Here is a 122,390-nt window from a genome sequence, read left to right as displayed (position 1 = left end):
CCGAAATTGACTATTCACATAAACAATAACTCGAAGAATTCAGCAATTAAGATTTGCAATAGCATTTGTCATTACTGAACACAATAACATGTATACACATGCTATTAATACTAGCATTAACACATAAATATTTACTATTATGTTAACATATCAATAACACTTGGAAATAAACTATTAATAAAATCAACCCGAAATAAGATTTAAACAATTGACAATAATAATTAGAAATTGACAATAACAGTTAAAATTGGCTAAAACCATAAAGACAGTAGTAATGAACATAAATAGTAATTCGCAATACCATTAATAATTACATGTGTTGTGTTGATTAGAGTGAATATTTTCTTGAAAATTGTGGATGTTTCCCACTTGCCAGGTTCCTTGTGTCTGGATTTCCCTAATCACATGAAAACTGTTCACTATGTTTGCCGAAATATATTCAATGCATTTTTTGTCGCAATCTTGCTTCTTCACGCTAACTAGAGAAATGCATCACGTCGGGCTGTGCGCATGTGCGTGTGCGTGTGCGTGTGCGTGTGCGTGTGCGTGCGCGTGCGCGTGCGCGTGTGTTTTGGTCCTGACGAATTAAATAGCTGGCACTTTGTTCAGAAAAATAGGATGCTAGACGTCCCAGTACGATGAGTTAAAACTGTTAAGAATAGTAGAGAACACAGATTGTATGGAAAATTTCAGTCCGGCATTCTATGAACAGTTTTAAAGATGTCCGAAATTCTGAGAGAAAATGGTAAACTGTCCGGAGTTTTGGGATTAATATAATACTAGAAGGAGCAGTGAGTGAGTGAGTGAGTTTAGTTTTACGCAGCAATATTCCAGCGATATGGCGGCGGACTGTAAATAATCGAGCCTGGACCAGCCAATCCAGTGATCAACAGCATGAGCCTCGACCTCAGGTCCAAGTGTTTTTGTTTATTTGTTGTTTAACGCCGACCTCAGCAACGTATTAGCCATATGACGGCGGTTTGTACATAACTGAGTCCAGACAATCCCGTGATCAGTAGCATGATCATCAATCTACCCAACTGGAATACCCTGATATGTGTCAACCAAATCAGCGAGTCTGACCACCTGATTCCGTTTGTCGCCTCTTACGACATGCATGGGTTACTGAAAATCATATCCAACCTGGAATTTTAAGGGTTAAAATTCAAAGTGCACACAATAACGGCGACACTCGTACGTCTACAAATGTATGGGTGCTATGTTTACCTTAGTGCTCTGCTCGATTTGTACAACAGCACCGTGGACCTAGATTTTCGAAGCTCTCTTAGCGCTAAGGCAGTCGTAAGTGCCATGCATTAATATTAACGTATGTCCATCTTAGCGCTAAGAGAGCTTCGAAAATCTAGGCCCCGGGCTTTAAGTTTGGTCCTGTGTTGATTCAAGTCAGATTCAAGTAGTTCCTCTGTGGGTTTTAGCTGTGTTTTCACAATAACTCTTACAACGGAGAACCCTGGATGTACCGTCAGAGGATACCAGTACCACTGTCGTAGCATACCCTACTTTGAAATGAAGTACCTGACATACTCTCACGCTCTCTCTCTTTCAAGTCAGACCGCTTGTTACATCGAGGCTCTCAAACAGTACATGAAGTGTACATAAAATCTCACCACTACCCATTTAACCATAGGAAATGCACGAGCAATGTTCAATATCACACGTGTCGTAAAATCATTGCTTGATATACAACCATCAAAAGTTTAGACTAACTAGTGTAAATATAGCTACGTACTTCTGGCATCTGCTCTAAACCAAATTTTACAAAAAAATATCCCATACTGTTTAAAGATACTGTTTCACACGAACAGGTGTATTGTAAAACACATTCGTAACGTTGAAAGGATTATTATCATGAGTTCATTGAAAGATAAAAATCAGTGGAAATTGGCGAATTCTTAACAACCATTACACTAAAACGCAGCTGCTCATATGCACGATATTTGCACATGTGTTTAAGCAACTTGATCCTCGTGCAGTTCAACTTGATCCTCGTGCAATTCAACTTGATCCTCGTGCAGTTCAACTTGATCCTCGTGCAGTTCAACTTGATCCTCGTGCAGTTCAACTTGATCCTCGTGCAATTCAACTGCATAATTTAGCAATTGGTTCCCGCACGTTAGTGGAGAAATCAGTCTTCGAGTTAGTGGAGAAATCAATGTTCGATGCATAACATATGGTGAGTGTTTTAAGTGAGTCTAAACTTTTGATGGAAAGCATATATGGGAGGTCGATATGCGTCTTAAATAAGAACACCTAAAAGGCAGCAAAAAGAGTATATGCTAACCCACAGGTAAACTGCAGCGCAAATAGGGTTGCGCAGAATAGAGAATGTGAGCAGTCTTCTTACATGAGAGCGAAGCGAGCAAAGGTTGGTAACGTACCTTCCTCGCTTCGGTTTGAAAATTTCATAAAATGTACTCTGCATAAAAACACTTCTGGCGTAACGAGCGAATGAAGCAGGGAGGTAAATGTAAGTATTCCATATGGAATGATACCCTCCTGTTCTTTACTCCGTTGAACCGAAAGCTGGAAGGGGAAATGGATGCGAAGAACGGTCTGATGTAACCACGAGTTGCCTTTAAAATGTTGAATAAAACGTATTGTTTACCTTGGAGCTGGAAATATTAGAGCACAACCCAGTGAAGAAATGGGTCTGGACCTTTGATGATGGCGATGTTTTATTTTGACATGAAAAATATTTTTCGAACCGAAGTGAGGAAAGTACGTTGCCAACCTTTGCTCGCTTCGCGCGCATGTAAGAAGACTGGTCATATTGTCTATGCTGCGCAACCTTGTTTGCGCTACATTTTACCTGTTTCTAACACGACTCCCACCACCGCCGCCACCACCACTACAACAAAAACAACAACTACTGCACTACTACTGCTACTACTACCACTACTATCATCTGCAACAACAAATATTTCTACAACGATAGCACCACTAAAACTGCTGTTACCACCATGACTACCATATGACAGCTCATAGCGCTAGTCTCAAAGCGTCTGACATTGTTATCTTGCCCGCCGTTTGTAATCTGATCTTCCTGTGGGAGTGAGTGAGTTTAGTTCTACGCCGCACTCCGCACTATTCCAACTGAATTTCGGCGTTCTGTAAATAATCGAGTCTGGACCAGACAATCCACTGATCAACAGCATGAGCATCAACCTGCGCAATTGGGAACCAATGACGTGTGTCAACCAAGTCAGCGAGCCTGACCACCCGATCCCGTTAGTCGCCTCTTACGACAAGCATAGTCGCCTTTTATGGCAAGCACGGGTTGATGAAGGCCTATTCTACACCAGACCTTCACGGGTCCTGAGCGTCCTTGGAGTGAGTGAGTGAGTGAGTGAGTGAGTGAGTGAGTGAGTGAGTGAGTGAGTGAGTGAGTGAGTGAGTGAGTGAGTGAGTGAGTGAGTGAGTGAGTGAGTGAGTGAGTGAGCGAGCGAGCAATATTCCAGCAATATCACGACGGGAGACAGGCTTCACACATTCATACATTGTGCCCATGTTGGTAAACCTGGACCTCCAGCGTCACGAGCGAACGCTTTGCCCCCTACGCTACCCCAACCCCGTCCTTGGAATTATAGACCCGTGAAGGTCACGGGGTAGAATAGGCCTTCAGCAACCCATGCTTGCCATAAAAAGGCGACTCAGCTTGTCGTAAGAGGCGACTAACGGGATCGGGCGGTCCGTCTCGCTGACTTGGTTGACACATGTCATTGGTTCCCAATTGCGTAGGTTGATCTTCGTGTTGTTGGTCACTTGATTGTCTGGTCCAGACTCGATTATTTACAGACCGCCACCATATAGCTGGAATATTGCTGAGTGCGGCGTAAAACTAACCTCACTCACTTGGAATTATAAAACAGATATTTGCCAGTTGTACTAAACAAGACAATCCTGTCAAAAATAATGTTATTTAATTCCCGGACTTAAGAACATCTGATATTTTATCCGACAGTGATCAGCCTATCAATCACTTGACTTCATGATCTAAACATGGTATTTGTCACAACAATACTAAATACTTCTGTACATAAATATCCGTAATGTTACAGTTATAAGTTATGTTATTTTAATACCTTTAACTGAACATGCGTTTATGTACTCATCAAACCCATAATTTCTACATTCATGCAAGAACATGGACAATACATATCAACTATCGTATTTAGTACTGCGCAATATCTACCGCTCCTTCCGTTTAATACTCGTCAATACTCGGGTCTTGAAATATTAATTCATTCGTGACAGATTGCCCGAAATTCAAGGTAGTGTGTAGGTACCTTGTAAATAATGCACGTCCATTCCCACTTTGGGATCGTTCCGTCATCAGTCATACTTTGAGCCATGAAACAACAACGACGATGCTCCACACGCGCAGTGTTGAAACTACCACGTCTCCTCGCCGACAGCCTAATGTGGAACAGCCTGTCCTTATCAGTTTTAGGGTCCTGTTTAGAATCTTGATATGATCCCATCAGGGAAAGCGTGGGTGTTGTGAGTTTGTGTTGCAGTTCAGATAGAGGAGAAACTGATTTTTTATCTTTATGAACGACAGAGTTTTCGCGTATGTATTTAACTGGCTTCAGACGCGACTTACCCCATGTGATAAAATCGCCGTTCTATGGTTTTGTCAATTTAAAACAAAAAAGCAAACCCTCCACCCACCCAAAAACCAAAACCAAAACACAGAACAACCCAAAACAAAACAACGACACAAACAAACAAACAAAAGAAAAACAACAACAAAACAGAAACAAAAAACAAACAAACAACAACCCCCCCAAAAAAAACAACAAACAACAACAACAACAACAAAGCAACAAAATAAACTACAAAAAAAACCCAAAAAACTAAACAACACAAACAGAATCACAGTAGAAATTGCAAAAAGGTCATTTTCCTAACCATGAAAACTCTATGGTGAGAGCAGAGGCTATTGTACATTTTCCTTTGTAATGTAGGAAAATGCTTTTCTATAGCAACCTTTTATCGCTGTGAAGTAGAGACATTAAAGACTGGTGCTGCCGGAATAATGCTCCAGACAGGTGGAAATTTGACAATACATATCAACTATCGTATTTAGTACTGCGCAATATCTACCGCTCCTTCCGTTTAATACTCGTCAACACTCGGGTCTTGTCACCCCTCCTGTCGCGGTAATTCTAGATCTTTCTACATGCACCCTTAAAGGTAGGGAACATGAACTTTGGTTTGGAAGTATAAGCGTTAATTAATAGACCGACATCTTATGAAAGTATCACAATTTCTCTTTATCACCACCCCTAAACACAACCCATAGAATGCGCAACCCAGTATACACGTGCATCGGATGTCATTCTTGACTTGACGGTCGATAAATCACTGTTGACTATTAATTTTGACAATCATCTTGGATCACACAGTTGTAAGTGTCTGTTTCTGTCCGTTTTGTTTGTTTGAAAATGAAAATCGTACAGGTGCAAATTTCACGTCAACACCAATCATCAGAGCGTTTTCTGTACGAACAATTATAGTCATAAGGAAGTGCAGGTGGTAATACACTCTTAAAACATTCATTATTTAATTTATCACATCAATATTGATTGATATCTGCCAGATTTTTCAACCATAATTTAAAAATGAAGTTCTTCTACTTTTTTGAGGAGTATAGATAAAAATATGAAACAATCAATTCTATTTCACCAGTTTATTCGCGTTTCACGTATATTTTTATTTCACGTTTCTGTGGGTAAATTATTTAATGGAAACTGGATATATCCAGATCAGTACAATCCCAACCCATGTTTTTGTTTTGTTTGTTGTTTGACGCCGCAGCCGGCGATACAGCAACTATATATATAAATAGTCGACTCTGGTCGACACAATCCGACCCGTGAAGGTCCAGGGTAGAATAAGCCTCTCCAACCCATGCCTGCCATAAAAGGCGAGTATGCTTGACGTAAGAGGCGACTGACGTGATCGGGTCGTCAGACTCGCTGACTTGGTTGATACCTGTCTGTTCCCAGTTGCACAGGTCGATACTCATGCTGTTGATCAGTGGATTATCTGGTCTAGATTAAATTACTTACAGACCGCTGCCATATAGCTGGGTATTGCTGAGTGCGGCGTAAACCTAAACTCGCTCACTTGCTCACAACTCAGTCCAGTGATCAGCATCATGAGCATCAATCATCTCGTTAGGGTTTCAATGACACGCGTCAGCCAAGTCCATTTATTGTCCAGTCTATATTTTTGACAGGCCGTCGTGACCAAGCTAGCCTGACCACCGCGGCCGGATTCCATTTAGCGCTTCTTGCGACAAGCTTAGGTTTCCGAAGACCAGTTCTAACCAGGGCTTAGATTTTCGAAGATCTCTTCGAACTAGGACAGTCGTAAGTGCCATAAATTAACTTACGGCTATCTTAGCGCTAAGAAAGTTAACATGTATTGCCGGCAGCACCTAAAGTCTAACCCAAATCAGCCACTTTGTGTGCAGGATGAGGCTGAGTCTGAGGGGTTGAATCCCGGATGTAACGAGAAAATCAGTGGTTATTCGATGAGGATATATCTAATATGGTGTCACGGTTAAAACTTTGTTTTTACGGCCGCAGGTTTCTTGTTATTCGATGATGTCTTCAGCCAAGTAGCCAGGGAAGATCCATGTTGGAAATGATCTTCAGTAACCCGTGCCTGTCGTAAGAGGCGACTAACGGGATCGGGTGGTCAGGCTGACTGACTTGGTTGACTTAATACATGACATCGTACATGACATGAATTGCGTTGATGCTCATGCCACTAACCACTGGATTGTCTGGTCCAGACTCGATTATTTACCGACCGCCGCCATATAGCTGGAATATTGTTGAGTGCGGGGGTAAAACTAAACTCACTCACTTCAGCCTGTAGTAAGATTTTGACGTTTCTAGTGTGTCCATCAAGTCAGTATATTAGTACGGAATGATTAGTTGTCATATGTTACATAAACACAGTTGTTCCAGGTCTTCCTTTATTTCATTTGTGACAAAACAACACCTGGGATGATCTGGCGAGTTTAATTGACCACAGTAACCTAATTGACGCCGTGGAATGACAGTCTGACACATCTGACACATTGCGCAGCGTGAAGCACACCCTTTGTCGTGTTAACCACCGGACACCTCCATGGGGGGTCTTCTTCCCCAGACCAAGAAGTGCCAATACCTGCAAGACTCTTTCCTGACGTGACGCAGGTAGATGCCCGGAGACCGCGTGATTGGAATTTAATAATTTATGGAGTCTTTTCTTGAGAGTCAACAATCACGCTGCAGTTCTCCAAAGCACACATCCCTCGGGACCCGAATACACGTCCCAAATAAACTAATTAAGCTTAAATATTCTACCTTGATTGTGCTTGAATTAATCTTTGATAGAAGCCTCATTCCTCTATCAGTGTAGGATATGGGAAGGCTGGACACTGAAGTCTCTTTAGTTGCCGAAATTTCCTTCCCCTTGTGCAGTTAGGACGTAACGCGACCAAACTACTGTAGAGGTGTTCCGTGCCCCAAATGCTGGCCAGGCTTATGGCTGGTTTCCGCTTGCTAGCTTTAGTTGTGGCAGTATTTGGATGTTGTATAGGTATGTATAATTATGTTGAATAGATAAACTGTATACAGGTATCTTATTATTTCAAATTGAATCACTGATATTGTTTCTTTTCAGCTCCATGGACATAGTAAATGTTAGCGTCAAGAAATTGTTCAAAATATTCGTCGGATACGTTTTCAAATAATTGACATGACATTTTATCAACCATGGAAGAAAGGGAAGGGAAAGGCTGGATATATTCTAGGTATGATCCAAGGTGAATATTTTGCCATGTGACAGAACGATTGTATTCTTTAAACCATCGTCTCTTGGTAATGTCATCTTGGGTCAATGAAATTATTTCTTTCAAATATTATGGGGCCAGACGATCCGGGAACAATTCTTTACATATTTGGTCATACTTCGCTTTTCGGCGATAAATGAATCATTATCATAATTGAAGAATACAAAGGTATTGAGGCTGCAGTTGTAATATACTTTAGAACTCTTAGATGATGATAATACTGTTATTTTAAGGTGCAACTGGGTCTTTTTATAGTAGATTTCAAATGGAAGATTAGAAATACATGTTTTAACTATTGTTAACAGTGATTATATAACAGCATACGAAGTACAAATTGTAACAGTATTTCATAATTTTAGACTATAATGTCAGTAGTTTTAAGTCCTATAATACTCATGACACCGGAACATCAGATGTATCTTCAGCTAGGGATATATCCAGGTGTCTGAACAAATTGGACTTGGGTGAAAACTACAAGAAAATCATTATTTTGCTCAAGATAGGGATTTCTTTGCCGCACGCTTTCTGAAATTCAGAGAAAGACGTGTTTAAACTTCGCATTTTGAAATGCCACTCAGTTCAATGATGTGAGTATTATAACTTATTTTTCGACTGTTAGGGTTCTGTTCTCAGTAACATTGTATGTTATTTCTATAAAGCCTTATTAAACGTAAGACTGTTATAAATCTGTATTTACATCAACTGGAATACACTGTACTTTGAATTTATTTGTGGGATTATTCAAGTACTTTTGCTGACTTTTCGGTGCAGTATATGGGTCTCCAAGCAGATCTGGATAAATCCATCATTCAGAAAATATTATTCTGGAATATGGAGGTTCAGAATTTGAGATTACCATTGTTTGTGCACGCTTAACAACGCTAGGTTGCACATAGACGGATTCTGGGCTACAATAAGTTTGTCGTAAGAAGCGACAGAATGGATCCAATGGACACACACGATGACTGGGAAGAATACTGTCAAGATCCGATGTTATGGATCATTGCTCCAAACATATTCTCTTATATACTGTCCTATCCATTTTTGGACAGACCGTTGGAATATTCCTGAGTGGTGTTGAACAAAGGAACTGTTTTAACACTATTGTCCATACTAGATGATGGCCCGCAAACCCTGTAGAGTTATCCAGAATCTTGCGAAGTTGGAAAGCACATCACACTATTACCCAGAAGCTTTTTCAGTTGGCCAGAGCCTTGTGCGGTTGGTCCAAACCTAGTACAGCTTTCCAGAAACTGGGACTGTTAGCTTGAACAATGTACTGGTACTGGTACAGTAGGTCAGAATCGTGTACAATTGGTCATACCTCTGCACCGCAAACAGATGCACTGGCTCATACCATTGTACATTTGGTCGTACGTAGATGCCCTTGATCACAGCCTTGAGCAGTGCACAGATGTACAGATCATAAACAGTCCACCTGCTTATAACCTTGTGTAGTTGGTTGTAACCTTGTACAGTTGAGCATAGACAGACATCCTTGGTCACATGCTTGTACAGTGGATCATTTGGTCTCAATCGTATAAACAGTTGATCATAAAAATGCTGTTGATCATGATATTACGCAGATGTTCATGAACTGACGCTATTGGTCTAAATGTCGTACACAGTTGATCATAAACGGACACTGTTGATCAAAATATTGTACACTTGAGCATAATCTGACGCAATTGGTCACAACCTTGCATACAGTTGACCATTAATTGACGCAATCAATCGTATCCTGTCAAAGGGTGATGCTGTCGTAATAAAGATATGCAATTAAAATATATGTAATACATATAAGTATAATCGAAAAAATAATTTGATATTATCGAATACAATCAGTCACAGATTTATTAACTAACAAGATAAATCGTTATAACCATCACGTCTATCATTATAAATATTAATTCAAGCTCATCACATAATTGATATTCTTTCCTAGTAATCTTTTCTTTGTTATGACAGGAAACGTCAATGGTCAGAATGACCCAACACTGAAGTATTATGAAAATGAGACAACTCTTTTTACCGTGAACAAGAACCTCTCCGGGTCATTCGTTGACCTTGGGGCTTTCCCTCACTGGTGCGCCGGCAACGTCAGCATTTGCAACAATGGCTTTACTCTGGCGTTCTGGGTAAAACCATCCGCCGCTAATGCAGAGGCCAAAGAGATTGTCGTAATATCCAACGGCGGCCATGCAGCAGACGGAGACGGATATTACGTCACACAGGTGTACGGGAACCAATACGAGGCTGGTGTCAAATATGGTGGGAATGTGTGGAAGGTCAAGTTCAGTTTGACGTCTGATGAGTGGGTCCATCTTGCGTTGAGCTGGTCGTCTAGCCTCGGTTTGACAGTATATGTGGATGGCTTGGTGGAGAATGCAGAGGCAAGCGTTGATGTGCGCGATGTTGCAACGTCCGATTACGTGGAAGAATATGGCATTGTTGTGGGTCTGGATGAGTACGGGCTTCCGCTGACGTCAGAGTCGAGGTTCCTCGTGTCTAGTGTCGACGTGTACAACGACATCAGCGTGGCAAATAACCTGGTCAAGTTCGTGGGTGAGTTCAACACATACAGCAACACATACACCGTCTGTATGTGTAGAAAAAAAACATTCACAACTGTTAGAATCGCAGCTTTGATTGGCCTATCATGATGTTTAAGAACAACGAATGCCAGATCTAGCGGTGTGTGAAAAAAAATCTAAACGTGTCATAAACAAGTATTGCTTCCGGGATTTATTATCATAGATTAAGTGCTATTCGTTTGCGTGTCGAGCGATGAGTAGCTCTGTTGTTAAAGCTTTCGCTCGTCACGAGGAAGGCCCAGATTCGATTCCCGACAGGGGTACAATGTTCGAAGTCAGTTCCTAGTGTCCATAGCGGTGACTCACTCACTCACTCACTCGCTCTCTCTCGCTCTCTCACACACACACACTATTACTGCGATGCAGTTGTAACTGTCCTCTTGAATGCGGATGTAGAAACAGTCAGCAGATCATGGCACATTTGTACGACACTGTATGTACAATGAGTGTGTGAGTATGTTTTACGCCGCTTTTAGCAATATTCCAGCAATATCTCGGGACACTAGAAATGGGCTTCACATGTTGTGTCCATTTTGGGAATCGAACCTGGGTGTCCGGCCTGACGAAAAAACGCTTTAACTACTAACGAGGAGACAGATTGTACACGCCGATGCGATAGTGAGCGCTGAAGACAACCGTTGCAAACATCTGTTTCATGTCATCACTTACCAATTAAGCGTGTACTATATTACGTCGAATGTAGATTGTATCGAACCCTCTTGCGTCAGATTTGGATGTGTCGAATTTACGATTGTCTTAACCTCTGTCAACCTTCTGTTCACTTCAAATTTCATTCATATTTATCATATATGTCAGACATCGACATCACCTGCCCCATTTGCTTTATTGTGTGCCATATAATGTCAAGTAATGTCATGTGATGAACATTTGCCCACAATGCATATTTCAGAAATATTGGATGTATAGCGAATACAAAAAATCCAGGTGAAAAGACTAGCTGTTCTTAAATTAGTAGAGTCAGTGATAGTATCAATCTAGCTACCTAAAATCGTCCTCATTGTTTCTTCGAAGGTATTCTAGGACAGATAGTACAGAAATGACGTAAGCAATATTCTAGGTACTTCACGATATGTGTCGGGTAGTGCTTTTGGAAAGCAAATCCCGTACCTTTACAATGACCGGCTCCAGTTGTACACTAAATTAAGATGTACGTCTATAGAAACAACTTCAAGTAGCCCAATATAACTGGCACGAGTCTGTACAACTCAACTCCGTTGTGTCGAAGTATATGGGGCTATATAAATACTTCGATTTATCCGAGGTTCGAGACAGACGTTAATGACAAAATAAGCAGCTTTCACTTCGAGGCAACAAAGTTTAACAGCGGTGTGTTAATGTACCACAACTTCCGTAGTTTGCTATAGGCCCATTATTCATTGCAATCGTCGCACATTTCAAAAAACAGTTACATGTCAAGGACTGTGTATCACTGATGATATGCCCACTTATGAAACTCATTCAAACGCATTCGGGACGAACTGGTTGTAAATGATGGATAGTGCATTCGTCAGCATTAGTTACAAATTTCCCACGGGCAACCGTAGTTCGTTAAGTGTCTGCGACGAAAGATAATAACAATATGTATCTGAGCTTTGTAACAGTGATTTTGCCCAGTCCCCAGACGCTTTGCAGAGTTGCGTCCCTTCCAGGAAGTCTTCACGGTTCGGTTCTATATATATTGTGCAAAACATTTCTAATATATTATACCAGAGATATGGTCGCCTGTACTGAAGTTTTGTTTAACTAAGTGCGTAAGTGAGTTCAGTTTTACGCCGCTTTCAGCAATATTCCAACAACGCTCCTGAGTTATACAAAGAGTAATCGATTTGTGCAATCAGTTAACGCCCAATGGCAATCTTGATTGTATGTCTCAAAATTAGAAACAAATTCAAACAAGAATGATATAATTAACTCACTCTACTTGAACATAATTCAATGAATTAAACTACCTCTGCAGCAGAAACCGGCATCACACATTGTGTCGATATTGGCAATCGAACTCAGACTTTAAGTGTGCCGAGATAACCAGTATATATACTGATGGCTGCCCTACACTTACTATTTTCTATTTGTGGTTTAACACTGCACTTTTGCAATATACTGGCTACAAGGAGGCGGTCAGTTAATAATCGAGTTTGGACCCCACAATCCAGTGGCCAACAACATGAGCATCTGGGATACGCTGACATGTGTCAGCCAAGCGAGTCGGAACATTCGATCCCGTTAGTTGCCTCTTACGACAAGCATGCGTTGCTGAAGAACTATTTGAAACAAGATCTTCACTGGTAGCTGCCTTAGCTACTTTGTTGGGGGAGGATATATCAGCTAGTAAATTTCTACTAGGATCCGCAACTATGTAGAAAACAATGCCCCTTAAAAGAAGATCCTATGAAGAATTAGATGGAGTTCATAATTATATCTATATATATATATGTATGTATGTATGTATGTATGTATGTGTGTGTGTGCGTGCGTGCGTGCGTGCGTGCGTGCGTGCGTGCGTGCGTGCGTGCGTGTGTGTGTGTGTGTGTGTGTGTGTGTATGCCATGGAAGTAGAATTAGGCTGTTTTGAATGATGAAACTAAAATATTGGTCAGATATTTTACAATTTCTTAAAAAACCTATTGTGATTCATTTATATAAACTATTGATTTACGTAGTATGCACGGTATAGATTATCATGTATTAATTCTCTTTATAAGAGAAATAAAATCCCCACCAAACCGCTGCGCTTCGTAACTGTACTCTCATTCTGGGTCTAATCTTAAATGATGGCCATCAAGTTCAATGTAAACGACGAAATCCGCATCGAAAATTAAAAACGTTCAATTGCAATCTTGCATGTAATGGCCGACAATGCACGAAACCCACTCGATCTTTATCGATTACATGTATATCGATCTCTCAATCAATAATAGACGCACCCTCAATCCTGTTCCGGTGTAGATGTCGTGCATGACATCAACGTTGTTTACTCATTGCGTGACAAGATGACGTTAGCAACGCAGTTTAATTAATTCTTATCGCAAGGAGATTCGGTCACTTCACTATTGCCTGTTTTCATTTGTGACGAAGACGATGCGTGTGTGTGTGTGTTGCGAACGCACGGGCGTCACACGATTCCCCAATGAAAGGTTCCTTTAGGCACTTGATGTATTGTTTATGTGCAGATCGTTAAAAGTAGTTTTTATGTACTTAAATGAATTGTTACATTTGAAGAAAGTACATATCTTTTAGGCTCTGGGATAGAATTCCTTTGTGGATTACTCAAGACATTTCTGCATTAGACTGTTTGATTGAAAGAACTCTTAGATATTGCTTCCTCTGTAATGGTATTTATTTTTTTACTTCGTGGAGTAAAGTAGGAGCGTCATTTTTGACGGACAACATGTACTCGTTCAATCAGTCTACACTCAAGAAATTTCAAAGTCTCCCACAAAGAAGGGCATGACACACAGCGTCCTTGTCGCCTTAAACACCGAAATTCGTTGTGCAGAGGTGCGTCCCTTATGCGTGCCAGGAACTAACCTCTATAATGTCTCAACGCTACCCGTGGGTACAGGTCCAAGTGTTTGTGTTCATTTGTTGTTTAACGCCGCCCTCAACAATATTCCATTTATATGACGTCGGTTTGTATCGTGCAGACAATCCAGTGATCAACAGAATGAGCATCGAACAACACGATACTATGGCATGTGTCAATCAAATAAGCGAACCTGACCATATGATCCTATTAGTCGACTCTAAGACTATCAGTCCTAAGATCTTCACGGGTCCCCCTCATAGTATTGATATCTGTGACATGTATTGCTTTGGGCTCTCCTCCAGTACATCTGGACCTTCACAGATGGCTGTTTGTTTGACAATTACACAAATACAGTGTATATCCACGCATAATACAAAATACATGCTGTCGTGCAAGTTAATACTCTCCAAGTGCTAATCTATGGGGAAAAAGATATTTTCTTTCTGTTTTGGTCATAGATACTTTGATCATGGTTCATGGTTACCATTTTCCTGGTTGCCATCTAGCTTATGGTGACCAATCCACCAAGGTCAACACATTTACAAAGATGAAAAAAATATTATCCTAACAGTGTGACGAAATTCTACGAATTGTCTTTCTTCTGAAAATATTGACATAACATGCTATGAATAGTTGCATCAATTTAAAATTGAAGCTATTGCATGCTGATATAACCATTTATATGTTGTTTGTGGCAAAGTTTATGATAAAATGTTCTGTGACATTAACTATCACTAATGTAAATTATTAGTAACAGTTTACATTAAATTTCAAATAAATGAGTGAGTGTGGTTTTACTCTGCTTTTAGCAATATTCCAGCAATGTCAAGGGTGGGTGGGGGAGGGGTTGGAGGGTGGTTAGAAATTTAGGCCATTGAGAAAAAGCAGAACAACAATCACTAATTTATGTAAAATACGAATTACAAAATGAAATTGTTAAAACTGAAAATAATTTGTCTGTTTACAGGTGAAAATGACTCCTTGTTCCTGGGATGTAAACAGTCCTTCAACGCTCCGCTGAATCTGACCACGAATGTGTCCACTCTCGACCACCCCATCCACGAGTGTCGCCTGTTTTGCAAAGACAACAACATGTCCTATGCGTTCCTCCAGGACAACACGCAATGCAGCTGTGTCGACTCCGACCCCGAGGTCAGCAGCCCAGCAGGGTGTGTCGCGGGAGACTGGAAGGTATATTTTGTGTCCCACGTCAAAACCACACACACAGACATCGTCCTGACCCTAACGAGTCAACGCCTCAGTCCCAGGAACTACACTAAACCAGGCGAAGATGTTCTCTTGATGGCGTCCATTAACGTCAGCGTTGATGTCAGCTTCGACTTCGACTTCAACGATGGAATCAGCGTGTCCAGTGGATACCCTCCGGTTAGTCATTCGTGGAGTAATGAAGGAGATTACGTCGTTACTGTGTCGACCACGATCGGGTTGATCCACCTGAAGAAGACAATATTGATCAAAATAGAAGATGTGGATGAGGGACAGAGTCCCTATCTGGTTGCGCTCTCTGGAATCCACCCGACGGATAAATCTAAAAGGTCTGAGATGCAGCTGACTGTAAACGATCCAGTCAACACAAACTGCACTTTAACGTATGGCGACGGTAGTTCTTCCTTCCTGATGTACACGGATTTTCTGTCATCACAGACGAAAGTTCATGATTACGCTGATATTGGGCAGTATAATACCACAGTCGTCTGTTCCAACCAATATGGGTCCACGGTTGACAACTTCGATTTTCTGTCCAAGCAATTTTATGAATATTATCAATATATTCAAATCGGCATGGTGGTAATGTTTGATGTGGTGGGTCCGGGGACATTTGTTGACGATCTGGTTACAGAGGTCAACGGAACCGCAGTAACACCTGTAAAGACGTCAACACAAGTACAGGTACAAGGGGCAGACTTTACTACAGGGTCCGACCATCAAGTAGATCTCAAATGGCACGACCAGCTTCTGCAGAGAAAGTACATCCGAGCTGAAAGGAGAACGCCCAAACCGAAAATCAATGCTAGCAAGTTGGCTGGACCGTGGAATATGACCGTGAACTTTACGATAGAAATTCCGCCCGGAGACTTCATGGCGTTGACCTTCAATTATGGCAACGGTCAACCGAGTGAGGTGTACTACATCCATGATTCCACAGAGACGCTGTACATTCCGGGTGAGGCAGAATACACCAGCCTTGGCGGGTATGGCCTCTTTGCGAGGGTGGCTAATGACATCACCTCTGAAATGGTTGGGGAGGAAATGTCTGTGGAAGTGCCTGTGTTCGCCATCAGCCTTGCGTCAGCCAACGTGACATCGTTGTCAACCCCGGTGGGGCTTACAGTTGATGTAAACATGGGAAACAAGGGTCCCTCTAAAGTAGTCTTCACCATTGACTACCGGGATGGAACGGCGCCAAAAGTTCATGAATATGACAACACCGACCCTGTCGGCTTTCTCCCTTTCAGCACCGACTACACCTACAACGACTGGGGCATCTACAGAATCATGGTTACAGCTTCCAACAATATAAGCTCCGTAACTGAAGAGGTATTGGTTCAGGTTGGACAGAATATTACAACGGTCGACATCGTGTCAAACATTGATCGAATCGCCGTCAACAACGATGTCACCTTTACGGTGACATGCCCAACCGGATCTGACGTCACTTATGATATTAACTTCGGTGACGAAACAAGCTTTTCTTTGCCAGAGCTTATTACAGGTGGAGTTAAGTCTGATGCACAAACCGTCGGGAGGGTTATATCTGAAAGCGTTGTCAACATCACCCACACATACATGGACACTGGCTACTTCAATATTAACGTGTCTGCCACCAACGCTTTCAGCCACGCAACAGCACCTCTGTGTCCAACTGTGATAGTAGATGATGATATGACGACACCTGAAACATGTACCATCCCAACCGTGACCTTTAGGAACATTGACCCAACAAGTCAAAGCAGTCCAGCCGAGCACAAAAGATCAGAAGAGATGGTGGTCACGGTTGATACAGACCTCAACTGCATAAAGAACTCCACTGCTAATTTCTCCTGGAAGGCAATGAAGATCACGGTAGACCAAGGTACTCAGACGGAGACCCAAGTCCATGAGATATGCATGTTCCAAGAGACTAACAACACGCTGACCATCCCTCCTCTTGGGCTGTCGTACGGATTGTACAAGATCACAGTAACTGTAGCCCCTGTTGATCATGATCTCATCAGTGCTTCACATGATCTTTATCTCCGTATCATCATGTCTGAGCCAGTTGCTGAAATCCTCGGCGGGGATGTCCAAACCTTCCTCATTTACGCGAACGCCATCTTGGACGTTTCGGCGTCCCGCGACCCGGATTTGACGAGTAACGTTAGAAATGGCCTAGTTTACGACATGTTCTTTTTACCAAGTACTGACTTAGACGCTGCTAAAGCTCTAGCATTAGCGCAATTGAAATCTCAATCAGCAGTGCGCCACACAGATACTTTGTACAAAGGACAAACCAAAAATCCTTTGACTATATACGAAAAAGGACGTGTTTTCAATGACACAGCAAGCCTACCTGATGCACTGACTAGATACAACGCCAAAATATCCTTCCCTGCAAGTTACTTTGTCACCGACTATTTCTCCTTCGGAGTCATCTTGTACATCACCCGAAACAACTTGATGTCGATGACATCTCAGATAATTGACATCAGGAAGACCAACCAGAGCCTTGAAGACCTCTCCTCCCTCCTCGACATGGCCCGAAACGCCGATCCCGACACAGCCATCAGACTCTGCGACGGAGCTGCTGCAGCCATTCTCAACCAAGAGGTCAGTCAACATAGCCGTTGTAGAACTGTTAACTCGAACTCCGCTTACACTGTTACAGATATAACGAACTTAAAGAGACCAATAACGGTAGTTTACTATACGCAGTTCAAATGAAATATGACAAATTCGTTATATCCTACAGCTCTATATATGTTCCGTATGAATACTGTAGTTGCATATTCCAGGCATACTCCTTACTGGCATTTCGATATCTTGTCACTCACTTATATTTCGGATAAGGTTCGGTATAATAGTTCCAAACTCACATTTTGGTCTTCACGGTGCCATTCAGTGACGTCACTGATTGGGCGCCAGTGCACTGTCGGCAGAGATATCACTCTGGCCAGAAGACAAAATAAGAACCAATGGTATAACATCTTATAAATTGAACAGGCATGCAAGTACATGTATAACCATCCACACCAAACTCCAAACATTGTGGACATCACCACAAGATCTAGAGTTTCTTTATCATGAAAGAATGTGACAAGTGTTTCTTTATCCATATAATTCCTATTGTAATGTTTGCAGGCGTCATCCGTGGAGGAGCAGGAGAAACTAGCAGAGGTACGATGGAACTGGACCGTCAGATATTTCAGTGTTTTACTGCATATCAAAAGATTAGACTCACTAGTGTAAATGTAGCCAGCCAGTCAACTGTTCTGAACTAGATGATGCTGAACGGTTGACATTGTGTAAAAGTACTCTTTCCACATTAACTGATCAATTGAAAAACAAATTCGTAACGTTGAAAAGAATATTGTCATGAGGTTAATAAATGAAGAGTGAGTGAGTGAGTTTAGTTTTACGCCGCAGTAAATGAAGAAACTCAGTGAAAACTGGTGAATTCCTGTCCACCAGAACTGTTCACTGTTGCGCAGCTGTTCACATGCGCAAGTTTCGCAATGCTTTTCAGCCACTTGAGGCATGACCCTCGTGCAAATTACTTGCATAAGCTGTGCATAAGGATTCCTCCAGATTAATCGAGTAATTCATCTTCGATGTAACCATATATATATGCTTAACACATAGTGAATACTTTAAGTGAGTCTAAACTTTGTTTATAGTAGTATATTCTCAACACACTGAAGTCTTAACTCACAGCGTTATGAAGGAAATTAATAGCATTCACGAATTTCATGAACTATTTTCATTTTGCTCGTATATTTTCAATTGTAGAATATAACCGAAATCTTATGTTTATGTGACTTTGTATATAACACGCGCTGAGATATGGTGCGAATGCTGTGTATGTGTTAGATGTATTCTTGTTCGCGTCGGTATGAGTCTCCAGAGTGTAAATGACCATGCTTGTTTCAAGAGTGAAGTACCCCTTTTAATTTTTATCGCTAAGTAACAATACAGATGAGACACACCGTGTGCTTCAGTCAACAGAGGCGGTGGTGGATACCCTCGGGTCAGTCGCCAAGAGGGTGGACAATGCTAACCAGGCCTCCAAGTGCGCAGGCGCAATAAAGACGATGACCAGTAACAAAGACATCGTATCAGAAGGGTCAAGGGTAAGAGATCGGAGGTCGCTGTGCGACGGAGTACATACTGTAACATTTGTAAGGCTTTGAATATATGTATTATACGAAACGTTGTTGTGTCTATTTATTGAATGCAGCCTGCATTTCAAATCATGTTTTAATTCATTCATATGCATCAGTCTTTGTCAGTTGCCAGGGATACAACACACTAAAATGAATTGTTCATAACACGAATTTTAATTTGCATAATGTAATGTATGTGTTATCATTTATTCATATAGTTGTTTTTTAAATGTGATAATTTTCACTGTTTAACTGCTCGCAAGCCGATCTAGTAAGTACCAACATGTTTACATATGAAACTGTTGATATTGATGCTGTTCTATTAGTCGTCCGCCGCTGACGCGTTCGTGAATCTGGCAAATAGTACCTCTAACATGGACGATGCTACAGTAGATGATGCGGAGCACTTTGCTGGAGGTAACTATTTTCAGACTCACCGGTTTTTCTGTGTAACGCCGCTCAGTCGACACCGGGAGACTTTAGTAGATTTGTAAGGGGATATACTCCTGGGAAAGAATCTAATTAGGCCTATCATAACGTGTCTTCAAATTTTCGTCACAGTTTTGTTTCAAAGACATAGCGAGGGGCATTCGTCTTTACTCATTTTAAACTGACTACTTTCCTACACGTAATAGGGAGGACTGAAGAATTTGGGGGTTGTGAAAAAGTGAATGCACATTTCATATTTCCATTAGTGTGACTTCGTAGTTCGTAGATAATACATAATGAGTTGCTATTACCGAGAACCATCAGCATTATCCAGCATTACCATGTTAATTCCAAAATGTACTTTATCCGAACTATCTTTGGTGCGTGCAGAGTAATGCCACTTTGTTGGTATGGTCAGAGTTCTGTCCCCTAAGCAAGTGTCAGGACAATGAGGTACCATCACCCTAGTAGATGGGTTATTCTTCCTGTTTTGGGTTGAGCGACGTTGCATAGTGAAGCTACACGTGTGTGTTTGAACATGCACTTAGCCGCACGCAGCTTATATCTAGTTCATAAACAATTGCGGATATCCAGTTGTGTTTGCAAATTAAATGGTTAACGAAGCTTTGGCGAAACGCAAATATGATAAACTATGGGAGGCATATTGGATATTGTTTTAAGAAAAACGCTCACTGTCACAGCTAATTGCGTTACCGTGGTTTATTGTCTCTCTTCGTTGCAACAAGATCTGCTGGTCAAACATTAATTCAGGCATGGCTATGAAGAGCGGAAGAAAAACAGTCGTTGGCAAAAATGGTTACAGTTGACACCGGACCATAAAACAACGTGACTATGAGAGCAAGACCATCTTGAATATATTTACCATCGGGTTCTGCAATATGTGGAAATGGTGCTGTCGCAACGTGACTATGAGAGAAAGACCATCTTGAATATATTTACCATCGGGTTCTGCAATATGTGGAAATGGTGCTGTCGCATCGTGACTATGAGAGAAAGACCATCTTGAATATATTTACCATCGGGTTCTGCAATATGTGGAAATGGTGCTGTCGCGAGCCACTCGGTGCACGTATATGTATGAAGTTGTTGTGAGCACGTAGCTAGACGTGTTTGTTGTTGAGTTCAGACTGTAACTTAAATGGAAATGTCATTACCTACCTGGAAAGATGGGTATTGATTTATGTTTCAATGAATGCGCTGATCTGAGATTTGCGAATTGAAAACGGTGTCCAATCCAATCGTCTAGATGTGTTGTATCAAAGTGTGTGTTCCTATTTGTTTAAAAGACTGTAGTGGACATAAATTTGTTTTCATATGTTACAAGACGGAAGGGCGGTGGGCCAGTCTTGTGGTTAAAGGGTTGATTCACTCACTCAGTCAAAATAGCAACGCTGGCGCAGAGGCTGGGGATGACTTAATGGATGTATATAATTCTTTTTGAAATATCTCATTACTACTCACACACTTGTATTATTTTTCCTTAAACAATTTAATGTTTTCGAAAGCGCTCGTAGAAATAATTCATTAAAAGATGCGATGTAATGTTGAATATGACTGACTATCTGGATATTTTTGCTAGAGTGTCTAGGCGGTTTTGACAACATTTTCCCATCAAATGAGGATGCGACCAAACCTAAGCGAGGGCGACGGAAGGGCACATCTAACGCCAACACCAACGACGTCTCAACCGTGCTACCATACACTGGGGAGATGACAACACCAATGTCCACACTGTCCTCAACGACGATGGAGACAACGACGCTGCCACCGACAACCACAACGATGGCTACAACGATCACAACCACTATAGCCAGTACAACATCTACTAGCGGCGTCGTCATCCATTACGTTGCGGAGGGCGACAGCAGCATTGACGTCGCTGAGAACCTGCTGAACAATCTCCCCGAGAAGCTGACTTATGACGAGTTATTTTACTACATCTTCGACGACTGCTCTCTGTTCAGGAAGGTGATGAAGACGGAGAGGGTTCAGAACACCTGTCCTTGTGTCAGCCCCAAACAGATCGACGACATGAAGTGCTCGGGTACCTGGACCGATCAGGAGAAGATCTTCGCCACAATGACGTACCTGGAACACCCTGACGACATCTATGACTACTACCTCATCCCCCTCCATGAAGCCAAGGCCATACGTGACGAGAAGAAGAGACTCACGGTAAGTTTGCTATCAGATTTTACCCTTTTCCTTTGTTCGTTATTGGTAAGGTAATACGTGGTGATGGTGGCGGGATGATGATGATGATGACGACGACGACGACGACGATGACGTTGGTGATGATGATGATGATGATGATGATTTTGAGATTTAAAGTGCGCTTTCCGACAAATGTGTTTAATGTGATACATGTGGTCTCACCTTAGGCAAGTGCGTTTGCTCAAAAGTGCCTCTGTTCACCCAGCAGAATGGATATCCTGTGGGATAAGTGATTATTAGCCTCCTAGCCAGCCCGGGTTATCCGGGATAATAATAACCAGATTGTGCGCTTTGAGTACCCTTATGGTTGGATATAGCGCCATGGAAATGCACTTGCATTATTAAAAGGCGGAGGGGATACTTTACAAATGAAGCTGATACTTTAGTCATAAGAAATACATTAATGGTAAAATGTCACCTGGAGACATTAGAAAATACAGTAAGAACTACTTTTAAACAGTTACGTTAGACTGAATGTTGAATTGTAAGTGTGTAAAAACGTTACAAGTCATATTTTATTTCTAATACTCCGTCTATAACTTGCCTAATAACTGTTCCAAATGTAAGAAATGGTAAGGCTCGCTGAATTGGTTGACACATGTCATTGTATCCCAACTGCTGTTGATCATTGGGTTGTCAGGTTCATACTTAATTCTTCGCAGACCGCCGTCATATAGCTTACAAACTATAAACTTACGGCGTCAGTGCGATATCGGAACATCTTAAAAGGCATTGATAAATATTGACAAATGCTTATAGTTCTTTTTGCATTTGTTGCAACGACATTTGATTGGTTGGTTGTTCAGGACGCCGTGGTGGCCAAGTCTGGCTCCAATGCACTGTCAACCGTGGCTGACACTGTCAACAACAAGGCTCCAGAAGATGACGACAAAGAGCGAACCTTCAACTCCAAAAGACTCGGACTCAAGGTGCAGAAACTCGGCGTCAAGAAAAACAACGGAACAAAAAATTCCACAGGTGAGTTTGTTTTAAATATATTGTATTCACGGAGAAAAGGATTAGGAACAAGTTCTCCAACTTAGGATACCCTCTTCTTGGTATGTACACAGATGATTTAGATTTCCGCAACTGAAGATGGCAGTTAGTTGAAATGAAAGTAGTACAAAGGAAAAAGAGATACAGTTTATACAGTATAATATGAATATGCTATACAAATCGTTTTGTCTCACTAATGATCGACTGCACAAACTTGAATACATTTGTATTATCACATGATGATATGTCTGCACTTCCTACTAACAAAAGATTGAGAACTTTTGAAATACTCGCTGATGAAAGAATGCGCTTAATGTTGACATGAAGTTAACTCTATGTCGTGTGTACAATGGACATTCAAACAGATCGTGATACGAGTCCTCAATAACATCATCAAATATACAAATGGGATCAGTTTTCATCCCAAATCCCAAGTCGGCTTCTTTCCGTTTGAACATATCTAAGTACGTTTGTAAAATATTTTATTTTCAGATTTGTTTGTTTGGTGTTATTGTTATTTACAGAGCTCCGCAATGTAGCTGTCATATTGCTGAGTGCGTCTTCAAACAACAAACAACACTTATTCTTGTTGTTTGTGGTACTGATTCATACGGTTCCACTCAGTTTGTTTGTTTTCGGTATTGTTGAACATGACACAATCCTTCGCTTGACACTGCAATTAATCATTAATCACTGGAGAAGTCCAGTGTGGGGAAGGGTGTGCTGAGTCTCGGCAACTCCGGCGGGGGCAGCGCGCTCTCAGTGAAGAACACGGCTGAGCCCATGTGGATGAGTCGTGAGTACACACTGTAACCATGACAACCATAATCACACAATAGATGGTGATTTTTTTCAAAAACAAATATATGAAGTTTAAAAACGCTTAATTTGTTTTATATTGGTTTAATCTGAAGATTCCAAACCAAAGACCCAGACTATGTCGATGCCTGTGGGGTCATTCAACATGCCTTTGGACGCCCTGCCCACCTCTTCCGACTGCCCGGGAGTCAATACCATGGTACGTGAGTGTGGTATTATTGTGGACAAGTGCAGAGTGTAATGAACCGTACATACTTTAAACCTCTTCAGCTGTGGTAAAGTAAGGTAAATTGAAAAGTCTTTGATATACGTTCTCACGGCTACCGCTGTTTACTTTTTTTTTTAATTGCCTACTTCTGGTACTCATAATTGAGGCCCTATATATATATACCAGTGCTTCAAACAATTCAGAATTAACATGGTGGTGTTCGGTGAGGTAATTGCGTTTTTCACTGGTCACAAGGGGGACATGGGTTGATGGGTATTTGTTCACATCAAGCCATGTCCCCCTCGCGACCGGTGATCAATGTGTTTCGGGATATAGGTAACATAGACAAACATCAAGGGTGCATCCACCCATGTCGCCTCGTGACCAGTGAACAACGTATTTACCTTACTTAACACCACAGTGCTAATTTTGAATTGTTTGAAGCATGGATACATATCTCCTCGTAGCCATTGCTAGATTTTGCAGACACGGAAAACATATTAATCTCCCTTCTATCAATGTGCAGAACATTGGTCATTTACGTACATCTTACGTGACTAAACGTTATTCGCGTTAACTATTAGCAAGGACTACCAAATGAGTTCAGTATTCCCAGCGGGGTACATAGCAAATGTTACTCGTTTGTGAGCGGGGTACATAGAAAATGTTACTCGTTTGTGAGCGGGGTACATAGAAAATGTTATTCGTTTGTGAGCGGGGTACATAGAAAATGTTACTCGTTTGTGAGCGGGGTACATAGAAAATGTTACTCGTTTGTGAGCGGGGTACATAAAAAATGTTACTCGTTTGTGAGCGGGGTACATAGAAAATGTTACTCGTTTGTGAGCGGGGTACATAGAAAATGTTACTCGTTTGTGAGCGGGGTACATAGAAAATGTTACTCGTTTGTGAGCGGGGTACATAGAAAATGTTACTCGTTTGTGAGCGGGGTACATAGAAAATGTTACTCGTTTGTAAGCGGGGTACACTGAAAACAACAGAAGAACGCTCAGCCAATCAGAAAACGACATGTATGAGGCAAGATACCTACCACTGATAGTTGACCTATGGACAGAGCAGGTTACACGTGTGGGCGTAATGTTTCAGTTCCTTGGAGACAGCGACAACCCGTACAGTTTCTCCAAGGAGAAGTCCAGTGTTGGGAAGGGTGTGCTGAGTCTCGGCTACTCCTGTGGAGGCAGCGCGCTCTCAGTGAAGAACACAGCTGAGCCCATCGAGATGTGGATGAGTCGTGAGTACACACTGTAACCATGACAACCATAATTTCACAATAGATGGCGATTTTTTCAAAAACAAATATTTGAAGTTTATAAAGGCTTAATTTGTTTCAAATTGTACCAACAAAACTCAGAACACAACATAATTTTTGGCCTAAGATATATTTGTACACAAAAACACACAAAACTAACAAGCAAAAACAAAGGTAAAAGCGGACTGACTAGGAGTTATATGTTTAGAATCGCCCTCTGTTATGTCTTCTCTTCTAAAATCTACAGGTGACGAGAACGCCTTCTCCCCGAGCCTGTTTGTCTTGCTCACCAAATGGAACAGCGACACTCCATCAATCAACTACCACCCCCTCAACCTGACAGACAAGAACAGCTCTATCCAGGTGGTGTTGCGTCCCGGAACAGCGAACGAAGCTTACGACGTCTTTGTCATGTACGAGAGCCACCCCAACGAGACGCACTACGACTTCAAAGACTACGTACCCAAGGACGACTTGTCGATGTTCGTTAACGTCACGGAAAAAGAACTCGATGAGTTGAAGTATACCGTCACTGTGCCAACGTCAATGACGTCAATGAACGGGACATATTGGATCGGCGTTAAACTGAAACGTAAGAATGATACAACATTTTCAATGAATAACTGAAATGTGATGGCAAAGAGGTCATAAATAGTATTATGTAGGTAGGTAAAGTCTTCGGGCGACCTTGAGTCCAAAAATGCCTATATGCGTCCCCAAATAGGATTATTATACGAGAAGAGTTGCATAACATAGCAGAGCCCGGATACGGTGAAAGAATTAAATGGTAAATATCCATAATCAGTATCATTTTGTTGTTTTTCCTCATGCAGCACCCACAGTGTGCGATACTGACCTGGCAGAGAGTGACAGTGATGAAATATTCTTCAGATCAACACGAATCTGAATGATTTTTTCTGAGATCAATTAAAAATGTTTCCAAATTGAAGACTTTGCTCTAATGTTTGGAAGTCGAGAAAAAGCGTCTGAGGTGGCGTCCGCCATTTTTGTTTGTTTATCTTCACAACGAGTGCCTTTACCAATCTAAGTTTTATATTTATACGGTTTAGAAGTCACACAAACACAATCACATGGCCAGTAAACCTCAAAACTACTATAATAATATACCGATCATATCAGGTGAACCGGTTTGCGAATAGTGTATCGCAATATATCGTATTGTGAAATTCGAATTGCAGTATACTGGTTAACCGATATAATCTCCCATCATTAATTTCAGGGTACAATTACTATCCGCTTCAAAAACATAATATCTGGTTATTTTGTTTGGCACTTTTTCCTCACAGGTGGCACGGTGTCTATCTCGGAGGACACCACCAATAACACCTACAAGTTGATGAACTTGGTATCCGGGTGTCGGTTTTGGGACACTGAAGAAGAGGCATGGTCATCAGAGGGCTGCACGGTAACTGTCTCATGCTGTCTGCTATACAGAGGTGATGGGGTAGCACAGTGGTTAGAGCATTCGCTCGTCCCGCCGAAGACCCGGGTTATGTTCCCTTCATGGGTGTGATGTGTGAAGCCCATTTGTGATATCACCAGCCGTGATATACTGAAATATTGCTAATAGCGACATAAAAATAAACTCACTCACTCGTACTCTTCGTCTCTCTTCTGTTCGTCCATTCAGTCTGTTTGGCGAAAGAAGGTATTGAGACATGGTCGATAGAATCTATTGGCTGACAGTGAACAAAATACAAAATGATTCTCCAGTGGTGATATATTTCATGCGAATGTCTGAGCCGACTGATTTGTTTTTATTGTTTGTGGTGTAACTGCGCAGTCAGCAATATTCCAGCTCTGTAACGGCGGCCACTACCAAACCGAGTTTGGACCAGACAATCCAGTGATTAAAATCTTGATTGTCGGCCTGGAAACATTATGATTGCGTGTGTGATTTATTGATCAAAGACCTAATAAACCCTGCACTTAGCCATGTCTGTTTCTTTTACTCGATTTAGCATGGATTCTGCACTCCACTTGTTTCGAAATGTCTCGACTTTGTTATCGTTCCTCTTGTTCATCAAATACGTCATTGATAGATACATGATGTATTCTGCACGTACTAAATACGCAAGTGATAAAAATATGATGTATTCAGTACGTACTAAATACGCAAGTGATAAAAATATGATGTATTCAGTACGTACTAAATACGCAAGTAATAAAAATATGACTTATTCAGTACGTATCACTTACGTAACTGATAAATATTGATGTATTTAGTACGTATTAAAAACTTAATTGATAAATATATGATGTATTCAGTACTTATTAAATACCTAATTGATAAATGTATTCAGTACGAACTGTACAACTGAACATATTTGACAATATGTTTCAACATCGCGTATTTATATATATTCTTGCTTTGTTTTCTGTATTTGAGTCATTTCTGTAACAACGTATATTTACATGTACATGTTGCTTGCTGATATTCTGCTAGGTGGGTCCCCTCACGACCAAGTACCGCACCCAATGTCTCTGCACACATTTGACGTCTTTCGGCTCCGACTTCGTTGTCGCTCCCAACACCATCGACTTCACCAACGTGTGGGCCAAATTTGCAAATCTGAATGAGAACGCCGCCGTCTTCTCCACCGTCATCTCAATCTTGGGAATATACGTCATTGGCCTCATCTGGGCCCGATACATGGACAAGAAAGACATCATGAAGGTATTAAGCAAAACATATATATTTTGTGTGTGTGTGTGCGCGCGCGTGTGCGCGCGTGTGCGCGCGTGTGCGCGTGTGGTTGCAAGCCGATGTACGCCCGCTTCAGATGTGAGGAAAGCCTATGAAAACGAGTAAGAATTTTCTGAGCAGTCTTCTAGTAATATCGGGCGGGGTAACACCAGAAATAGAACTCAACCCATATATGGGCGATCAAGCCCTTGTCTTCGGTGGTTAAAACACTTTAACCAATAGGCCACCCATCCTTACCACCACGAGCTTTTAGTGCTGAAAAACATGTGTAGGTAATCGCAGCCAATCATAGATTAGAATGAAATATGCTGGGTTTCTGAAGATTGATATCCAGTCACACCCAGCTGACGCGACTTCATATATTTGAAATAACATTCAAATCGTGAATTCAGTCAAATACACTCACTCTCTCAATCTCCATGTCTGTGTAACTTAAATGAAACATCCAAAGATCTCACATATTTATAGTATATTTATCATCGCAGGTGGCATGAAGGTAATGGCTCAGAAAAAATTACACGCGTGACCATGTTACCCATTTACTCCCCGATTTCTTCAGCGTCTACTCTGCCCTTTTCTAGCGACTCACGGGGATACGGGTCAGAATTGGTCTTCAGGAATCTGTGCTTGTCGACTATGGGATGGGGTGGTCAGACTCACTGACTGGATTGACGCTGTCATCGTATCACAGTATCATCTGATTGTTGACTCGAATTCCAGATTCAGGGTGTTAACACCTTGAAGTCAACTTTATGTGCAGATTCTTCCAGTCATGTCACAACCCATAGTATGGAGCACACAGCCGTTTTGCACTTAAAAGAACTTACGAATCTGTTTGTAAATGACCAGATGGCGATCTCATGAATACGTGCAACCACCTGTTTGTGGGTACAGCACGAGTTGTATGCTCCCCGCTTTGACATTGAAAATACGATATGCCGTTGAGATTGACATCCAAAGAGTGAGGGAAATGTACGCGCTTTGATTGGTGTGATGGAATTTACCGCTATAGACATACACATATGTTTGCCTTGATCATGACATGACCATGCGAAGGATGGTCCCCACTTTCATCCCACATTTAGCTAGCGTGATATAGCTGAAATTCTGTTCGAACTGTCACTGAACTCAACTCACTCGCTCCAACAAAGCCGCAGAAACAGGACATTCCCTGATATCATAATTTACATATGATTGCTTTCAGTGGGGAGCAACGCCATTGGTAGACAACCTTCCTACCGACAACTACCACTACCAAATTTCGGTACAGACCGGCATGAGGAAGAACGCTGGCACCGACTCCAAGATCAGTTTAATCCTCTCAGGTGATGACGGTGACACCGGCGTCAGGCGGCTGGACGACGGCAAACGGAATGTGAGGATTCATTTATGTACAGAACACTCGTGAAGATCCGAGTTGGAATTGGTCTTCGGTAACCCTGGTTGTCGTAGGAGGCCTCTACCGGAATCGGATGTGTAGACTCGCTGATTTTTTGGTTGACACAGGTCATTATGTCCCATTTCTTAAAACTATGCTCATGCTGTTGATCAGTGGATTGTCTGATCCAGACTCGGAGGATGTACAGACCACCCCAGGTTGTCAGATTCGCTGACGGGTGAAAGACGTCATCGCATCCCAATTACGCAGATCGATGTTGACCAGTGGACTGTCTATTCAGACTCGCTTATTTGCAGACCAACGCCATATGACTGGTATTGGATTCTTCTCAGTGTGTTATGACTGTACATCTGAAAGTGACGGACTCCTTCCCTCTTTTAAGTGCGACCAAAAAAGTGAAAAGAAATCGATTCATGGTCAAAAACATTAAGACGTTAACATTAAGCGACATAAAATCAAACAGTTATCAGTTTCTCCTTACAGGAGCAATTAACTAGAAGTACTGAACATATTGGTATTGTGTTAAGCTTCAGATGAAATTGCTACCCCAGTAAAACGCCAATGTAAAACTTCATGTCATCCCTCTTCTTCGCGATTTACGTCATGCAACATATACGTTTTCGACCCATTGAACTGTGCCCTGACTCACTGTATTCATTCTTAATTAATTGTTTATTGTTTAACGCCACACTCGGCATTATGACGGCGGTCTGTAAATAATAATGTCTGGATCAGTGATTATCAGCATGAGCATCGATTGGGATGTGATGTCATGTGTCAACAGTTAGTCGCCTCTTACGCCAATACTGGGTAGCTGAAAAGCGATTCTAATCACTGACAGGATCTTCACAGATATTTTTCCCATTAATTTGAAATACTACAAGTACATGTTATATCGTAAGAGACTAATGTTTCCAGAACAAAATCTGGTATATCGAGTTTTTGTTTGTCTGAAGAATTACGGTCTGATGAAGTAAGACGATGTGATGATGACTGATGTGCCATAATTTCAGCACTTAAGCCGTGGATCTATCATGAACTTTGTGTTGAGTGTAGAGAGCACACTAGGGTCCTTGACATTCATGAGGATCTGGCATGACAATAGCGGGAAGGGCAAGCAGCAGAGTTGGTACCTGGACCAGGTGCAAATCACAGACCTGCAGACTGGGGAAAAGTCAGTACCAAACTTAAAAATGCTATTTACTTGGTGTAATATTTCTGCCATACGCCCATTGATATTGTACCTACATTGTGCTATTACTCAGACATGTTCTGATATTGTTTTAATATTGTTTTTATACTTCATATGCAAGATATACATCTTGGTTAAAGCGTTCGCTGGTCACGCCGTAGACCAGGGCTGTGTCAAGACCATTTTGGTGTCCCCTGCCTTGATATTGTTGGAATATTGCTATTGAGCTCTCTCACTCACAAATTCATAGAAATAAAGCACTATGTAAAGAAATAATTAACTGAAGTTTCAGTTGTGATCAGAGCCACTAATGTTCAAACCGATATAATTAAATCATCCGTGTTTATAATGAAGTCTTGAACACGTTAATATATACTGGTAGTTGATAAGAAAATCTAATCTATTTACAGATCCTTTTTCCTGTGTGATCGATGGTTGGCCGTGGAAGAAGACGACGGTATGGTTGACAGAATCCTGCCCGTGGCGGGGATCAACGATCTAATTGCCTTCAAGCACCTGTTCTCATCGTCTGCCCGGAAGAAGCTTACAAATGAGCATCTCTGGGTGTCGGTGTTTTCCCGCCCAACGAGAAGTAACTTTACCCGAGTACAGAGAATCTCCTGCTGTGTGTCTCTGCTCTTCCTCACCATGATTTCAAACTGCATGTTCTTCAAGACCGAAGGGAAACAAGAACACGTCACTGCTATCCAAATTGGACCCATTTCGATAACGCTGCAGTCCATCTTCGTCAGCATCATCAGCACCTTCATCGTGTTCCCCGCCAGTTTCATCATGGTGACGTTCTTCAGACGATGCAGGCCCAAGAAGAACGCTATCATGCAGAAGAACCAACAGGATCCAAAACGAGGCCAGAAGTATCGTTGGAAGAACATCCACAACACCTCTGGGATGTTTGGATCGAAGACTCAGAAAACCAAGATGCAGAAGTTCAAAGAAAGCATGTCCGGAATCCTCAGTTTTCATCAAAAGAACAAGTATGATATGGATGAGGATGGTGTTGGGCACGAACAAATCAGGTTGGAGAAGAAGACGAAGAGAAAGAAGAAGCCGTGGAGTCTTCCTCACTGGTGTACCTACATCGCATGGGTTGGTGAGTAGAGCATAGTCCTATGCATATGTCAGAAAGGCATTTGTGTACCTATATTGCATGGGTTGGTGGGTAGACTATAATCCTATGCACATGTCAGAAAGGCATTTAAAGCCTCTTTGAAGATTATGTTTGTGTATATCACAAAGGTTATACCGCATTTATATAACTGCATCTAATCGACGGTGTGGCCTGATGTACTGCACATAGGACCTTCTTTTATGAGGCATTGCTTTTAAAATAGTTGCGGGTCCTAGAACGTTACTAGCCGATATATCCTAATCCTACAAAGTAGTTAAGGCAGCTACCAGTGAACATCCGGGTAAGAAATGATCTTCAGTATCCCATTTCATAACAGGCGACTAACGGGCTCGGATGGTTAGATTCACTGACTTGGTTGACAAATTCCATCGTATCCCAATAGCGTAGATCGATGCTCGTGTTGTTGATCACAAGATTGTCTGCTCCAAGCTCGATTATTTACAAACCGGGGCCATGAAATGCAGCATGTCGGTTTGGTGTGTAACGAAAGCCTAAAATGACGTTGTTTGCACACGTTAACGAAACATCCTGGGCTTTCTTGTATAATTAACAAATCACTAATACCCATTAAGAAACAGATACAATAGATATGCATCTATGGACATTGGGTAGATTTTGGAGCGGATGGTTTCGTCAAGGTATACGCCCAAAATGGTCTGGACTCCTTGCACTCTCTGCATGGCATTAGAGATTTGCTGGTTTCTCTTTTCCAGTTTGTTTCCTGAGCGTCATGGGGTCGGCCTTTTTCACCATCCTGTACAGTATGGAGTGGGGCAAGGAGAAATCCAACGAGTGGCTCATCGCTTTCGTCCTGTCCTTTTTCCAGTCTGTGATTGTGGTGCAGCCAATAAAGGTAAGATCAGTGGTCAAAAGTCTTTCGGTTACAGCTGCTGTGTCTGACAGTCTATGATGAACGCTATACTCTAACATCCAGGCCAAACATTGGATATTTTGAAAAAGGGGTTGAGTTTGGGTTGCGTTTCGTCAAATAATTGTGGAAATGGTTGTCTTTGTGGTCTTTATCTCTCTCTGGTGTTATGCATAACGCACAACTGATAATACCTACAAGACTGACAACGTTCATAGAGAGGAGAGTATGTAATCCAGTTTGTTTGTTGTTCAACACCGCGCTCAGCAATATTTCATCTATACGTCGGCGGTGTGTAAATAATCGTGTCTGCACAAGACAATCGAGTGATCAAGAGCAGGAGCATCGATCTACACAATTGGGATACGATGACACGTGTCAAGCAAGTGAGCGATCCTGACCACCCGATCCGGTTACTCGCCCATTGTGACAGGCGTGGGATGCTGAAGATCTAACGCGGACCTTCATTGGGTGGTAATCCAGTACTAGATGTTCATGACTGTCGTTGCTTCCCCAGGTGCTTCTGATCGTTGCATTCATCGCATGTATCCTCAAGAAGCCGGAGTTGGACGAGGAGGATCTGAACGAGAACATCGACAACGTGCTGGCCCCAGACGAGGAACTTCTGTCCAAGAAACAGGACCCCGCAACTGTGTCTGGTTAGTATTCCATGACATATTCCACACATGTAACACAGATGTAAATGATGAATTTTTATATCCTTAGTGAGTGAGTGAGTGAGTGAGTGAGTGAGTTTAGGTATACGTCACGTCCAGAACAATTACACCAAATATTGGCTACACAGATTGTTCTCATGTGGGGAATCGAGCCTGGGTCTTTCGTCGTGAGGAGGGGAGGCTTTAACCACTGCCTCCCTTGTTCTAAAAACATTTCTGCTGTAGATGGTCTATCATCGCTGTATCAGACATCACCAGATCTGAAATGCCTGTTCAAAAAGACTTCAAATGTGTCAAAAAACTTTAAAATATATATAGAATAACGCCTTGGTCCAGTCGAACAGCTAAATTCATTATGTTTCTAGATTCGGCAGCAACAGACCCATACTTCTGATTTTCACAAAAGTTTTAACCATCTTACATCACTTGGTGGTAAAATGATAGGCCGTCATATACTCAAGCACTGAGGGGCGAAGCCAAACCCACTTTATCTTCGGTTACGATATTACTTCTTGGTAGAACAACTGCATAACGGTTCTCGCTAACGTCAGGACTTCAACTTGTAATGAATGGTCCACAGACCTCCGGTTTAACAACATTCCTGTGTATTTTTTAAAGCTGAAATTCTTTCGACAGCCATCCTCCTTCAACGGAAAATGGCCAATAGCGAGTACGCCCCTCCCGACACCAAGGACTTGGATGAGGTCAGAGAACTGAGACTGAAGGAGATCAAGATGGAAGCCGTCCTGAAGGAGATCATCGTCTACACTTTCTTCGTCCTCGTCATCTTCTTCCTCTCCTACCAACAGAGGGACTCCGACAGCTTCGGCTTCGGCCAAAACATCAAGAACAGATTTGTCGGGAACTTTGAAAAGGTAAAAATACACTTTATATCCCATTATCGACATCCATTTTCGCGAACAAATCCCAAAGGCAATGTGTCAATCATTACTTATATTTACATACAGTAACTAGAAAAAAACTGCGCCTGTTTCGAAGCGCCATGTATTTTCTTGTTTAAAATTATTCAGTGCAAACGGATAATTGGCTGAATTTCCCAGAATAGGAAAGAATACCGATGTGTCTCATATTTTTAAGTGATGCAGTGAACAGTCAATTTGATTGCGTCCGTAATATTCGTTACATGGTCTTTATTGAACGAAATACAGTTTAACACCGTTGTGTTGAATTTGAAGGACATGCGTAAATATTTCGAGATATCCGACGTTCGACACAACTACAATGTGATCACTTTAACACGTGTAGTTAATAATTCACGTGTTTCAGATCTCCACCATCCCCGATTACTGGAGCTGGCTCAACAAAACCTTCATCCCTGCGATGTACGCCACTCACTACTCCAACAACACCGAGATCAACGACTGGCAGGACAGGGCGTGTATAAATGACCATCAGACACGCAGAGTCGGCGTCGCCAGACTCAGGCAGATGAGGGTCAAGGACGGTAAGGGGAGACAATTGTTAGGCGTATCATTGCATATCGCTGTTCTTGTTCAAAATTATTTGATACATGGGGCGCAAACAGACCTTAAAACGCCCAAGCGATAGAGCGAACGCTTTGAACAGTAAATTTACACCTCATCATAGAAGAAAGGTGATATAAAAAAATATTATATTTTGCTAAGAACTTAACAGTATTTAATAGTATCCTTAAAGGCACAATGTCACACATGTTCGACAATATTTTTTTCCTATATTAGGTGTTTTGGAGCATATGCACTCGCGTTTGCTTCCTACTTATGCAGTAAAAGACATTATCCCTTACCACTTGCCTGGAATCGAGAACTGAAACTTCAAGGGAAACAACTTCCAAACAGTGAACTCCACACATCGAATATTGTCACACGCGGTGTTGTCGGATATTTGTAAGGATAGTCGCTCCAAGGGGCATAACTCTATGGGGTTTGCTTGAAATAATGGTCGATCGGTAGAGGGCGTGAGATGCAACATTGCATTAATTCATTCGACCTTTTCAATTAAATATTGTAATCTAAATACGTACGCTCTTCAATATATTATTTGTTAGCTTCCACGAGGTCTTTTTGAGAGAAATGCATAATGTCTTTTAGCGAAGTGTGCTGTGATATGGAACCTTTTATAGTTACGTAGTAGAAGACTTCATAACCATTTATGGTGACCATTGTAAGCTAGCATCTTTTTCGTCCTCAGATACATGTACAATTCAGCCCCGAATGAAGACCATTATCAACCATTGTCGGGACGAATACGGCTGGACAGACGATGACACTAAGCCGTACCTCCCGCAATGGCAGACCGTACCGGAAGAAAACAGAACAGATAGCAAAAAGTGGAAGACACCGTGGGTTTACCAGAGCTCTGTCAAACTAGCCAATGCTCCATACGTGGCCACCATCGCCACATACAAGGGAGGTGGCTACGTGGCCCTGTTGGCGCGCCAGGCCTGCAGGACGAAGCAGATCATTGCAAACCTCCAGGACAACGATTGGCTGGATCTGCGGACACGTGCCGTGTTCATGGAGTTCACTTTGTACAATCCTAATGTTAACCTGTTCGCTTCCGCTGTTTTTGTGACCGAGTACATGGCGACTGGTTCAGCTGTGGCAAGAGTGGAAGTCAAGGTGGGTATAACTGATGTCATGGTTACGGTAGGTAGTGGTGCAATGGATGGGTGTGTAGAGGTGTTATTTTGGTACCAATAACCTCTTTGTATTTCCCAGGTATGCCATCTATTGGACTATGTATGTGATCGATGGCTAATGGTTGTGAACATGTTATCAATGACGTCATTCTTCATAACAGTATTTTACGTACTGCGCTCTGTTGGCGAAGCTCTCCTTTGCCAGATATAAACTTCTCGAGGTATTCCTCTTGTTGAGCAATGGTGGGTGGCAGTTGGTGAAGTTCCTTCATGACAAATACCACAGTTTTTCTTCTTTGGACGTGAACTATGTGGGTGGCAGTTGGTAAAGCTCTCTAATTACCATTGATCAGATCTATTCTTCCTCTTCTCCAGATATTCCACTTGTTGAACTATGTCGATGACAGGTGGTAGAGCTCTCTATTACCATAACAACTATAGCTACCCTTTGGCCTTCTCCAAATATTCTCCTAGTTGAGTTATGGGGGTTACAGTTGGTAAAGCTCTTACTGCCATATACCAACTTCTATTTTCTCCAGATATTTCGCTTGTTGAGCCATGAGGGTGACTGTTGGTGAAGCCCTATCAAATACCAACTTCACTTTTTCTCCAGATATTCTGCTTATTGGGCTATGTCTGTGGCAGTAGTAAAAGCTTTCTATTGCAAAATACCAACTTCTCTTCTTCTTCTTTTTTCCAGATATTCCGCTTGTTGAGCTATGTGGGTGGCTGGGGACTGGTGGTGCTCCTGTTTGAGGTAATCTACGGTTGCTTCACTCTCTATTTCTTCATCCGCTGTGTCACTCAAGTAAAGAAGCAGAAACTCAAGTACTTCAAGAACTTCTGGATGATCCTGGAGTTCGTCCTGCTGTGCTTTGCGGTTGCTTGCATCGTCATGTATGCCTTCAAGCACATCCTCACGGAGATAGCAATGCACTCGCTACATGACAGAGAGTCGGGTAAGGCCATTTCTCTACTTCCAGGTACACGTTCAACCAATATGGTTACATGCGAACAATCAATAAGAGTAGGATAGTACAGTTTTTAAATGATGCAGCATTATTACTGACCTTACTCTTTAAAAATGTAACTTGATGATGAACACTGTCCACTTCGAACTTTCATACTTTATCACACCTAACATGTTAGAGTAGTGGTAGTTTAGCCTTTACATTACTTTCGGAAATTCCCAATGATCAAAAACGTTGACGCGCATACCGCCCAGTAGTCCCTGGTTCGAATCCAAACATCGCTGATGATATTGCAGACCATTATTGCTCTTGTGCTCCGAAACAATCGTTACTGATAGGCAAACGACGGTGCGTTTGTCGTTCAAAATTTCCAAGTGTGAATCCCAATATGGCTACTAATATCCAAGACCATTATTGCTACTGTGCCCCAGTGCGATCTTTATTATTACTGATCGTCACCTCTCACAAACATTTGATAATATATCTATTTCCAGACGGGTTCGTGAACTTCCAGTCGGTGTCTTTGTACGATGAGACCTATGGGTACGTTATGGCTGTCGTGGTGTTCATGGCCACCATCCAGTTCATGAAGCTCCTGCAGTTCAACCAGCGCATGAATATGCTAGGGGACACTGTGAAACTGGCCACCAAGGACCTGAAGGTATTCTCTGTCGCTTTCCTCCTCTACTTCTTCGCTTTCACCGCAACGGCTTACCTGTTGTTTGGCCAAGCCATGGTCACATACAACAACATCATCGGGGCCGCCGAGTCAATGTTCGCGTTCGCACTCGGCAGCTTTGACTTTGAAGCAATGGCAGATGCACAAAAAATCCTCGGACCAATCTTCTTCTTCAGCTTCATCGGTGTCATCTACATTGGCCTCATGAGCATCTTCCTCACCATCATCGGGGACGCTTTTACTCAAGTCAAGGCGAATGTAGCCCTACAGTCCAACGAACACGAGATCGTAGACTTCATGTGGAAGAGACTGAAAGGTCTGCTAGGGTTTACTTAGTTCTCATGCACTTATCAAGAGGCTCAATCCAAAACATGATCCATATATTGTTATCAAAAGGAATACCATTGAATATTTCATAAATTTTTGTATCCTGAAATCGCCCGTTTAAACAATGCATCGCATGCAATAAAAGCCATACCTAGTCTCGCCAGTTTCATTTTCTGTAAACAATGAGCCCTGCAATCTTACTCCCGAGCCTCTTCTTAAAATCTACGATCCAGAAGTTCGAGCCTGGCTGTAACACACCACGTAGTTGTGTGTCGTAGACTACAAGTCTTTCTCTGTCCGATGTTAGAGAACAATCATACCTCGCTGAAATAGACCCTTAATACTAACCTGTCGATACTGGACACGTTATTAGTTTCGAGATCGATACCGTCGATACGAAATCTGAAATTCAAAACAAGAGCATTATATTAATATGCCGTGTACAGAAACGTTGAAAATAATACTTATTTCATTGTTATGTAAACAGTGTTTTGTGCTATATTCCAGTGGCCAATGGCATATTGATGTTTGAAATGTCCAAAACGTTCTCTAAAGTGTTTTATACAAAGTTACCTGTTTTTCCATGAATCTTTCTTTTGAAGTGTTTTGATATAAAATTACGATTTTGTTGCAACAGTCCTGACATGTCTGTGTCTAGTGATGCACGTTGGTAAACTGTAGGACGACCTGTACACCGTACGGGAATTGTGATAGCATGTAGACTGTGATATACGTATGTATTGTTGATGTGGCATCTTGTCCCTCATGCAGACAAAGATAAATCAATAAGGTCTTGACGAACCCTGATGCATCGTGTCAGTCTGTGACACCACTGTTTTGTAATGTTATGTTGACAACGAACCCCAGACTACCTTACTTAGCCCAGTTTCTCTCTCTTTTTCCCCAATTCTATCTACCCCCAAGGCTGTTGCCCTCATACACACCCGTCTCCCTCCTCTCCTTTTCTCAAGAAATACCACTCTCTTTCAGTCAAACTCCTTCTCACACACCCCTCCCCCGATACTATACTAGCTGTCTTCGGATCGTTTGATTTATGAGAAAACTGGATTTTGGGTCAACGATGCCCAAACGTTGTCACATGTAAGAGAATTATACTGAAGTAGGGACGTTGTAATTGTTACAGGTATTGTCTGTGAAATCACATCTTATCATATTCCGTCCAAGATGTACAGATAACTAATCAGTCTTTAAAAGAATCTTTTAACAAAACATTAAAGTGTATATAAAACGTTTTCATTCAGCTAGTTTATATCTATTACATTTAATTGTTACAAAAATGTGCTGAAACACGCTTTCTTTGTTTATTCCATTGATATATTTTATTCACTTGTTGAAATAAAAAAACTTAGAATCACAATCCGTGGTACTTATAATTTGAAAGAAAAACAATACTACCGAAAGACCAGAAACGGATGAAAATGTTTCAACAATTATTGGGAATTCAGTTCTCGTTGGAATCGAAAGTACCTGTGCCGGGAGGTAAGAAACAAACACAACAGTGCTGTCGCTCCTGTACAACACTTGTGAAATAATCCAGCTATGTGGTGGCGGTCTGTACATAATCGAGTCTGGACCAGACAATCCAGTGATCAACAGCGTCAACATCGATCTACTCAAATGAGATATGATGACATGTGTCTACCAAGTTAGCAAGTCTGACCACCCGATCACGTAAGGTGCCTCTTACGACAAGCATGGGTTACTGAAGATCAATTCTAATCCAGATCTTCACGGGGAAATCTGGGATATCTTACCTCAAGTTGAAGCGCTGTGTTGAAACTGCCAAGAGTGAGACACTTCTAAGATATTTTAAGTTCGGAATACAAACCATTATTGTATTGTGTAAGCAGACGAACCATTTCAATGTATTTCCTTACACTCAGCGTGTGCAGCGATCAAGATTTATGCAAAGAAGACTTCATTTTGCGTAATATCAACCGCTCTGTCGCTAATGGAGGAATAATCTTGAAGTGATTCAGGCGAAATACGTGCAAACTGAAGACTGTGATCAGTGAATAGGAGGATCCTGACAACACAATGGACACGATATATGGACGTTACTCTATATTGCCTGGTAATCGTATAGGATACAGGCCAAAGCTTGACTGAAGAAGGTGCAAAAAGGTTAGAAACCGAGTGATACATCAGGAGCATCAATGGTATTGATAAGATGTGAAGACATGCATCAGCCAGGTCAGTGAGCCTGACCACCCGATCCTGTAAGTCGTGTCTTACGATAAGCATGGGTTAATGAAGATCACGTCTAGCATCCAGGGGTACCTTGCATCCTCGGGGTAGAGAATTAAATGCAGGATAAAATATTGTATTTGTGTAAAAATGGATAAGCATATCAACCCCAACGACAAGTAAACATATTCCACATTTGTGAATATTATCTATGGATGGGACATGACACTTCCCTATGGAAGAGTGAGCACACAGCAAATAAACAACATAACACTTAATCAGTTTGCCACTGAGCCCCAAGACAGAGGGGTTGTCGTTAGCTACAGTTATAGCTTTTATTGTAATCTGTACATCTACAGCATTCACTGGACCCTGTAAGGACATAGTTACTGTAATTTCTACAGCTTCATCGTATAGCTGTTAATGTACAACTGCATGTTTTAATGGAATATGTAAACAAATGTTTTACTGTAAATTGTTCAGGTATGGGTTATCTTGAAAATCTGTACACTATATAACAGTTTTAACAATATGACAACATCGTAAATAAACATTTTCTTAAATATATATCGATGTTATAACATTATAACATTATAACTAATAGTTAACAATAAAAGGAAATAGACTATAGTCAATTTTAACTTGCCACACACTATTCAAAAACAGACGGTCGTTTGTGCACAAGTGCCCGTGCAGCAATACTATTAGCATAGCTTAACCACAACAAACTACAACTGGACGGATTTACTGTGGGCATTCTGGCACACACAACTGAACTGCTTCACAAATCACCACACACTGTAAAGAGTACATGTATTATGAATTACTGACATTAAAACATTTATTCATATAAAGAATATATCCAAAATGACATGTTACAAAATAGTAATTGATGTAAACTATTTTCACTGCTTATTATTTTTAGCACTTTTAAGTAGCCTATTAAAAACATAACGCTTTGACATGGGCGAGATATGTTATCACAATGATAATGACTGTGTATTATTTCATTGATTCAAATTTAAATACACGAATTGTGTCAGCGACCTATTCAGTTTGAAAGTCAAAGTGAAAAAGAGACATCCTTGTCTTGTGTAATCGGAGTGGATTTAGTTTTAAGGTGCTTTAGGTATCTAGGGAACCCAAAAACTCCCCATGGGAACAAAAATTTAATTAAACATTTACCAACGTGTAACTTTAGACATTCATGCAGTGAAGACGAAGTACGTATCTGATATACGCGAATATCAAACTGTAGACTATGATCTCTCTTGTCTTAAAGACGTCGTACACATTTAGATATGAAGATGTTTCATCATGATATCGATGCTTGACTTTACAACCAAGGACTAAGGATACAGAAATAAACAGTTCAAAACGTCACTGCATATTTTGTGCAGCACAGGACGGTCTTTGACGTTGGGTTATTTTAGCCTTGTAAGTTGGGGGAAGATTCTCGTGAACTCATGTAGGTCCATATCCAGGTAGTCGATGTCAGGGCGAGTGTTCATGAACTGCCGCTTCCTGAACGTCTGGCGCCCCGACATCGCATCCAGTCTTCGCTCTAAGTTGTCCAGTTTCTTGTGAACGGATGTCACAGCTGTTTGGAGAGTCTTGGGCTGGTCATCGTCCATTTGGTCATCGTCCATTTGGTCATTGTCGAGAGAGTGTTCCTTGTCTGGAATAAGACACATGTTGCTATTGGTAAACCATTCTGTCCATCAGTCCATCGTGGAAGGTCAGCGCTAGTTAGTTTGTTTGATTGTTGTTTGATACAACCAGCAATATTCAAGCTATATGGAGGGGTTGTGTAGATAATCAGTGGGATGATCATCGGTCGCCGGGATGGAAATACAATGACATATGTCAACCAAGTCAGCGAGCCTGACACCCGATTCCTCTAGTCGCCACTTACCTTGTTACCTTGGGTCACAGAAGATCAATTCTAACCCTAATCTTCACGGGTATGTCTGGTTGGGTTTGGGTTAACAGTGAAAAGGGGTTGTTGTTTCAGTGGCTGGTGTAGAATTATTCCATGAAAGTAAGGGATCTAAAATGGGCATGATACATGGGTAGATAGGGATATTACTCACCAGAGTACTTGCCCTTTGCTTTTGGGACAAGGCCAGTGAGGTCAATCCACGACCGGAAGCATTCCCACATGAAGGAGACAATCTCATAGTCATTCTGCTCGCTGTTGACCTTGGTTCTTACCACACTAAAGGAATCGTTCAGGATGGTGACGAACATGTTCAGCATCAGCAGAACCACGAACATGATGTAGGCGAAGAAAAAGATAGGCCCGATTGTCCTATTAGCCATGGAGAGCTCCTCAAACTGGTAGTGTCCCAGAGCGAAGGACAGCAGAGTCTCCAAGGAGAGCAACACGCTGCTGTAGCCTTCCACGTTGGCCCCAAAGGTGAGGAACCCAAGGGACATGAAGGCGATGATGAAGCAGACAAAGACGACGGAAAACGCCGACAGCTCCTGAGCCGCTTTCCTCAGCGTCCCCGCCAACATGGACATCTTCTTGTTGAAGCGGAGCATGTGAATTATTTTGAACATGGAAACGAATATGACGAAGGCTAACAGAATTGTGAACAGCTCGTCCCACATTGCCAGACGCTGGAAGTTGTAGAAACGATCTGGAACGGGAAACAGAACCATACTGAGGAGTGAGTGAGTTTAGTTGTAAGTGGCTTTTAGCAGTATTATTATAGCACTATATTGCTTTTAGCAATATCACGACAAGGGACACCAGCAATGGCCATCACATAAGGTAATATTGTGGGGACTCGAGTCCGCCAGAGTTACACATCCTTCGTGTGTGTGAAGGGTCATAATGCCAAGGGGTATGCATGATTTATTGAAATGGTGATAAGTCATATGGTATGAGTCGGTATCCCTGCTTAAATATTTCCTAAACAAGTAATACTGCGACTGTCAAATATGCACTGCATTATATATTTTCACAGGGTACAGTTTTGATACAAAAATCTGCCCTCAATGGTATATCAAGTTGTTGTATCCAGTTGTGTTCCTTGAGTGATCTTCTTAGGATCGAATCCCATTCGGTCCGTAAGTGATTCTCTGCCACCTCATAACCTGTATTAGTGGATCGAATCAGTTAACCTACCCTCCTCTGTCGAGCGATACATCGTGGCATGAAACTACTCTCAATCGACTCAAATAAACAAGGGTCAGTGATTCAAAGGAGGCTTAAGTTGGGCCAACTGCTAGTTCTGGAAGGTTTGATTCAAGCAGGCATGCCCTATACATCAAGTCACTTTTCATTGTATCAGTGTATCAGGGAACGTACAGGGACAAAGACTGGGTTTTGCACACATTACTACAATGTAATTCATTTTTAAAAATAAATTTCGACCAGGCCTTTTTTAAGACGAGGACATATTTCTCTCTCTTTCCAGGTGTGAGTCGGCTTCAGTCGGTAAACCATGAGGATGAAAGTGCTAAATTGGCATTTTACTCACTCGTCAAATAACTGTATACATTACCTCTTAGTTTTGTAACTTTCGATATGGCATACGTTGTCATCAGATGTCTTCCCACGTACATGGCAACTGTTGTCAGGGACAGCAGCAGGATGGACAACTCCAGAAAGTTCCAGAAATGTCGAAAATATTCCCACTTCTGTTTTTTTAGTATCTTGCACTCCCTGACGAAGAAGTAAACGATAAAGACCAAAGACAGAGCATCACAGATCGCTACGACTACGCCGTAGCCCCCCAAATAGGAGAAGAGTCGGAATGGCCTCACTATTACATCCACCGCCGACGACCCCGTCGACATGATCTCCATCGTCGCCATGATCATAGCGAACATGTTCACATTAGGATTGTACACCGTGAACTCGGCAAACACCACCCTCGTGTATTTGTCAATCCACTCTTTCTCCTTCAGGGCGTCAACCATCTTACTCACACGTATCTCGCTCCCGATGAGATCGGCGACGTACCCTCCTGCCGGGTATACTCCAACCTTTCCGACGTGGGGGATACCGTTGGTCTTGCTGAAGGTCTTGTACCCCCAGGGGTAATTGAGCGGGGTGGCGGGGGTGACGTTAGTCGCTACCCGCTGCCATCCTTCTAGGTACAGTTTGGTGTCCTGTCTCTCCCAGGACCAAGCATGGCTACATTTGACGAAGTTCTTCGGAAGGTCTGGGGGTCTGTGGCACTGGCCTGAGAACATTATAGAAGTGTTGGGAATTGGTTAAAATCTCATAATTGATGATTGTTTCATAACAACCAAACAATCATCAAAAATAATTGACCAGATTCATTTATTTCCTGTTATGTTTGTTAATGCATCAAAAGATAAAGAAAAAAACATGCAGTTCTTTGAGGGTTTTTTCATAGTTTTAAAGGTTAAAATAAGTTTCTATTTCCACAAAAATCAGAAACGTGTTTACATTACATACCCATATTATCGCGTTACGCTTTCACTACGGGCTTTCACTCTTAACAGCCGTCACGACTATCGTGGCGCTACGAATACCTCTTCGGACCATTGTGAAAGTGAATTGTGATATTGTGATATCACACTGTCGGATAACACTATATATAGTGAGAGAAACAAAGGGAAAATTCAAGCGTTCCTTTAATATTTTTCAGTTTTCATCACTAGCTTTGAATAACGCTGTTGTGTGAAATCTGAGAATAAATAAAGGAACATTCATTTCTCACTGTTATCTTCAAGATATATTCTCGGTCTCTGTTAAGCTCTCATTTCCACGTAGCTACATTTACAAAACAATACACTCGTTCTCGTCTTGATATTACTTTTATGAAACTTTTCGCCATTCCCTGGTTTGAACCTGATGGAAACCGAGGTCAGACACCATAAAATTTTACGTTTCGTAAGACGTAATAGTGTCACATGTTTTTATTAAACACTGAGATATATCTAGATATCACATTTTGCATACAAGTTTTCGTTGGTTTGACTGACAAAACCGAAACAAGTTGCTGAGAGTACTGATTTGCGTGAGTGCTTCCTGGGATTTCTGTACATTTGTAGTGGCTAGTTAGTCCTAACATTGTGCCCATATACAGGATAGTAGCATGGATCAAACTAATGGTTATCCAAACAGCTAAAAAGAACTTTCTGAACGTCACCTAGAGCCGCCTTTTGAATCTTAAAATTAGTCACACGCGCCATCAGTGTATAAATGTAAACTTTTATTTACCACCAATGACACTTTCACCATCAATCATCCAGCAAAATTTACGTATTTGCTCTTAAGATGAGCAGCAATTGCCCATTACATAACCTTCCACTTCCATATTTACATATATATGTCACCAGATGTAATTTGTTCCATTCAAACTTTACTCCATGCGCAACATGTTCAGTTGTCAGTCTGTGAATTGTAAAATGTGTCCGTGGCCTGATTTATTGAAACATAACTACTACAGTAGCCACTCGCACTATCCGTAGCCCCGTCAAGCAAATAAACACTGTCCCACTCGAAAAAAGCAACAGATTTGTCTTAATCGTGTATGATAATACACCTTCGTAAAAAAATGCTGTTACCTGTGACAACTCTGTGCTGCCTGAATCTAAGAGGCCCAACCCTGTAAGCCACCATGTTGGACACAAATCTCTGGCCTCTCTCCTCCAAGGGGGAACCGTCGAAGTGTTTGTTGGCGTAGAGGTTCGGCAGCAGGTAATGGCGGGTCCAGTTCCAAAAGTCGTTACCGGTGGTGACCTGTCGGGCATAAACTTGGCAGATTAACCAGGCAGCAGATACTGTTGAACCCTGCACTGGGGAAAACTCAAACACAGTTTCTGAACAATTCACATACTATTTCAAGAAGTGCGTTCTGATTTACCCAGTTATTTGGATGAATCAATGGCTTTGTTTGGATCCATTTTCAGGCAGGTCTGGATGATTAGATGCGGCCCAAAACGAATAGACTGAATCTCAATACTGGGTAATCTCAGACTAATTTACTGGGTAACAGAATCTCATTCACCGCATAACCTAATCTCATTTACTGGATAATCCAATCCCATTTACTGTATACATGCAACCCATTCAAATTGATTCACTGAAAAAAACAATTCCATTTACTTAATAACCCCTTCGTATTTACTGGATAGCCCAGTCTCATTTACTTAAAAAACCCTAATCTCATTCCTAACCTAATCCCATTTACTAAATACCCCTGTCGTATTTACTGGATAAGTCAATTTCATGTACTGTATAACACAATAATGGAATAACCGAGTCGATGTCCTGTACCTTTGTGAATGCTGACGTCCCCGCGATCATGTTGAGGAGGTTGTCCTTGATGAGGAAGGAGTTGGGGTCCCTGTTGTGGACAGACACCATGAAGAGGATGATGAGGTAGAGGACGTAGGCGACGACCTCCTTGATGATTGCCATCATCTCAATCTCCTTTAACCGCTTCGTCCGAGCGGCCTGGAGAGCTTCCTGGTCAAGCTGGGGAACTGGCATCTTCGGCCGGGTCACTGACGTTCAGAGGACAGCGAGTATAGTTTTACGCTGCTATTAGAAATACATCACATTCACAGATTCAAGCTGCTGGATGCAGAATGCTCAGGTAATGGCCAGTAGGTGTAAGCCTAAACTTGGCAACATTACACGTCACACTGAGGGTCTAGGTCGTATCATGTGACGTATATGGCTGTGACGTATATGGCTGTGTCGTATATGGCTGTACGAGTATTATTCTTTATATTTTAAAATGACCGCACTACATGATTCCACCAAACCCACTTATTCATACCATGCAAAGTTCGTGGTGGCACCCTTTTACAGACAATTACGATGTTAGAAATATGTTTTTCTGAATGCATCTATAGCTTATAGATATTATTAAGAGCATGCAGAGATGGCAGAAATTAAACAATAATATCTAAAATTGAGCAAATGAACGGTGGTAATGTTCGGTCGGGGACAAGAAGTATTGGGTACAAACACTTTCTGAAAACGGAACTAGAACGTGACCAAACTATGCTGTAATTACCCGGCTACCCTACACACCGATTCTACAAAACGTTGTACCTGACTCGGGTGGCATCTCGTGAGTGACCACCTCGTCCTGCTGAGGCTGGACAGCGTTCGGGTCTTCATCTCCTGGAAGGTCGTCCAACTCGGGCTTCTTGATAACCCATGCGACTATCACTGCGACGACAATGATCTGAAACAGGCACAGATGATTGTCATATATCATCAACAGAATCCGATCTGACTTGATAGTCTAACGATGCAGGAAAGTGATGCAGATCCTTTTTGTTTTCCCCTTTGGTGGAGCTCCCGAGCATCCCTTTTCGTGTTGAAACATGATCTTGACTCATTGGGTCACAACCGCACGATCACGGTTTCTGATATGGCTGCTGGAAGTATGGCAACATTGGCGGTTAGGCCAGCCATGACCACTGAGACACCGATGTGTTCGGTTGTTGTCTGCTATTGCAACAGACCTGATTATTGATTCTGGTGCAGACAATCCGGTGATCAACATCATGAACATCGATCTGCCCAATTGGGATGGAAAGACAGGTGTTAACTAAGTCAGCGAGTAAAGTCATCCGATTCCATCACGGAGGGGTTGCTGAAGAACAATTCTAACCCGGATCTTCGCGGATCTTGAAAGATCGAAACAACAAAGCAATGTTTGTCTGTAAGTGTGTAACTTCCTTCAAAAGCCGTTACTCTTACGTCCTAGGTATACTTGTATCATCTTTGGTATGGAGGAGTATTTTAGTTGAACAATTCTGAACAAGTCAAACAGAAAGATATTAAGGTACAGTTTCATTCGAAAGCACGGTCCCTTTTTCTAAATGCAGACACGCCACTTGCACGAAACAAGAACACCACAAATTATTTAATGTAAAAGGATTCGTAGTGCGATTCTTAGTATGCATATACCACACAGTGATCTTACTGTAACAGACCCAAAATGACTACTACATTGCATTTTGACACCGTAGTACATTTGATTTCAAACCCTGCAATGATAGTCAAGGCTAACCTTAATCGGCTGCAACAAAAGCACAGACTGCCCCACTGACAGCAACATGGACGACAGCCAAGCGTTCGATTTGACCTTTCCCCACTCCATGCTGTACAAGAAGGTAAAGAAGGCTGACACACCGGTACTGATGAACACCAGCATCCACGCTATGTACCGCGTCCACCAGGGGAAGTACTTCTTCTTTTTACGATTAGGCTTGGCTTTTAGCTTCTTGATCTTCCTGTTCGTTTTCAGGGTTATGTCACCTGAACTCCGTGTGTATGACGTGATCAGAGGGTTGGAGGGTTTTCCTTGGGTCGGGCTGGGCGTGGCAGGGTCGGGGGAGAGTGTCCCATCGTAAACGGTTGTGATGGGGTCAGGACAAGTAGAAGCTGAGGATGAAGGGCGGAGCGTGCTGATCTTGAGGTTCTTCTGGAGGAATCCGTTGTCCACCTTGGTGGTTGTCCTGGTCTTGCATCGTCTGAATATCTGATCAATGAGGATGTTCACAGGGAGCACGACAAGACTACTAACGAAACTGACGTAGAGTTCATTCAGGGAAAATTTCAAAGGCCCTAAGGTGAAAGAAAAGGCTGCATCGTGTTTGCTTTCGGCTTTGTAAAACATGGCGTCCGCCAGCATGGTGGTTGCTAGGAGAGACAGGATGCAGGAGACACGTTGTACTCGGGTGAAGTTGCTTCTCTGGGGTCGGGCAAAGACCGAGATCCAGAGATGTGAGTCTGTGAGGCTCTTCTTGGTGTTGGAGAAGAAAAGATGGTTGAACGTGAGGACGTCCCCGGTGCCGGCCACGGCCATCACCCTATCAATCATACCGTCATCCTCCTCAACAGCCAGCCACCGGTTGCACAGGAAGAAGAAACTGAAGAAACAGAAACGATGCTGTTAACCACACATTATTTTCTGTGATAATATGACTTATGCCTCCGGCAACCCATTTTCAACTGTTTAAACTGAGGTAATTTTGAACTAATATTAATAAGACTGCTGAAGTCCTCACACCAGGGGCATGCTCCATGCGCATATGAACATATTGGGCATTATCACCTGTGATAATACTATCACTTATCCCACCGAAGCCCCATTTTCTGCTGGGTTAACAGAGGTAATTCTGACCAAACCACTGCCATTAATCTGGTAAGTATTTATTTGACAATGCACGAAAATTGTATTTTGAAGGCAAGATGTATCATGACAGAGTAAAATATGAATATACATGGTGATAATCGACATTATGCAACTTCCTATCTGTGTGTACTGAAGCGTCTGGGGGGCTAGAAGTAACGATTATTGACGGCATGATCTGCCATGACAAATGGTCAGAAGCTGGGAGACAGCTGCTTTGCTTCAAGGAACACGACGTTTCAGAGTACGTTCCTACTCCTTCACCAGCATTCATCTGATGAAAAAGTAAGAATACAATCCGAGACGTCGTGTCCCTCAAGATATAGAAGTTGACGTCCATAAATTCTCGTCTATACGTGTATTACTTCGAAATCCCGTTTAGAGACTCTGGACATGTCCGCTTAGAAATAATTGGCTAAAACGACGTTGTTCTGATAAATAGTGTTGCCATGACGACGTTTCTGTTTTTACAAATTTAGAAGACTTAGTTATTCTCATGGTGAAAAATATTCTTATGTAGTGGGGCGATTACCCAGATTTAAATCATTTGAAAACCTTTCATGACCAACGAGATTGCAACATCAGTAAAGTCATTTAATTCAAAGCCGCTTTAACTGTCATTGCAGAGATGGTTTTGCCCTGTGCCTTGTTGCTTCTCCAAAGGTCAAGGTCATGATCATGGTCGTACAATATTCACATTGTGCTGAAATCGATACAAGAGATTTAGAACTGTCTAAGTTACTTTGGCATTCAAGTGACAAAATCGGAATATATCCTTATTAGGTGAGTGTATCATGGTCCATTCCATAAACAACAAGGCAAACGGGTCCAGTGCCATACTGCAATCATATCCTTAAACATGTAGGCCTAGTCCATGCAAGCTTCATCTCTCAAAGAACTCTTTCAAATTGGCGTGAGTCCCCACACTGTAGAGATCACCTCACAACGACGACCTGTGTCCCTTACCTCTCCCCCGTCTGCAGGTCAGATACAACGACTTTACTGAGATACCAGCTTTGTTGTTTCCCTTTGCCAGAGTTGTCGTGCCAGACTCGTAGGTAGGACAAAGGACCGAGGCATTCGCTCACACCCATCACAAACTGGTTAACGCTCCCGCGGTTGAACACCTGAGAATAATTATAGAGATAGGTTTATCCAGGCGCTTTTGTGACAAATTATTGTGGTCATTTTACAATCTGTATTCAATGCCGTTACGTGTATTTCCATGCGAGATGTTTTGTTCCTGTAAAGCCGCGTTGAACACTGAATATGCATTCAGGTAAATGCGTGCGTAATGCTGCTTTGAAACGTATTGTATTCTGTCAAGGTGTGTCAGCTTGATCTGAGAGGAAAGCACTGAGTGTTTTTTCTTGTTTTTAACACCATATTTATCAATATTCCAGTTATATGACGGCGGTCGTTTGGACCATACAATCCAGTGATCAACAAGCATTAAGTAATGCAAGTTTCAGATGTGTCCAATTTTTGATGAAACACACGGGTTTGGTGCTAACGATCCCGACAGGGGAACGAGGCCGAAACTGAGATTCGTCTCCATGATCATAGCTCAAGTTTATGCAACTTTGTGCTCAGTTGTAATGACCAATTTTCCAGTTGTAAGAGGCGGTTTCATAATAATTTGTTACAGTGTTGTTTTCTTTTCTGTTCCACAGAAATTAATTCCGGTAATTATGCAATATATTCGCTCTTAAGAAGACATACAGTGACGTATATATGTCAAGTGTTGTGTACCTTCGTTCCTTTCTCGTCGGCCATGTCCCTCACGCCGGTGTCCGCATCATCCCCAGACAGAACAAAACTGACACGTGACCTTGTACCCGCTCCAGAGCGCATGCCCGTGAAAACGGTGATCTGGTAGAAATACTTGTCGGCCAGCACGTTGTCAGCTAGAGGAGCCACGCCCCACTGAAGAATATAATTCATATTCTATAGACATCGTCGTTCTTCAAAGAAATTAGGAATCATCTTTGGGTAACGTAAACCTTTCATTTAACTGTTGTGAATCAATGGTTGATAGATACCACCGATAGCCCATAACTAGATCCGTTCTTATGTGATATATGGCTAAGGTTGCTGTACTGATTTGAATGTTTTGATAAATGGTTGATTAAATCAATTCTGAATAACTGGATAAATAGATAACACAATCACTTAAAAAAATTATGACGTGCAGTTTAATACTCAATCTGTAAAAACAGTCTAAGTAAACTTTGTCTCAGTGTATTTCGTTACACACCACCACTGAGTTTAACAAAACCTAGTAGAAGGTCGCTTCAGGTAACCTTTGAGCGACCAATCACTGTCCAGTCAAACGCGAGACGGTTAAATAGATTTAACCAATCAGACAAAGGCTACTATTTAGGGATCGGAGGGACTTTCAAAATATTCAGGTCACTGACACAGATCTCTCCACAAACAAAATTCCGGATATAACACAGTTATTTGACCTGCAGTATATACGCTTTGTTGTTTCTGTTGACTTGGTTACCATTAGCTAATATTTCCGCAAGATAACATCCTTGAATATTGCCTTTTAATTAACACTATTTTCAACGACTGTTTACTCACGGCTGTTATGGTTGTACGTGCGCTGTGTGCATCACATGGAAGCGAGCGCACGCTAAATAGCATTCGGAATCGTTCGGGTACGAACCTTTTCGAGATAAAAAGTTCAAAAGGTATGTGGGAATGTGCACCTTCGCGATTTGGTAAGCTGTGTTCTAATTGGTCAATCTCAAAGGTTACCTGACGCGACCTTATATAAGGTTTTGTTAGACTCAAAAGTGGAGTGTAACGAAAAGTACTGAGGATAAGTATACTTAGACAGTCTGTAAAAGGAATTTTAAATACGTTTTCGTCAAAATAAAACTTGAAAAGCTGAATATGAATTTGAATATGTGGCAAGAGAAGAAATCAGAGACGTTCAGTGACCCTTTTGGACAGATGAGTTCAAAAAGGAGATGTTTTCCAAAGATCACGCCTTCTTTAGTGAAACACATTTTTGACAGACCATTCAGGCGCAATCCGCATTCCACACTCCTACAAGTACATTCCAACCTATAGAACCCACCCGCTCTACATCCCGCTTGTCCTTCCTTCTCGCCCAGATGACACAGACAATGTAGAGGAAGAAGATGACACACAGGGTGATGAGGACAGCGTTGTTGTCAAGTAACTTGGTGCCGAGGTTGTTGAAGACGGTGTTGAAGTTGATGGAGTTAGGAGGAGTGAAGACGCCACTAGCAAATGCCGTCAGATGGTTGCACAGACACCTTGTGAAGCGGGAGTTTGAAAGTTCGCTAACCTACGGTGAGACAGCTTTGATATCATTTGTCATTTTCTGTCGAGTAGCACACCATGGGTTACAAAGCTTCATATTTAGATAGTACTGAGGACTTGCCCTGCATTTTTAGCAACTTTCATGTGTAAGCCCGTTTCATTTGTCAATTATGGTAGCTACGCCCCTGATTTTTGTATGGTTGTTTGTTGTTTGTTGTTTAATGCCCAACTCAGCGACATTTAAGTTTTATGGCGGCACCATGAAGACAAATATATTCTCGATCTGATACAATCTGAATAAGATGAGAATTATGATGCATAGTAAACTATGATAAGACGAGGACGCTTATAACGAACTGTTATTTCAGTCGAAATGCGAATAACGAAGTATGGTTACAAGGAACAAAGGTTGTGGTCTCTTTGAGTTCATTAACCGTATTTTGCAGCATGTCATATCTTGTCCAGGTGTTTTGGTTATGGGTCTAGCCACGCTACATATAGAGAGCTAAGAGTGGTCTTTAGTAACCCATATACTCGTCGTAAAAGGCGACAAACAGGTTTGACAGGTTCGCTGATTTGGTTGAAGCATGTCATCGTATCCATTTGCGTAGATTGATGCTCGTGATGTTGATCACTGGTTTATCTAGAGACCTGATTATTTGCAGACGGCAGCCATATAGCTGGAACATTCCTGAGTCACCTATGTCATCCGATCCCAATAATCGCCTCTTACGTCAAGCGTACATAATATTTAGAACTGCAGTAGTCCTAACAGTGGACCGGTAGATACGTCGCTAGCCCGGATAGAGACACAAGAACGAGGGGGATAATGGAATTCCAGCTACGACTGCAGCTGCAGAAACACCGCATGTACCTGACAACCCTTTGTGATCCACTTGTCTTCCGCCTCGCTCCAGAACCGACAGGCAGACGAACTGAAGCTGATGGAGTAATTGGTCATAACCTTCACGTCGTCGTCATCGTCGTTGCCGTAGTCGTAGTAGTCGCTGTAGTCAGGTTCGATGGCTGACACGTTCACTGGAACAGGACGTCACCGTTCAGTGGGTAACCAGTCTATAGATTACAACAAACACGCTACCCTTTCTTGGATTTACAGTGCTGGATCTAACATCTGTCACCTGCATGATTAGGTAAAGCCATAATGAATACTAGATATGTTATGACATCCTACTTGTCTAACATATTGAATCAAAAAGTGTACTATACATCTAATAACCCTAGAGCCTCATGTACATTCGTAGTAAATGCTATATGTATAGGAATATGCTCTTTCTAAGTACCTGTTCATCTTTTCCCAGCAGTCCCATGATAAATTACAGCAGCTATCAATGTGCATTTGCTAGTTGAGGTTACATGTCTTGCATCTTGTTACAGGAACGTGTTGATAACGTTATGCATGGATATCTTTACATAGCTGAGATTATATTAGGTTCTAGGTTCTGCTGGGTGACGTTTTTTGTTTATAAATCGGAACCTTATACTGAAATGATTGGATTGGCGTATCTAACCCACACCTGTCCAGTTTGAGGTATAGTAATTTTATTTGAATTAGAATATGTAAATTATTTTTTGTTTTGAAAAACTGCTTTGTTAACCTTGTTCTTTGACTCCAATGTAAAAAGTTCCATTTCCAACCGTTGACTGTTCTTCTCCGGTGACAAAGATGGTGTAGCTTAACTCTTCCTCGAGGGCGGGGTCACCGAGCTCGGTAGCGTTCACTTCACGTGGGACTTGATAGAAGAGGTCAAACTCAGTCTCCGTGGGAAACGTTCCATTTCTAATGTACAACTCAAGCGTGACGTTTGCAGACTGGGGTATCACTGTTATCCTCAGATTCTCACTGTTATTTCCCGATACGCCCCAAGTGTGATAAACCATTGTCTCATTTCCGGTCAGGACCGGATGTACGAACACTTTGTTGCTATCGTTACCTACAGCGCCTATGTCAATGATTATGTTGGAGTCTAAGTTGTCGACTTTCACCTCGTCGCCGCCAGAATCGTAAAGATTCATTGTGAGGATGGGCGAGTTGACACTGTCGGCGCTGTTGTCCCAGACGTATGGATTTAACTGGGAGGTGACGAACTGGAACGGAATTAGTGAGCAGATACATGTTTGCTTAAACACACAGGATCAGGAACCTTACATATGAGGACAGAGGGGTAGCGTAATGGTTACAGTGCTTGCATGTCAAACTGAATACCCGAGTTTGATTCCCCATATCTGGTGTCCCCCGGCATGACAGTGGGCGGCACTCATACGTGCTAATAAGTGTCAAATGCTAGGTCGCTTGACAACTTATTCTGGTTTGCCAGTAATATAACGTTCCTCTGGACTCACCTTAGTATCTATAGTGTGGCTCGTCACATTCACCGTCACTATGTCTCTTGAAGACGGCAGCTTGAAGGATCCTTCGTCTGCAGACAAAACAGAGTTACCTAACTTGGACGTCTCCTTTCTCTCGGCAACAACTGTAAACATCTGATTCTTCATGACGACAGGTGGCGCTCCGGGGACTTGTTTCTTCAATATAGTTTTCACCACTGAATCTGCTACTTCCAGAGCCAGTTTAGTAACTTCACGAGCCTATTAAAAACAGGATGATGATGATAAATATGTCGCGGCATAACATCATAAACATCGATCTTCGCACTTGGGATAAGACGGAATGTGTCAACCACGCCAGCGACCCTGCTCACCCGATTCCGCCAGTCGCCTCATACAAAGAGCATGGTTGGTTGATCGGATGGTTAACGCCGTACCAACAACATTTCAGCTGCATGGCGGCCGTCTGTCTGGACCAGAGGATATAATGAACAGCATCATGAGAATCAAACTACCGATTACTACGATGATGCATATCAACCAAGTCAGCGAGTCTGACCACCCAGTTTGTCGCCTCTTACGACACGCGTGGGTTACTGAAGATGAGTTCTAGCCCGAATCTCCATGGGTAAAGCTGACACTGCTGTGACAGCGATAGAGTACTCGATGACTGACTAAACTGACTAAAACCAAACATATAGAAGTTCTACCTGTTCTTGTAGTTGGAACCAGTGTTTAAGAAAGCCCATGAAATTAATACACCTTTCCTTTCTCTGAAGACAATGATTTTAAATGTTACACGTCTATATTTGGTATTCCATCAACCGAAAAAAAATGTTTGATAGTGATAGACAACGAAAAGCTCTGGCAATAATCATAATAACACATGTTTGACCTTGGCTTGAGATTCAGAATCGGCTTGCCAAGCTGATGAAGAGGAACCTTGGGTTGGTGACGGATCTGTAGGTGAAGTGTCATTGGTGGCACTTCCGGTGGCCTCAGTGCGGGCAGCCAAGATGATGTTACCAAGGGCAGCAACGATGTCTGTTGAAGCCAGAGAAAAGGTGTAAGTCCTGGACTGATGTTTTACATTCATATCCCCCCGACTGTCGTGTGTTGAATATCTCAACGTGACAAAATTCCTTCAACTCAATCACACAGTGACCCTACATTAAATATGTAAACTTTAACCCCAAAGAAATCCGTCATATCTGAACATATCTCATTTCATGGGTGACAGGAATATACCTTCCGCAGCCTTCAGCTCCTGCTCAACCGACTGCGGTCTATCCTCTTCAACCATCAACTGGAACGTGTTCGCCATCGTTGACATCGTCGACACAGAAACATCCTGAATGTGAAGAAATACCCATAGTATGACACCAGGAGGTTTCCGAGTGAAAATAACTATATTGTTTATGGATATGAAACCCCATTATACACTCCCTAACAGACTTGTTTTTGTGTAATTGTACATATCCCCGTCTTAGCATCTATGGAGACGGCGGGTAGATTTGTGGTTAAAGCTTTCTCTCTTCTTATCTGTGAATCCCATTTCTGATATTATTCGAATATTGCTAAAAGAGGGGTAAATCCCGACTCACTCACACAACATTAGTGATGGTTAAGTCCGGTATATCAGGACCTTCCTATTGTACAATGTCGTAACGCAAGAAGAACTTTAACTTTTAACGTGGACTATTACTTTTCAGGTTCTACAGCATACAGGAACAGCCCCCAGTCTGACCCACCTTCTCTCTAGACCTGCCTACAAACCTGACCTGCCTTCTTTCCGGATCCGCCCACAATCCCGACTTGTCTTCTCTGCGGATCCATCTACGATTATGACTTGCCTACAATCCTAACCCCTCTTCTCCTTGGATCCGCCTACAATCCCGTCCCACCTACACTCTGGATCAAGGTACAATCCCAACTTGCCTTCTCTCCGGACCTGACTACAAATCCTGACGTGTCTTCTCTCCAGATCCGCCTACTACCCTGACCCACCTTCTCTCCGAATCCGCCAACAATCCCAGCCCACCTACTCTTTGGATCAACTTATAGTCCCGACTTGCCTTCTCTCTGCATCTGCCTACAGTCTTGGCCCACCTTCTCCCCAGATCTACCTACAATCATGACTTGCCTACAATCCCCACCCGCCTTCTCTCCGGATCAGCCTTCAATCCCGACCCACTTTCTCTCCGCATCTGCCTATAATCCGAACCCTCGCCTTCTCACCTGCCCTGTCTACTCACCTGAGCTTCCTCCGACAGCTCCGTGGTCTGATGTGTTATCACTCTAAATGCCATGGCTGACTGCTGCAGAGAGTCCAAGGTCAAGGCATCAGTAGTCGCCAGGGTCTTCACCACCTCTGTCCGAAGCTGGTCAAGAAAATTAATGATTTTAATTAATGCCAATTCGCCATATTCATACTAAATAGACCAATGAAACTGAAAGATGATCTGTTAATACCTGTTTAAGCGTGTTCACAATGTTTTATTTTTGAATTGAATTTAATTTGAACTTGTTGACTAGCTTAATGTGGTGATATTTGTTCTACATTATATTTGTTTTCTGTGACTTTCACCTCAACTCTCTTCTGTTTCTGTTGCTTCAACTCTTCCTCCGTCTCAGTTGTCGCCGTGGGAGATGCTCCCGGTAGCGCTGTTGTCGTATCACCGGTCGGAACGGACACCTGAAAACACCCGTCGCCCCCTTGATTATCACACAACAAATAATGCAACAAATAAAAACATACGGGTCAAATACTACAGTTAGGTGATGAAGATATGAGTAATATTCAAATATTTGATGATTCCACCACGCAGGATACGCCGACAGATGATGATAACCTGTTGTGGAGAAGCCTACTGTTTTGACAGTTCATGATGTCCCAACATTCGATCATATCCTAACAGTCAGCTATCTATGAAAGATGATGATTTCTATATAGTTGTTGATGTACTGATATACGCACACCTAAGTTAGATCAATGTTGATTTGGTAATCTATCACTTAACTATGTAAATCAAGGTCAGATAACTCTTGTTCTAACTTCAGCTATGTTGATTTGTACGAACTCCTCCAAGAAAATGTCCTTAAGCACGGAACTTTTCACATTTACAATTCGTCCACCACATTCGATTGACAATGTAGCATAAAAGTGGTATACCATTTACAACGCCTTACCTCCACTTTGGCGCTGTCCTCGTTGATCAAGGAGGCAACTGCTACTATCAACTGTTTGGCTTCCTGTTCGCGGCCTGTGGCGAGAAGTGACGAGAGTGTGCTGGAGGAACCGGAAGTGAGGTTCAGGTAGGTATCCACGTTCTCCTTCACCTCAGGGGGCTTTACCTGGAAAAGACGATATATTGTTAGGTTGCAAAGGGGGGGGGGGGGGGGGGGAATCAATAGGATGTCTAAGTATAACACTAGGATGATCGAAGGACTCAGGCATCAAGTCGGTCATTGATGTTAGCTTTGGTCTACGTACGATAACATTTTATAATAACGGCCTTCAATATACTAAAAGAAACGGGGCCAGGTGTTTAAGCTATTTAGAGTTTCTTTCTAAACTGCAATTAAAGCGAAACGAATACGACCGATGAAATGGATAAATCTCTCAGATACAGACTGCGAAGTAGCCTCAGAGTTAAAAAGGTCCAGGTTCTATTCTCTACGTGTGTACAGTGTACAGCATGTGAAACTCGTTTTCTCTTGTCCCTTAGATATATTTTGGAAAAAAAGCTAAGAGCAGTGATAACCCTGTTCACACTATCATGGGACGCAAAATGAAGGCTAAATAATATTTTTGTGACTTAATTTCAAATAAGTGGAATACATTCTACGATCATAAAGATGATTAAATGATCCATGTGTAACCAGACACAATGGAGTACAGCAGAGCGGAAAATTGTGCAATTGCATAATGCTAAAGCAGTTGAACCACACATACAGTACCTGTTGAACAAGGTGCTATAATAGTAGAAAGTACATCATCTGTTGCATTGGGCATGCTGATACCACTAAAATGCATTTGTCGCACGAAATATGAGCTCTGCATCTATTGCACCTGGTATACTAAAAACATTAATGCCCAGCCCGTGGCTAGTAAAAATCCAGTCGGGCAAGTGAAGCTCCATAGTGACTGGTCCGACTGGCTAGTGAATTTTCATGGGTCATTTTATAAATATATATTTCTCTACGACGTGTTCAGTTGAAATACACACAATAGAAATGTTTATCACATTAATCGTTTATTAATGATGAATCCCGTGCCATGTCGACAATGACGTATTCTCATCTACTTTTAATTTTTGGTCCATTTCTACATTCAAATTTCGGGCTAGTGAATTATTTTGCGGGGTAGTAACTTTAAGACATAGCTAGTCCTAATGGAAAATTTGGAAAACTGTTTCGCACACTGGGTCATACTCCACCTGGGTCTCCAGCTTGACCTCCACAAACTCTCCTATGGGGTTGGCCACTCTGACAACGATGTCGAACATGTAGTCCTGGGACTCCTCTCCTATGGGAATCTGGGACTCGGGGGTGTAGGGATCTGTGCCATAGTACAGCAACTGCACATCGCCCCTTCCCCGGGCGTACACTAGGAACCGGTATAGAAGCCCCGCCCCCAACGCTTCTTCCTCCCCCGGGTTTATCCAGCCCTGACACCGGATAATCACCCTCTGTCCCAGAGAATGTGCTGTAAATATAGAAGTTTCTTTGTTCACTTAAAAGCTTCATCTGAGTGTACCTGCATTGTTCTTGTAAAAAACAAGACCTGCATTTTCTACAGATTTTCAGTTCAACAAACTTTCAGTCCTTTGAGCAGACTAAAATGAGGACAGATGTTTCCAACAATATGTGATCTTACAGACTGTGTGACCTCAGATAGCGATGTCACTTATGTTATCAATCACCTGCTTGAAAACGCAAAATCTGATTACATACACGCCACTGTTGCCATGCTGGAATATGGCTGATTGCGGTAGAAAAAGCACCATTAACATTAACACACAGGTGAAATATGCAACCGTGGTAGGAATAAGTAAAACAATTTGATTAGAAGTCAATATACAGGTGCTGTATACGTTAATCAGTACTGACCCTCCCCAGAAACGATCACACAGGTTCCACCGTACGGTGGTTCGTTGGTGATGTAGTCATATTCCGTGAAGCTGGGGGCGTAGCCGTGGAGGTTGGCATCAAGTCTGAGTCGGTACGTCATGCCGCCGATGAGGCTCCTAGCGTAGAACTGGACACTGGAAAAGTGCGCCCCAGTGGAGGTCATTGAGTCTAGATCGTCCACGGTCAAGTATCCACCGGCGGAGTCGTTGTATAACAGAAGCGTCCAGTTGTAATAGACATTGTCTAGCGGGTGGCATTTCTCGCACTGGCTGGTCAAGCTGAACTCGCCAGATGGGTTGACCTTTGACTTGCAGTTCACAACACAGCTGCAAGATAAGAACCAGCAACTGATTGTTTTACACCGATACACGATTTTAGTTCAATTATTATTATAGAATACAACACTGTACACAATAATACTAAATTTAAATCCACCATTTTCCATCCGTTGTGGTTGCTCAATCTGATTATTATTGCCCTGTATAACCCAAGCAGCCTTGAGGCGCTAGTAAGTTAATAGGCTCACGACTTATTCTACCGGGTACCCATATTTCTGCTGAGTGAACAATTTGTAACAAATTGCGCGCAAACACACACACATACACACACACTCACTCACACACACACATACACACACACTCACACACACACACACACACATACACACACACACACACACACATACATCTCCGACTGAAATTAATAAAGTAAAATTTATATAAGGATCTTTATTAAGGATTACTTACGTCAGCTGAAATTCCCGTGGGTCGCCCTCAACGATTGTAACTGCTTGTTCAAAACTAGCTATTCTGTCACCCACTGTGACCTCCACCCGGAAAATGTTCGTCGTGTCAAACTCAAGCTGTCGTGTGTTGAAAGAAACGTTTCCCTCCGTCCACGGAAGCTTCCCAATACCGGTTCCAAAACACCCAGTGGATGTGTTTTGGAAGATGCCAGATATGTTGTGGGGAATCTCGATGACGCCATCAACAGAATCCTCAAAGGACTCGCCCTCCTTCCTGCACCACCAGACATACGTGAAGTGGGTCTTGGACGAGGGATCTTCTGCGTCAGGATCATAGCTTTCTTCTATTGCGTTCAGCTCCAGGGTGCTGTCATAACCAACAGCTCTTCCTGCTCCTCCTTTGATTCGAGCCACGATGTCAGTTGGGAGGATTCGTAAATATGTGAAATCGGAATGAAACAAACCGGAAATCCTTGCCATTGAAACGTTCAAGCTTATTTTGTAATCACCCGGTTCAAAAGCTCTTGGCCGAAATAGGATTTTAAAAAGCCCCGCAGACTCCGACTGGGCTGGATAGGGGTCGAAGATGAAATCAAGGAAGTTTTCTCCAGTTGTTACTTTTAGAATAGTCCAGTTATATTCTGCTTCGTTGGTGATCTCACAGTCAAGGTCAACTCTGCTCTCGAAGACCAACCAGTCAGATCGGAGTCTGGTCACAGGCTCGTCTATCTGCTGTCCTCCGCCAATAATGTGTACTGTTGGGTAGTGACAACTCACACCACTTATAACCGCCGATGTGTGGATTGAAGCTTCAGACACGATGTTCGTGCCGTTCAGGGTAACGTAAAACGTCTCATTGCTTGTGTACGTGTGCATGTGATATAGCATGGTTGTGGGTGACCAGGCGTAGTATTTGTATCCAGCATAGTCAGTGTTTGTTGAACAGGGACTCTCGCCATAAAGAACAGGGGTGGTGGAATCACCCATGTCGAATACAAAGCAGGACTCTGATCCCGGCCGTGCGAGGTTTGCTATGAATGTGATATTCTTATATGCATCAGAAGGGCCGTTGTTTATTAGTGTGTTGAACAGGATGGTTTGTTTCGTGGTGATACTCAACTTGACGGCGTCGTAAAACAAGGCATTGGTTGCGTTCACACTCACGACATATGTATCAGAAGTCTTATAGCTGTGACTGTGTATTCTGGTGGAAGTCCTCTCTATTGTCCCATCCCCGAAGTCCCAGATATATGTGATGTCATTTCCCGACCGTACTGTTGTATTGATTATCACTGGCCGTTCAAGGGGGAACACGTCAAGGCCCAGCCCATGACCTGGAGTGAGAGCATCAGACGTGTCCAGTTTTTGATATAATGCAGTAGCTGTTAACCCTTTGACTTCTTCAAGAACACCAATTCTGAATTCCGTTATGTTATTGGACACCTCGTTAAACACTGTCACGCTAGTATCATAAATCCCTTTTGAATTGTAGGCTGTTACCCTTCTAAATGATTTCTTATAAACGATCAAGTCCTGGAAGACACCTGTCGCCGTGCTGTCGTCGCCGAAATTGAACTTGTAGTTGATATGACTTCCTGACTCCACATAGATCGTGAATTCAACTTGGCCACCGATAGGTATGAAGAGACTGCTTGTAGTGGCAGCGAAACCAATGATAGCTTTCTGAATTAACACCTCAGACTGCAGGACCTGATAACTCAGCAAGTTGGAACAATTCACAGAGAAAGGCACTCGTCCAACATCAGAGAGACTCGTCCACAACACTGTGAAGGACAGGGGAGCACCTATACTGATAGAATCCGCTGAGTACTCATCGTTTGTTACGCTCGGAATGTCTGTTTTACAAGTGACGATGGACGGTGGGGAGGTTTCCGATGGGTATTTGATGACGATGTCTATTTCGCCAGGAGGAACTGCTACAGGACTCTGAGTCTCAATAGATAAATCCTTCACCTTGTTCTGCACCGCGATGAACCCGATCAGTGACTGTTCGACCTGTGTTCCTCTATTGCTTACTTTAACTCTGGGCCTGAAGGGCCCTGGTTTTAGATACGAGTGGGTCACGAACTGAGTGGACGCTCCAGGCAACATGTTGCCAAGTTGCAGTGTCCTACTTCTGTTGTCCCCCAAATGAAGTATGAGAGATATATTTGACCCCTTTCCTATACCGATTGACAGAACGAACGTCTCCCCAGGAAATACTACTCGCTTGCTGGTCGTTATATTTACATCGCTTATCGCTTCTTCAACGAAGAAGGAAAGTGACGTCACTGACGACGACACGTGGTTTGAGCAATTCACTGCAACGATGAAATCTCCAAGTTGATAAGCGTGCGTATATTTGACGGTTTTCATTTTGGACAGGATGTTGATAGTTGTTGTGTTGGTATTTCCATCTCCATAATCAAATACACAGAGTATGTACTCCAGTATGAAATTATCACTTGCAACTGACAGAATGAACTCCCTTTCAAATTCAGTAGCGCCATTTTGAATGTCAATCTTTAGTTGACGTACTTCCTCTTCAACACTGATCTGAACTGTGGAGATGACAGAACTGACGTCGTTGGCTGACGTTACCGTCACGTTGTATGTGTTCGCGAAGATGTAACTGTGGCTGAAGTTACTGGGACTTAAGAAAGCCAGGAGCTGAGGATCGCTCTTCGTTTCCACTGCGCCATCACCGTAGATCAGCGTGTAGCTGACATGCGACCCTCTCAGAAGCCAGATGGTGACTAACACGCTCTCTCTTGTCTTGTAGTAGTGTTTGTCTGTAGCAACAGTTACACCCCTGACCGCATCCTGGTTGGATTCATCGATAACTGTTGACAGAGACGTTTTTATGTAACGTACGTAAGGAATGTCTTTATACATTTTAAGATAAAGAATAAATCCATGTCATATACATTGTAAAATTCGAGACGTATAATGCGTACAGTTCGTTTTCACGATGTCTTCTACTCTTATCTGTACGAAGGATCCGATGAGATCCAGGCTAGCTATTCTCGAAACGTTCGTAGCGCTACGAACTTCTTAAGCCCATTTTCAACACATTGGCCACGTTCAAAGTTAAGAATTCTTAGGGCTACGAACGCTTCGAGAATAAGGGCCCAGGTTAGAACTGAATGGTTATACATAGTCCATCAATCAAATAATGAGGTGCACATACAGACTAATACATCCAATAAATGCTGCTGGTACTTTCACTGTTCCTAACTAACGGTTCGCTCGTTCAGCTTCGCACGCAGAAATATTGCATGTATATGACAGCAACCAGTATTACTGTGGGCTCGATGACCACAATGAACAAACTGACCAGACAATCCACTAAGTCTCCCCTTTCTACAGGAGTAGGTTGTCTAACATGATATTAACTATACTGGCATACACACAGTCAGCAAGTCATAGTAACAAAGTCATCTCTGGGAGGACGTACCTAGACATGTGCGTCCGGGTAGGTCTACGGAGTAGTCGATGAACTCTGGCCGGCAGGTGCAGTTGTACGTTCCAATGTCGTTGATGCACACGGCCTCAGGCGCGCAGTCGTTCAACGTCGAGACGGAGCATTCGTCCACGTCTGAACAATGGTACAATCACTCATTATTTGCCACAATCATTTGGGTATGTGAATACACTGCAAACCGTAACCTAAATTCGTGGACAACGTTGATTATCTCGTAAATTAAGTCTCATGTGACGTCACGGTACACACAATGCCACGCCTGGCTGACAGAACTGTTCCGAATCTCTGCATTACACGTACGTACACTAAATGTAATTGTTATGCACTGAGATAAATAACCCAAGATCACTTATGTCACCAGTACCAAATTATATTTTTACCAAATGTCAAGTAAAGAAAATACCGCCTGCACGACCTGCCCACATTCCGTCATCTGTCTTCCTGTGACAGTCCATAATTAGTGCACTTGGCTGTCATACATAGTATCATAGTAATATAGTATCGAACTGTTGTAATCCACGAAACAAGGTGATTCACATTTTGTTTGTACACGAACGGGTGATGATTTGCAAACGGCTTCGGCAAAGAAACATTTCGTTCACAAGTGGAACATTAGGCATTTTCAATTTGCTGAATCAGTGAGTAAAAGAATGAGTGAGTTGTCAAAGTGAAATCGTATATTCAAAATAATGATTTTCGACACTCATTCCTTATATCCACGAACGAAGGTTACGCGAGTGTATAATGACATGACATGTCAGGGTCAAATTGATGCATATATGAGAAATATAAGACAGTATAATTCAAGATTTATAGAGGATTCAATACCTGTGATATATGTATCAGACTGGCTGACGACCAATCCGTTGTTGTTGAAAGCATCGGTATTACTTTGCACCAGCGCGGCTAGTTCCTCTGGGCCACCGTTGTAACTGTGGTCCACGTAAATGGTGGCGTTAACAATGACGCTTCCCTCTGTGAACTGGTGGACAACAGTGCCGTACAGCAGATCACCAAGTGTCTGGTTGAGGCAGCTGAACAGCTGGGAAGAGAAAGTCAGGTACAGGTTCATCAGACCTTAGGTAAACTACTTACATGTGGAATAGTTGAAAAATCATCGGACTACGAGATTTGACATTTCACTGCTAACGTGAAAGTAACATAAGCTATATTTGAGATTACACTTTTAAAATAAAGTGCAGATTCTTGTAACTTTTGGAGTCAAAATCAAACATTCGAACCAAATCAAGCGTCTTATGGCCAGCCAGCATCAAGTTATTTCATTTTTTCTTGTAGTCTGGGTCTACGTCCAAGATCGCCTTTGGTGTTATGTATTTTCAATGTGTATAAAAAGAAGGTAACTGCAGTGTATTAATTACACCCGACTGCTTACAGTGCGGCTGAAGTTAGCGGACAGTTCTTGCGACTCTGGCGAGTTCATATCGTCGTACACGCTGCTGTAGACGGCTGGCTGTCCCCCTATCTCCAGAAGTCGAACAGAGCTATTGAACGCTTTGCTCTCTGAAAAAAACAAACATCGTTTCCGAAATTTCACTCTGTGGATTTATACATATACATAGCTATTCACTGCTACCCCATTGCACCCTTGAAGATCCGGGTTAGAATTCTCTTCAACAACCTAGGCTTGTCGTAAACGTAGACCAAAGGGATCGGATGGTCAGGCTCACTGACGTGGTTGATACATGACATCGTACCCCAGTTGAATAGATCAATGCTCATGCTGTAGATCACTGGATTGTCTGATTCAGACTCACTCATTTACAGACCGACACCCTATAGCTGGATCAATGTTGAGTGAGGCGTTAAACAACTAACAACCCGGTTGATGTGCCCTTTTCCTTCTCGCCCCTTCTTTCTACAGCTTTGCTTGCTTCTGCTCTTGTTTCATCTGGGATTCGAACCCAACATCTCTGTACTGTATGAACGTTGGAGAGATTCACGATCCAGGCTGTTGTTGTACAAACAACCTTAGCGCTAAGACAACCATAAGTCTACGTCAAGGTGTGGGAGGAACTAAGATAGCTTTGTACAACCGCATAGGGTCTGTATATGAAATGATCATAAGACTCACCAACACATTCTAGTGGGGATTTCTGGTAGAATCCATTGTGGCACTTACAGGTGAAGCTGCCGACAGAGTTGTGGCAAGTGGAGTAGGTGGGGCACGGCAGTGAAGAACACTCATTGATGTCTGGAGAGATATAGAGAAGACACTCAATTTTCGATGCCCATGATATTGATCATGGGATTGTCTTGCCAAGACTCAATTATTTACATACCGCCGTCATATAGTCTTTTTTTAAAGGCATTTAGAAGTTGGACGAACATGTCGTGTATTCATGACGTAATGTAGCTGACGTATTGCTGAGTGGGGCGCTAAACACAAAGAAATAAAACAACACAAAATTTTTCAAAAGGTAAGCCCGTACGAGACATAGTAGACTAACGATTAGCCTCTGAATTTATTCTGATAATAACACATAACCCCATTTAGATTCAAAAACAGCCCCAGTGAGATAGAAGATTCAGAATCAGAACCTGAGAAAATCTACACTTGTTTCATATAAGGCTCTAGCATTGTAGGGAGGGTTGGACAGTAAGGAAAATAATGTTATTCGGGAACTCTAGACTTTAGCAAACATTGTCCCTGTCATAAAATCCGGGAACCAGTGAGCTTCTTGGTACGGTTTATTACTGGTTTCGGTAATCACACATGACATGCAAGTCCGTCTGGCACTGTCTCGTGCTGCACCTGCTAGCCAGTCCTATTTCCCGCGTCTTACTGCGTATGCCTGATAAGGGAGCATAAATTGTGCCCTGGGACCCATGCTTCAATGCGATACTATGACGGTCCCCTTTCACAAAGCACTAAGGTGATCGTACGTCACCGTGGTAACCTTAAATCAATATCAAAGAATGGCAGTTAAGGGCAGTTAACCTTAGGGCAGGATGATTCCTGAAAGGAAACCTAGAAGCACCATTATGGAGTTAACTGTACGTACACAGAAGGCTTGGTGTGACTGGGCAGGATACTCACCTTCACACACCCCCAGGGACATCGAGAAGCCGCTGCTGCAGGGGCAGCTGTAGCTCCCGGGGTTGTTCTCACAGACAGTGTTCTTGGGGCAGGGGTTGTCGGCAGAACACTCGTTCACATCTAGAGGTAATTTGTGTTTGTTAATTCTCGGGGAGTGTTGAACGATAACAGGACAACTGTACATTACTGAAGGACTTTTGGAATTGTTTTCAGGAATTTTAAGACAGGTGATATTTTTCAGTCAGATCGTCCATATATGTCATAACACGTGGAACCGAATCATTTTACTTAAAAGAAATCAGTCTAAGAAGGACATAAAATGTTAATCGCCAACAGTTGTATTTCATTTCTTTTATATTTAAGTGTTATTTTACTTTATCTATTGGGATTTTTTCAAGAATTTTAAGAACGAATATCTCTTCACTTATTCGCTAACTCATACACTCATTCACTAGGCTTTGTGTTAAAACTGAGCATAAATAATTCCATTCCTGTTCTGTCTGGAACATAATAATGTTTACAAACACAACTCTTGGAACACCAAATTTATATGAAGACTTCGTGGGTATTGACCGTCGCTTATCGTTTAATGTTGTGTCTAGTAGAAAACCCTAGTCACATTTAGTAAGAAAATATCGACATTTTAAATGTATGCTTAAAATCTTCTGCCCCAAAAAAGCAAAGTGAAATAAAACTAAAACAAAAGCGTGTTTAAAACTCTTCCGGAAAGCAGCGAAACACTACTCATGGAGTACGAAAAGCAATATCCATGTTAACAAAGCAAATGCCGAGTTAATTTTTTTATCCTAGAATAATATTTGTTCTAAAATTATAAGCCATACACAGTTCAAATCTCTAAGAAAATGACGAATTAATAAATCATTAATGTATGACATATCCGTTGCTATTACAAAACCTGCCAACCGTTTCTTTTGAACCTGCCTTTACAAGGGAACCTTTCAGTCCATCATATTTGTACACAAAAGAGATGCGTCTTCCTTTATTACTGTACCTTGGCAAAGACCACTGTTATTCTGAAAGCCAATTTTACAAGCACACTCGTAACTTCCGATACCATTCGTGCAGTCTGCATTCTCCGTACATGGGTCCTCAAGGCATTCATTTTGGTCTGAAATGGATGATCAATAACGAGAAATATATAGATCTGAAGTAATGAACTTTAAACACAGATATGCCTAAGGATGCATAAATATTGTGTAAAATCGATATGTGAAAATAGGTGCACACGGTAAACATCAGTATCCTTTACAAGTGATAGAATTACGCTATAGATTGCGAGACAACATTACAGGTAATTTAGTGCATGTTACCATAGAATTAAACACATCTGTGGACCATTTGATTTTGTGTTGTGATGTTTAAAAATCAAGATAAGAATTTAAGTTTAGATTTTATATATTTAGAAAGATTTCCGAAAAAATAATTTTAGGTCAATACAATTTTAGTATTTCCGTATTTAATATGAGTGAAACGCTTGTTCATTCAATTAGACTTTTTCCACGAACACAGCAGCGAACCGAATGAGAGCGCCCTCAGTGCTTTTTTATGCTATCAGCGTGGGTCGATGTGTTTCGTTCCACTGCGTGCGTGTGTGTGCGTCCGAGCGTTTGAGCGTAATCGTTACGAAACTCATTTCAATAACAGTTGTGTAGTGCTTGAAATTTGTGAGACTGTTTCTAATTAAAGTGTGTACATATTCACTGGCTAGGTTGTTCTCTGCTAGTGTTGATTGGTAGTCACGATACAGATGATGCGCACTCACTTTACTGAAACTTTGTTCAGTCATAACTACCTATACATGCGCCGCCTACATCCTGGAATCCACCCAGACAGGGACAGCTGTAAGTCCCGATGGTGTTGTTGCAGCTCGTATGTGGAGGACAGACGACTGTGTCACATTCGTTAATGTCTGAAAATAACCATACAACAACTACCGACCAAACAATATCACCAACATCTCCATGTAAAAGTATACGCAGCTTTCACTACACAAAAGAATTTAGTTCATCTGGTGTCAACGGTGAAATACCTGTGAAAACTCTTTGATCTTTGAATCATAGGTATGTAAGGGTGAGTGAATTTAGTTTTTTAAGCCGCTTTTTAGCAATATTTCAGCAATATCGGGCGATGGACACAAGGAATGTGCTTCACACATTGTACCCACGTTGTGAATCGAACCTGCATATGGCATGAAAAGGGAATCCTTTAGTCATTCGGCTGCCTATCGTCCCAGATAAATGCAGGACTTGACAGACTTCCTAGTTAACATGTCATTGCTTGACTACAGACATTAAGTAATAGTCAAACAGTATGCGGCGGTCCTTAGACTCGCCATTGTCTGGCATAATGAATATCGATCGATGCAGGCAGGAAATAATGTCCCGTATCAGCTAACACACCTCTTACGACTTAAAGCTGAACTACTTTTTTTCAAACAAGCCCTGTTGTTTTTTTACTACGGCTATGCCATTTCTACCCCCTGTATTGATTAAAAAGTTCTGATCAGTTGTATCCCATCTTGATTACCATTGTCAGTTGTCTGTCAAACATGACACACTACCTGTGCAGCTGTTGTCAACGACGCTGTATCCTGGCGGACATGCGCAGGTGTAGTTGCCGTTGGTGTTGGTGCAGTCGGCGCCGACAGCACATGGGGAGTCGACACATTCGTTGACGTCTTTGACAGATATATGACATTCAGGTTAACAGTAGTTATTCAGTAGCTGTCTAAAGGAATGTGTCCTGACCAAAGACTGCGTGTTGTGCTTAACAAACACGCTGTAAATCTACGCAGAGGAATCTAAATCTGGTTTACAATAACACAATGAGTAACAGTCAAGCTGAATCAGACATTCACACTAGTGTTTTAGCTTCGCCGCTTCAAACCTTCTAATTCCGTTGCTTTTGATCACCGAACCAGGATGTGTTAGTAACGTGCCCAAAAGTTGTTCCAAAAACGACTGATGCGAGCTCTTGTGGCCGAGAACAGGGAGATGCACAAAGACTAAATTATCATTCCTATACGTATCAACTGTCAAACGTTTGATACAACAAAAGAAGAAATGTCACGTACTAGAATATTCAGGTTTTACTCCTTTTCACCAAGCTTCTTAACTTACCCTGCAGGTAACCGATTAGATTCACTTACCTAAACATAGGTTATCCTGCTTAAAGTAGCCGTCTACGCATGTGCAGTTATAGCTTCCGGGTGTATTGACGCATGTTGAATGGGATGGGCACTTGTCAATTACACACTCGTTGGTATCTATGGTGATAAGGAAAGATGTGTTGGTATTTGTCAATTGTTAGTGCGTGGCAAAACTCAAGTTCTCTGACATATGTATATGAAAGATATATATGACCTGAAGTAGAAATGACAACAGGCAGTTGGCTAAGGTTTTCAGACAGTTTAATATGCATCGGCGTGACGTCATGGCGTTTAGTTTTCTACAAAATATATATGGTGTGTTGAAAAGACCGCCATTATGCAATTCATGTCGGGATCAGTGAAGCGCCAGTTTTATATGTAGGTAAAGTCCCATTTTGACATACGATATATACCCAAATTATTCTGTTTCGGTGTTCTGATCGCTGATCTAATGTAGAAAAACATTGCTATTCTGTTAATTGATGTAAAATGTTCATAATGAACAAATCTTATGCGATCGAGAACATTTCTCCAAAGTAAAATATTGTTTTTAGTTTCTTCACAATAGCATCTGTTGCAATTCATATTCTAATGTTAGTGTGGACCTTCTATCACATCATGTTTGTGATCTACATGGCTTTACGTTATTAAACATTCTCCTCTGTGCTTCATATAACACACAATCTTTTATAAACCGTTTCTATGTCAATGGGTTATCTACCTCTGCAAAGGGCTCCGTCATCCACGAAACCTGGCTTGCACACGCAGTAGTAGCTGCCCTGAGTGTTGATACAGTCGGCGTCCTGCTGACACGGGAGACTGTCACATTCGTTCAAATCTATGGACAGATGACAAACAGTAATTACGGAGACAAATCATATCCCTGTCATGTTGTGTACAAACTGCCACCATTGCCAAGATAAAAATACAAAAAGTATCTTCACGTACACTTACGAAAGAGGTCCAAGTTTGTTTCCAACAATAGTTAGGAGATACTAAAAAACAAGCTTGCACAGCCAACAGGCATGCGTTTGTTTGATTGTGTATTGTTTAACGCCGCCCACAGCATTATTCCAGAGAAGCCAACAATACGACTATGTCCCTTCTAGAATTCTGCGAAAAGCAGATTAAATGGATTTGGTAATGAAAGGTCTCATAATCATAATTACAAAACATATAACCAGAGATGCAGGTAACTTTTGAGGTCATTGAGCATCCTGTCCTTTGAGTAACCAAACGCACTGTACCCACATCACTCAAACTCAGTGGGATATTTTGACATTAATTGTGAAAAATGTAAGTTTATATGTTGGTTTAGGTGTTTACTATTCATATTTGATCTGTAAAATGAAAAACGATATGAAGGACTGCAAGTTGCCAAGTTCATGTGCTAAAACATAACTTCTCAATATGCCTCAGTTATTTCATCTGTACACCGGTACGCAAGTTCAGGTTTGACATTTCTGTATATACACATGTAAGACCAAATTTATTGGGCATTTACAAAACTTCAAGCGTACTTGTACGCAATAGACATGAGTGAAATTAATAGACAGACAGACAGACAAGTTTATCCAGTAAAAGGCCACAGGCTCATAATACAGTCATTTGCATATGGTGTTGGATTTAGTGCACGTGCTGTCTGAAAGAAGCATTTCTAGTGCGCTGAAGTACATGGTACAGAAACATACTAATTAATAATAATACATAAATATTTGCGTAATTTATGTAGGTATGCAGCTTATCTGTATCTCTGTTATACAAGTAAAACGTTTGTGACCTACCCTGACAGATGTCGCCGATGTCGAGGAAGCCGCTCCTGCAGGTGCATGTGTAGTTGCCGGGGGTGTTGCTACAGTCAGAGTTGCTGGGACATGGGTCGGCGTCACACTCGTCAAAGTCTATGGTTTGACAACGTGCACATTAAGACATGCTGACATAGCGATCACTTATGTAATACGATGTTTAATAAACTTAGATTTCAGTAACAGGCTACTTGTTAGGTCTGATTAACAGCGAATGTATCATTATTTGAAACATTTCATCTTAAAACATCAAATACATATAGATACGTGAAGGTCCCGGGGTAGAATAGGCCTTCAACAACCCATGCTTGCCGTAAAAGGCGACTATGCTTGTCGTAAGACGCGACTAACGGGATCGGATGGTCAGGCTCGCGGACTTGGTTGACACATGTCATCGGTTCCCAATTGCGCAGATCGATGCTCATGTTATTGATCACTGGATTGTCTGGTACAGACTCGATTATTTACAGACCGCCGCCAGATAACTGGAATATTGCTGAGTGTGGCGTAAAACTAAACTCACTCACTCACTCAAATACTTATGTAACAAACATAAACAGATAAAAATAGAAATGGATGCAAAGAAAAACATATATTTTTATAGCTGTATCACGCGGAACCCAGGGAATACGTACATAAATATTGGTTATTGAGTGATTGACCATGACATCCGCAATAATTATTACCAGTATGGGGCGGTGGGGGGTAGTATATTAGTTGAAGCGTTTGCTAAAAAGTGCACAAAAGCGAGAAAAAGGCTGCATTGTGACTGACAATGTCGACTTTGTGCGGTGGTAGCAAATAAGTCTGGCAATACTTTTGCGCGGCTTTCAGCAAATATTCCAACAATATCACGCCAGAAATGGGCTGTACACATTGTACCCGTGTTGAGAATCCTACCCGTTTGTTCGGCGTGACGAGCAAACGCTTTAAGCACTAGGATACCCCACCACCCCTGCTGGAGCAAGCACTTAGGTCTGATTTTAACGAGATTGGGTTTGACTGTGAGAGATAAATAAGAATAGTGAGATAAACATGAGGTTCTTGAGATTCATGTAGGAGTTGGACTTCTGGAACAAGACACAGTGTTATGGATGTGAACTTTTTCGTTATTGTATAGACCACGTTTCTGGGCTATTCCTTGCCCCAGCGTCAGGAATAGCCCAGAAAAGTTGTCTATACAATAAAGAAGTTGACATTCATAAAATTTTGCCTTATACGACAAACATGGTTCTACACAATTTATGAAGTCGCGTGTAAAGTATGCAACTCAAGTACCTATCTTCAACAGAGCTCTCCTAACAGAAGTCCCTTATATCAACTTGTCGATCGCAAAACGTACCGCTGCATTTGTCGCCATCTTTGACATATCCCTGTATACAGTTGCATGTATAACTTCCCACCGTGTTCTCACAGGTAGAGGACACAGGACATGGATTGCCCAAGCACTCATTGATATCTGTGGAACACATGAAAACAGCATGGAACAACTTACGGTTACGAAATCTGGTACACGTGAAGATAAAGTTAAATCATCATCATCATCATCATCATCATCATCATCATCATCATCATCATCATCATCATCATCATCATCATCATCACCCCCACCACCACCACCACCTCCACCATCATCATCATCATGAAACTACTGACACCAGGAAACACCCATGCACTCAACGCCTGGTTCATTATGAAATCACTCGTTGCAAACCAGACTTGCTGGCTAGCGTTTCCGTTTAAAGACGGACTCCGCCAAAGTAGCCCAGCGTTTTTGCCTGGAGTCGTGTTCTACAACAAAAGTCTACTTTAAACTGTAAACCTGTAAGAGACTTCGGGCATCTTTCATATTCCATCCATTGAGACTGAAATACCGAAACTACGTCACCTTGTAATATCAGTATCAATAAGCACTCGGAACAACGCGCACGCTCTATAGGAAACACCCCAGTCAGTATCTAATCTTTATATGGAAAACCGACCTTTGTTATGACCCACGAATATGAACAGTTCCAAGTTCTTCAGAACATCCTTAAGTTTATTTTAGACATCCCTTTGAGCAATCAGTGGTCATCGGTTAATCTTATGTTCGTACTTTATATAATGTAATACCTGTCAAGTCACCAGTTCTACTCTCACCTGTGCAGACTTCCCCCGACATAACGAAGCCGACGTTACACTCGCACCTGTGAGTCCCGACGAGATCTATACACGTGGAGTGGGCTGGGCACGGGCTGCTCTGGCACTCGTCAGTCTCTAGGTAAAGCAACATTTCACAGAATGTTTTACAGAATGTTTCGCAGAATGTTTCGCAGCAGACTCTAGGGCGGCGGTAATCTAATCTAAAATCCGAGATCAATTCCCAACATGCGTACAGTGTGTGACGCCAATTTCTGGTGTCCCGCCGTTGACATAAGACCATACTCAGTCGTAAAAGCCTCAATCAGCATTTAGCTTCTTCCATCAGATGAACATGCCGCTTCGGCAATTTACTGCGATATTAACAATGTCCAGAGAGGACACACATTTAGTATTCCAGCGTATATTCTGTTAGTTTATCGCGTGGCATGAATGACCTGAGACAGAACTGCCGGACAAAAGCAAGTAAAGACTCTAACACTGGGCATGTACGATACATTATAAACGATATCAAGACGTTAGTTAGTGGAAACAGTCACTTGGAAACACTGCAAACCTTGTGTCTTTAAGACAACTATTATATTCGTATCCACGTTTCCATCAAATAAAACTTTGTGTTTGTTTTAATTTCATCCATATGATATACACTTACTTTTCCCTGGCAATTAAAGATATAAAACACGACCTTCACGGGTAAACACATACTGACCAACGTAAGATGATCTGACACTCTCCGTACTGTAAGGCGCCACTGTTAGTCCCTGGTCAAGTGCTACTGACGATGTCTCTATAAACGTAGAAAGCATGCAGGAGGACGCATTGACACCGACGTCACTGCACGTCAGCACAGTAACGGGTATTGAAGATGCTGACATCTGCAGTTGTGACATCTGCAGCGACATTGATGGCTGAATCGACACGGCATCTGTATTTGAATGGCTGTATGATGTTGAATGTGTTGACAGCTCTGCCAACAAGGACATGGTTTGGCTTGCTCCTGATGCCAATGTTTCTGTGCTGTAACTTTCTGTTGCTGCAACCGATGGAGCTGAAACACTAACCAATGAAGACGACGTGACGCCTGTGTATTCTGCTGATGAAGCGTCGAGACTCTTGCTCTCATTGATGGCTGTCGTAGAGACAAGATGATGAGATACAGGTGATGCTGTGATACTGACTGAAACAGGCAACGCCAAGGTCTGGGATGATCCGGAGTTCCCGATTGTTGAATCACCGTCTATGCCAATCGCAGTGGGTGACATTTGCATCTCTGAAAGCAAGTCACTGCTCGAGACGCGTCCTATCTGATGTAGTACTGAACGGTCCCCGGTAACACTGCTTGAAGCGTCCATTCCGATTCCAGACGATGTCTGATGCATCACTAAGCTTTCTTCTGCTACACTGCTTGGAACATCCACTTGAATTGCAGTTGATGTTGGAAGCACCAATAAGCTTTCATCTGTGACAGTGCTTGATGCTTCCATTTGGATTGCTGTCGATGTTTGATGCAGCGCTGAGCTTTCATTTGCTACACTGCTTGAAGCACCCATCTGGATTGCAGAAGATGTTGGATGTAGTACTGACCTTTCTTCGGCTACACTGCTTGAAGCGTCCATCAGGATTGCAGTCGATGTTTGATGCATCATTGAGCTTTCTACAGCAACACTGCTTGATTCATCCATCTGGATTCCAGACGATGTTTGAAGCACAGCTGAACCTTCTCCTGCCATACTGCTTGAAGCGGCCATTTGGATTGCAGTCGATGTTGGAAACATCACAGAGCTTTCTTCTGCCACACTGCTTGATGCGTCCATCTGGATTGTGGACGATGTTGGATGTATTACTGAGTTTTCTTCGGCCACACTGCTTGATTCGTCCATCTGGATTGTGGACGACGTTAGAAGTATCGCTGAACTTTCTTCTGCTACACTACTTGAAGCGTCCATCTGGATTGCAGTCGATGTTTGATGTATCATCGAGCTTCCTACAGCAACACTACTTGATTCGTCCATCTGGATTGTGGACGGTGTTGGAAGTAGTACTGAGCTTTCTTCGGCCATACTGCTTGAAGCGGCCATCTGGATTGCAGTCGATGTTTGATGTATCATTGAGCTTTGTACAGCAACACTGCTTGATTCATCAATCTGGATTGTGGACGATGTTGGAAGCAGTACTGAGCTTTCTTCGGATACACTACTTGATTCGTCCATCTGGATTGTAGACGATGTTAGAAGCATGGCTGAGCTTTCCTTTGCTACACTACTTGAAGCGTCCATCAGGATTGCAGTCGATGTTTGATGCATCATTGAGCTTTCTACAGCAACACTGCTTGATTCATCCATCTGGATTCCAGACGATGTTTGAAGCACAGCTGAACCTTCTCCTGCCATACTGCTTGAAGCGGCCATTTGGATTGCAGTCGATGTTGGAAACATCACAGAGCTTTCTTCTGCCACACTGCTTGATGCGTCCATCTGGATTGTGGACGATGTTGGATGTATTACTGAGTTTTCTTCGGCCACACTGCTTGATTCGTCCATCTGGATTGTGGACGACGTTAGAAGTATCGCTGAACTTTCTTCTGCTACACTACTTGAAGCGTCCATCTGGATTGCAGTCGATGTTTGATGTATCATCGAGCTTCCTACAGCAACACTACTTGATTCGTCCATCTGGATTGTGGACGGTGTTGGAAGTAGTACTGAGCTTTCTTCGGCCATACTGCTTGAAGCGGCCATCTGGATTGCAGTCGATGTTTGATGTATCATTGAGCTTTGTACAGCAACACTGCTTGATTCATCAATCTCGATTGTGGACGATGTTGGAAGCAGTACTGAGCTTTCTTCGGATACACTACTTGATTCGTCCATCTGGATTGTAGACGATGTTAGAAGCATGGCTGAGCTTTCCTTTGCTACACTACTTGAAGCGTCCATATGGATTGCAGTCGACGTTTGATGTATCATCGAGCTTAATACAGCAGCACTACTTGATTCATCCATCTGGATTGTAGACGATGTTGGATGTATTACTGAGCTTTCTTCGGCTACACTACTTGATTCGTCCATCTGGATTGTAGACGATGTAAAAAGCATCGCTGAACTTTCTTCTGCTACAGTACTTGAAGCGTCCATCTGGATTGCAGTCGATGTATGATGTATCATTGAGCTTTGTGCAGCAACACTGCTTGATTCATCCATCTGGATTGTGGACGATGTTGGATGTATTACTGAGCTTTCTTCGGCCACACTGCTTGATTCGTCCATCTGGATTGTAGACGATGTTAGAAGCATCGCTGAACTTTCTTCTGCCACACTGCTTGAAGCGTCCATCTGGATTGCAGTCGATGTTTGATGTATCATTGAGCTTTGTACAGCAACACTGCTTGATTCGTCCATCTGGATTGCAGACGATGTTAGAAGTAGTACTAAGCTTTCTTCGGCCATACTGCTTGAAGCACCCATCTGGATTGCAGTCGATGTTTGATGTATCATTGAGGTTTCTCCAACAACACTGCTTGATTCGTCCATCTGGATTACAGACGATGTTAGAAGCATCACTGAACTTTCTTCTGCTACACTGCTTGAAACGTCCATCTGGATTGCAGTCGATGTTTGAAGCACCGCTGAATCTTCTTCTGCCATACTGCTTGAAGCGGCCATTTGGATTGCAGTCGATGTTGGAAACATCACAGAGCTTTCTTCTGCCACACTGCTTGAACCTTCCATCTGGATGGAAGTCGAAATTTGATGTTGCCGCGAACTTGCTTCTGGAACACTGCTCGATGCGTCTGTGTGGACTGCAGTTGATGTTTGATGTTGTTCTGAGCTTTTCATCTGGATTGCAGTCGATGTTGGATGATGCACTGAACTTTCTTCTGGAATACTACCCGATGTCTCTGTGTGGATTGCAGTCGATGTTTGATGGTTCACTGTGCTTTCTCCAACAACAATGCTTGAGGGAGATAGCTGCACTGCAGGATCAGTCGATGTTTGCACGGGATTTTCCTCAGCGACATGCGTAGATGCACCCTGATGTGTAGGGGTAGAGGTATCTGTAATTAACCACAAACCAGTTACACAGTAAACTACAGTGGTTGATGAGGCGTCGGGGGTCAATGCAACAAAATCTTACTTCCGCCAAGCATTTGACAAGTAGGTAATTTTATGTCTACATGTCTCTGCAAACAAAGCTAACATCTGAATTATAAGTAAGACACTATTAAAATATCACTTGAGATGGGATGATAGAAACTTACCTTCTTGTTGAATTGGAGCAGCAGAGTTTGAATCTGGCACTTTACCAGTGAAATCTGTGAACAAGAGGGTTGCTTAATTAGTCTAGAGATTACATTAAAGCTGATCAAATGGGTTTTGCTTCTACTCGCTTCGATCGGTATTTCTCTTATGTTACAGCGACTTAAGTGGGAAGAGTCCCAGGTTTTGCAGACTGGAGACACGTTTATTCAACCGTAAAGAAGTAACCAGATGCATGTCAGAATCGGCATGGCCGCTATGCTTCATGGATAGGAAGGACGTTCTGACGCCCAAACACCATAGAGATACAATGGGCAATTGCAACTTGTTTGAGAGACATTTTAGAAGTTGGAATGTACAATATTGACAAACTTTACTTCTTATTTTGTGAATGCGACGTTTTGATACAGATTATTGTGCTGTTGTCAAGCAGGAATAATAGCACTGCTTGACAAAGGTAAAATGTTCTGTATGAAGAAGTTATCCATAAAATTTTACATTATTGTACTTGGCAGCTTCTGCAATGCCTCTCAAAGACGACATAATGTTCCATCAAACATCAGTCATCCCTGAAAGTGTCGAAATCAAGACGCATTTAGTGTGGTACATTCATACACACGTGTCTTTGTGCTGTGTCGCGGTCATGTTCTTGTAGAGCTCGTATGTTGCCAACATCCAACTTTGCTTAAAGGCTTAAAGGCTTAAAGGCACTCTGTCACGTCACACTTCTCTAAAAATAATTATTGCTCTTTTCTTATTAATACTAACTGTCAACCCCCAGAGAAGCTGTCATATTATTTATCCAGAAAAGAATACATTTTATATATATAGTATGTGTATGTATAGCTATTGATGGTATGTGTGCAACAGCAAGAAATATCATTAAAGGTAATAGACCACTTGCAAAAGGCATGTATGTATGTATGTATGTGCGTGCGTGCGTGCGTGCGTGCGTGCGTGCGTGCGTGCGTGCGTGCGTGCGTAATGTTACCAAAGCGTTAAGTGATATTACTGTAGAGCGTTCCAAGGAACATAACTCATATATATATATGAGTCCGAACACGTTCTACAGTAATATCACTTTACGCTTTGGTATCATTACAATACGCGTGCACGCACACACACACACACACACACACACACACACACACACACACACACACACACACACACACACACACACACACACACACACACACACACACACACACACACACACACACACACACATACTATCATTAACATGCTCTGAAATATATCTGTATTATGTTCGGACCTGTATATGCGTCGTTCAGTGTATAATTGGGATTGGCAATATTCTGGTATCCCGAGTTGAAGAGACCGGCTATTTCACTGTCCACCACCGTTGTAGTCGAAAAGCCCACTTCAAACTCCACCACAATGCTGCCTTGTCTGCAATATAAGTGATCCACTTTCAATGATATATCATCTGCAAGTGCTCCAACCTATCTACTTACAAAGTTTAATTCGTATATCAAGAATTCTGAATATACAAAGACATTTAGAAAGTTGCAGACAGAAAAGTAGCATGAGGGTTATATGTGGAAGCCGAGGTGGCTAAGTGAGTTAGGCGATTGTGTGCTGGCGATTAGGTGCCTGACTATCAGGGTGTTGGTTCGAATCCCGAACGAGGCTAAACCTAGCAAAATTGCTAGATCCTGTACTTTAATGAGAAACTTCAATCTAAAACATAAGACATGTAATCATTCTGATTGCGACGGGCAATATTTCAAAAGTGAAAACTATATTAACTGTCTAAGAAAAATTAGGAACTATGCATAGTTTAATAATGAAACTAAAACTTTAGATGTAACTAAATCTCTGGCCATAGACTGTTTCATGGTTCAATTTTCGCAGTAAGTTAGAAGAATTTTCTGCTAGTACTCATAATTCCCCAACCTATGTATTTAAAATAAGGAATGTTCAAGAAAGAAGATCCGATACCAGTCTTTTTCATCCCAGTATTTCAATGTTTTCTGCAATTTCAACATCAATTGTCAGTGGCCCACACGGTTGTTTGTCCTTTATAAGTAGATGAGAAATATGTGTCTTATATGTTATAATACATATGGATTCTATGACGTCTGTGCAACGTTGTGATGATACCCAGTACTTTACCTGAATCCAGTAATGACAATGCTGTCGATGTATGGAGCTAGGTTAGTATTGCCGAAGATTTGCTGGAGCTACAAAAATTACAATAACTGTTATTCTAGTAATAAATAACAGCAAGAACAATGTCATCAAATACAAACGTTTTATTCGCATAATATGAATTTAGTCCCATGTTTCATTATAGAAAGCATTATACCTTGATGGTCTTGATTGGTCCTTTCTGAACTTTGAACTTTGATTAGCCATCTACAATATTCGACGTATTTGAAAATTATACTCGGAATGAATGAAATATAGTAAGCAACTTACGAACTGTAGTATTTTCTGCTGTAGTTGTTTGTATTCATCCGAATTTTTGTCATTGAGATTTTCATTCCAAGTCGCTCCGTCGGTAACCTTAATTACTCCATTATAGGATTTCACTGTTTGTGTACTTAGTGTTGATGTTGGTTGTAGTACTGTTGCGACGGCTGTTGTTGATGATGTTGTGGTTGGTTGTGTTGTCACAGTTGTGGTTGTTGGCGGTTGAGTTATCGCAGAGGATGATGTTTGACCGACGTGTGATGATGTCGTTGGTTCTAGTGCGACGGGTGTGGTAGGTCCTTGAAACGATGACACGGATGACGATGATACGCCGACGTATGCTGATGATGTTGGTGTTGACACTGTCAAGGATGAGGTTGGTGTTGCTTCCATCATCAGATGTGACGATGTTTCATGAATGTATGCTGAAGTGGTTGCCTCGAGGTATGTCAGTGATGTAGATGATGCCACGGTTGATGCCTTTTCCGTCATCACCGTTGATGTTTCGAAGGGAACTGACGATGTGGTCGCTCCCATTGCCACTGAAGTTGTTAGTGCCTCTTCCGTCATCGCCGTTGATGTTTCGAAGGGAACTGACGATGTGGTCGCTCCCATTACCACTGAAGTTGTTAGTGCCTCTTCCGTCATCGCCGATGATGTTTGGATGTGAGCCGACGATGTTGTTGTTCCCACTGTCAGAGATGTAGTCGGTGCCTCTTCCGTCATCGCCGATGATGTTTGGATGTGAGCCGACGATGTTGTTGTTCCCACTGTCAGAGATGTAGTCGGTGCCTCTTCCGTCATCGCCGATGATGTTTGGATGTGAGCCGACGATGTAGTTGTTCCCACTGTCAGAGATGTAGTCGGTGCCTCTTCCGTCATCGCCGATGATGTTTGGATGTGAACTGACGATGTGGTTGCTCCCATTGCCAGAGATGTGGTAGATGCTGCTTCCAGTATCAAAGATGACGTCTCCTCGAGGTATGAGGATGAAGACTGAGCTGGTTGTATATCCGTCATTGACGTTAACGTGACTCCATCTTGTGATGCAGCAGTTGCTGATGACGTCGAAAGGACAGCTGAAGAGGAGCTTACAATTCCTTCTGAGGTTACACGATGTGAGAAGAAGACATCATTGCTGCTCGCTTCTAGCACTGGAGATGTTTCGGTAGTCTGAACAGAAGGGTATTCAGTTTGTGCTGAAATGGCATTTGACGTGAATTGGGAAATGACACCATGAGACGATAACCATGAAGTTACTTCCTCTGAAGAAACTGCCCATGTCGATGTCTCTGATGATGACAAGAAAGATGTACTGTTGAGGAAGGTTGAAAGCGAAGAATTTGTCTCTACTGTTGACATTGTTGTTTCTGGTGATGTTGTTTCTGTTGATACAGATAATTTTGACTCTGACATTGTAGCTGAGGATGTTGTTGTTGTATTTGGTAGTATTGCGGAAGTTGTATTCGAAAGTACTTCTGTCGTTGTTTCTGCTGTTGTTTCTGCTGTTACTAATAATACGTCTGGTGTTGTTGTTTCAGAAGGTGCTGTTGACACTGTTGAATCGGACAATACTATTGGCGTTGTTGCTGCAGACGACGATTCTGACACTGACGATGTTCCTGTTGCTGTTGGAGCTGTTGACGCTGTTCCTGTTCCAGAAGCTACTTCTGTCATTGTTTCTGAAGATTGTGCTGATGTTGCATCTGATGGTATTGCTGGTGAAGTTGCTGGTATAGAGGCAGAAGATGTTGACGCTGATGATGTAGTTGAAGATACTCCTGGTGGTAATGTTGCATCAGAAGGTGCTGTTGACGTTATATCTGAAGTTGCATGTGCAGATACGGTTGTCGCAGCTGATGGCACTGATGACTGTGTAACTGTTGATGGTGTTGTATCTGTCGTTTCTGCAGCTGATACTGCTGATGATTCTTCTGAAGTTGCTGATGACGTTTCTCCAGCTGTTACAGCTGATGCAGTTGTAGTGGAAGATGTTGTTTCTGAATTTGAAGATGGTACTTCTGAAGTTGTTGCTGTTGGTACAGATTCCGTCGTTACTGCAGCTAAGGATGTTGTTGATGTTGTTGCTGTATCAGAAGATACTGTTAACGTTGAAGCTACAGTTGCTGATGTTGTCGATACAGGTTCCGTTATGTCTGAAGATACTCCTGGCGCTGCTTCTGACGATACTACTGGCCCTGTTGTTGTTTCAGAAGTTGTATCTGTAGATGCTCCTGCTGATGTAGTAGTTGCTGTTTCAGAAGGTACGACTGAAGCTGCTGTTTCAGAAGATACTTCTGGTCCGGTTGTTGGCTCTGAGGGGACGGCTGACGTGGTTGTGTCTGAAGACAATGCTACTGTTGTAATTGTTGATGTTTCAGAAGATACTACTGGTCCGGTTGTTGCTTCAGAAGGGACAGCTGACGTAGTTGTGTCTGAAGACACTGCTGCTAATGTTGTAGTTGCTGTTCCAAAAGATGATACTGAAGTTTCTGCCTCAGAAGATACTCCTGGTCCTGTTGTTGTCTCTGAAGGGGCAGCTGACATAGTTGTGTCTGAGGACACTGCTGCTAATGTTGTAGTTGTTGTTTCAGAAGGATCTGCTGACGTTGTTGTTTCAGAAGATACTGCTGGTCCAGTTGTTGTTTCAGAAGGGAGAGCTGACGTGGTTGTGTCTGAAGACAATGCTACTGTTGTGATTGTTGATGTTTCAGAAGATACTGCTGGTGCAGTTGTTGCTTCAGAAGGGACAGCTGACGTAGTTGTGTCTGAAGACACTACTGCTGATGTAGTAGTTGCTGTTTCAGAAGACGATACTGAAGTTGCTGCTTCAGAAGATACTGATGGTTCTGTTGCTGTTTGAGAGGGGGCAGCTGACGTAGTTGTGTCTGAAGACACTTCTGTTGCTAGAGTAGTTGCTGTTTCAGGAGATGTTGCTGAAGTTGCTGCTTCAGAAGATAGTGCTGGTCCTGTTGTTGTCTCAGAAGCGGTAGCTGACGTTGCTGTGTCTGAAGATGCTGCTAATGATGTTGTTGCTGCTGTAGATGTAGATGATGTTGGTGCTGCCGAAGAAGTTGTTGTATCAGAATGTACTGCTGGTATTGTTGTGTGTGAAGATGCAACTAGCGTTGTTTCTGACTGTAGCCCAGTTGACGTTGTTGAAACTGAAGATGCAGTTGCTTCTGTTGCTGCTGTAGCTGCAGATTCGGATGACGTTGCTGTTGAGGTTGTTACTACATCAGATGTTGCTATTGTCGTTGTTGTTGTAGTATCTGTAAACACTGCCGATGTTGTTACCGTAGTTGCAGATTCTGTTGACGTTGTTTTATGTGGTGTTGTACCTGAGACAACTTCTGATGTGGTTGTTGTATCAGGTGTTGTATCTGAAGAAACTGCTGATGTGACTGCTGCATCGGTTGTTGATGATGTTGTATCTGAAGAAACGGCTGATGTGGTTGTTGCATCAATTGTTGATGATGTTGTATCTGATGACACGGCTGATGTGATTGTTGCATCAGGTGTTGTATCTGAAGAAACGGCTGATGTGGTTGTTGCATCAGGTGTTGTTGATGGTGTATCTGAAGAAACTGCTGATGAGGTTGTTGCATCAGGTGTTGATGATGTTGCATCTGAAGAAACGGCTGATGTGGTTGTTGCATCAGGTGTTGTTGATGGTGTATCTGAAGAAACTGCTGATGTGGTTGTTGCATCAGGTGTTGTTGATGTTGCATCTGAGGAAACGGCTGATGTGGTTGTTGCATCAGGTGTTGTTGATGGTGCATCTGAGGAAACTGCTGATGTGATTGTTGCATCAGATGTTGATGATGCTGTATCTGAAGAAGCCGCTGATGTGGTTATTGCTTCAGGTGTTGATGATGTTGTATCTGAAGACAGGACTGGTGTGGTTATTGCATCAGATGTTGACGATGTATCTGAAGAAACTGCTAAAGTGGTTGTTGCTTCAGGTGTTGATGTTGTATGTGAAGAAACTGCTGATGTGGTTGTTGCTTTAGGTGTTGACTTTGTATCTGAGGAAACCGATGATGTGATTGTTGCATCAGTTGTTGATGATGTTGTATCTGAGAAAACCCCTGATGTGGTTGTTGCATCAGGTGTTGATGATGTTGTATCTGAGGAAACTGCTGATATGGTTGTTACATCAGATATTGACGTTGCATCTGAAGACACGACTAATGTGGTTGTTGCTTCAGGTGTTGATGATGTTGTATCTGAGGAAGCCGATGATGTGGTTGTTACATCAGGTGTTGTTGATGGTGTATCTGAAGAAATTATTGATGTGGTTGTTGCACCAGGTGTTGATGATGTTGCATCTGAAGAAGCCGATGATGTGGTTGTTACATCAGATGTTGATGGTGTTGCATCTGAGGAAATTATTGATGTGGTTGTTGCACCAGGTGTTGATGACGATGTATGTGAAGAAGTGGCTGATGTGGTCGTTGCATCTGATGTTGACGTTGCATTGGAAGACACAACTAAAGTGGTTGATGCTTCAGGTGTTGATGATGTTGTATCTGAAGAAACCCCTGATGTGGTTGTTGCATCAGGTGTTGATGATGTTGTATCTGAGGAAACTGATGTTGTTGTTGTTTCAGATGTTGTTGTTGTATGTGAGGAAACTGCTGATGTGGTTGTTACATCAGATATTGACGTTGCATTGGAAGACACAACTAATGTGGTTGATGCTTCAGGTGTTGATGATGTTGTATCTGAAGAAACCCCTGATGTGGTTGTTGCATCAGGTGTTGATGATGTTGTATCTGAGGAAACTGATGTTGTTGTTGTTTCAGATGTTGTTGTTGTATGTGAGGAAACTGCTGATTTGGTTGTTGCATCAGATGTTGAAGTTGCATCTGAAGACAAAAATGATGTGGTTATTGCTTCAGGTGTTGTTGATGTATCTGAAGAATCTGTTGATGTTGTTGTTGATTCAGGTGTTGATGATGTTGTATCTGAAGAAGCCGATGATGTGGTTGTTGCATCAGGTGTTGTTGATATTATATCTGCAGAAACTGTTGATGTGGTTGTTGCACCAGGTGTTGATGATGTTGTATGTGAAGAGGTCGCCGATGTGGTTGTTGCATCAGGTGTTGATGATGTTGCATCTGAGGAAACTGCTGATGTGGTTGTTGCATCAGATGTTGCTGATGTTGTATCTGAAGACACGTCTGATGTGGTTGTTGCATCAGGTGTTGATAATCTTGTATCTGAAGAAGTCGCCGATTTTGTTGTTGCATCCGATGTTGACGTTGCATCTGAAGATATGACTGGTGTGGTTGATGCTTCAGGTGTTGTTGATGTATCTGAAGAAATCACTGATGTTGTTCCTTCAGGCCTTGTTGATGTCGTATCAGAAGAAGCCGCTGTTGCTTCAGGTGTTGAAGTTGAATCTGAAGACACGACTAATGTGGTTGTTGCTTCAGGTGTTGATGATGTTGTATCTGAAGAAGCCGATGATGTGGTTGTTACATCAGATGTTGTTGATGGTGTATCTGAAGAAATTATTGATGTGGTTGTTGCACCAGGTGTTGATGACGATGTATGTGAAGAAGTGGCAGATGTGGTCGTTGCATCTGATGTTGACGTTGCATCGGAAGACACAACTAAAGTGGTTGATGCTTCAGGTGTTGATGATGTGGTATCTGAGGAAACTGCTGATGTGGTTGTTACATCAGATGTTGACGTTGCATCTGAAGACACGACTAATTTGGTTGTTGCTTCAGGTGTTGATGATGTTGTATCTGAAGAAGCCGATGATGTGGTTGTTACATCAGATGTTGTTGATGGTGTATCTGAAGAAATTGTTGATGTGGTTGTTGCACCAGGTGTTGATGATGATGTATGTGAAGAAGTGGCTGATGTGGTCGTTGCATCTGATGTTGAAGTTGCATCGGAAGACACAACTAAAGTGGTTGATGCTTCAGGTGTTGATGATGCTGTATCTGAAGAAACCCCTGATGTGGTTGTTGCATCAGGTGTTGATGATGTTGTATCTGAGGAAACTGATGTTGTTGTTGTTGTTTCAGATGTTGTTGTTGTATGTGAGGAAACTGCTGATGTGGTTGTTACATCAGATATTGACGTTGCATCTAAAGACACAACTAATGTGGTTGTTGCTTCAGGTGTTGTTGATGTTGTATCTGAAGAAGCTACTGATGTGGTTGTTGCTTCAGGTGTTGTTGATGTTGTATGTGAGGAAACCGCTGATTTGGTTGTTGCATCAGATGTTGAAGTTGCATCTGAAGACAAAAATGATGTGGTTGTTGCTTCAGGTGTTGTTGATGTATCTGAAGAATCTGTTGATGTTGTTGTTGATTCAGGTGTTGAGGATGTTGTATCTGAAGAAGCCGATGATGTGGTTGTTGCATCAGGTGTTGTTGATGTTATATCTGCAGAAACTGTTGATGTGGTTGTTGCACCAGGTGTTGATGATGTTGTATGTGAAGAAGTGGCTGATGTGGTCGTTGCATCTGATGTTGACGTTGCATCGGAAGACACAACTAAAGTGGTTGTTGCTTCAGGTGTTGATGATGTTGCATCTGAGGAAACTGCTGATGTGGTTGTTGCATCAGGTGTTGATGACGATGTATGTGAAGAAGTGGCTGATGTGGTCGTTGCATCTGATGTTGACGTTGCATCGGAAGACACAACTAAAGTGGTTGTTGCATCAGGTGTTGATGATGTTGTATCTGAAGAAACCCCTGATGTGGTTGTTGCATCAGGTGTTGATGATGTTGTATCTGACGGAACTGCTGATGTGGTTGCTACATCAGATGTTGACGTTGCATCTGAAGACACGACTAATGTGGTTGTTGCTTCAGGTGTTGATGATGTTGTATCTGAAGAAGCCGATGATGTGGTTGTTACATCAGATGTTGTTGATGGTGTATCTGAAGAAATTGTTGATGTGGTTGTTGCACCAGGTGTTGATGATGATGTATGTGAAGAAGTGGCTGATGTGGTTGTTGCATCTGATGTTGACGTTGCATCGGAAGACACAACTAAAGTGGTTGATGCTTCAGGTGTTGATGATGTTGTATCTGAAGACACCCCTGATGTGGTTGTTGCATCAGGTGTTGATGATGTTGTATCTGAGGAAACTGCTGATGTGGTTGTTGCATCAGGTGTTGATGATGTTGTATCTGAAAAAGTTGCTGATGTAGTTGTTGTATTAGATGTTGACGTTGCATCTGAAGACACAACTAATGTGGTTCTTGCACCAGGTGTTGATGATGTTGTATGTGAGGAAACTGCTGATGTAGTTGCTGCATCAGATGTTGACGTTGCATCGGAAGACACGACTGATGTGGTTGTTGCTTCAGGTGTTGTTGATGTATCTGATGAAATCGTTGATGTTGTTGCTTCAGGCGTTGTTGATGTCGTATCAGAAGAAACCGATGATGTGATTGTTGCATCAGGAGTTGTTGATGTTGTATCTAAGGAAACTGTCGATGTGGTTGTTGCATCAGGTGTTGATGATGTTGTATCTGAGGATACTGATGTTGTTGTTGTAGTTTCAGATGTTGTTGATGTTGTGTATGAGGAAAGTGCTGATGTTGTTGTTGCTTCAGGTGTTGTTGATGTTGTATCTGGAGAAGCCGCTGATGTGGTTGCAGCATCAGATGTTGTTGATGTTATATCTGCAGAAACTGTTGATGTGGTTGTTGCATCAGGTGTTGAGGATGTTATATCTGAAGAAGCCGATGATGTGGTTCTTGCATCAGGTGTTGTTGATGTTGTATCTGGAGAAGCCGCTGATGTGGTTGCAGCATCAGATGTTGTTGATGTTGTATCTGAAGAAACTGCTGATGTGGTTGTTGCATCAGTTGTTGATGTTGCATCGGAAGACACAACTAATGTGGTTGATGCTTCAGGTGTTGATGATGTGGTATCTGAGGAAACTGCTGATGTGGTTGTTGCATCAGGTGTTGATGATGTTGTATGTGAGGAAACTGCTGATGAGGTTGTTGCATCAGGTGTTGTTGATGTGATATCTGAAGAAATTGTTGATGTGATTGTTGCATCAGGTGTTGAGGATGTTGTATCTGAAGACACGACTGATGTGGTTGTTGCATCAGGTGTTGAGGATGTTGTATCTGAAGAAGTCGCTGATGTGGTTGTTGCATCAGTTGTTAACGTTGCATCGTAAGACACAACTAATGTGGTTGTTGCTTCAGGTGTTGATGATGTGGTATCTGAGGAAACTGCTGATGTAGTTGTTGCATCAGGTGTTGATGATGTTGTATCTGAGGAAACTACTGATGTGGTTGTTGCATCAGGTGTTGATGATGTTGTATGTGAGGAAACTGCTGATGAGGTTGTTGCATCAGGTGTTGATGATGGTGTATCTGAGGAAACTACTGAAGTGGTTGTTGCATGAGATGTTGATGTATCTGAGGAAACAGCTGATGTTGTTGCATCAGGTGTTGATGATGTTGCATCTGAAGAAACTGTTGATGTGGATGTTGCATGAGGTATTGATGATGTATCTGATGAAACTGCTGATGTGGTTGTTTCATGAGGTGTTGTTGATGTTATATCTGAAGATATACCTGCTGTGGTTAGGTCTGTAGATGCAGACACTGTTGAAGTTGTAGTTGTATCTGTAGAGACTGTTGACGTTGTACCATCAGACGTAGATTGGAACGTTATTGCTGTAGAGACAGGCACTGTTGATGTTGCTGTAGCGGAAGATACTGATACCGTTCCTGTAGATACATAAACTGGGCTGGACGTCACTATTGACTCTGGTGACGAAAATGCACTGGATGTCTGACCTACCAAACTGTCTGTTGATGCATATGTCGCTGATGATGAACTGATCGGTAAGATGCTTGTTGAGGATGAAATCACATATGACGTGTCTGTGCCAGGTGGTGCTGATGCTGATGCTGATGCTGACACATGGGACGTTACCTCCAGCGTCGAACTGTCCTCTACACTTAATACCGACAGTGTTGTAGGTGGAACTGGCAGAGGGTATGTTGTATCAGATGTTGACAGCGTTGTAGCTTCCACGCGCGTTGTGGTCTGCAATTGGAATACACATTTTAAGGACATTAGTACTTAAGAATTCATGACACGATACAAACCATTATGTAGATACATACAACATCAACAACACCTGAAACAACAACCAGATTAGCAGCTTCTTCAGACAGAACGTCAATATCTGATGTAACAACCACAACATTTGTGTCTTCAGATGCAACGTCAACATCTGATGCAACAACAAAATCAGCGGTTTCCTAAGATACAACATCAATAACATAGGAATTGGCCTACCATATGAATAACTCATATTGGGGTGTTATCTCTACGAGCATACTAATTCTTGGGTCTCTCAGTGAACATAAGTGAGCTCAAATAAAAATGGATGTTTCACAAATTCTGTACATGCAGTTATTGATCAGGGAGGAAGATATCTAAACAACATAAAAAATGATAACGACAATCTAAAATGTTTAGTAAATAGGAATTTACTAGACATAAATACTGCACTGATAATGGGTATAATCAATTTACTATGTTTGACATCCCGTGGGCTTCAACAAGCCATGATCCCGTGAAGGTTCGGGGTAGAATAAGCCTTCAGCAACCCATGCTTGCCATAAAAAGCGACAATATACTTGTCGTAAGCGGCGACTAAAGGGATCGGGTGGTCAGGCTCGCTGACTTGGTTGTCACATGCCATTGGTTCCCAATTGCGTAGATCGATGCTCATGCTCTTGATCACTGGGTTGTCTGGTGCAGACTCGATTATTTACAGACCGTCGCCTCATAGCTGGAATATTGCTGAGTGCGGCGTAAAAGTAAACTCATTCACTCACTCTACAAGTCATGACGGTAATATAATCTATTACTGGAAAACATTCACGTGTGAATGTATTATGACTACAACAAATTTACACAAGTGAGAATATCAACGACACAACTATCTACAATCAACATTTTGTTCAATGTCTGCAGTGTCGATACAACTCCTCGCTATACTTTCTTCACAATCATACTGAATTCTACTACTTGTAAACCATTAGCTGAAAACTAAATTATTTTGTTTCACTTGTATTCGCCTTAGTTATGATGGTGGATACCACCAAAAAGACAAATAACATTACAGATGTATGGACACTGCAAACAATGAAATAGTCGGAAACAGAACCACACACTAACTAGAGTATACTAATTTAAAAGTGAAACTACTAATTGAAAGGACTGCTAATTAAAATATCTGTAAAAGCTATAACGATTCAAAATAAGTCTTTGGCAATAGGCTCTAAAGGTTTGATAAATTTAAAAGTTAAACATATTTGTAAGATTGTTCATTAAGCTAAAATATGGTAAAATGTTATGTAGGTTTTGTGTTAGTAGACATACTGATGTTCACTCCACACGTGTGTCGAGCAATGGTGAGTAATATGATGACCACAACACATTGACAGTGACGTCCACCCGTGCATGGCTGTGCACCTTCACATGCTACAACACCCGATGAGGTACAAAATGTCTCTTACTTCCTGCTCCAGGGAACTTCCACCCGCAGAAAAACCTGTCTCTCCACTTACTACAACATCTGGTGAGGTACAAAATGTCTCTTACGTCTTGCTCCAGGGAACTTCCACCCGCGGAAAACCCTGTCTCTCCACTTACTACAACATCTGGTGAGGTACAAAATGTCTCTTACGTCTTGCTCCAGGGAACTTACACCCGCAGAAAACCCTGTCTCTCCACTTACTACAACATCTGGTGAGGTACAAAATGTCTCTTACGTCTTGCTCCAGGGAACTTCCACCCGCAGAAAACCCTGTCTCTCCACTTACTACAACATCTGGTGAGGTACAAAATGTCTCTTACGTCTTGCTCCAGGGAACTTCCACCCGCAGAAAACCCTGTCTCTCCACTTACTACAACATCTGGTGAGGTACAAAATGTCTCTTACGTCTTGCTCCAGGGAACTTCCACCCGCAGAAAACCCTGTCTCTCCACTTACTACAACATCTGGTGAGGTACAAAATGTCTCTTACGTCTTGCTCCAGGGAACTTCCACCCGCGGACAAGTCCTGGGTGTGTACTTGGTATGACGTGGATAGACGATGTTCTTGTCACATCTTTAAAATCAAGTGTAGTTGTTGCTAGAATTTCTGTGAGAAACTCGAGAGATGATCCAACAAGGGTATTCCTCGTGTATATAGAGGGGATATTTACGTCAGATCTGGATAAAGTTCATGTAGGAGACATCAGCATAACAGTGTGATCTGTGTCCATTGCAGTCATCTAGGAACCTCAGTGGTTGAGTTCATATGTGTTCATCACAATTCAGTCCTGAGTCCATGACTTAGATTCTGGTGATGGAGCTGTTCATTAAACTGACGTAATTTGGAATGTTAGATGATTTGGATAAAGACATGCCACTGAAATGCAACATATCTTGTTCTGAGTTTTGCGTTTCAGCGTAAACTGACTTTTAGAAATCTGCTGTATTTCCATTGTACCTGCACATTTTGCTGACGCCTCGGACGCGATGGAATCGGTGCATGTTGCAGCTGTGTCTTCATTGAGGCACAAGGCATGTGCGCAGTCACAGATCTGCCTAGCTGTAGAATATGCTTAAATATGCAACAGGATGTTCCTCCATTAAGAAAACGCAACCGAAATTTCAGAGTTGTTTGAAATGTAAAGCCGATGTCAAGGTTTAGGTATTGGATGTCCATTCCATGTCATGTTAAGTATTGATAGATTCTGTTTTTAATTTCAGCATTTGAATTCGATACGAAAATGAATTAATACATATATGTCGTTTCTTTTGAACTATCCTCGTTTTTGAATTTCGGTACACATAAAGAAGAAACGTAAAAACGGTACACCGTTCATTGAAACACTGGTATCACATGTACTGATGAAGACGCATGGGCTGATGTGACGGCCTGGGCTGAAGTTCCTTGTCTGCACCACATGCTGAAGACCCTTTTGATCTAGTAAAAGACAAAGCAACTGCACTTGAAGACTAGTCGTTGCTGATCAGCTTTCTCAAAGAGTACCAGAACAACCTGTGAGTATCTCAACATCAGAACCAGGAATTCTCATCAGTTAATGAATGCAACCATATACAACGAAGAATCCTTTTGAATAATTCTGTGCCCGTGAAGGAAGACCTCAAGACCTGCTGTTGCATATATTAAGGATGTGAAGCACTGAAATATATTACCATTCATACACGAAAGCGTATGTAACCAGTGAAACTCTGATTTTACTTTTACCAACAGGACAAATCCAAGGAAATGTTAGCAGAACAGGGTTATTAACGGTACAGGCCAACAGATAGAAAGGGGTTATAAACAGTACAGGCCAACAGATAGAAAGCCAAGAGTATGACGGCTTACAAGGCAATGTTGTACCAAGGTCAGTCATAAGTTAATGTGGTACTTACGACTATTTTAGCGCAAAGAGGGCTTTGAAAATCTAGGCCAAGAACTATATACAGGTATATAGGCTCTAGTCAATGGTAGGTTTCGAGGAGAATCATGACGACCTTCAAGCAGTCCTTGCCATACCACGCAATGACCTTGTTGCTCAGGTTCTTGTGAATAACAAAATCCATCAAGATGTAGGCGGAGATCTTGACAAGCGTTAAGAAGTGGCTACATATTTTCATAAGTTAATAAGAACATTTATAGATTGCTCAGTAGCGCCTCCGATGGTTATCGGCTATGGGTTGTTTTCATTATCACGATTGTGGTAGTCTGTCTTTCAATAATAAATGAAGAGAAGAGAGATGGCTTCCTGTTTGCCTTGTCGTTTATCCAGATGTCCTGTATCATGGGTAATCTGAGAGACAGATATACAGGCAGATATGGAACATGGTAACGAGAAGAAACAATGTTGAAGATAACAATGAAGATTCCTTGAACACACACACTGTGACGACTATTTAGCGCTAAGAAAATTTAGGCTAAGAGTTATAGACAGATATACAGGTTCCTGTCAATGATAGGTTTAGAGGAGAACCATCATTCATACACACACACGCACGCGCGCGCACGCACGCACGCTTGCACGATTATGTAAAGATACACACCTGGGCTCATGCTCATGCAGACATGAGGAGTCAGGGAAGAAAGAAAGGGATACGTTGAGGAAGAATTCCCTAGAGACAGAGACATCTTGTATATCGACATAACAAATTGATGAGATATCCGCAGAACAGTTACAAATGGAAAACTATACACTGCAGCTAAATGGCTAGCAGAAAAAGGAAGACTTGTTTAAATCCACTGAATGAACATTTGTAAATTGGTTTTATTGTAGAAAGATTCATAAATAGAAGTTCTACGTTTTCTGGAACACATACAAGATGTTACTGTACATGACGAAAGACATTTCAATAGAATGGCATAAATCAGAGTTTAACGTTAACCGATTAGGGTTATCGAACTCCAGTTGAGATGAATTAGGATAGGAAGACAACTGAAGTGTTACAAGGGATAATTCCTGCTTCATTATCTTATGATCGAACGACTCAAACATGGTGCTCATCGTGACTAGATGGTGAAAATTCGGCTGGCATATTGCTCATTGAGGACAGTTCGTCACTAGGTAACCGTGCACCAGGTATTGCTGATACTGAAGATTCAGCTGGTATATTGCATATCGTGGATAGTTGGTCGCTAGGTAACCGTGCACCAGGTATTGCTGATACTGAAGATTCAGCTGGTATATTGCATATCGTGGATAGTTGGTCGCTAGGTAACCGTGCACCAGGTATTGCTGATACTGAAGATTCAGCTGGTATATTGCATATCGTGGATAGTTGGTCGCTAGGTAACCGTGCACCAGGTATTGCTGATACTGAAGATTCAGCTGGTATATTGCATATCATGGATAGTTGGTCGCTAGGTAACCGTGCACCACACACTGATACTGATTGCTGATTCAGCTGGTATGTTGCACATCACAGTACCAGTTATGAGCGACACAGACAATGCTGTGAAAATATTGTTGTTATTTGGACCTATGTGAATATACACATTGTATATAATCCATTGCTAATCACTTTACGTGATGCTATACTCTCATTGCTTGGAGTCTTCACTCATCCTGATATAGTTCCATACAGATTCCATAGATTTAACAGGTTTGCTAACCATTAAAGATAACTAATATGAAGTACACTGTGTTCCATCGATCAAAACCCTAACCTGAGATAGCACTGTTGATACGTCAGCCATGTCACTGATAACGATTGCTGTGAGTGTGATGCAATCTCGTAAGCTTGTAGTCTAGAAACATGAGCATATGGCTGATCCTTGTCTAGATTATATGGAGTCATTACAGCCTGGAAGTGAATGAAGAATAGCGTCTCTTCTGCTCTTCCCTAACTTGCGTTACCTTTGATTTTCGGTAGGCAGTGCGGAAGAATGGTCTATATTTTAAATTAAAACTTGATATTTATGTCATGTGCATCGACAAAACCAGATATTTTGTAAAGTGTGCATTAAACGTTGTTGCTGTTTTTAGAGGTTTTCTTTTCAGATAAAAATTCCAACACAAACACACACACACGCTCTCTCTCTCTCTCTCTCTCTCTCTCTCTCTCTCCTGCTCACACATCCACACACACATCCGCCCACTTACCCACACACATATTCGCTCACATACGCACACACACAATTCAACTTGAAAAAATACTGTGTTATCAGACTCTGATTTGTCTAATGGGGTGGCTATTAAATCTGCATCATACAACTGTCACTTCTCTCTAGCACCAGTCAGAGGTCCTCTATGATAACCTTGTTGAAGTTGAAACATACACTGAGCTGCTATGATGCATTGTTTTGTTTGACGCATGGCTGTGGTCCTACGATGTGGCAATGACGCTCCATTGCTTGCATTTGTATCGTCAGAGTAGATAGTTGGTAAGCATGAATTGGATGATGATTAATCATATGAGAAGTTCGGACAAAAGAACATGTTTTTTTTTCATATACATGGAATCAGCCACACAAACATCAGACATAAAGCCTGTATCATCGAATACCAGTAGCTGATTGTCGCGTCGGTCTAATTAGTTATAGGATGAATACAATAATATTTTTACTAACGCTTACGTCGTGATTGCCAATGAAACGCATCAACAGACAGCAGTGCAGCAGGGCGAGCATTAGTGCCATGATTTGATCCTTCATGATTTGGATATGAAGCCGGGCCAAGCAGTGACAATTTTCGATGAACTTTGAGAATATCTTACCATTTGGTGCGTAGATTGATGACATCTAAATTATATCGTAATTGTTATTGAAAGATTGCAAAGCAATAACAGAACTATATGATATGCGTTAGGTGTAGAAGTGATGTTACGTCTACTGACTAGGTCTACTGTGGTTGAAAGAGTGCCACTTGAAGCTGATGTCTCTCTACCTAAAAATGGTGATGTAATAATAAGGGGTTTGGTCACTTGATTGGTTAGCTTGATCTCCAAGGAGACCATGTTGATTAATGAGAACGTACATAAATGTATTTCGTTGGCACGCAGCATGTTGACTTGATCACTACTTTATGATGCTTCAGTTGCTGACGAGACCATGACATATGAGGAAATTTGAGATATATATTTGACATTACAGCTGACTTTCTTTGAGCTTGACGATGCGTCAACCACTGGGGAGTCAATACAGACAAATGGTGAAGTTCAAGTGTCCTCTGCTACAAACATCATGCTGGATGATGATGAAGGTCCGCTGGCCTCTGCCGAAATGACCATGCTGAATGACAATTAATGTTTGGTTGACTGAGATACAGCTTGGGAAGTTGAGATGACTTGATCAGAGCTAGGTGATTTAGAATTCATTGATGATGAAGTTGACAATATCTGCCCAGAGGATCTCCGTTGGAGATGCTTAATTTATCTCAGATGTGACTCCGCAAGTGCTGAGGTGATGACACTGGTGAGAAATGTTTCACGAGTTCAGGGTTTCGATGAACTGATGATGAAGAGTCGATGATCTCATATGTGATTTGAGGCCTTGTTGATGTAATAAGGTGGTGCAAAGCAATACTCTCTGACACATAATGTGGTTTTTAATAGATACTGAACGGTGTTTAACACTATCTGACACACTAAGTATTACCTGTGTTATTATAATACTGCTCTCTAGGAGGACAGCTGTGGTTGAAACATGGGCATTCGTTCTTGATGCTTCAAGTACTGATGTCTGAATGCCCATGTATGCTGACTGATGTGGAGACAAGTAAGGACTTGAAGGGGTGAACTGATGCGCTGAAGATGATTCCTGAATGTCTAATATCATCGTTGATGAGGTTAACCTGACATCTGTAATCTCTGAAGTTGCCAGACTAAAACTTGAAGACACGTCAGGTATATGTTGGAGAACATGCAATGACGATTGTCCAAATGGTTCTGAGATACCCTGGGCACTTGATGTCTCTTCTGTTGCTGTGGTGACATTCGCCTGTGATGATGATGTTGCAGTAACAGTAATGTTGCGGCCGGTACGCTTGTGGTGGAATCTGGAAATGCAGTACTTTCTGACTGTTCCGGTTCAAAAGATGTCACGTGAACACTTGATGGGACTCTTTCCAATTGGAATGACACGGTTACTAATGGAATCTTGTAACTTTGCAAAACAGCTGATGAAACACTGCTCAGGTGTGATAAAGATATGCGTTTAGATGTACCATGACTGGGGTGAATTTGACTGTGGCTAGAATGGGATTCATGGTGCGCATCCGAATTTGACTGTAATGTTCCAAATGCAGTTTCTGCTGCACATTCGAGATAGTCAATATACCATGATGAGGATAATGCAGGAAAGACTGATGTTTCTCCAGTAAGTAATGGCTCATTGACTCCATGAAAAGTTTCAAGTCTGCTACTTAACACTGACGGTAAGCTCGAGTTCATGGCTGTAACTCGAACTGATATCGATGATTCAGACATGAACAGTGAGGTCTCCTCAGAGAAAGATGGTTCATGAAGTGCCTCTGTGCTTCTTGGAACTTTGTCAATCATGCTGCTTATTACTAAAGATGGAGCTAAAATCAATTCCAGTTTGTTGTTGTCACCGCTAACCATGGATGAAAAAACTCCAGTCGACACGAGAGTCAAAATTATGTTTTCCCTAGGACTGCTCGGTGTTTGACTTGAGTAAGTCTGTTCATTTGAGAATGTTAATCCAAAAGTACTATTTTCGGTAACAATTCCAGTACTATCTTCTATCAGTGGATAACGTGAAGCCGATACCTGAATAGGTGTGGAACTGTGATGTTGACAGATGTGACAACTCTCCTTCCATTACGTGAATTGATGATGAAACAGTAGGATAAACATTGGCTGACATACCACTTCTTAATACTGAACTAACCTGCCCCACTGATGAACTGTCCACAACAGGGACAAACGTTGTTGAACTTCCTAATGAGTCATCTTTCATCGTGAATTGTGAAGATTCTGCTGCAGCATGACCATCACTTGATGAAACCTTATTTGTTGAATATCCCATTGATGAATAACTGCTGAATTCGGTTGAAGAGATAGGTATTTGTGTGGATCCGAAAATGTAACTGCTTTCAAAAGTTAGTCTAGGAGTGTCACTGAAGGCAGAGGACTGTCCATTTTCTTCGATCAAAAGTTGGGTAATGACGCTGGATGGTGTCATCGAAGATGTTTCCAATATTACCATGAAGCATCGTGTGACGTGACTACCGTGGACTTGGGAGTATTGGATCCAGTTGTTGTGATATCACTAGTGGTGCCTAGCGCAAACAGTGAACTACAACTGGAGTCTGTGTCCGTAAGCAGAACTGATGTTGATGATTCAGACACAAACAGTGATGTTTCCTCAGCAATAGACGGTTCATGACGTGCCTCTGTGGTTCTTGGAACCATGTCAGTCGTGGTGATTAACATTAACGACGACATGGAAATCACCCCCGATGTTCTATCATCACTAACAATGGATGAGAACATTTCTATTGCCGTGATAGTTGAAGTTGTTGCCTCCAGAGGACTGATCGGTGTTGCACTTGAGTAAGTCAGTTCATTTGAGGATGCAACTTCCAAAATGCTATTTTCGGAAAACATTCCTGTCCTGCCTCCTAGATAACTTGATGTGAGTACTTGAAGAGGCGTAGAAGTCAGCTGAGGCGTTGAGTGATGAGATGACACCAGTATGTTTGAAGAAACGGATGACTCGCCTTCCGTGTCAGTAGTTGAGGGTGAAAGTGGTGAATAGACACTGCTTGGCATGCCAGTACTTGGTGAAGTTGAACTAACCCGTTCTACTGATAAACTCGATGATATAACAACATTATTGGAACTGCTCATAACAGAGATAAATGTTGTTGAACTCCCTACTGGGGCATTTGGTGCTGTGAATGTTGATGATTCCGCTAGAGCATGATCATCTATTTGTGAGGTTGTGTATTCTATACCTAATGATGGATAACCAACACCTCCTGTTGAAACTTCATTTAGTTGTAGATTCCACGGGTGAATTGCTGCCGGAATCAGTTGAAGAGTTGGGAAAATATTCTGATACAAGACCATAACTACTTTCAGTGTGTAGTCCATTTGAGTCTACCAATGCCGACGATTGCCCATTTTCTTCAAACAAAGCATTGGTGCTGCTGTACGATATTATCACCGACGATGTACCAAGTTGTTCTAAGGATGAACGAGAAATTTCTTCTGATGTCACAACAGATGACACAGGAGCACTGGATGATGGCCCAGATACTGAAGACGGTGGAAGTGTTTCTGTAGCACTTGTTCTTGATGCTGATGTCTAGGCTGTAGTTTCAGAACTGGTTGACAGTTCATGCAATAAACCATCCCCTTTACTGGAAATCAATGACAATGAACCAAATGTCGTTACGTCACCACTTCCCACTGAAACATGTTCAGGGTGAGATGATATAAACTGCGTTGACATGAGCGTTATGTCGTCGATGGTCCTACCGACATCACTGCTGAAAAGAGTAGACAATATAGAAACTGATGGTGCTACCAACGTTATTGTTGAAGTGATAGATGATGATGAGGATAATGATAATAATAATAATGACGTTTCTGCAATAGTTTCCAAACAGGAATGGTGAAAGGGGTATGGTGGGAACGAATCAAGTGTATGGACTCGTGTTACCTGTGTGATTACTGACGATGAAATTGACGATGATATCACAGTTGAACTAGAAGGAGATGAAACAGCTGCTGACGAAGATGTAAATGAGACTGTTGATGAAGATGAATTAGCAGACGTATCAGGTGAAGACGACGTTACAGTAGACGTATGACCGGGAGATGACGTTACAGCTGAGGACAGCATCACACTAGACGTATCACCTGACGATGAGTCGGCTGAAGATGATGTTGCAGTAGACGTATAAGTTGGAGATGACATTTCAGGAGATGTGCTGTTCGAAGATGACGTTTTAGCTGACGTGCCAGTTGGAGATGACGTCACAGTAGATGTATCAGCTGAAGATGACGTTACAGTAGACATGGCAGTAGAGATATCAGCTGACGATGAGGTGACAGTAGATGTGCTGGCTGAAGACGATGTTGCAGTTGACGTGTCAGTTGGAGATGACGTGACAGTCGAAGTATCAGCTGAAGATGACGTTACAGTAGACGTATCAGCTGAAGATGACGTTACAGTAGACGTGGCAGTAGAAGTATCAGCTGACGATGAGGTGACAGTAGATGTGCTGGCTAAAGATGACATTGCAGTTGAGGTGTCAACTGGAGATGAAGTGACAGTAGACGTATAAGATGGAGATGACGTTTGAGTAGATGAGCTGGTTGAAGACGACGTTACAGTAGAAGTATCAGCTGACGATGAGGTGACAGTAGATGTGCTGGCTGAAGATGACGTTGCAGTTGACGTGTCAGTTGGAGATGACGTCAGAGTAGATGTATCAGCTGACGATGACGTTACAGTAGACGTGGCAGTAGATGTATCAGCTGACGATGAGGTGACAGTAGACGTGGCAGTAGAAGTATCAGCTGACGTTACAGTAGACGTGGCAGTAGATGTATCAGCTGACGATGAGGTGACAGTAGACGTGGCAGTAGAAGTATCAGCTGACGTTACAGTTGACGTGGCAGTAGAAGTATCAGCTGACGATGGGGTGACAGTAGATGTGCTGGCTGAAGATGACGTTGCAGTTGACGTGTCAGTTGGAGATGACGTCAGAGTAGATGTATCAGCTGGAGATGACGTGACAGTAGAAGTATCAGCTGATGATGAGGTGGCTGTAGATGACGTTACAGTTGACGTGGCAGTAGAAGTATCAGCTGACGATGAGGTGACAGTAGATGTGCTGGCTGAAGATGACGTTTCAGTTGACGTGTCAGTTGGAGATGAAGTCATAATAGATGTATCAGCTGGAGATGACGTGGCAGTAGAAGTATCAGCTGACGATGAGGTGGCTGAAGATGTACTGGCTGAAGATGACGTTGCAGTTGAGGTGTCAGCTGGAGATGAACTGACAGTAGACGTATAAGATGGAGATGACGTTTGAGTAGATGAGCTGGTTGAAGACGACGTTACAGTAGAAGTATCAGCTGACGATGAGGTGACAGTAGATGTGCTGGCTAAAGATGACATTGCAGTTGAGGTGTCAACTGGAGATGAAGTGACAGTAGACGTATAAGATGGAGATGACGTTTGAGTAGATGAGCTGGTTGAAGACGACGTTACAGTAGAAGTATCAGCTGACGATGAGGTGACAGTAGATGTGCTGGCTGAAGATGACGTTGCAGTTGACGTGTCAGTTGGAGATGACGTTACAGTAGATGTATCAGCTGGAGATGACGTTACAGTAGACGTGGCAGTATCAGTATCAGCTGACGATGGGGTGACAGTAGATGTACTGGCTGAAGATGACGTTTCAGTTGACGTGTCAGTTGGAGATGACGTTACAGTAGATGTATCAGCTGAAGATGACGTTACAGTCGAAGTATCAGCTGACGATGAGGTGACAGTAGATGTGCTGGCTGAAGATGATGTTGCAGTTGACGTGTCAGTTGGAGATGACGTTACAGTAGATGTATCAGCTGAAGATGACGTTACAGTAGACGTGGCAGTATCAGTATCAGCTGACGATGGGGTGACAGTAGATGTACTGGCTGAAGATGACGTTTCAGTTGACGTGTCAGTTGGAGATGACGTTACAGTAGATGTATCAGCTGAGGATGACGTTACAGTAGAAGTATCAGCTGACGATGAGGTGGCTGAAGATGTGCTGGCTGAAGATGACGTTGCAGTTGACGTGTCAGTTGGAGATGACGTCAGAGTAGATGTATCAGCTGACGATGACGTTACAGTAGACGTGGCAGTAGATGTATCAGCTGACGATGAGGTGACAGTAGACGTGGCAGTAGAAGTATCAGCTGACGTTACAGTAGACGTGGCAGTAGAAGTATCAGCTGACGATGGGGTGACAGTAGATGTGCTGGCTGAAGATGACGTTGCAGTTGACGTGTCAGTTGGAGATGACGTCAGAGTAGATGTATCAGCTGGAGATGACGTGACAGTAGAAGTATCAGCTGATGATGAGGTGGCTGTAGATGATGTTACAGTTGACGTGGCAGTAGAAGTATCAGCTGACGATGAGGTGACAGTAGATGTGCTGGCTGAAGATGACGTTTCAGTTGACGTGTCAGTTGGAGATGACGTCACAGTAGATGTATCAGCTGGAGATGACGTGACAGTAGAAGTATCAGCTGATGATGAGGTGGCTGTAGATGACGTTACAGTTGACGTGGCAGTAGAAGTATCAGCTGACGATGAGGTGACAGTAGATGTGCTGGCTGAAGATGACGTTTCAGTTGACGTGTCAGTTGGAGATGACGTCACAGTAGATGTATCAGCTGGAGATGACGTGACAGTAGAAGTATCAGCTGATGATGAGGTGGCTGTAGATGACGTGTCAGTTGACGTGGCAGTAGAAGTATCAGCTGACGATGAGGTGGCTGAAGATGTACTGGCTGAAGATGACGTTGCAGTTGAGGTGTCAGCTGGAGATGAACTGACAGTAGACGTATAAGATGGAGATGACGTTTGAGTAGATGAGCTGGTTGAAGATGACGTGACAGTCGAAGTATCAGCTGACGATGAGGTGACAGTAGATGTGCTGGCTGAAGATGACGTTGTAGTTGACGTGTCAGTTGGAGATGACGTTACAGTAGATGTATCAGCTGAAGATGACGTTACAGTAGACGTGGCAGTATCAGTATCAGCTGACGATGGGGTGACAGTAGATGTGCTGGCTGAAGATGACGTTTCATTTGACGTGTCAGTTGGAGATGACGTTACAGTAGATGTATCAGCTGAAGATGACGTGACAGTAGAAGTATCATTTGACGATGAGCTGGCTGAAGACGACGTTACAGTAGAAGTATCAGCTGACGATGAGGTGGCTGAAGATGACGTTTCAGTTGACGTGTCAGTTGGAGATGACGTCATAGTAGATGTATCAGCTGGAGATGGCGTGGCAGTCGAAGTATCAGCTGACGATGAGGTGACAGTAGATGTGCTGGCTGAAGATGACGTTTCAGTTGACGTGTCAGTTGGAGATGACGTCATAATAGATGTATCAGCTGGAGATGACGTGGCAGTAGAAGTATCATTTGACGATGAGGTGGCTGAAGATGTACTGGCTGAAGATGACGTTGCAGTTGAGGTGTCAGCTGGAGATGAACTGACAGTAGACGTATAAGATGGAGATGACGTTTGAGTAGATGAGCTGGTTGAAGATGACGTGACAGTCGAAGTATCAGCTGACGATGAGGTGACAGTAGATGTGCTGGCTGAAGATGACGTTGTAGTTGACGTGTCAGTTGGAGATGACGTTACAGTAGATGTATCAGCTGAAGATGACGTTACAGTAGACGTGGCAGTATCAGTATCAGCTGACGATGGGGTGACAGTAGATGTACTGGCTGAAGATGACGTTTCAGTTGACGTGTCAGTTGGAGATGACGTTACAGTAGATGTATCAGCTGAAGATGACGTGACAGTAGAAGTATCATTTGACGATGAGGTGGCTGAAGATGACGTTTCAGTTGACGTGGCAGTAGAAGTATCAGCTGACGATGGGGTGACAGTAGATGTACTGGCTGAAGATGACGTTTCAGTTGACGTGTCAGTTGGAGATGACGTCACAGTAGATGTATCAGCTGGAGATGATGTGAGAGAAGACGTATCAGCTGACGATGAGGTTACAGTAGATGTGCTGGCTAAAGATGACATTGCAGTTGAGGTGTCAACTGGAGATGAAGTGACAGTAGACGTATAAGATGGAGATGACGTTTGAGTGGATGAGCTGGCTGAAGACGACGTTGCAGTAGAAGTATCAGCTGACGATGAGGTGGCTGAAGATGACGTTTCAGTTGACGTGTCAGTTGGAGATGACGTCATAGTAGATGTATCAGCTGGAGATGACGTGGCAGTCGAAGTATCAGCTGACGATGAGGTGACAGTAGATGTGCTGGCTGAAGATGACGTTTCAGTTGACGTGTCAGCTGAAGATGACGTCACAATAGATGTATCAACTGGAGATGACCTTACAGTAGACGTATCAGCCGAAGATGACTTTACGGTAGACGTATTAGGTGAAGACGACGTGACTGTAGACGTGCTGGATGAAGTTGTCGTCACAGTAGACGTATCAGCTGAAGATGACGTCACAGTGGACGTGTCAGCTGAGGATGAGGTAAGAGTAGATGTACTGGCTGAAAATGACGTTGCAGCTGACGTATCAGATGAAGATGACGACACATTAGATGTGTCGGGTGAAGATGATGTTGTAGTAGAGGTATAAGTTGGAGATGATGTTTCAGTAGATGTGCTGGTTGAAGATGGTGTAACAGTAGTCGTATCAGCTGTAGATGACGTGACAGTGGGTGTGTCAGCTGAAGATGACGTCACAGTAAATGTATCAGGGGTATGTGACGTTACAGTAGACGTTTCAGTTGAAGATGACGTTACAGTAGATGTGTCAGCTGAAGATGACATTACTGTAGATGCATCAGCCGAAGATTGGGTTACAGTACTTGTGTCGGTTGTAAACAATGTTACAGCAGGCGTATCAGCTGAAGATGGTGTAACAGTAGACGTATCAGCCGTATATGATGTTACAACAGGCGTTTCAGCAGAAGATGACGTCACAGTAGACGTATCAGATGATGATGACGTTGCAGTTGGTGAAGGTGAAGGTGAAGATGACGCAGTTGCCGTATCAGAAGATGATGTTACAGAAGATGTATCAGCGGAAGATGATGCTGTAGCAGATGTGTCGCCAGATGAAGATGACGTTGCAGAAGATGTGTCAGCTGAAAATGACGTTGCGGAAGATGTATCAGCTGAAGATGATGTTGCAGAAGACGTATCAGCTGAAGATGACGTTACAGTAGACGTGTCAGCTGAAGATGACGTTACAGTAGACGTATCAGCTGAAGATGACGTTGCAGAAGACGCATCAGCTGAAGATGACGTTGCAGAAGACGTATCAGCTGAAGATGACGTTGCAGAAGACGTATCAGCTGAGGATGACGTTGCAGAAGATGTATCAGCTGAAGATGATGTTGCAGAAGACGTGTCAGCTGAAGATGACGTTGCAGAAGATGTATCAGCTGAAGAATAGGTTACAGTAGACGTATCAGCTGAAGATGACGTTGCAGAAGACGTATCAGCTGAAGATGATGTTGTAGAAGACGTATCAGCTGAAGATGACGTTGCAGAAGATGTATCAGCTGAAGATGACGTTACAGAAGACGTATCAGCTGAAGATGACGTTGCAGAAGACGTATCAGCTGAAGATGACGTTACAGAAGACGTATCAGCTGAAGATGACGTTGCAGAAGACGTATCAGCTGAAGATGATGTTGCAGAAGACGTATCAGCTGAAGATGACGTTACACTAGACGTATCAGCTGAAGATGACGTTGCAGAAGATGTATCAGCTGAAGAATAGGTTACACTAGACGTATCAGCTGAAGATGACGTTGCAGAAGATGTATCAGCTGAAGATGATGTTGCAGAAGACGTATCAGCTGAAGATGACGTTGCAGAAGATGTATCAGCTGAAGAATAGGTTACACTAGACGTATCAGCTGAAGATGACGTTGCAGAAGAGGTATCAGCTGAAGAATAGGTTACACTAGACGTATCAGCTGAAGATGACGTTGCAGAAGACGTATCAGCTGAAGATGATGTTGCAGAAGACGTATCAGCTGAAGATGACGTTGCAGAAGATGTATCAGCTGAAGATGATGTTGCAGAAGACGTATCAGCTGAGGATGACGTTACAGAAGACGTATCAGCTGAAGATGACGTTACAGTAGACGTATCAGCTGAAGATGACGTTGCAGAAGACGTATCAGCTGAAGATGACGTTACAGTAGACGTGTCAGCTGAAGATGACGTTTCAGAAGACGTATCAGCTGAAGATGACGTTGCAGAAGATGTATCAGCTGAAGATGATGTTGCAGAAGACGTATCAGCTGAAGATGACGTTGCAGAAGATGTATCAGCTGAAGATGATGTTGCAGAAGACGTATCAGCTGAGGATGACGTTACAGAAGACGTATCAGCTGAAGATGACGTTACAGTAGACGTATCAGCTGAAGATGACGTTGCAGAAGACGTATCAGCTGAAGATGACGTTACAGTAGACGTGTCAGCTGAAGATGACGTTTCAGAAGACGTATCAGCTGAAGATGACGTTGCAGAAGATGTATCAGCTGAAGATGATTTTGCAGATGTATCAGCTGAAGATGATGTTGCAGAAGACGTATCAGCTGAAGATGATGTTGCAGAAGACGTATCAGCTGAAGATGACGTTACAGAAGAGGTAACAGCTGAAGATGACGTTACAGTAGACGTATCAGCTGAAGATGACGTTACACTAGACGTATCAGCTGAAAATGACGTTGCAGAAGATGTATCAGATGATGATGACGTTGCAGAAGACGTATCAACTGAAGATGACGTTGCAGAAGACGTATCAGCTGAAGATGACGTTGGAATAGACGTATCAGCTGAAGATGACGTTGCAGAAGACGTGTCAGCTGAAGATGACGTTACAGAAGAGGTATCAGCTGAAGATGACGTTACAGTAGACGTATCAGCTGAAGATGACGTTGCACTAGACGTATCATCTGAAGATGACGTTACACTAGACGTATCAGCTGAAGATAACGTTGGAGAAGATGTATCAGCTGAAGATGACGTTGCAGAAGACGTATCAGCTGAAGATGACGTTGGAATAGACGTATCAGCTGAAGATGACGTTGCAGAAGACGTATCAGCTGAAGATGACGTTGCGGAAGATGTATCAGCTGAAGATGATGTTGCAGAAGACGTATCAGCTGAAGATGACGTTGCAGAAGACGTATCAGCTGAAAATGACGTTGTGGAAGATGTATCAGCTGAAGATGATGTTGCAGAAGACGTATCAGCTGAAGATGACGTTACAGTAGACGTGTCAGCTGAAGATGACGTTACAGTAGACGTGTCAGCTGAAGTTGACGTCACAGTGGACGTGTCACCTGAGACTGGCGTGGCAGTTGAGGTGTCAGATGAGGATGAGGTAACAGTAGATGTGCTGGCTGAAGGTGACGTTACAGTAAACGCATCAGCTGAAGACAATGCTAAAACTGATGCAACAGCTGAAGATGAGACTTGAGGTGACGTCTCAGATGAAGATGACATTATTGTAGATGTTTTACTTGATGATGACAATACACTTGACAGATCAGATGAAGAAGCAATGGACTCGGATGAGTGTTGAGGTAGCGGGCTAGCAGATGTCAGCATTGCAGCGCTTGATAGTTCTGTTGACGAGCTATGCGCGCTATCAACAACCGAATCAGAATAAAGGTCACTTACTGGCGAACTTGTAATGAGGCTTACTGCTTCTGGTGAGCTGGTCAGTGAGGACATGGCATCTGAGGACTGGCCATGGGTGGTGAGTTCAAGGTAGGAGGACATCAGAGAACTAAGAATCTCTGTAGAGTCGGTCTGGCCGATGATACTTGCTCCTGACTCCAGCACGACTTCTGTCAATGCAAAGGATTAAACATGTCATGCATACCAGACATTCTAGAACGCGTTGTATTATAACCCTAACTTACAGGAAGGGTAACAACAAGTAGCATAACACAAGAGTCCGTATCTCTTTAGTGACGAGGAAAGTCTGGGTAGACCAAATGTTAGAGCGTTCGTTAGTCACACCTAAAGTTCGATTCGCCACATAGCTACATTGTGTGGAATGTAACACAGTAAATACGTAAGTCCCTTAGTTGTCATGCTTCATCCAACAGGGGGTCTTATTATGAGGCATACGATATTAAACATCGAGTCATCACTCTCGACGACATATGGATGACCTATACAGACAAGTATACACAGAGAAAAAAGTATCGCAACGCCTCATTACTAACTATAACAAACGATCTCATCCAAACCTCAATTTGACTTGCATCGTGGAAAAATTAATTATAAACTGTTGTTTATTCTGAGAATCCTTAGTTTGTTGTGCTGATAACTATGGTCTTATATCGTTAACAAGGGAGGTCATTTCCATAATTCCTTAGGAAATCTGCTCTTGTATTAATGGCCGAGTATAATGTCAATATCTGGTGTAACCTCCACCATCTGCAATAATGAACAACGGGAAAGTTCTAGCTACGTCTTTATCATACTATCCGAAAAAACAACGCATAGGCGATTTGTATGTTTAAAAATCTATTAATTACCTATTGTGTTCCAACAATCGTCAAAATATGTAACAAAAGTGTTGATAACATAATTTTACACAGCTGCACAAGTACAGAATTGATTTTACCTGAAAATGTTGATTTTGATGAGATTTCTAACAAAAGGCATTGAAATCGCCTTCCAGTCCATATTTTGCAGCAAAGAGCATTTACTCTCTGGCAGTAAAAATCCAGATTAGTTTTAGAAACTGACATTCGTTTTGAAGGAGTTTCGAGGTCGAATCACTATGTCGCGTCGTGACTCTGCGACACGGAACGTCGCCATTGAAAGAATGCATGCCAGAGGTTACCAATCTTCTGTTGCCATGCGACTGAGCAAGATATCATGGTCCTCAGGTCGTTGAAACCAAATAGATAAATACATCAAATGACCATCCCCGGACAGGCAGACCTGGAGGTACCACTGATGTCCAAGATCGGCACATCCGGGTACTACAGCTGCGTGATCGTACTACCACGGGCAAGAGCACAGCAACCAAGGTGCCTAGACTACAGGGGATATCCTGTGAAACTGTACGGAACAGGTTGAAAGAGACTGTTCTGAGAGCCAAGAAATCCGACATCGGGGTTGTGCTACCTCGTTGCCATCGCGCTCAACGTCCCCGTATCTAAAGGTATCCACCTGGTTGCATAGACATTACCTTCCTCTAAACTGGTGTAAAATTTCATGCACTAAAGTCTAATTGTAGACGAATTATATATGTTTGAAAATACAACATTTTCGCAGCAGATTTCTCGTCTATGCGTTTCTTTTTCGGATGGTATATTAATACGGTGCAGCTACTGACACCGTCATCAAGTAACTAATATGGAAGCCCCCTGCTGCTCATCACACCAACTTCGAAACGCCACTCAAAGAAACTGCAATAACATCTTTAAACCCCTTCTGGTTCTATCAGACATTAAAAATTGTACCTTGAGGTATTGGTTCTATTCTTGGTGGAGAGCTTATCTCAATACAACACGATTTTGTAGCGGGGGATCTCTCTGGCGTACCTAGTGTGTACCTAGCATACTCTATGGGGCTGAGATTGAGTTGCTTGTTGTATGAGTCCCCATACAAAAGTTGCTCTTGACGTAAGAAATCACCAACGACCTGATGGTCCTTAACGTCATCAGAGAGCTGACGTTTTGACTACTTGTCAAAATACGGCATAGATCGAAGGGTCAAGATAATAATCCCAAAAACATAATTCTACCATGACTTCAGTAAATGCTGGATTGTGATTGGCTAAACAAAGTCATCCAGAGGTATATAATCACGTTATATACCTCTGATTTTCCAACACTTTAGGTATTTGTTTAAAATCTGAATATCACGGTAATGGTAGAATGGAGATAAACGTATATATAACGAAATTATAATAGCTCTAAATTTTGTATTTAAAACCTCACGCTACGCGTTTGGTTTTATATCAAATTTAGAGCTATTATAATTTCGTTATATACCGCTGATTACTGCTTATGTCCTAATTATGATATAAACATAAATGCCTATATGGGGATTAAACCATAGATACTGCGATACTTTTTTGTCTGTTATAATTTATAAGATAAATTAAAACATAATACCATGAAAACCAATAAACTGTACATGAAAACCATAGACGTTGTGATACATGTTTCCATGTATATATCATCATTACAGGGCAGTTTTAAATCTTTCATAATACCATGAAAACCAGCTTGAACCTGTATCTTTATTATTCGATGTCGTAATATGCAGGAGTTGTGTAGGATTACTGACCAAAGAAATTTGTCTGATTCGTTTCGACGCTGAAGTTTGATGACGTATTGCTGAGAGCTTCCATGAAAACGCCAGTGAGGGTGCTGCTGTCGATGACAGTGGTGGAATTGCCATTGGTGCTGTTGCTGGTCGTGTTGGGCGTCTTTAGCACGATTGTAAAGTCCACCTCCACGCTGCCTTTTCTGAAATGTAAGTGGCATGGTTAGAGTCACGTCTACAGAAGTACACAGAGATATAAGTGTACAATAGTGTACAAACCACCCTCTCTAATAGTTGGCGATGCGGATCTACATATCCAGTGCAGGTGAGAACAACAAGAGGGGAGATTGGCCCGATGATCAACAAGAGGGGAGATTGGCCCGATGATCATGAAGATCACCCTGCATTTAATGAAAACTGCAAACAGAATGATAGTGAATATTTGAGCACATTTACCTGAATCCTCGAATGACAGCACAGTGATAGTGTTCCGACAGGGAGCTCGAGTTTAGTATTGAATCCAGCTGAAAACAAGATCAGCCATGAAGAATTTATGAATATATGCCAGTTCATGCTTGGCAGTTCATTGCAGGTTCGAACCAGGTGCTCTGTATATGTAAGGTTACCATGGACAAGGCCCACCCTAGCATCCTGTAATTCGTTGTTTTCTGTGAGGCGAACACTAGTTGTAAACGACTGAACGCGAATGTGCTGATTCCTGAAGGACAAATGTCTTGGAAACAGGAGGCTCACTGTGAGTACCTCCTGATGCCAACTATGTGGAACTTTCATAAGAAACTGATAATAGACACACGGTAGTTACTGTAGTAAACCAGCTGGTAGCGATTGATAACAATATTTATTAAGCTATTTTTTGTGAGCTGGATTGAAAATGGATCGCAAAAAGAACAAGGGATTTTGGTATTTTAAAATATTTTATGTGCCATTACCATGGTATCCAGATCGAAGAAGCTATAGACAGCTTTGGTCGTTATCGGACTCAAAACATGTGGAATTGTATTTCGAACTATTCCAAGGGTTCATCAAGTTTCAAAACGTCACTATTAAGAAGACCTTTAGAAGTGCTATGTGTTTCCTTTAGAGATAGTAAATGCCAATAATAGTGTGCCTAATATTGGTTTAATTAGTACGATGTAGGCCTATATACTGCAGTTACTTGTTCGAATTTGAAGACAAAAATAGCGTGTCTACAAATTTACTAGATAAGTATACTGTCGGCTGACAGTATTTCAAAAGATCGATATGTCAATCAAGTCAATGAGTCGGAGCACCCGATCCTGTTAGTCGCCAATTACGACAAGATTAGGTTGCTGAAGACCAACCCGGATATTCACAGGTTTTAATCGTTAATAATGACCTGACATAGCAATACGTTACGCCAGGTCTCGGTGGGAGGCAAGATGACTAACACAAATGTTCATTCATTACGAGTTGATATACTGAGTCAAAAAAGAAAGTTCACAAAATGTAATTTTTGAAAATCATGAATATTTCTTTCTCTCATCTATGCATCCAAAATGGGATCCCTATCTTTCGACTCTAGAGAAACGTTAGCAAAACCCATTCAAACCCATCCATTCGTCGTGCAAATTACGTTAGTGTCAAATCAGGGTTTACGCGTGCAGTCGATCATGTGATCTTCGCATCGAAGTTTTCTGCAATTCCACGTGTTTGCATTGGCCCCAAGAACTGAAAAAACACTTTTAAACCACATTTCTTACGTTACTTTAAATGCCACAATTGCCAAATGTGCAACGTGAACGTGCCGTTGGCATGTTGCAAGGGGGAAGATCAGTTATTGACGTCGCAAGAGCAATGGGATGCAGCCGTCGCACTGTGTATGACTTGCGGGGCCGTCTACAACAAACTGGCACCACTTCTGATCGCCCAAGCTTGGGTCGTCCACGTGTGACGTCAGGAGCAGAAGACCGTCAAATCGTCCTACGTCACTTCCGTGATAGATTTCTGCCGGCTACACGAACTAGGACTGAAATGTTTAGAGGTCGACTGTCCTCACAGACCATTCGAAATCGGTTGCGGGCTGCCAGTCTCCATTCTCAACGTCCATATTGTGACTTGACATTCTGTATACCCATGTTTTGGAAAGGCGGTGTAACCTAATGGAACTGATTGTGGCACTGCCAGTGTATCGAGTACATCATACAGATCTAAACAATGAAATAATAACAATTTAACCATCTTACCATCTTTTGTTTTTTTATAGTGCCCTGAAGAAAGAATGTGAAGTTTCTTTTTTGACTCAGTATATTTTCGGTCGTCTTATTAATCTGTGTGAGTGAGTTTAGTTTAAGCAATATTCCAGCAATACCAGAAATAGGCTTCACACATAGTGCCCATGTGAGGAATCGAACCTGGGTCTTCTGTTTGACGAGCGAACGCTTTAACCATTAGGCTATACCACCGGCCCCATATTAATGTGTGTCTAAAATGAAAATTAAAAGTGAAAATAACACACTTGTTACTCTTGATTCTCAAATCTGACACGATTACAATTCTTTTCACTCATGGCAAAATTCCTTCACCATTCCTACACGTTATTATCTTTTTAAATGGTAAAAAAGCTGAAACACCTATTTCCCCGCCCCTTCGAGGTAGCTACATTCGTTTATCTGTCCACTCGTTCAGTCAGTCGTAACTTACCAGATTGATGATTTTTTCTTCCAAATACACGAAAGCCGAGGTATTGCTATACAGGAAGTCCGGGTTCCAGTCTATCCCGTGGATAATCCGGAGTCTCCCGTGTATGTGAATGTGATTCTCGCTGAGAGAGAGGTCCCTTCGGAAGCGGCGATGAAGAGGCTCACTTGGAGGGGACTGGGTGCTGTCCAGGAGATATTTCGGCAACTTGAAGCTCTTGCCTCCATGGTCGTGATTAGCCTTGCTGGCATCGTTACTGACCACGTTCGCAGAATCTACGGACGTCCCTGATTAGAAATATTCTCAAACATTTATTTGAACTTTATGCCTATGAACTAATCCCTTCGTAAGTATCAAATAAACATAAATACACACAAGGGATTTCTTAAACTAAATAGGTTTTCAATCAGTGCTTTATAACATGCAAAATTGTTCTTATTGGAGAGGGGGAAAATGATATATTTTTCCAATTATTTCCATATTTCTTCGAGTTGTTGTTTTGTGAGACACTTTCCTAAACAAACCTGTTGTAGAAAAATACAAAGAAGTGCTCCAAAGAAAGTATACGCTGTGCTTGGCCGAAATCGAAAAGAAAAGAAAAGCATATATAAATGAACAGCTGTTTATTTTCAATAGAGCATTTATTCTTTAACAATTGTACACACTTTCACTTCATTCAAAGTCGAAAGTACCGTTTGACTGAAAGACACATGATATCATAGTTTGAACTTTTACACAAATCAACAACGCTTTTTTCTGCAAACTGTCATCAAATGTTGAATCAGCCGTGAGTGTGACCACAGCTCAATTGGTCGCAAAACGTCATCCCATCTTGGAGCATTCAATTCGTCACAACGTTTCGAGACAGTTCCTAGTCTCTTCTTCAGGTCAAAACGTTTCGAGACAGTTCCTAGTCTCTTCTTCACCTGAAGAATCAGATCACAACGTTTCGAGACAGTTCCTAGTCTCTTCTCCACCTGAAGAAGAGACTAGGAATCGTCTCGAAACGTTGTGACCTTGTATAATAAATAAGTTGAACCATAAAGCATTTTTAGTTTGATTCTACCAACTCAAATCTCGCTTTGACTTACAGAAACTTATCCGGTGCTGAACGTTCACATATTCGTCTTAAACATGAGACAAGTCGTCATTACTGTACAGGCAAAACCTGTACTCTCGTCGGTGAATATCACACGTCGAAACCAAGCATCTGTCCACGTCGAACTCGCCTGGCCCATGTCAACCGACGAAGATGTACCCAGCAGTAGGGTCGACATGCTTGAATACCATGTTCTCGTAGTCGTTGCTGTTGCCGTCGACGTTGTAATAAATTGTCCTGATGGGGCGTTCATCACCGAGCGTTGTAATGTGCCACTCCTAGGCCACTCTCTTCCCACAGAGGTTACTTTTCATATCTTCCCACGAACCTCTGTTTTAATACGGCCACAGTTCCCGGTCCTCATTAAATCCCCTCGCAGCACAAAATTGCAACACGAATTATCTCCCATCCAGTTAGAACACCTGTTACATCGACTTACACTTGACGCACTTGATCCTCCCATACATGACCAAGTTCTGTCTAGATGAAACATTTGCGCATCGCGCTGGGAAAGATGTTTTAGTTTTAGCTTTATCGAAGCAAATCGAATAATCACTTTAAAAAAACGTCGCTGATTGCATAACTAAATCTGATTGCAACCAGTCTCGAATACTGAATACTCTTATCATGCAAGGACCGTATTAGAATGGAGGTTCGTAGGAAGATATGACAGGTAACCTTTGTGGGGAGAGAATGCTCCTACGCCTGTCTGACGTATTGCTTGTTCGTTAATCGTTGCATCAGTCGCTCGGGTGCAGCCAAGGTTTTGGCAACGACGATGTACTTAACTCCTTGTTGGGTCGTTCCGACAGCTGTCTCTCTTTGGATTTGCCTCAAACAGGCTGTTTTATACCGTCGGTGTGCACTTGTTTTTCATCAGAAGCGACATATGGTATTTTAGCAATAGTTATATTACTGAAAAGGGAAAAGGACATTCTGTTTTCCTTGTGCCTACTGTTAATGACAGGACATGACATGAGGACACTAGAAGTGGGCTTCACACATAGTAGCCATGTGGGGAATCAAACTCGGATCTTTGATGTGACAAGCGGACGCTTTAACCACTGGGCTACCCCACAGGTCCATATTTTTTTTTTTAGAAAGTGTCTCCCATAGGTAACATATATTGCATTTGACCACTTTCTAAATATCTTTGCTTATTATGTGTGTCACATTAGTAATTAATTCATTAGCCATTGTTTTCTTTTTCCTTAATTTATTTATTTGTTTTTGTTTTATTTGTTTCTTTTTGTGCATGGCAGTAAAACACGGCTAGCAAGTGTGACGGCCCTATTAATTGACGTCGAGTTCAATTGTTTAATGTCGTCACAGACGACAGAACACAAAAACAATGGTTTCTAGGTAAAAGTGACATGCACAATTGTGTACATATCATATATGTGACACTGGTTATGTTTCACCATTTGGGTAATAAATAGCATATATTCACCTGACTACATTCTGAATGGCTCTGTGTATACAAACATTTCTTATGTTGGTACCTCAGCATACTGTAATAATAATAAACTCTGGCTCAATCCACACTGTCCGCGTTCATGTAAATATAAAACGCTAATGCAAAAGAATCATCAATTTCGATTTTCATTCAAAACAGATTACATTGAGCGTACACGTTAAAACACAGGTGAAAGACACAAGAATTATATTTGAATTGCAAATATTTCCTACAGCCTTGATGCTCTTCCCGTTTCAACACTTTGTATAGGGGCACGTTATACCTTTTAACAAGTAGTGACAATCAATAACTTCTTTAAAACCATACATTGTGTCATTCTCTCCCATTGAGGTTACTTGTTATATCTTCCTACGAACATGATATGACAAATAACCTTTGAGTGGAGACAAAGACATTGTATAGGCCCTAGCGGTATTGATACTTAAAAGCAGCGTAGATGATTCAGTTATGAAGTAAATGTTTAAACTGCTTGTAATCAATGGGGCTTGGTGATTTTGAACCTTGAACACGAGGACAATCGAGTTGACTTATCCTATTTTGTCCTACAATCTTTGTCGATGGTTTTGCGATGGTGTGTGATTCTGTGCGTGTCTTGGGCTTTGTGTGGTATACAATTCTCTCGCTTATTATGTCACATATAGCTGTTGCGATGAAATGGGATAGTTAAATATTTTAAGCAAACCTTGTGTGCTCCGGCTAAGCTGGGCCTTTGTGTCAGCACCTATATTATGTGTTGTAAGCAGATTGATCCTTTGTCATTAAAACTGTATCGGTGGCTTTTCAGTGTGTGTGGTGTTAGTATACAAACATTGCGTTGATAGGCGTCAGTATATACTCAAACGCAAAAGTTTTTGTCACACACACACACACGCGCACGTACGCGCGCGCGCAAAACAAAACAAAAAAGTACCAAAAAAGTCGGTGTTACACTTTTACAGCTGTGCGTGAAATGTTATCACCACATGGAAAGACAAACGCTAAGGCATGGAAACGATCAACAGTCCATAAGCACAGCACACCTTGCAAATGCTTAAGACCCCGAACACGAGGGAGTTCGCTAGTTCACGCGGTGAGGTACGGAAGCGTAGTAGGGCCACGGGGAAAACTTAGTAGTATCTCCTGCTAATCACTCCTACGTAGGACTTACTATCACCTACGTAGGACTTAGTATCTCCTATATAGGACTTAGTATTCCTATATAGGACATAGCATCACCTGCGTAGGACTTGGTATCTCCTATATAGGACTTAGTATCTCCTATATAGGACTTCGTATCACCTACGTAGGACTTAGCATCACCTACGTAGGACTTGATATCTCCTATATAGGACTTAGTATCTCCTATATAGGACTTCGTATCACCTACGTAGGACTTAGCATCACCTACGTAGGACTTGATATCTCCTATATAGGACTTAGTATCTCCTATATAGGACTTAGCATCACCCACGTAGGACTTAGTATCTCCTGTTGGAGATGCGCGATATATGTTAATATACATTAATCTGAAATGATCAACGTAGTTCCCCCAGACACGGAAACCATTTCCTTTTTGACTGTTTCAGTCACTGTTTTAGTCTACAGCCATGTGTTTCATTTACGTTTAGAGCCTACAGTTATGTGTTATAATTATGATTAGATTTGACTATCACTATCACATTTACTCTAAGAGTCTACTGTTTCCTAGATAAAAACTAAGAACAATTTTCACCGTGGCCCTAATACGCTTCCGTAGTGAGGAGCAATTGTGTCCACCTTGTACATTGATGCAGGCCTGGCACATTTACCTCGTCACGGCCACTAAACGTCAAGAATGTTGGGGGGAAGATCCATATCCTAGAGAAGATTTGGAAGAGTTCATGCTGCTTTGTTGGAGGATTCGGACGACGTCGTCAACGTCGCTCCTTTTCACCAAAGACGTATTCAGCGGGTTACAAATCAGGGGACCAGGGGAACACATGGATTAAAAAGTCATTAATCCAGGGGTTAAAAAATCATCGCCGTCCTTTCTACAACTGATATCACACCCCAGATCATAAAGCGTTTCACATCCCGAGAAAATATAATAAAATATCCAGTTGCATGGTTTTTACAAGTGGCCATTGCTGGTCACTTTTCCTGGAATATGTCATGCTCTTTTGAAAATTTCAGGCAGTTCGAACAACTGCTCGGAGCTGTTCCTTGGCCATATCAACAGCCGTTTTCCCTGTTTCAAAAATATATTCAAAACATTACCAATGAGACAAATGCACCTCACAATACCTTTGCCTCTGAGTACAGCGGTGCAGAAGACGAATTGCCATGCTGCCATCTTTAATGGTTATGTTGAGCTTGTACTATTAATAGGTTTGTGTGGTTGTCTGTCCTGGTGGTGGAACCTATTACCTGAATTTCGTATGATTTGATTGAATATTCTAGCACGACATTGTGTGATATTCGATTCTGACTGGCTATTTAAAGTGACCGATTCACCGAATGTAGCGATCTTAAATCAACGATAAAAGACCGCAAACTTGAAAACAGAGTAGCTTTAGCTTCTAGATATTTCGCTCGTAGTAATCAGTAGACTGTGATAAATAAACGTAAATTAATTAAAAGATAATGTAATTCCTGGCGTTTAGTTTAATTTTCAGTGATCGGCAATTGTGACAGAAGAAGAGATACATTTGTTTTTAACCACAAACCCTTGCAGCCTAGACCAGACTAGAGACCTTCTGTCCACTGTATCGTGTCATTCTGTAAATAATCCAGTCTGGACCAGACAACCCGATGGCTGATGTCGTGAACCTTCATCACCTTGGGTACGATGACATTGGAACCACCAAGTCGCCGGCTCGTGAAGATCCGCATTAGAAGAGGCTACTAACGGGATCGAGTGGTCAGGTTCTATGCATGGCTTCATTGATACATGAAACAGTGTCATTGTATCTCAATTGCGCAGGTTCATGCTCATGATGTTGATCATTGGATTATCTGTTGCAGACTACACACTTTACACAGCCATGTCATATGCGTGGAATTTTATTACTGAGAACGGCGTGAAACAATAAACGATCAAACTACCCTGCAGTGCAGATCGATATACCCTTCACCCTTCGCACCCCCTTCTACGGCTTTGTTTGATGTGATCTGAACCCACGATAGCAGCTTCTCAACACATTATGTACCGATTCATTGGCGACCTTCACCATCCAGGTCTGGCCGTTCAATCCTTCAAGTCCCTTCTGACAAGCTTCAATTGCTGCATTCGATCACATACAGCCTTATCCGGAATCATCCGTTTACGTTACAGTCGTTAGGAAAAACGATAGAACGTTTCACTTGGGCAACAAATTGACTGAAATATCTAAATATCACGATAAAATTTCTAAATACTTGGAAATTTAAGGTCACCCCCATGTGAAAAGAAAACGAAAGTCATACAGCTAAAATGGCACAACCAAGGTGTTTGTTGAATTTTGGAGTCTACTGCTGAGTTCGAAAATTATGGTTTATAATTAACGTGTTCCCAGCTTTTCTTCATGTCAGGAAGTGGGTGTATGCTTAAATAAACCGACATATAAACACACTTACTTTAAACAAATCCACTGACCAAGATAACAGTGATTATTCAAGCAGCAGCTTATCGGTTAATCCTTTGATGGACATGTTTAGGTAACTCATCGGATCATTCCTCTCGTGCTGCGCTGTTACGTACATATTACATAACATCTAATGCATTCACCACAAGACCTGTGATGTATAAGCCAATCTTACACTGAGTGAAATGCCAAATAAGAGCCTTTGTCAAGTAATGTGAGAGGTGCTGCCGCTAGTCATACTTGTAATAAATTCTTTATCAGAGCGCCAAGAGAATTGTAACAAATAGACAGGTTTATGTTTAAACCACGAAACAGGAACGGCTTAGTAATTGCATTGATGGAACTAAGTTGCCTGAACATAATTGCCCTTGCTGTTTTTGAGTACATACGTACTAGTAAAACAACACGTACTTGTAGTGAGTGAGTTTTGTTTTACGCCGCTTTTAGCAATATTCCAGCAATATCACAACGGGGAACACCAGAAATAGGCTTCACACATTGTAGCCCATTTTTTCGCTCTGAGGCTACTTGTTATATCTTGATGCAAACCTCTATACGGCAGTTTCATGGTGCGAGTGTTCAGGATTCGTGAATGGTTGCAATTAGATTTAGTTTTTGCAATCAGCGACGTTGTTTCAAAGGTAATCATTCGTAAGGCCTCGCTGATTTCCGTATGCTTCCGGAAAACTATAAGCTCTTCCTACTGTTGACCAGTGAATGATTCGGTGCATGTTCAGTGGCTCTTCTTATCGGGATGACACCTCAGGATAACCATGCATTGTCACCTTTATGGAGTACGCACAAACACCTCGTCCCATCATTACTTTAGTAACTGTGTTTTAACGACATATTTTTTGACGACATATTTTTTTCTTTTTCTTTTTTTCAAATATCAAATACAGAATTTGAAACAAAAATTTCTTGAACATTGGCTATGATCAAGTCTAGCTAACATATAAAAAGTGCAAAAAAAATATTAAAATTATGATGAAACAAATCTGGAAAAAACTTTGGTAGGTTTTGCGGTTCAGTATATAAGTTGTACCCAAGAACCAGTTTTGGTTTGATGATACATATATGTAACATATACACTTTGTTTTACTACCGCACATTTTTTAAAGGGAGTGGGGGAATGATGGCTGTTTCTTTGTTCCGTTGACATCGGACAGTCCATACTATACATCAACCACGAAAGCTGAGTTATCTGACCTAGACAAATATTTACAGGTCTTTTACCTCCATATAGCTGGGGACCCGTGAAGGTCCCGGGGTAGAATAGGCCTTCAGCAACCCATGCTTGCCATAAAAGGCGACTCAGCTTGTCGTAAGAGGCGACTAACGGGATCGGGTGGTCAGGCTTGCTGACTTGGTTGACGCATGTCATCGGTTCCTAATTGCGCAGATCGATGCTCATGTTGTTGATCACTGGATTGTCTGGTCCAGACTCGATTATTTACAGACCGCCGCCATATAGCTGGAATATTGCTGAGTGCGGCGTAAAACTAAACTCACTCACTCACTCACCCATATAGCTGGGATAATGCTGACTGCGGCATTTAACAACAAACCAAATAAACCCCTCAATAACGACGATGAATGAGTTTAGTTTTACGTCACTTCTAGCAATATCCCAGCTTATATGACAGTGGAAGATATGTAAATGTTTCTCTGGACAAATTGTACCCATGTGTGCAGTCGAACCTGCGTTTCGGCCTGGGGAGCGAACGCTTAAACCAATTGGCCACCCACCCCTATCAATAGCAAACTGGGTTTTTTTTCCAGTAGAGATATACTAACACATTTTGTGATGTTACTAGAAGTACGAGCTCCACACACTGCATCCATTGTGGGGAATCGAACCTAGGTCTCTGGCGTGAAGACGAACGCCTTAACACCTAGGCTAAAGTAGAGATATACTAGCACTCGTTTCGTGATGTCAGTTTCATTATAATTTGCTCTGAAAAGCGAATATAAGACTCGATTTGTAAGCCCGTGTATGACTCATGGACCAATTATCATTGTACGTAAAACACCGGCTTTTGTAATTTACTCGGGTACCACGGGACTGAAAACATACACAACTCGAAATCCTATTTTCCCATGCTTGTTGGACAATAACCGTATCAGCTGATAATCCGACAAGCAATATTGTTGAAATAGGTATAAAAACCCATGCTATCAAATACTATAATCGTTAGAAATTAATAATCAGATGAGATCGATATCCAATAGGCGATTTTGAATTGCGCTATAAATAACGAGACATTGGGTGGAGCGGCTACTGGTATTTTAACGAATCTGTTTCTTTGTTTGCGTCAGGGTATTGACCATTATGCAGCAACACTGCAGATATGAACATGCAGAAAACATCATCAGAGGTATTGTTAGGTCTTGATTTATGAAAGAGTGGTATAGAATATTTTTAAAAATATCTAATATTGGGATCCAATGAATTTTTAACATGCCGCCATTTATTACAATGTGTGAGGTAATTGTTACATATTACACACTAATGACTGGATTATTGTGAAAATATTTGTTGATAGAGCTTCATCTGTATGACATAAAGACGGTGGTACGTGTGAAGTTTCTGATGGGAACTTCGGGTTCTCATTGACGAGAAATAGATACTGTTTACGTTAAGACTGAATGGCCTAGAAATAAATGAAAAATATAATGCTTCAGTTATTTTTTTTATCTTTTCACCGATCCTCATTTACGGCACGATGTTTCCATTTAAAAAAAGCAAGTTCATGTGATGTTACTGCGTTGTAGCTTTAAGTCTGGAAATGCTTTGGC

The 122,390-nt window shown here is 42.1% G+C and overlaps 6 protein-coding genes across 6 annotated transcripts; 3 read left to right on the top strand and 3 right to left on the bottom strand.

The window, feature by feature from the left end:
- The first annotated feature begins 7,551 nt into the window (after positions 1-7,551).
- LOC137284668 (polycystin family receptor for egg jelly-like) lies at positions 7,552-39,291 on the top strand. The gene is made up of 23 exons (XM_067816575.1): positions 7,552-7,620; positions 9,842-10,438; positions 14,982-17,842; positions 18,374-18,409; positions 19,231-19,362; positions 19,722-19,812; positions 21,425-22,020; positions 22,866-23,037; positions 23,970-24,073; positions 25,190-25,334; positions 25,600-25,944; positions 26,660-26,778; positions 27,820-28,050; positions 29,285-29,455; positions 30,493-30,653; positions 31,082-31,782; positions 32,535-32,674; positions 33,207-33,348; positions 34,003-34,241; positions 34,654-34,831; positions 35,557-35,987; positions 36,708-36,966; positions 37,473-39,291. The coding sequence occupies exons 1-23, from the start codon at positions 7,566-7,568 to the stop codon at positions 37,991-37,993; spliced, it is 8,427 nt and encodes a 2,808-aa protein (XP_067672676.1). The 5' UTR covers positions 7,552-7,565; the 3' UTR covers positions 37,994-39,291.
- Positions 39,292-40,470: 1,179 nt separating this feature from the next.
- Positions 40,471-81,605, bottom strand: LOC137283805 (polycystin-1-like). The gene is made up of 37 exons (XM_067815490.1): positions 81,219-81,605; positions 80,913-80,980; positions 80,050-80,186; positions 78,776-78,829; positions 75,227-78,571; positions 74,518-74,634; positions 73,721-73,837; positions 72,358-72,474; positions 71,295-71,411; positions 69,986-70,102; positions 68,417-68,533; positions 67,405-67,524; positions 66,439-66,558; positions 65,740-65,867; positions 65,175-65,388; positions 64,320-64,460; positions 60,864-63,705; positions 60,097-60,443; positions 59,424-59,692; positions 58,174-58,338; positions 57,572-57,679; positions 57,240-57,365; positions 56,233-56,335; positions 55,880-56,028; positions 55,000-55,245; positions 54,255-54,744; positions 53,513-53,676; positions 52,430-52,663; positions 51,091-51,264; positions 50,305-50,465; positions 48,214-49,075; positions 47,244-47,379; positions 46,458-46,687; positions 45,746-45,920; positions 43,708-44,391; positions 42,286-42,837; positions 40,471-41,870 (listed from the first exon to the last, which is right to left on the bottom strand). The coding sequence occupies exons 1-37, from the start codon at positions 81,603-81,605 to the stop codon at positions 41,617-41,619; spliced, it is 13,887 nt and encodes a 4,628-aa protein (XP_067671591.1). The 3' UTR covers positions 40,471-41,616.
- A 19-nt stretch (positions 81,606-81,624) lies between these two features.
- LOC137283804 (serine-rich adhesin for platelets-like) lies at positions 81,625-94,390 on the bottom strand. Its single transcript, XM_067815489.1, has 4 exons — positions 94,359-94,390; positions 90,012-90,199; positions 82,828-89,680; positions 81,625-82,291 (listed from the first exon to the last, which is right to left on the bottom strand). Exons 1-4 carry the CDS (start codon positions 94,388-94,390, stop codon positions 81,625-81,627), a joined length of 7,740 nt encoding a protein of 2,579 aa, XP_067671590.1.
- A 2,525-nt stretch (positions 94,391-96,915) lies between these two features.
- LOC137283803 (serine-rich adhesin for platelets-like) lies at positions 96,916-105,265 on the bottom strand. Its single transcript, XM_067815488.1, has 4 exons — positions 100,388-105,265; positions 98,609-98,725; positions 97,654-97,754; positions 96,916-96,988 (listed from the first exon to the last, which is right to left on the bottom strand). Exons 1-4 carry the CDS (start codon positions 105,263-105,265, stop codon positions 96,916-96,918), a joined length of 5,169 nt encoding a protein of 1,722 aa, XP_067671589.1.
- An 8-nt stretch (positions 105,266-105,273) lies between these two features.
- Positions 105,274-105,893, top strand: LOC137283802 (variable charge X-linked protein 3B-like). Its single transcript, XM_067815487.1, has 2 exons — positions 105,274-105,307; positions 105,394-105,893. The coding sequence occupies exons 1-2, from the start codon at positions 105,274-105,276 to the stop codon at positions 105,891-105,893; spliced, it is 534 nt and encodes a 177-aa protein (XP_067671588.1).
- Positions 105,894-105,978: 85 nt separating this feature from the next.
- LOC137283801 (serine-aspartate repeat-containing protein I-like) lies at positions 105,979-107,936 on the top strand. Its single transcript, XM_067815486.1, has 3 exons — positions 105,979-106,163; positions 106,291-106,295; positions 106,441-107,936. Exons 1-3 carry the CDS (start codon positions 105,979-105,981, stop codon positions 107,934-107,936), a joined length of 1,686 nt encoding a protein of 561 aa, XP_067671587.1.
- Positions 107,937-122,390: the final 14,454 nt, after the last annotated feature.

This window comes from Haliotis asinina, chromosome 5 (genome assembly GCF_037392515.1).
Source record: "Haliotis asinina isolate JCU_RB_2024 chromosome 5, JCU_Hal_asi_v2, whole genome shotgun sequence".
Taxonomy (NCBI): domain Eukaryota; kingdom Metazoa; phylum Mollusca; class Gastropoda; order Lepetellida; family Haliotidae; genus Haliotis; species Haliotis asinina.
Note: the sequence above shows the minus strand (reverse complement) of the source record. Positions and strands in the feature narration are given on the sequence as shown.

Excerpts from the sequence above, each read along its gene's own strand:
- LOC137284668 (XM_067816575.1), top strand. The coding sequence starts at position 7,566 with ATGGCTGGTTTCCGCTTGCTAGCTTTAGTTGTGGCAGTATTTGGATGT. Across the intron at positions 18,410-19,230 it reads AGCAGGAGAAACTAGCAGAG|TCAACAGAGGCGGTGGTGGA; the intron begins GTACGATGGAAC and ends CGTGTGCTTCAG. Across the intron at positions 31,783-32,534 it reads TACCTACATCGCATGGGTTG|TTTGTTTCCTGAGCGTCATG; the intron begins GTGAGTAGAGCA and ends TCTCTTTTCCAG.
- LOC137283805 (XM_067815490.1), bottom strand. The coding sequence starts at position 81,605 with ATGGAAGCAACACCAACCTCATCCTTGACAGTGTCAACACCAACATCA. Across the intron at positions 65,389-65,739 it reads CCGCTAACTTCAGCCGCACT|CTGTTCAGCTGCCTCAACCA; the intron begins GTAAGCAGTCGG and ends TTCTCTTCCCAG. Across the intron at positions 57,366-57,571 it reads AGAAACAGAAGAGAGTTGAG|CTTCGGACAGAGGTGGTGAA; the intron begins GTGAAAGTCACA and ends TTTCTTGACCAG.
- LOC137283804 (XM_067815489.1), bottom strand. The coding sequence starts at position 94,390 with ATGTCTCTGTCTCTAGGGAATTCTTCCTCAAC. Across the intron at positions 90,200-94,358 it reads CTAGGGAATTCTTCCTCAAC|TTCCACCTACAACACTGTCG; the intron begins GTATCCCTTTCT and ends ACCCTCTGCCAG. Across the intron at positions 82,292-82,827 it reads CCAACAGCAACAGGAACATC|CTGTCCTTTCGACGTCATCA; the intron begins GTCAGTGTCAGA and ends GCTCCTCTTCAG.
- LOC137283803 (XM_067815488.1), bottom strand. The coding sequence starts at position 105,265 with ATGTCATCTTCAGCTGACACATCTACTGTAACGTCATCTTCAACTGAA. Across the intron at positions 98,726-100,387 it reads CATCGTCAGTAATCACACAG|GTTTCATCAAGTGATGGTCA; the intron begins GTAACACGAGTC and ends TCAACAAATAAG. Across the intron at positions 97,755-98,608 it reads ACAGTTCATCAGTGGGGCAG|ATTCCACCACAAGCGTACCG; the intron begins GTTAGTTCAGTA and ends CTGCATTTCCAG.
- LOC137283802 (XM_067815487.1), top strand. The coding sequence starts at position 105,274 with ATGCATCAGCCGAAGATTGGGTTACAGTACTTGT. Across the intron at positions 105,308-105,393 it reads GATTGGGTTACAGTACTTGT|GCGTTTCAGCAGAAGATGAC; the intron begins GTCGGTTGTAAA and ends ATGTTACAACAG.
- LOC137283801 (XM_067815486.1), top strand. The coding sequence starts at position 105,979 with ATGACGTTGCAGAAGATGTATCAGCTGAAGATGACGTTACAGAAGACG.